The sequence below is a fragment of the Chrysemys picta genome, chromosome 22 (genome assembly GCF_011386835.1).
Source record: "Chrysemys picta bellii isolate R12L10 chromosome 22, ASM1138683v2, whole genome shotgun sequence".
In the NCBI taxonomy this organism is placed as follows: domain Eukaryota; kingdom Metazoa; phylum Chordata; order Testudines; family Emydidae; genus Chrysemys; species Chrysemys picta.
In genome coordinates, this window is record NC_088812.1 from 2,467,237 (window position 1) to 2,605,987 (window position 138,751).

The 138,751-nt window shown below is 55.9% G+C and overlaps 5 protein-coding genes and 2 long non-coding RNA genes across 11 annotated transcripts in view; 1 reads left to right on the top strand and 6 right to left on the bottom strand.

Moving 5' to 3' along the window:
* The first annotated feature begins 1,940 nt into the window (after positions 1–1,940).
* LOC135977111 (uncharacterized) lies at positions 1,941–43,520 on the top strand. Of its 3 annotated transcripts, none has more exons than XR_010594465.1 (3): positions 1,941–2,099; positions 31,291–31,412; positions 43,164–43,520. It is a non-coding gene; the product is annotated as an uncharacterized LOC135977111 (long non-coding RNA). The 3 variants fall into 3 exon arrangements; XR_010594463.1 differs by lacking the exon at positions 43,164–43,520 and adding an exon at positions 35,136–36,862; XR_010594464.1 differs by lacking the exon at positions 43,164–43,520 and adding an exon at positions 35,136–36,862 and having other exon boundaries at positions 31,294–31,412.
* Positions 43,033–65,679, bottom strand: ZSWIM4 (zinc finger SWIM-type containing 4). Its single transcript, XM_065576212.1, has 14 exons — positions 65,233–65,679; positions 61,610–61,811; positions 53,086–53,442; positions 52,592–52,740; positions 52,063–52,213; positions 51,273–51,452; positions 50,661–50,975; positions 50,072–50,209; positions 49,403–49,666; positions 49,045–49,180; positions 47,941–48,098; positions 46,975–47,138; positions 46,432–46,513; positions 43,033–46,043 (listed from the first exon to the last, which is right to left on the bottom strand). The coding sequence occupies exons 1-14, from the start codon at positions 65,662–65,664 to the stop codon at positions 45,169–45,171; spliced, it is 3,603 nt and encodes a 1,200-aa protein (XP_065432284.1). The 5' UTR covers positions 65,665–65,679; the 3' UTR covers positions 43,033–45,168.
* Positions 65,680–72,355: 6,676 nt separating this feature from the next.
* On the bottom strand, positions 72,356–77,265 carry C22H19orf53 (chromosome 22 C19orf53 homolog). Of its 2 annotated transcripts, none has more exons than XM_065576214.1 (3): positions 77,081–77,245; positions 76,622–76,677; positions 72,356–73,279 (listed from the first exon to the last, which is right to left on the bottom strand). In XM_065576214.1, the coding sequence occupies exons 1-3, from the start codon at positions 77,172–77,174 to the stop codon at positions 73,136–73,138; spliced, it is 294 nt and encodes a 97-aa protein (XP_065432286.1). In that variant the 5' UTR covers positions 77,175–77,245; the 3' UTR covers positions 72,356–73,135. The 2 variants fall into 2 exon arrangements, with proteins under 2 accessions (XP_065432286.1, XP_065432285.1); XM_065576213.1 differs by lacking the exon at positions 72,356–73,279 and adding an exon at positions 74,427–75,780 and having other exon boundaries at positions 77,081–77,265.
* Positions 77,266–77,976: 711 nt separating this feature from the next.
* Positions 77,977–81,801, bottom strand: MRI1 (methylthioribose-1-phosphate isomerase 1). Its single transcript, XM_005310666.4, has 6 exons — positions 81,555–81,801; positions 80,303–80,544; positions 80,056–80,225; positions 79,478–79,654; positions 78,431–78,655; positions 77,977–78,270 (listed from the first exon to the last, which is right to left on the bottom strand). Exons 1-6 carry the CDS (start codon positions 81,684–81,686, stop codon positions 78,137–78,139), a joined length of 1,080 nt encoding a protein of 359 aa, XP_005310723.1. The 5' UTR covers positions 81,687–81,801; the 3' UTR covers positions 77,977–78,136.
* A 1,687-nt stretch (positions 81,802–83,488) lies between these two features.
* Positions 83,489–90,972, bottom strand: YJU2B (YJU2 splicing factor homolog B). Its single transcript, XM_005310665.5, has 10 exons — positions 90,863–90,972; positions 89,750–89,792; positions 89,347–89,400; positions 88,649–88,731; positions 88,077–88,132; positions 86,943–87,003; positions 86,219–86,361; positions 85,954–86,126; positions 85,266–85,404; positions 83,489–84,637 (listed from the first exon to the last, which is right to left on the bottom strand). Exons 2-10 carry the CDS (start codon positions 89,750–89,752, stop codon positions 84,207–84,209), a joined length of 1,143 nt encoding a protein of 380 aa, XP_005310722.1. The 5' UTR covers positions 89,753–89,792; positions 90,863–90,972; the 3' UTR covers positions 83,489–84,206.
* Positions 90,973–98,511: 7,539 nt separating this feature from the next.
* On the bottom strand, positions 98,512–110,096 carry LOC101946452 (surfeit locus protein 4-like). 2 transcript variants are annotated; one of them, XM_005310661.5, is made up of 6 exons: positions 109,943–110,096; positions 104,172–104,358; positions 101,993–102,069; positions 100,526–100,569; positions 99,822–100,008; positions 98,512–99,009 (listed from the first exon to the last, which is right to left on the bottom strand). In XM_005310661.5, the coding sequence occupies exons 1-6, from the start codon at positions 109,991–109,993 to the stop codon at positions 98,743–98,745; spliced, it is 813 nt and encodes a 270-aa protein (XP_005310718.1). In that variant the 5' UTR covers positions 109,994–110,096; the 3' UTR covers positions 98,512–98,742. The 2 variants fall into 2 exon arrangements, with proteins under 2 accessions (XP_005310718.1, XP_042700356.1); XM_042844422.2 differs by lacking the exon at positions 109,943–110,096 and adding an exon at positions 109,473–109,545.
* An 18,759-nt stretch (positions 110,097–128,855) lies between these two features.
* LOC112058934 (uncharacterized) overlaps positions 128,856–138,751 on the bottom strand; it is a 12,671-nt gene continuing 2,775 nt past the window's right edge. Inside the window, exon 3 of the long non-coding RNA XR_002888106.3 lies at positions 128,856–131,050. This is a non-coding gene — a long non-coding RNA (uncharacterized LOC112058934). The remainder of the gene's footprint in view (positions 131,051–138,751) is intronic.

A 138,751-nucleotide genomic window follows, 5' to 3' on the forward strand; every position in this document is an offset into this window, starting at 1 on the left:
CCCTCACGCGCTCCCTCCTTGGGCTGAGATCATCTCTCTGAGCACATCACACCCCTCCCCCCAGTTCAGATCCTCTCCACTCTGCTACTCTTGAGTCATGTCCTATCATGTTGCCCCATCTCCACCCTGCCAACCGTGGCCGCCTGGCTGCCAGCTCTCCTTACCCCGTCTCTCTTCCCTGGACTTGTCCATAGCGCCTCTCCTCCTTGGGACCCACTGGTGCCTGACAGCCGCCAGAAACCAGCCAATTAATGATGGCTGGATGGAGGGGCAAGCAGGATATATTTTGAAGACACATCTGTCTGTTTCTGTTTTTAAGGTCTGATCCTGCGAGGGCGCCACCTAAGCGGATCAGATTGCAGGCTGTTCCTCACGGACGTCACACAATCTAGCTAAGGTATTTGTCTGGGCACCCCACAATCTTTACCACATTTATCCTTAAATCCCCCAGGAGGCAGGGTTGTGCTATTATTCCCATTGTACAGAAGGGGAAACTGAGGCACAGAGCTGCAGTGACTTGCCCAAGGTCAGCCAGGGAGCCTGGGGCAGAGCAGGGAATTGAGCCTAGGACTTCTGGGTCCTCAACTAGCCACTTTTCCTTTCGATGGCAGGATCCAATCCCAGTCTTGCCAACTCTTGTGACTGTATTGTGAGTCTGGGATATTTGGCACATTTCATAAAGGCCCAGCTCCTGGAGTCAGGGGGTTGCCTGAGCGTCTCAGCTTTTGTTTAAAGACATGCTTCTTGTGGTTGCAGGGAAAGCTTGAAGATGTGACCTGAGTGCATCTTGAAGGCTCAGAAACCAGAAAGTAGATTAAAAGAACCCCAAATATCATATGAAAAAAAAACTCATGGTTTTTAATCTGATCTCATGATCCGAGGAGGAGGCTCCCTGGCTTGTGATTCCTGAATGCTTGGGGTGGGTGATACCACAGTCTTGACGAGGTGCCGTGGGCATAACTGCAAAACGGCTTAGGCGCCAATCTTGAAAACACTTACTCATGAGTTTAACTTTACTACTGTGCGTAATGATAACAATGTCTAGTGCTTATACAGGGTGTTTCATCAGTCGATTTCAAAGCATTTCCCAAAGGAGGTCAGTATCATTATCCCCATTTTATAGATGGGGAAACTGAGGCACAGAGGGGGTAAGTGACTTGCACAAGGTCACACAGCAGGCCAGTGGCAGAGGCAGGACTGGAGCCCAGGTCTGCTGAGTCATAGTCCAGTGCTGTAGATGGGAGTAAAGTGACACGTGGATTCAGGGTTTGAATTGGAAGCTCTCCGGCCAAGGCCTGTCTTTTTGTTCCGTGTTTGTACAGCCCATTGACTGTCTCCATGCGATCTGAATCTACTGTAGCTCCATCCTCATTTATCATCTCCTAGGCAAATTTCCCAAAAACCACAGGCTCTTTTCGGCATGGTCCCCAGGGGAAGAGCCTTTGCTTTCAACGCAGTGTGCTTCCGACCATGCAAGGCAGGGAATATCAGGCATTGCGTCAGTTCATTTTGCTCCGACAAAGCTTCTTAGACCAGAAGATTCCCCCTGGGCCTGAACAGCCTGAATATTAGGGTTAGGGCCCCATCTCTGAGCTCGCACCCAAAACCACACCAGACCTTTGGGGGCCTTCGGATCCAGCTCCAGATCTGAGCCCAGCTCCGATGGGATGGGTGGGTTATAGCCCCTTATTCCGGAGTGCGGCTGCTGCTACTCTCCCGTGCAAAATCGTGTTTCCTGGAAGGAATCCCGATCCCATGCCCTGGCTTGCCTCCCACTGAGTCAGCAGGTCCAGCAGACTTGAAAGGGAGTCATACTCCACACATTACAGTAAGTAGGTCCCTCCCACCTCCTGCCTCATCTGTCCATCTGCCCTCGTAATTAGCAAGGTGGGTGGGGCTAAGGTTTTAAAAAGGATTTCCCTTCTTTGAGTAAAAGTCAGTGACTTTAGGTGGGTAAGCTCCCCGCCTGGCTTTAGGCAGCTGGAGAAAGATTCTTCTGTCTTCCTGTCTGTCTGTCTGTCTTTCCTCTGTCTTTCACAGTGGAATTATATGGGGAAACCTGCGGCTCACGGCTTTTGCAGCAAAGACTTTCCAAACTGGTAAGTAACTTCTTGGGGTTTCTGTTGATTTTGTCCATATCTTTAGATCAGCTATATTTTTTTTCTAAGAGGAGAGATTAAATAATATTTTTACGCTCTCCAAAACGTGGATCTTTGTTGGAAAAGCAGGCCCACGTTTCGGTGGTGTTTCGTTCCATGCCTAAGTTGAAAACAACGTGCGGTTCCCCAGCACACGGGGAAAATTCTTGACATGGTCTCCATTTGGTAGTGGCCAGATTCTGATCTGCAGCTGCCCAAGTCAATGGAGTTCTTTTCGATTTAGGCTGGTGTAACTGAGAGCAGAATCTGTCCCTTCTATATTATTCCGGTGGTGGGAAAAGTTGGGCTAAAGTGGAATATTTATATATATAATATAAATGTAAACAACAAAACCAGGCTTATTCTTGTGCGGATGGAAAGAATTTAGAGAGGGTGGAGTGTGGGGTTTTTTTTCTTTTAGGAGTGTCTTGGTTCTGTTTGTGCGAGTTTAACCCCATATTGTCCATTACAATGAACCAAACCAGCTCTGGGCAAAGCGGCCGCTTGCCCAGTTGTGGAAGGTCCCAAGCAGCCTTCGCTCTGACAGGAGTGGAGGGGACACTCATCAGGCCGCAGGCAGGACTGTGCAGTGCAGACGGATTTCCTCAGGGGTGGAAGGTTCAAGGCGAAACTGATCGGTTTCACTCGCAATGAGGGACTCTCTATCACAGCTCTCAGCTAGTAGTATTTTGAGTCGGGTTCCGCGGTGACACTTGCGAGGACTCAGGATATGCTGGGACATTAGCTGCTTCCCCGGGTGGTGGGGGAGAAGGGAAGGCGGGCGGAAACGGGCGTGCTGTGAAATCGGCAACCAAATCAGAATAAATCAAAACCAGGAAGGGGCTTCATAACATTGTGGCTGGATGGTTGGAGGGCAGGGGCTCAGAGACAGAAAATCCAACCTTCTCCCGTCGAATTTACCAAAAGACAAACTCCACGAGAAGTTTTGCCAGGAGGCGTTTTGGCTTTTCCCTCTCCCCAGTCCCCCTTTGTAGTTGTATAACCGCCTACTGCTGAGTTATATAAGGACAACTGGAAAGGGATGTGAGATCGCTGGGTGGAGGAGTCAAGGATGAAGTGGAGTTGGTACCCAGCGCAAACCCTCAAAGCGGGATTTTAGCCACCTATTTGACTTGGCCCATGTCTCTTTCGACCATGATTCATTCTTTCCTCCGATCTTTCTCCCTTCCCTTTTGTGTGCTTAAGTATTCTGATCCTCGTAAATTACGATCCCACCCATGCACACACGCACACACACTCTCAGTTTCCCCCACCAGGCATCTTTCAGCTTCAGGACATCAGCTCAGCTGTTTCATAAATAAAGCTGGCGTGAAAGTGAGGGTGCCCGGCACACCCAAGGACTGGGTATTGTCCAGATGGGCATGGTTAAAATAGGAATAAGCCACGTGCATGATTGTGAAGCAGAATAAAGATCCAAGCATTCTGGTGGCTGGCACTATGTGCCTGGATGGTATGGCGTCTCCTTTGCTAGCCCACCACCGTCTAGAGTTGGTTGGTGCTCAGTTTCTTAGCACTTGGGGCTGGATCTGACGCTGGTGTAAATCAGTGTAGTTCCTGGAAGGATCTGGCCATGGTTGCTGGAAATGCCCTGAGCAGTGCGAAGACACTGCAGTGCTTGTTAAAAAAAAAAAAAAATTGGGTGTGGGCAAGATTGATTTTGTGCCGCCGCATGCGATGGGGAAGGGTGAAAGGGATGAGGCTCGCACACCCTTTGCATGGCGCCGTCAGCTCCTGTTGGCTCCAGCGGAGCTCCAGCGGCTGAGCAGAATCAGGCCTTTTGTCTGGGGAGGGCGCACCCTTGGGTGCTCGGATCCCGCCATCAATCTGTCGTCAATCTCCCCCGCCAACGCCCCAGCAGCCTTGCATCACGGGACTGCGGCAAGAGAGGGAACTTTTTTTTTTTTTTGGTGTGTCATTTCCCTCCTTTTCGGATCCTGGGCTGGTCCCAATATGACTCGTGGGCCAAAATTTGGTTTCCTTTGTGACGTAAAAGCCAGGGACGCAAAATTGCTGAGGCTTTAGTCTGCCCAGGAGTGAGGATCAGCCAGCGAGGTCTTGGCTTGGGGGAGCCCGAGACCACTTTGACGTGTGACCATAAGGAGCTCCCTCAAACGTATCCTAGCTAAGGTGGAGCACAAAGTGTTCTTTGAGCCACAAATGTGCTTTAGACATGATCTCAACAGGTCTGTCTTTCTCTCTGGTGCTGGTTACCTGGGGAAGGCACCCCATGCCGGTTAGAATCAAATTAAATTTCCACCTCTTCCCAGCCACCCGGTGGGCCCAGTCAACCCCCAGCCCACGGCTAGCCCCCCGACCACAGGAGCGCGCACACACACACACACACACACACACACACACACACTCAAGTGCATACGGCCCAGGCTGCAACGCCAGACTGCCTGCCTCGGATCCAGGCCTTCCCCAACCCCGTAGCAATAGCAGCTCTGCAGTAGTCACTCGATCGCAGCGCGGCCCCTCCTGCGGGTAAATGAGTCTCTCTGTGGGGAGAGAGGGGCATGAATTGGATTTTGGGGTGGGGTCACGTCTCAGACGTCCCGCCCCATTAATGCCCCTACCCCATGACAAGCACCAGACTTTTCCATACATATCACCTCGCTTTCCTTTAAACCCTGTCCGCCATTCAGAGGGCCCCAGCAACTTGCCCCGAATGGGTTCTGGATCTAGCCCAAGGTGCCCCTGTCACACGTCCATCTCTCTCTCCCCGTTTTGTGAAAGTCTCGTTGCTGGGTGGGGTTCCCGCGATAGGAGCTGATGACACAATGCTGGATTTGTTTGCCTCGAGTTAAGCCCTCCACGTTACAGCCAGATACAGCAACGACACGCATGGATCCGGATGCCTCTGGCCACCGCCACGAGCAGCCCGTAGTGCCGTGCGGGAAAAGCACCCACGTGGTCTGGGGTTTCTCTAAGGGGCTCGTGGGATTTTTCTCCTCATGACCCTAAAAAGGCCAAGACATTTTGATCCCTCTGGGCACATCTGGCGCTCACCCTGAATTTGATTGCAAACGAGGGGAATTGGGGCGACCCTCGCACTGCCCCGCCACCACCTCCCCAGTGTTAAGTGTGGGGGGGGGGCAGCCCCCAGTCCCGGGAAGCTTGGGTTGTGTTTCAAAGCGGAGCTCAGCTTTATTTTTATTGTTTTTTGGTGTGTTTTTTTCTTGCAAAATAAAATAAAGAGGCCCCTGGAAAAAGCCCCTTCCCTGGAGAAGAAACAAGCTCCCTTTGTTTGAAGCAGGCAGGGATCCGTGCGCAGAGGGACTCGGGTAGGTCATAGAGCAAAAGTACGGCCGTGACTAGCAGTCCAGCTGGTATTTATGGGCCTTGGGAAGGAGCAGCCGGCAGCGGCCTGGCTCCCAAGGGGGAGGTCGCCACAGGACACCCTCCGCTCCTGTCGATGTTAGCAGGAGCTGGGAGAAGCTGGCAGCTCCGGGTGAGTTAAATCCCAGCAGTGGGTCCATATTGCAGAACGAGGACCTGCTGCTAAGCCTACGGAAATGCACAGGGGAAGGACCCGAGAACACACTCGGGACGTGTTGGCGCCGTTTGGTTCTGGGGGGCTTTGCTTTGGGCTGCGGCTCTTTGGGACAGGGAGCGTTGTCTAGCAGTGAGAGCACAGGCCAGGTCGTTGGGGAATCTGGTTTGTTCCCTCCTGCGCATGGGGACGCCTCGGGCACGTCGTCCCCCTCCACCTCAGCGAATGCATTTCACACGCGTGGTGATCTCTGAAGGGGAGGCAGGGGGGAGGGCCGATCCCGATCATCGATTCCTGCCCCAGCCAGAGCCGCCCCAGCTGACATCGGCCGGCGATCCAGCCCCCTTGCAAGACAAGGTGTGGGCCCGAGGCTGCCTACAGGGGGATTTGGTGCTCAGCTCCTCCGAAAGCCCCCCGGAAAGGTGATTTTTCCTATGCACACGTACTCGGGCACACTCACCTGTGCTCACACTCACACACACACACCCCCACGCCTTTTGGGGCTATCCATTTGTAAGGGCCTGACCCACTGGCTCATGCTGCACGAGGCTGCAGGTTGGAAGAGCAGAAAGGGCTGCCTGGATTGATTTCTTTACGCCTCGTCTCTGGCTGCACTGGGACCCCCCCGGGCTTGGGACCTGCTTGACTCAGTGGGTCAAGAGGCTTCTTCCCAGATATCCCCCCTATGTGGCAGGGCCGTTCCCTGTCATTCAGCTCTCGGTGCGCTGAGGTCGCCCACAGGCCCATCAGCCCCTGGGATACAGCGGTGAGGTCTTTGCGCCGGCAGGGCTGCGCTCTCGGCCGGGGGTGGCTCTTGGTTACAAGGTTTGGCAGAGGGGCGGGGAGGTGAGGGGGGTGTTCGCCCCCTCACACACCGTCACTGACTGCGTTTCACAGCCTGTTGTCCCTGGCAGAAATAAGTGGGGATCAATTCCAAAGCTGGAGGAGAGCGGCTTTGACGGGGCAGATGGGGATATATGTGGGGCTGAGATTGACACATGTCCCAACCACAAGAGAGGAAAGCAGAGATCTGAATCGCAGCAGTGTTACTTGTCACATCCAAATATCCCCCACGATCTGGGGCCTGTTTCTGATCTCACTGGAGTTTTCTCCCTTTCTTGTTGAGTACTCTAGATTTATGCCAGATCAGAACTGGGACCCTGGGCGTTGGCCGGGGCCTATCTCCGGCTGAGAGGCATGAGAGACTGGGAAGCCTCCACCACCCTAGTGCGGAGAGAAAGATCTCAGCGCTAAGCTGTGGCGGGTGCCCACTGACGGCCCTCTCTGGGCTGATGAAGGCTCATCTTCCCCGATCGTATGGTCTCAGTGAAGTTAGAAGATGGCGTGTCATAGCCGCCAGCCCCCCACGTTAACGGGCCCTGACTGGAATCGGACCAGAGTCCCCCTTGAAACGCTTCTCTCTCTCAGACACAGTGACATTATTCTTTCACTAGGAGCTAATTTCCATCTAAACCCAACACCTTTCTGCCCAGCTCTTTAAACTGGTCTCAATCCAGCTGGAGTGTCTTCAAATCCAGTTGACTCACTCAAGGTCATATAGCACGAAAGTAGCTGAGCTGAGAACGGAGGAGACTTGGCTCCCTATTCTCTCTTGCTCTAAACTAGGGCTGTCAAGCGATTAAAAACATTAATCGCGATTAATCGCACTGTTAAACAGCAATAGAATACCATTGATTTAAATGTTGTTGATGTTTCCTACATTTTCAGAAATATCGATTTCAATTACAACACAGAATACAAAGTGTCCAGTGCTCACTTGACATTTATTTTTGATTACAAATATTTGCACTGTAAAACACAAAATAAATAGTATATTTCAAGTCACCTCATACAAGTACTGTAGTGCAATCTCTTTATCATGAAAGTTGAACTTACAAATGTAGAATTATGTACAAAAAAAACTGCATTCAACAATAAAACAACGTAAAACTTTAGACTCTACAAGTCCACTCAGTCCTACTTCAGCCAATCGCTCAGACAAACAAGTGTGTTTACATTTGCAGGAGACAATGCTGCCCACTTCTTGTTTACGATGTCACCTGAAAGTGAGAACAGGCGTTCGCCTGGCACTGTTGTAGCTGGTGTCGTAAGATATTTACGTGCCAGATGTGCTAAAGATTCATATGTCCCTTCATGCTTCAACCACCCTTCCAGGGGACATGCATCCATGCTGATGACGGGTTCTGCTTGATAACAATTCAAAGCAGTGTGGACCGACGCATGTTCATTTTCCTTATCTGAGTCAGATGCCACCAGCAGAAGGTTGATTTTCTTTTTTGCTGGTTCAAGTTCTGTAGTTTCCGCATCAGAGTGTTGTTCTTTTAAGACTTCTGAAAGCACGCTCCACCTCGTTCCTCTCAGATTTTGGACGGCACTTCAGATTCTTAAACCTTGAGTCGAGTGCTGTAGCTATTTTTAGAAATCTCACATTGGTACCTTTTTTGTGTTTTGTCAAATCTGCCGTGAAAGTGTTCTTAAAATGAACATGTGCTGGGTCATCATCCCAGACTACTAGAACATGAAATATATGGCAGAATGTGGGTAAAACAGCAGGGGACATACAATTCTCCCCCAAGGAGTTCAGTCACAAATTTAATTAATGCATTATTTTTTAACGAACGTCATCGGCATGGAAGCATGTCCTCTTGAATGGTGGCCGAAGCATGAAGGGGCATACGAATGTTTAGCATATCTGGCATGTAAATACCTTGCAATGCCGGCTACAAAAGTGCCATGCGGACGCCTGTTCTCACTTTCAGGTGACATTGTAAATAAGAAGCAGGCAGCAGTGTCTCCCGTAAATGCAAACAAACTTGTTTGTCTGAACAATTGGCTGAACAAGAAGTAGGACTGAGTGGACTTGTAGGCTCTAGAGTTTTACATTGTTTTGGTTTTGAGTGCAGTTATGTAACAAAAAATTCTACATTTGTAAATTACACTTTCAGATAAAGAGATTGCACTACAGTACTCGTATGAAGTGAATTGCAAAATACTATTTCTTTTGTTTATCATTTTTTACAGTGCAAATATTTGTAATAAAAAATAATATAAAGTGAGCACTGGACACTTTGTATCTGTGTTGTAATAGAAATCAATATATTTGAAAATGTAGAAAAACATCCAAAAATATTTAATACATTTCAATTGTTTAACAGGGCATTTAACCGTGATTAATTTTTTAAATCACAGTTCATTTTTTTTTAGTTAATTGTGATTAATTGACAGGCCTACTCTAAACACTAGCTTGCACTTCCCTCCCAGAGCCAGGACTAGAACCCAGGAGTCCTGACTCCCAGCCACCTCTGCTCTGAGCACTAGATTGGACAAATTATCACAGCAGAGAGTAGAAATCAGGAGTCCTGACTCCTTAAACCACCCTCTGCTCTAGCCACGAGCCAACCTTGCATAAAATGACTAAACATAAATATCAATTATTGACTTCAGCAGCGTTGAAAACATGTGAGCTCTGTCTGTGTCCCACACACGCATAGGAGAACAGGGCTAGTTCTCATCTAGCTAATTCGCTGCACTGCTGAGAATTCGCTCCAGCTGACCCCACCCAGCAGCCTCTCCCCATTTCTCAGCTCTGTAAGCTCTGCGGCAAGATCTCGTCAAAATACACCACGGCCCATTCACTGGTCTGCCCTAGAGACTGAAAAGAAAATGGCACCTGTCAAAATAAGGGAACAAAGAGCACTGTGGGAATGCTGTATCCTTGGGTTTCATTTCTTTTGTAATCCTCTTTGTTTGCTAATTGGCACAACTGGACAATACACACGATAGATCTCCCAGCCATTGTGTGTGTGTGTGTGTGTGTGTGTGTGTGTGTGTGTGTGTGTGAACAACACACACACATAGTAGAAACTGTGTACAAGACATTTGGACCTGATGAAGTTCCAGCAGCTAGAGAGGGGCCTAAGCCACAAAGTTTGGCTCTGTATTTGAATTTGCCCAACGCTGGGGGGAGTATTTGGGTCAGGAGTCTGGTTCTGACCCAGCGGCTGTTTAGCCTGCGGGGAAATGGTTCAAATCACTCAAGATGTGTGTGTACATTTCAGTACTGGTGACACAGATCATGAGAGTGAAATGGTGCTGTGAACCCCCCCGTCTATCTATGGGCTAGGGATACGGCCACAATGAGTTGGACCCAGAATCTCTCTCCGTAACCCTAGGTCCTTACACGTCTGCTGTGCTGGGCCTTTTCTGTCTCTAGCTCCTAGGGTCCTACTTTAGCGGGGGTCAGACACCTGCCAGGCTGCAGAGACCCAGTGCTGGCAGGTGCGGGGGGTGGGGGCTGGGCAGGGCGTTCAGACAGGATTTTCCACGCCCCTGGTGCTTAGTTTAAGAAGAAGGCTAACAGTACTCGGATAAAATTCCCACTCTGCTTCCCCCCGGTGCCTTCGGTCTCCACCTCCTGCCTCCCCAGAAGTCTGATCCCTTTTAAGAGCAGCCAATCTAGCTGCTCTCGAGATATGATTATTTATTTATGAGGTGTGTTAGGGTAGTGCCTAGCACCCCAGTCACGGCGCGGGACCCCACTGTGCCAGGCGCTGCACAAACACAGAACAGATCCCTCTGGGCTAGCCGAGGAAACAGTCTCCAAATCTTTTTCTCAGGGCCTGACCCAAAGCCAACAGGGGTCTTTCCACTGGCTGTTGGATCAGACCCTGGGCTCGGTCCAGACATAAGAGGGTCTCAGGACGAGATGAGGCCAACGCTGCGTGATCTGTTTGCAGAGGAAGGGGCGCTGGGTGTGTGCAAAGAGATGCTGTGGTTTGAATTTGTAACTGTTGTAAATGCTCTTTTCCCTCTCCCTCTTCTTCTTTTTTTTAGTATTAATTTTCAGACCAAAAGGAGTATTGGGGGGGAAATTAAAAGGGATCAAAATAAACACGACGACACTCGGTTTATCTGTCGCCTGAGCTGTCCATCCCAGGAACTCAGAGTTAAAGGGTTAAGCTTTACCCTGCTCTGCTGAGGTTAGTACTATTTTACAGATAGGGAAACTGAGGCACCGAGAAGGGACGTGACCTGTCCAGAAGGCAAGGTTAGAACACAGGAGTCCTGGTCCTCCCTGCTTTGACCATTAGACAAGGCTCCCCGACCAGAACTAGGAATAGAGCCCAAAGCCCTGACTCTTGGGCCCCACCCTCACTCTAACCACTAGACCCCACTCCTCCTCCCAGAGCTGGGACTAGAACCCAGGAGTCCTGACTCCCAGCCTCCACCCCTGCTTTTATCACTAGACCACCCCATTTATGGTGGCAACCTCTCTTTACAACCTTGACGTCAATCACAACTCTGACCTCACAGTCCGCCTCCCAAGTGCACCCCTGCTGGTTGTGTCATGTTGGCTCTGAGGCCAACCTGACGCATACTTCATCTGTCTCCTCCTAGCAAAATGCCGCGACCCCTTCCCTTGAAACAAAACCCCCTCTGTAGCGGCTGTAGCCCGGGGCAGGCGTGGGTAGGCCGAGCTGGCTGGATCCTTCGGTATCCAGATCGGAGCGAGACAAGGTCTGAGACTGCGAACTGCGGTGTGCATGTGTGTCATGTTTCTAATTCAGCAAGACTCAGGGTGGGACCGGCGGGGGCGTCTGATCCAGCTCCGTCCCTCCCCTCATGCTCAATGCCCCTTTGCACAGGGAGGGGAGGTTTCCGAGTACCTACTGCATGCATGGGGGACTTTTCTTCCTTTGGGTCTCGCCTTGTTCTTTGCAATTTCATTAGGCCATTCGGTGTGCTCTCTCTCACCCCCCACCCTCCCAAGCCATCTCTCTCTTTCCATTGAGGGGTTCCCCTTTCCTTTTATTCCCCAAACATTTGAAGGAATATTGCCCTAGCCCTGTCGCGATCAAGGGCCGTGCTTCAAAAGGGGGCCTTAGTGTCAGGTGGGGATCTGTGGGGCACTGAGCTTTGGGCGTGTGCATTCATTTCCGGAGAGGGGCTCAGTACATCCCTCTGTGAAACTGACGTCCACGCCCTGCAAGCGTTCTTATCCTTTGTATTATGGTAGCACCGAGGGCCAGGAATCCTGTGTGCTGTGTGTTTGTTTAGTGTAGTGCCCAGGCGCTCCAGTCATTGACCAGAACCCCACTGTGCTGGGGCCGTATGGTCCCTGCCCCACAGAGCTCACTTGTCCATAGGCATCTGGCCAGATCTTCAGCTCCATTAGGGGCTGAGAAGGATCTGGCCACGAGTATCACAACAGGGCCCGCCGGACCCTGAGCGCTGCCAAAGTGGAAGCTGCAAATCAAACCCAGGCAGTAGAATCAAGTTAATTCCCACTGATGTGTGGGAGATGCCATCTCTCTCCTCGCTGCCTGGCGGTATTGTATGTGTTTCTGAAATCCCCAGCTCCTAGTGTGAGCACATGAAAATCCCGAAAGGACATTTCTGGCCAATGTGGCTGGAGATAAAAGTTTGAAAACATGGCCGGAGTGCTCCCTACAGGGGCAGAAAGTAGGAGGCAAAGAAAAAGACCCACCCTGGCCCTGCTGTGATTATGATCTCGTGATTTTTAAGCAAATCTCAGGATTTTGGAGAGGGCGGGCTCCTGAGGTTTGCGCTCTCGGGGTTGGCAGCAGCGTTGGGGAGGGAGCAACAGGCCAGGTGATGACAGCACCACGTGTTCGGCTCAGTCCGACCAAGCGCCACGCGCTGCACGCTGCTATGGAATTCCCTGGTGTCAGCTTGGCTGGGTGAGGAGGCCTTGGGGCTCTGCTCTCTAATCGTTGCTGAGAACTGGGGGGCCACGTTTGTGGATCAGAGACGTGAGCACTAGCTGTGGGGGGGTGTGGCGTTTACACACACACTATATCTTGTGTGCAGGAGGTACACACACAATCTAGCGTCTGTCTATCTATGCATATGTTCCATGTAAGATAGTAACCCGCTCTTTGGTTCACACCTCAGTTGAGTATACAGCTCAGGGGCTGCTGAGGGTGTCCCCTCTATGGTCGCTACCTACACCATTGCCTCACAATGCCAGATTAGCTCCATTTAGAGAGGGAGAAACTGAGGCCGAGAGAGACTAAGTGACTTGCCCCAGCTGGGCGGTGACCCAGCTCTGCCGGCACCCCAAGCGAGTGTTCTAACCGCCTTGTGTCCTGCCCTGCTGGGACACAGCCCCGAGCTCTCTGCTTTCCCAGCCAGTTGCTTTCCCTGGCCCTTGAGAAGGGTTTGGGGAGCCAGACAGAAGCTGGTGGGTTGCTGAGGAGAGGAGAGGAGCTGAATGGCTCTTGAATTTGCTTTTGTCATTTTAAATAACTGGTAGGGTGTGTGGAGCCGGTGCCTGGGCACACTTTATTGCTCTGAATCAAAAGCAATAATAAATAAAAAGCAAAAATAGCAGGAGTAGTAGGTGTCTTACAGTAGCACCCTTGCTCTTGTTTAGTTTATGTGTATTACTGTAGGGCCTAAAAATTACACCTAAAATCAGGGCCCCCATTGTGCCAGGCGCCGCGCAGACCCTGACTGAGATTGGGGCCCCTCAGTGCCAGGCGCCGCGCAGACCCTGTCTGAGATCGGGGCCCCTTAGTGCCAGGCGCCGCGCAGACCCTGACTGAGATCGGGGCCCCTTAGTGCCAGGCGCCGCGCAGACCCTGTCTGAGATCGGGGCCCCTTAGCGCCGGGCGCCGCGCAGACCCTGTCTGAGATCGGGGCCCCTTAGCGCCAGGCGCCGCGCAGACCCTGTCTGAGATCGGGGCCCCTTAGCGCCAGGCGCCGCGCAGACCCTGACTGAGATCGGGGCCCCTTAGCCCCAGGCGCCGCGCAGACCCTGACTGAGATCGGGGCCCCTTAGTGCCAGGCGCCGCGCAGACCCTGTCTGAGATCGGGGCCCCTTAGCGCCGGGCGCCGCGCAGACCCTGTCTGAGATCGGGGCCCCTTAGTGCCGGGCGCCGCGCAGACCCTGTCTGAGATCGGGGCCCCTTAGCGCCAGGCGCCGCGCAGACCCTGTCTGAGATCGGGGACCCTTAGTGCCAGGCGCCGCGCAGACCCTGTCTGAGATCGGGGACCCTTAGTGCCAGGCGCCGCGCAGACCCTGACTGAGATCGGGGCCCCTTAGTGCCAGGCGCCGCGCAGACCCTGACTGAGATCGGGGCCCCTTAGTGCCAGGCGCCGCGCAGACCCTGACTGAGATCGGGGCCCCCTTAGTGCCAGGCGCCGCGCAGACCCTGTCTGAGATCGGGGACCCTTAGTGCCAGGCGCCGCGCAGACCCTGTCTGAGATCGGGGCCCCCTTAGTGTCAGGCGCCGCGCAGACCCTGACTGAGATCGGGGCCCCTTAGTGCCAGGCGCCGCGCAGACCCTGACTGAGATCGGGGCCCCTTAGCGCCAGGCGCCGCGCAGACCCTGTCTGAGATCGGGGCCCCTTAGCGCCAGGCGCCGCGCAGACCCTGTCTGAGATCGGGGCCCCTTAGCGCCAGGCGCCGCGCAGACCCTGTCTGAGATCGGGACCCCTTAGTGCCAGGCGCCGCGCAGACCCTGACTGAGATCGGGGCCCCTTAGTGCCAGGCGCCGCGCAGACCCTGACTGAGATCGGGGCCCCTCAGCGCCAGGCGCCGCGCAGACCCTGTCTGAGATCGGGGCCCCTTAGTGCCAGGCGCCGCGCAGACCCCGACTGAGATCGGGGCCCCCTTAGTGCCAGGCGCCGCGCAGACCCTGACTGAGATCGGGGCCCCTCAGTGCCAGGCGCCGCGCAGACCCTGACTGAGATCGGGGCCCCTTAGTGCCAGGCGCCGCGCAGACCCTGACTGAGATCGGGGCCCCTTAGTGCCAGGCGCCGCGCAGACCCTGTCTGAGATCGGGGCCCCTTAGTGCCAGGCGCCGCGCAGACCCTGTCTGAGATCGGGGCCCCTTAGTGCCAGGCGCCGCGCAGACCCTGACTGAGATCGGGGCCCCTTAGTGCCAGGCGCCGCGCAGACCCTGACTGAGATCGGGGCCCCTTAGCGCCAGGCGCCGCGCAGACCCTGTCTGAGATCGGGGACCCTTAGTGCCAGGCGCCGCGCAGACCCTGACTGAGATCGGGGCCCCTTAGCGCCAGGCGCCGCGCAGACCCTGTCTGAGATCGGGGCCCCTCAGTGCCAGGCGCCGCGCAGACCCTGATTGGAATCAGGACCTTCCTTGTACCAGCTGCGGCACAGACACAGAGTGGGAGGCAGACCACTCCCAACAGAGCTCACAGACTAACTAGACAAAGGGTGGGAAGAGAAACTGAGGCACAGAACTTTGTTGATTTCCCCTTCTGGTGATCCACAAATCTAACACTTCCCAGCCGTGTCACCTGGCGCCCCAGGAGAAGGTTAAACGGCAGAGACAGCGCTGTCTGGGATTACTTGTCACTAGAACGCCATTAATATGTAACCAGCTTTGCAGAGACAGGCACGTAGGCTGCACCTGCAGAGCCCTCGCTGTTCCCGCAGCCGCCGGTGGATCCACGTGTCGCGCGGGTGTTTGCGAGCCCGTCTCGCTGGGCGAACCCCGTGGGTGCAGCAGACACCCCTGGGTTGGGAAGTGAAAGGCTGAGTGGGAAATGACCCACTTGTCAATTGCAGCTACTGACCCTGGAGAAAGGAGACAGCTTTAGAAAGCAACTCTCCCGTGGGACTGCTGCGAAGCCTAGGGCCCGATCCCCGGCTGGCGTCAATCAGCGTCACCCCATGGGACTCAGTGGACCCAAGTGGGATACATTGGCATCTCTCCGTTGGACTCCATAGGCTGGGTTCTCCCATTGAAACTGATGGGAGCTGGGGGACAAGCCTCTATGGCCACCCTGTCGTAAATGCATCAGGCGCCATCTTCAAACTAGTTAGGTTGTTTGTCCCCACAGCCCATTCCTTGCGAGCAGTTCGGGGCTTTGGTTCCCCTGCTGCCTTCCTCCCCAGTGCGCACCCCTCACAGTCAGTGAGAACGTTCAGCACGAGGACGACTTGCTGGCTGGGCCGAATGGAGGGTGTTCACCCCACTGCTGTGGGGAGGGGCAGGTTCTGCGGAGCGCCTCACCCCACCCAGCGGCGTCCCGTGGCCGTTTCACTATCCCAGCTACCAGCCACTTCTCCAGCTGGGGGCCTGATTGCCGCCCAGGTACACAGACCTGAACTAGCTTGGGCCCCAATACCAGTGAACCCAGGGCAGACTCAGATCGGAGACCCTAACGGAAAATCTGTCCTCTAATTTTTAAATAGTTTTTGGGGAAATAACACAGCAAAGAAACAGTTCAACCAGTGGCGACATCCCTGAGAGATTTAATGATGACAATCAGATGCACCTGTCTACTGTGGAGTGAGTGGCACCGCCACAGGACTGCACTCTGCAACCATCTAACTCCTTACAGGGCTGGTAGAAAAGGTTATTTAATCCTCAAAAGCTCCGTCCCCGCAGTCTCCCCTGAGCCAGGTCAGGATTATCCCCATTTTACAGGTGGGGAAAACTGAGGCATAAACTGGGCAGTGAGTTGCTGCATGAAGAGGTGGATCTGGGAATCCCGATGGTCAACCCCCTTATTCTAACTCACTAAATTGCCTCCCCTCCCAAAGCTGGGGACAGACCCAGGAGTCCTGACTCCCAGTCCCCACTGCACTAGCCACTAGAAACCACTCCCCTCCTAGAACCCTGCAGTTCTGACTCCCAGACCTCCGTTCAAACCAGTAGGCCTCACTCCCTTTGCCAAAGCTAGGAATAGAACCCAGGAGTCCTGGTTTCCGCTCCTAGGCTTGATCTAGCCCTGTTCCAGTCCCGTTGGCGTTTCAAGTGAGTACACAGGTTTTCCCAAACAAGAGGCAATAAAACTTTTATAGCCCTCCTGGGCACCATCAAACATTTTGTTTAAGCAGCAGAGTTTGTTCATTGTTTATCCATATTTTTTCGGTCTCCTTCCACCCTTTCCCCTTTGAAGTACGTTAGTTACTATGGATACAGTGATGTCATTGGGGAGGGAGGAGCTTAACTAGATCCAGAATGGCAGAATAACATCGATCTAGGCCACATGACACGTTTCTTCCAGGAGCTTCTGCCACTGATAGTAAGTCTGTGTAGACAGGATCAGGCACGGGTTAGAGCACAGGGCTGGGAGTCAAGACTCCTGGATTCTGGGAGCTTGGCCTAGTGATTAGAGGTGCAGCGAATCAGGACTCTCGGGTCTGTTCATAGTTTTTCCACTGACTCACTGTGTGACCTTGGGCAAGTCATGTCCCTGCTCTGTGCCTCAGTTTCCCTGTCTGCAAAACAGGGCTATTGGCACTGACCCACCTCTGCAAAGAGGTTGGAAGTCTCCTGATAAAATATACCACGTGAGCAACCACTAGGGTGACAATGTCACCTGTACATGCCAGACTGTGCTCCTTCTCCGGGCGTGTCAAAAGTTAACAAAATGACCTTTATAAGGGCAAAAAACAACCCCAAAACCCCTCTTTTTCACTTTCTACTCAAAAACAGCTGACCCGTTTTTGCTCAGAGTTTCCAAAACAATTCACCCCCCCTCGCAGAGCCTCGAGGTGGAAGGATTTAGCCTGAAGGTGAAAGTTATCAGCAGTTGGAAAAGATCCTTTAGAATGGAGTCACTTAGGCAACCCTCTTCCCTAGCGCTTTCCAGCAGTAGAGCGAGAAGCCCTTTCCAAAGGAGGTCAGTATTGTTATCCACGTTATACAGATGGGGAAACTGAGGCTCAGTGATGTGAAGAGACTTGCCAAAGAAGAGACAGGCCAGTGGTAGAGCCGGGAACCAGGTGTCCTAAATCCCAGTCCCGTGCTCTTTCCACTAGGCCGCACTGTCTCCTATAGAGGTACCATACACACCGGCCAGGGCTGTAGACACAATCTGGGATTGATACTCTATGGACCAGGACTGTGAATATAAACACATATATGGGACAGGATTTACTGTAGCTGATAACGATTTTGAGGGGCCAATCTGAGATGCCTTAAAGGGACCTGATTTGCAGAAAGTACAAAGGGCCTCTGAAAATCATCAGCCTCCTTAAAGGTGTCTCAATTGGACACACTAAATTGTGGCACGCAAAATCAGTCGTCACTTTTGAAAGCCATGGCCCTGCTAAACACCCCCCCCACACACACACACACACATTTGTGTATACATAACAACAAAACACCCCCACCACATGAAGATACATGCATGACAAATACCGGCCCATGCAGTTATGTACTTGCGCTTTGTTGATCATGTTCATCTAGCTGAAAAAGACTACGGCAGCATCCCTGGTTATTAAGGCCCCAATTCAGCATGTGCTTATGTGCTCTGCAGAATCAGGGCCTAGGGGAAGAGATCCCCAGTCCTCTTTAGAAGATGTAGCTTCTGGAGTGTATAAATTGGTTGTAATAATTCCTATTTAGCTCCTACATCTACATACTTAGATTATCATTCCCACATAATCTGCAGTGCAGTGAGAGTCAGGAAATCTCTGGTAGCTGAGATATTTGCCCCTTCCGTTTGCTGATCCCTTCTCTTTGTAATGTTGGTGGACTTTACTTTTCGTTGACTTGGGAGAGCGGAAACAGTCAAAGATCCTCGAAGTTCCATTTCTCCGAAGTGCCGTCAGTTTTGGGGGGCTGGAGGTGAGAAAACCTTGCCCCGGATTTTCAGAATGCTCTCAGCACCTACAACTCCGAGCTGCGGAGCTCATCCCTTTGCTTAAGTTGAATCTCATGTTGGGCACCCAATATCAACAGACACATTAGCAAATGTTGGGCCCAAACCTCCCAGCCTGCAAGCCCAGCGTGCTTTTGGTACAGAGGTTAACAATAAATGTTCGGTGGGTTCCCATTATGAGCTGTGATGCCTCCTTAAATGAACATTTTATACACACAGAGCGAGAACTAGCACTGACTTATATGTGTGACTGGCATCTTAATAATGTTGTTCGCTTGGGTACTGTTCAGGAGATTCCAAAGCACTTTATCCCCGTTTTACAGACGGGGAAACTGAGACACGGAGCAGGGAAGTGACTTACCTAAGGTCACGAGGCGGGTCAGTGGCATTGGTGACACCTTTGTCTCTCCCAGTGACACACAGTTTAGTTTTCTGAGGCCTGAAATGGATTAAGCCTAACTAAAGTTTTTGGGCTCAATATCTGGATAAAAATGAAGGCCTTGAGTTACGCATAGGCTTGGCAGAATTTGATTTTTTATACGTACATAATTTTGGGGGGTAACTGATGTTTATTTTTAAGTATTTTTTTCAAGTTTTGTCTATTTACATTTTAACACTTGTGCAAAATTCTGGATTTGACGCTTTTTTTTATTTTTATCCATTTCAGTTTTTACAGTTGTGGGAAATTCTGGGGGTCAGCCAATAATAATTTAATGACAGGAGACGTTTGAGATTCAAAAAGTGAAAGCTTTATAACTGTTAAAAGACAAATAGTCAACATCCCGTCAAAATATATCAAGTAAATATCCTTCAGTCGACCTCTAGTTCTCAAGCAGCATTTTTCTTTCTTTGCCGGTCTGTAAGTTTCAGTTATTATCCATGGAAATATTTTCCTATCGGTTTGTGTGTGCCTGGTGAAATTGCCATTTACCAATAAAAATCGAATCCTTCCAAGCCTAGTTATACAGGAGGTCAGCCTAGATGATCTAAAGGTCGTTTCCGGCTTTAAACGTAAACTAGGAACAGAGCCCAGGAGTCCTGGATCTACTGTTCAGGAACCTCAGATAAGAGAGAGTCGGAATGTCTCTCAGAAGGAAATTGATAAGGGTTTCAAGGTTGTTAAGGTTGTGAATAGAACTGGTGGAAAAATCCAATGTTATTTCTTTGAATTGATTTGAGAGAAACTATGCTGATCAACATTTTTGACTGAAATATCCACTGATTTTTTTTTTCAAGAGAAACATTCAAAATGAAACTTTTGTGCCAGATTGTTTCGAATGGAAAATTTGCTTTTTGAAATCTGACAGATGTCAGTTTGGAGACCTGGGGGTATTTTTATGCCTTTAAAAAAGAAACATTTCCCCCTTTTTTTTGACTGAAAAGGGGAGAGACAATAGAGGTTGGGGTCCAGAAAAAGGATTTTTTTCTGGTTTTTGCAAACCCAAATGAAATGAAAATATCAATTTAGGACTGAGATGAAAATTCCAGTTTCATTTTGTTTTGATTTTTTTTTAATCAAAAAATTGGAATTGAACCTTTTCAACTGAGACAAAAAACTGCATTTTCAGATGGGGGGAAAAATGCTTCTTTGAAAAACTTCAACCAGGTCCAGTTGCAAGAAAGACCTTGAAAAGCCAAGGAACCAAGGGGTTCAAATTTCCAGGATCTAGGTAAGAGGTTTGGTTGCAAATCTAAAATTCAGACTGAAGTTTGCAAACTCCCAGTGTTGAGGAATCCTGAAGATCTTGATGCCTCTGGTTTTAGGTCCCTGATGCGGGTTTCCTTAGATTAAAACACAACCGAGTCCATTGAGTTTTGCTTTGATTGTTTGAAAGCTCAGGGGACGGAGTGAATCAAGGGAAGTAAGGCGCTAACCCCCTTTGAGGACCGGGACGTAAGGTCCCACAGGAGATCTGTGGCAGAGTGGGGAAGGCCATTGTGCTGTTCCTCCGCTCTCATTCATTTGGGTTTGCAGATCCCTGTGGAAATCTCCGCCTCTCTCTCCCACCCACCTGGGGCTAAGCTGTATCTGGCCAGTGGGAATAGAAAGCATAATTCTGATCAGATTTCCAGCAGTGTAACTCCACTGACTTCCCTGGAGTTACTCCACATTTACAGGTCAGAATCTAGCCCTTACCCTTCAAACAGGAACGTGCTTTCAGGCGAAGGGCCAGTTTCTGATCTTGGTATAAACGTGGTGGAGTCGCCGCAGATTTCTACCAGCGTGACCCAGATCGGCAATCGAGAGTCAATATTTGTAGAAGTGATTTCCTCTGAAACAGATCGTCCACGCTTACACCGCGAAGGATCGGGCGAGGCCTGGCGTCAGGAGAACAATACTCCTCCTGCTTTGTCATGGCTACAATAAATAACACTGCAGTTGCTAAGTCATCACCTTCTGTCACTCTCGTCCCCCAAAGGCCAATTATTATTTAATCAAAAAGTGCTCCTCCTAGTGGACAGAGATGTAACTGCCTCTAAAAAAATCCTCGCAGGTGAATGAAAGTTATAACAAACTTTGCCCTGTTCCTGAGCAGAAGCGTCCAAGGCATGTTCACCATTGACTGGCACCTTCAGGCGATCTGCCTGAGCCCTCCTAGGCATCCGCCTCTAGACAAGCCCCCAGTGCACGCAGCTTTGGTCGTGGCTCTTTCTGAAGCTGGCCCATTAGCCCTTGATTCCCCCAGAGGCCAGGGGTGCCGGGAGTGGGGTGATCCCGATCGGCCCCGCCTTCCGTCCAGAAAGAACGATTGTTTACGCCACGCTCGGCCATGTTGTCTCATCTCTTTAATGTACTTGTTTGTTCATTTTCGGCAGGAGCTCTGCTTTGGGGGAAGGCTATCCAGGTATTCCCCCCAGAGCTTCTCTTCCTGTCCCAGCCATGGCTGTTATCTTCTCAGCCGTCTCTGCAAAGGCACACCCCTCAGCAGAAAGAGAACCCAGGAGTCCTGAGTCACAGCCCGCCCTGCTCTCCTCACTTGAGCCAGCTCCCCTCCCTGGAGTCCTAGGTCCCAAAGCCCCTGCACTCATGCACTACAGCCCACTCCCCTCCCACAGCTGGGACGAGAACCCAGGAGCCCTGACGCCCGCCCAGCTCTAACCACACAGCCGTGCCACGTGGCAGTGCTTAGACCCCGGGCGGGGCGTTCCTTGTGGTGTCAGTGTACCACGCTGCGCACTGTAGCCTTGCCCGTCTCCTCCTGTTAGCTCTTTGCTGCTTGAGGCGGGAGGGCGGGTTTCACAGGGGAGCTGACTTTGCATTCCCGCCCCATCGTGTATTTCCCAGCGGTATCATTCCCCCGCTGGCTTCCCAGCTGGCCTGGCCCCAGACTGCAGCTTTGGGGGAGCTGCACGGTCGAGCCCCCAGCCCTACAGTTTTGGGCCCAGGCAATGCAAGGCAATACCCGTTCACAGAGCAGGGCTGTGGGCACTGGTGGGGGTGGGCTGGAGACTGGCAGGACTGGATCCCCTGCCGGATCTCAGATGCATGATGGGACGGGGGAGCAGTCTCCATGGACGGGGGGAGAGGGACCCCCCCCTCGTGCAGCTGCATTAGCCAACCGCCTGCAAGGGAAGGCCAAGGGGCTGGCAGCCCTGGGCTAAGTCTTGAGGGGAGGAGGGCTGGAGAACAGCTTCGTGCATTCTCGACACCACATGGCGCGAGGCCGGCTTGCGGTTATTTTTACTAGGGCTCCGTTAGTACCGTACAAGGGGCGGCCCCGATATAGACACGCTGGGGCCCGGAGGGAGCCGTCAGGCTATGACCCGGCCTGACTCGGCGGCTGTGTGAAGGCACATGCGGGCCTGGGAAAGCAGGCCAGCGCAGGGAGATCCAGAAATACCAGCTATCTCAGCGGTGTGCTGCCCTCCCCCTATGTGGGCACCCGAGGAGAGGGGTGTTCTGATCGACACATCATGGGGCTGTGCAGTTGGGTAAGAGCTTCCAAGCCAGGGGTAGAACCCAGGAGTCCTGACTCCCAGCTCCCCCACTCTAACCATTAGATCCCACTCCCCTCCCAGAACCAGGAATAGAGCTCAAGCCCCCATGGCTGGCAGCTCTGCCCACAAGTATTTCCCCCGCACAGCAGCTAGTGTGGTGCCCAGCAGTGTGGAGGTGCAAGGAGCCCAGCTGGCAGGGTTTTGCCAGCGCTTGGGGAGCACCTGCCGCTCATGGTCCCAGCCCTGCCAGCACCGCCAGCCTATGGAGAGGCTGTTTTCCCGACAGAAGCTGGAGCAGAGGATACAGAGGCTGGATCCCCGCTGGGATCAGAGGGGAGGAATTGAAGGCACCAGATCCCTTAAGAGTATAAATCGCAGACCCCATGTGCACTGACTGGAGGCCGCTGGGTTTGCTCCCACCCACAGCAGGGAATAGGGGACTGAGAATCAGGGCTCCGGAGTCTGGCCCCAGTGCTGGGGAGGTGAGTGGGCTAGTGTGAACCAGGATTCCAAGCGCTGGGGCGGTGACTGGGCTAGTGTGAACCAGGATTCCGAGCGCTGGGGAGGTGACTGGGCTAGTGTGAACCAGGATTCCGAGCGCTGGGGCGGTGACTGGGCTAGTGTGAACCAGGATTCCGAGCGCTGGGGCGGTGACTGGGCTAGTGTGAACCAGGATTCCGAGCGCTGGGGCGGTGAGTGGGCTAGTGTGAACCAGGATTCCGAGCACTGGAGCGGTGAGTGGGCTAGTGTGAACCAGGATTCCGAGCGCTGGGGCGGTGACTGGGCTAGTGTGAACCAGGATTCCGAGCGCTGGGGAGGTGAGTGGGCTAGTGTGAACCAGGATTCCGAGCGCTGGGGAGGTGACTGGGCTAGTGTGAACCAGGATTCCGAGCACTGGGGAGGTGACTGGGCTAGTGTGAACCAGGATTCCGAGCGCTGGGGCGGCGACTGGGCTAGTGTGAACCAGGATTCCGAGCACTGGGGAGGTGACTGGGCTAGTGTGAACCAGGATTCCGAGCACTGGGGCGGTGACTGGGCTAGTGTGAACCAGGATTCCGAGCGCTGGGGAGGTGAGTCGTCTAGTGTGAACCGGGATTCCGAGCACTGGGGAGGTGAGTGGGCTAGTGTGAACCGGGATTCCGAGCACTGGGGCGGCGACTGGGCTAGTGTGAACCAGGATTCCGAGCACTGGGGCGGTGACTGGGCTAGTGTGAACCAGGATTCCGAGCGCTGGGGAGGTGAGTGGGCTAGTGTGAACCAGGATTCCGAGCGCTGGGGAGGTGACTGGGCTAGTGTGAACCAGGATTCCGAGCACTGGAGTGGTGAGTGGGCTAGTGTGAACCAGGATTCCGAGCGCTGGGGCGGTGACTGGGCTAGTGTGAACCAGGATTCCGAGCGCTGTGGCGGTGACTGGGCTACTGTGAACCAGGATTCCGAGCGCCGGGGAGGTGAGTGGGCTAGTGTGAACCAGGATTCCGAGCGCTGGGGAGGTGACTGGGCTAGTGTGAACCAGGATTCCGAGCACTGGAGTGGTGAGTGGGCTAGTGTGAACCAGGATTCCGAGCGCTGGGGCGGTGAGTGGGCTAGTGTGAACCAGGATTCCGAGCACTGGGGCGGTGACTGGGCTAGTGTGAACCAGGATTCTGAGCACTGGGGAGGTGAGTGGGGCTAGTGTGAACCAGAACTCTTGGATCTATCCCTAGATCTCCCACTTCGAGGCTGTTTAACCCCAGACGAGGAATTCTCAGGCCCGTTTGCCCAGTATCCTGTTTCTGACAGTGGCCAGAACCAGTGGAAGGGACATGCTAATATATTGTTCTTTAGTAGGGGTATTACGGTAGTGCCTAGGAGCAGCCCGTCCCAGAGAAGGACCCCGTTGTGCCAGGCGCTGTACAGACACAGAACAATCCCTGATACTTCCAGACTGGCTTTAATCCTGAAGCATGAGGTTAAACCTCCCTTCCAAAAGGCCGGCTTGCATTAACTCTTATAATCCTGGTTAACCTTACCCTCCATTTCTATCGCCAGTCCCTCTTTGAACCTGGCTGAGTTCTTGGCTTCAGGGCCATCCTGTTGCAGGGAGTTCCACATTCCAGGAGTGCGTCGGGGGAGAAAAGGATTTCCTTGCATGGGGTTTGAATTTGCTCAGGGACTAGCGATCAGGGTGATGGGTGTAAATAGAGCAGGTTGGCTCTGGGGCGTAGTTGGGGGAAGGCAATTTCTTTTCACCTCTGGCAGGACAAGAAAGGCGCTCTCCCTCTCTGTGTCTGTCTGTGCATGTCTCACTCTTCTCTCTGACTCTGGGACGCTTCCCCTATTTATACAGCAGGATTCGCTCTCTTCCCCACCCCCGCTTGTGACTAGCACCTTCCAAAGAGCAGAAGCAGAAAATAGCTGGTTTTTATTTGCAAGTGCTTTGCACGCAACCGGCAGGAGCCCAGTTTCATCTGGGAGCTGAAAGGGGATGTCGGATCCAGTCCAACCCCCCTTGCACTCTGCTACTTTCCATCTGCGCTCTCAGCTCAAAACCACGCTGGTCCCCTCCCCACCCACCCGCTGATCATCTCCTTCCCCATCAAGAGCCAAGTCACTCCAGGGCACTGAAATTGCAGCCAATCGCCCTGGGTGAAATCCCTCTTCATGGGAGTAAATTTCACAGCTCCTGCTGGACCACAGCTGAAAACCCTCTGTGGATTTTAATCCAGCAACCTCCCAGACCTTGAAATCCTGTGTCCCCCACCCTGCGGGAAGCCTGCAGCCCAGCCGTAACCCCCCCACCTCTGGTGGGGCTTGAACGCCAGGCTTCTCTGCTCTGAATCATGATGGTGAAGCTGTTCGGGGCCCATAGAGCGCCCAGATGCTCCCCATTGTGGCATGGAGAGATGGGATGGGGGAAGCGAACTCCTCTAAACGCAAGTTGTCAAAACGAGGTGCTGATCACGGTAGATTGCACAGATATTGGGATATGATCCTACTCCACGGGCTGTTCCTCGGTGGGGCTTGAACTCGTCCGTGAGCTGAGGTCTTTCCTGCCTGGAGAAAAGAAGTCAGCGGTGGCATCTCCCAAATGACACCCACTGCTAGCACCAAAATGAGAGGTGGTTCTCAGTGAACGGGGCCGATCTGCCAGCCTCCCTTACAGGAGGGACGAAATAGTGAGCAGTTGTTGACTTTTAGCACTGTGGCATCGGCGTTCCCCTCTCCCTGAGTGGAATGGGGCAGTTCACATCTCTCCGAGCTCCCATTCCAGGCTCTCGGCAGACTCGGGCAGACATTGCTTCCACTTGAGTCACGTTCCTGAGGTTTTCTTTGTGACCACGACTACTGCTTTTTAAAAAAAAATTAAAACGGAGATTTTGGAGAACAAAAGAGAAATGCCAGCGTGCCGCGTGGGTGGGTTTCTGAGCCCTGGAGCCAGCTCCCCAGACGTTTCTCCGCTCCTTCCCCATCGCTGTAACACAAACAATAAACAGTTTTTAAATGAAAGCTGAGATTAGCACAGGGGTCGGCAATCTTTCAGACGTGCTGGGCCGAGTCTTCATTTATTCACTCTGATTTAAGGTTTCTCGTGCTAGTAATGCATTTGAACGTTTTTAGAAGGTCTCTTTCTACAAGTCTATAATATAGAACTAAGCTATTGTTGTATGTAAAGTAAATAAGTTTTTTTTAAATGTTTAAGAAGCTTCATTTAAAATTAAATTAAAATGCAGAGCCCCCCGGACCGGTGGCCAGGACCCGGGCAGTGTGAGTGCCACTGAAAATCAGCTCGCGTGCCGCCTTCGGCACGCGTGACATACGTTGCCTAGCCCTGGATTAGCACATGACTCCAGGAGCTGGGGCTTGAAGTAAAACACCCCATAGCATGAGAATCGGCAAGGCCACTCCTCTCCCCACCCGGCTCCCCATCTCATTGCCCATCGTCCCTTGGAGCTGTTTTATCCTCCTCGGGGGTCGTTCTCCCTCCATGAGCGTTTCTGTCTGTGGCCATTTGACGGGATTGGGGGGAGGGGTACTGCTGGACAAATTGAAGCTCTAATTGTAACCGTTGTTACTTGGGGACAGATTGTTCCAAGATGGCTCAACAATCTCAGGGGCTGAGGAAAATGTGGCCATAGGAGACACAGCCCTCACGGGGCCTGGGCTGCGACTGGGAAATCCAAACCTCATTCAGGCGCTAAGACAGCAGCCGGGTTTTTGGGGATAAACGGCCCTTGAGACCCTGGGAAATCCGGACTTGAAGAGTAATAATCCCTAGTGCTGGGTTCTATTACCGGCCTCACCACTGGCCTGCTGGGTCCCTTGGGCACGTGACTGCCCCGCGTCGTGCCTCAGTTTCCCCATGTGTAGGATGGGGGTGATGACAGTGAGCTCCCTTGTAAAACACTGTGAGCTCTGGGGTTGGAAAGTGCTAGGTATTGTCATATTTTTCAAATACCGAGAAGGGAAGCAAGTCCATGGTCGAGCAGGGGGTAGAACCCAGGAGTCCCCGGGGAAATTCCAGCCAGGAGGAAGGACCCCCTTGAAGTTCAATTTTAAACCAGCTTGAGATGAATTGGCTCCATATGGAACTGCCTAAATCCCCACCCCTTGAATCCAAGTTGGCGGCGCTTAGTCACCTGCCTGCGGTAGCAGCACCTGTGCTTGTGATGAGCTCACTTCGCACACGTTCAAGCAGAGGCAGGACTGGCTGGTACTTGAATGGGCGAAATCTCCCTGGGAAAGCCAGCAGGGAGTCAGTGGTGCGTGGGCACTCGGCAAGGGGCCCTCTCGGTAAGCAAATCCAGGGCCCAGCGGGACCCAGGGGACCCAGGGCTGCTGGAGATGCATCTTTTGGGTGATGGCAGCTTTTGTAAAATATCCTGTTGTCCAAAGTCTGACACCGCTAATCACGTTCTGACCCCTCGCGTTTTCGATCGGATACAGATGCTTTATCACTTCTTGTGATTGGTGAAAAAAATTATATTCAGCATGCCGCTTACTAAATTATACAGGCTGAAAGTTGCTATAAAAAGGCTTTTTTACATGAAATGTAATTAATTCTGGGCATTCTTTTCCTGCTGTTTTCCTTTTAAAGGAATCACCAATTTCCAAGTGGTGGAAAAGAATGCTCTGAATTGTGGAGAATTTGGTCATTTTAAACTATTGTTATTATTTCATTGTTTCTCAGTTTACATTGTTTTTCTCCAGAACCCCCGGAGATGGTTGGAAAACACACAAAACGATCTGATATTTTCCAGCCCCAGGGAAGTGATGGCAAATGTTTCTGAAAGAGCTTAAATAACGTATTGGAGCGTCTTCCTGTTCCCAGATCTATCCCTGAAGCCTAGTTAAAGGCCATTGTTTGAGAGGGAGTAACGTTTTCCCGGTATAACCTCTTCCAAGCAACATTCGATCCATTCTCCCTCAGCGCCGACATTTACGAATTTGTTCGCCATTCGAAGTAGGGCTAATGGTGCGTTGCTCCCATGTTCGAATAGCTGTTCATTGGTCACATGGAGCTGTTTCTGCTTCCTGGCTGGTTGACGCGCTAACACCATGACCCCAGTGGGCGCTGCACTTTGGGTATTATGGATTCACTGCTGCGCCCTCGGGGCTGGTTTCCTCTTCACGCCCCCTAGAATTGGATGCCAGTTGGGAAATCTGATCCGTGTGAGTTTGGGTTTAAAACAAGACAAAGCCATCGGAATGCAATAGTGTGGTCTAGTGGGTAGCGCAGCGTAGGGGGAGACAGGACACCCGCGTGGGAAGCTGGGTGAGCGGGGCCTCCGTTTTCTCCCACCTTGGGGGACTTTAGATTGTAAACTCTGTGGGGCAGAGACTGCCTCCCACTGTCTCCCACCCCACAGAACGGGGGCATCGATGCAGCGCCTGGCATAATGGGAACCAAGTTCTCGGTTAGGGTCTCCAGCACCATTGTAATGGCTATAAAACCGACCACTGGCAAGGCCCATGTAACAGATCGATAGCAGATGATCGATAGAAAATAACCCCGCGAGGGGATGGAAGCCAGCTGGGTTCTGGCAGGGGCATGTGACCGGTCCTGTGGGGAAGGAGCTCCTTCTTAACTCAGACAGGGGTCTGTGCTGAAATGTCCCAGGGCGGCTGGCGCAAGAGTGCCACCTTTCTGATTCATTATTAGGTGTTTTACGGTAGCACCAAGGAGCCCAGACATAGCCCAGGACCCCATTGTGCTGGGTGCTGTACATTATGTATTAGGTGTTTTACGGTAGCACCTAGGAGCCCAGACATGGAGCCAGGCTGTTCTAAATGCCAGAAAGCTGAGGCCGGATCCTGCTGTGTTCCCCTCTGTAGGGATCATTAGTTACTAGCTGTCCATGTCCCTGTTCAGCTGGGGAGTCCCTGTTATTGCAGCCCGCCCAGGTCACACCCACTGGCCTTTGAGATACCCCTAGTTTGACCCTAGATGTCACATGCTCTGGGGCGGCCCAGGCTGAGCGAAAGGTGTTCCCGCCAGCATGCTCACCTCTGGCCATGTGGTCAGGAAGAGAGAGGCACCCCACAGCCGACCCTGGGCTGAGGGAGGTCAGGCAGGTGAAGGATGTGGGCCTGGCAGCGTGGCCTAGTTGGGGGCAGGGCTGGAAGCCAGGACGCCTGGGTTCTATTAGCAATGGAATCGGTGCGCCCTGCTCTTACAGGCATTTTCGATGCACCATCGTTGTAGGATTGAGTCACTGTTCTGATGCTCAGCTGTTGAGTCACAGATGCCCCTCATTCCTGACCCCCAGCTCCCCATTATTCCACCCCCGGACACCCCAAACACACTCGCAACCCACAGCCCCCTGCTAGCCCTGCCCTGGGCTCCCACAGCCTCCCCTCTGCCAGTGCCCCCCACTCCCGACTGCAGCCCCCTGCTAGCCCTGCCCTGGGCTCCCACAGCCCCCCCTCTGCCAGTGCCCCTCACTCCCAACCCGCAGCCCCTGCTAGCCCTGCCCTGGGCTCCCACAGCCCCCCCTCTGCCAGTGCCCCTCACTCCCAACCCGCAGCCCCCTGCTAGCCCTGCCCTGGGCTCCCACAGCACCCCCTCTGCCAGTGCCCCTCACTCCCAACCCACAGCCCCCTGCTAGCCCTGCCCTGGGCTCCCACAGCCCCCCCTCTGCCAGTGCCCCTCACTCCCAACCCACAGCCCCCTGCTAGCCCTGCCCTGGGCTCCCACAGTCCCCCCTCTGCCAGTGCCCCTCACTCCCAACCCGCAGCCCCTGCTAGCCCTGCCCTGGGCTCCCACAGCCCCCCCTCTGCCAGTGCCCCTCACTCCCGACCGCAGCCCCCTGCTAGCCCTGCCCTGGGCTCCCACAGCCCCCCCTCTGCCAGTGCCCCTCACTCCCAACCCGCAGCCCCCTGCTAGCCCTGCCCTGGGCTCCCACAGCCCCCCCTCTGCCAGTGCCCCTCACTCCCAACCCGCAGCCCCCTGCTAGCCCTGCCCTGGACTCCCACAGCCCCCCCTCTGCCAGTGCCCCTCACTCCCGACTGCAGCCCCCTGCTAGCCCTGCCCTGGGCTCCCACAGCCCCCCCTCTGCCAGTGCCCCTCACTCCCGACCGCAGCCCCCTGCTATCCCCGTCCTGGGCCTCCTGAACAGAGACAGCCAGGCCTGCCCTACTCTGACCTTCCCTCTTCTCAGTTTCCCATTCATCCTTCTCTGCAGCCAGGCAGCATTTGGCGCAGACCAGGACTCTAGAGCAGAGAGCCGCGGGGGAAGAGGAGGCCCCAGCGCTGGGCTTGGGTGCCGGTCCGGGCTCGAGGGAGCTCAGGGCCCGGTCAGGTCCATCGCAGGCCCAGCTGGGAGGGGCCCCAGGAGCTCGTATTGTTGATACATACGAATATAAACTAGGTCTGACAGGATGGCTGGAAACAGCCGAACGCCCAGGGCCCCACCCTGCTGAGACAGGGTTTCCGGAGCTGCCACTTAATCTCAGTGCTTTCTAAAATCTATTTTTAGGGGCATCTTTAACTGCTCCAGAATCAAGAGGCCGGCAGTCCTGGGGCGAGAGGGGAAGGGGAGGGCTGAGTCCAGGGGGTGGCTCCCAGAGCTCCTGGTCTCAGAGCAGACTCAGCTCCAGGGGAATCTTCCCAAGGAGGCTGGGGTTTAGGTGAGGGGGCTTGGGATGATGTGTGTGGGGGGGGTGCTGATCAGATGGGGTGTCTGATTGGATGGAGCAGGAGGGGTCTCTGTTCAGATGGGGGTCTCTGATTGGATGGAGCAGCAGAGAGGTCTCTGATCGGGGGGGGGGGGTCTCTGGTTGGATGGGGTCTCTGGATGGAGCAGGAGGGTTCTCTGATCTGATGGGGCTCTCCCATTGGAGCAGGAGGGGGTTCTCGGATTGGAGGGGGGTCTCTTATTGGATGGAGCAGGAGAGAGGTCTCTGATCAGGGGGGTTCTCTGATTGGATGGAGCGGGGGGGGGGGTCTCTGATCAGGTGGAGGGGTCTCTGATTGGATGGAGCAGGAGAGAGGTCTCTGATCAGGGGGGTTCTCTGATTGGATGGAGCGGGGGGGGTCTCTGATCAGGTGGAAGGGTCTCTGATTGGATGGAGCGGGGGGGGTCTCTGATCAGGTGGGGGGGTCTCTGATTGGATGGAGCGGGGGGGTCTCTGATCAGGTGGGGGTCTCTGATTGGATGGGGTCTCTGGATGGAGCAGGAGGGTTCTCTGATCTGATGGGGCTCTCCCATTGGAGCAGGAGGGGGTTCTCAGATTGGATGGGGGTCTCTTATTGGATGGAGCAGGAGAGAGGTCTCTGATCGGGAGGGGTTCTCTGATTGGATGGAGCGGGGGGGTCTCTGATCAGGTGGGGGGGGGTCTCTGATTGGATGGAGCGGGGGGGGTCTCTGATCAGGTGGGGGGGGTCTCTGATTGGATGGAGCGGGGGGGTCTCTGATCAGGTGGGGGTCTCTGATTGGATGGAGCGGGGGGGTCTCTGATCAGGTGGGGGGGTCTCTGATTGGATGGAGCGGGGGGGGGTCTCTGATCAGGTGGGGGTCTCTGATTGGATGAGGGGGCAGGGGAGAGTCACTGATCAGATGGGCAGCCGCTCACCTTGCCTTCCCTTCCTCCCAGCAGGTGTAGGTGGATCTGCCCCCTGGGAGATTTCAGAGAGGGACCTGACCTGACGCGGTGAACCCAGAAGAGACGGGGCACCCCCTGCTCCTCCAGACAGTGTCCGTGTCCCTGTTCGGCTGGTGAGTCCCTGGTACTGCAGCCCTGCTCCCCCCAGATCACACCCACTGGCCTTTGAGATGCCCCAGTGATTGGCAGCCAGTGCCGCTCCTCTAACTAGCCATGGGGGGGGCGGGGAGCGATGCTGAGAGGGCTGCTGCCTGGGGCCTGAGCTGCCTGGGGGCTGAGTAGCTGAGACTGGGACTTGCACCCAGCTCCCCCATGTAGCAAATCGTTGCCTCCTGTCTCCGTAGGCACCAGGAACAGGGAAACAGCTGCCCCAGGGTGGGATGAGCAATCCCCAGGCAGCATTGCTGTGTTGTGATGAAAACAGCTGCCACGCCCTACCCCAGAGGCAGCTGCATCTCAGCCCGGGGGCAAGGGATCCCTATGTGAACAGCCCCCGCGCCGCGCCACACCCCAGAGGTGGCTGCGTTTCTGTGACGGGTGCGTGTTCTCCATGTACAGACTGTAAAAGGCTTTGGGACAGAAGGACTTGCCACTGGGCCATTTCTTCCCCACCCCCAGCTGAGACAAGACCAGGCTGTGGATTTGCGTGGCTGAAGGCGTGCGCTGGGGGATGGGAACGCAGGATGATGGGCAATGTGGCTGGGCACGGAGGAGGAAAGGGTTAAGCCCGCAGCGCTGCCGGGCGGAGGGGGATGGGCTTGTGGTTTGACGGGCGGGCGCCGGCTTCTAGGAAACAGCGTCAGCCCAGCGCAGCAGGCGCAAAGTCACTTCCTCACGGTGGGCACAACTGCGAACTTCCCCTTGGCGCCCGGCCCAGCCGGGTCGTGGGGCTAGCCGGGTCTTCAGCGGGGAAGGGGCACTGTCCCCACTGCCCATTCCCTCTGCTCAGCGTCTGTACCCGCTGTGCACGCCAGCCCCCCACTCCCACTGGCCATGGCGCTCCTCCCTGGCCACGGGGCCGTGTGTGAGAGCGTGCGTGCGACACTGTGTGTGTGCAAGACGAAGCGCGGGTTTGAGTGGGTGTGCCCGTGTGAGTGAGTGTGGGTGTGATTTCTGCGTTTGCGGCTGGGAGCTGCCTGGGGCGGGGCGGGTTTGGCTGGATGCGCCTGGGGCAGTGTGATGAGCGTGGGGGTGGCTGGGATCTCCCTGGGGGGGGGGGCGGGTTTGGCTGGGTGTGTGTGGGGCAGTGTGATGAGCGTGGGGGCGGCTGGGATCTCCCTGGGGGGGGGCGGGTTTGGCTGGGTGTGTGTGGGGCAGTGTGATGAGCGTGGGGGCGGCTGGGATCTGCCTGGGGGGCGGCAGGATTGGCGTGGGTGCGCCTGGGGCAGTGTGATGAGCGTGGGGGCGGCTGGGATCTGCCTGGGGGTCGGTGGGTTTAGCTGGATGCGCGTGGGGCAGTGTGATGAGTGTGGGGGCGGCTGGGATCTGCCTGGGGGGCGGCGGGTTTGGCTGGATGCGCGTGGGGCAGTGTGATGAGCGTGGGGGCGGCTGGGATCTCTCTGGGGGCGGGCGGGTTTGGCTGGATGCGCCTGGGGCAGTGTGATGAGCGTGGGGGCGGCTGGGATCTGCCTGGGGGTCGGCGGGTTTGGCTGGGTGCGCCTGGGGCAGTGTGATGAGCGTGGGGGCGGCTGGGATCTGCCCGGGGGGGGCGGCGGGTTTGGCTGGATGCGCGTGGGGCAGTGTGATGAGCGTGGGGGCGGCTGGGATCTCCCTGGGGGGCGGCGGGTTTGGCATGGGTGCGCCTGGGGCAGTGTGATGAGCGTGGGGGCGGCTGGGATCTGCCTGGGGGGCGGCAGGTTTGGCTGGGTGTGTGTGGGGCAGTGTGATGAGCGTGGGGGCGGCTGGGATCTGCCTGGGGGGCGGCGGGTTTGGCTGGATGCGCCTGGGGCAGTGTGATGAGCGTGGGGGCGGCTGGGATCTCCCTGGGGGTCGGCGGGTTTGGCGTGGGTGTGTGTGGGGCAGTGTGATGAGCGTGGGGGCGGCTGGGATCTCCCTGGGGCGGGGCGGGTTTAGCTGGATGCGCCTGGGGCAGTGTGATGAGTGTGGGGGCGGCTGGGATCTGCCTGGGGCGGGCGGGTTTGGCTGGATGCGCCTGGGGCAGTGTGATGAGCGTGGGGGCGACTGGGATCTCCCTGGGGGGTGGCAGGTTTGGCGTGGGTGTGTGTGGGGCAGTGTGATGAGCGTGGGGGCGGCTGGGATCTCTCTGGGGGCGGGCGGGTTTGGCTGGGTGCGCCTGGGGCAGTGTGATGAGCGTGGGAGCGGCTGGGATCTCCCTGGGGGGTGGCAGGTTTGGCGTGGGTGTGTGTGGGGCAGTGTGATGAGCGTGGGGGCGGCTGGGATCTCTCTGGGGGCGGGCGGGTTTGGCTGGGTGCGCCTGGGGCAGTGTGATGAGCGTGGGAGCGGCTGGGATCTCCCTGGGGGGTGGCAGGTTTGGCGTGGGTGTGTGTGGGGCAGTGTGATGAGCGTGGGGGCGGCTGGGAGCTGCCTGGGGCGAGGCGGGTTTGGCGTGGGTGTGTGTGGGGCAGTGTGATGAGCTTGGGAGCGGATGGGATCTCTCTGGGGGGCGGCGGGTTTGGCTGGATGCGGCTGGGGCAGTGTGATGAGCGTGGGGGCGGCTGGGATCTGCCTGGGGGGCGGCAGGATTGGCGTGGGTGCGGTTTCTGTATGCGTGTGCATGTCACGAAGCACAGGTGTGAGTGACGTGTGTGCCTACGAGGAAGCCCGGTCCAGTCACCTGCAAGCTGCCGGAGAGCCGTGGTGCAGCAGCGCCCCGTGCCCCAGGCCTGCAGCACTCGCTGCTCTCTGGCCTCGCAATCCGGGACAGCTGGGTCGGGGCTCCTTCGAGCCCCCTCCCACTCTAGCAGGCCCTGGCCGTTTCCCGCCTCCCTGGGGCTGCCTGGTGTCCGAGATCCTCCCGCCCCACCCCAGGACGCTCAGACACAGCCCCCCCTTCTGCTGCGGAGGCTCAGAGGCCCAGCTGGTGCAGGACCCAGCCAGATTTCACAGCTGCTTGAATGAAAACCAGAAGCATCCTCCTCTTTCCCCTCCTTGATCTCCCCTCTCCCCGCCCCCCAGCCCTAAGGACATTCAGCATGTCAGGCACTGCAGTGGGGGCATTGGGTCTGCGCCCCTGTTAGGGAGGGGGGCAATTTCCCAGCCAAGAGAGATGCAAACCCTGGCCTGGGGCCTGATTGGCAGCGAGTCCGTTCCCAAGGTTGAGGCAGGAGGAGATGAGGAGGGAGAAACTTGGAGCCACCCTTTTGCTCCCAGTATCCTGGGGGATCTTGCCAGCTCCAGGCATAAGTCGGAGCAGCCTTGGCCCCCATGGCCCCTGGAGGTAGCGAATGGCCAGTGTTCACCGGCCTTGTCCCCAGGCCCGTCTGCAGCCGGCGCGGGGAGGCCCCCTGTCCGAAGGGGTTCGCAGAGGGCTGTTTCCCCTGAGTTTAAGCTGTAAGGAGCAGGCATGCGCCTCGCTGTCAGTGCTGCACTAGGGGGCGCTGTGCTGCATGGAGGTGTGCCAGGCGAGGGATCCCTGTATAAAATGCCCCCACCCCAGAGGCAGCTGCATCTCAGCTCTGGGCGCGGGATCCCTGTATGAACAGTCCCCGTGCCCCACCCCAGAGGTGACTGCAGCTGAGCATAGGGCGCAGTGCTGGGGATGGAGCTGTGTATCTGACCTGCTCTTCGCTCCGCAATCACGGGTGCCAGCGTAATGTTGACCAGAGACTCCAGGACACCTCCCCAGATGCTGACTCCTTCCTCTCTTGTCTTTTCAGCAGCTGGATGGGGTGTGGGGTCCCCCCAGCCTCTCCCACCCAGCGGGGACAGCAGCCATGCCGGCTTCTCCTGCCCCTGCCAGCTGGGGTTCCTGGTGATGCGATTTTTATCCTACCACCCAAAATCACATTGCCAGGATTTCCAACGGGCGGCGGGCCACAGCGCCCAGGAGACCGACTGGCTAAGGGGGGGCACCGCCCTCTGCCGCCAGCTGCATGGGCCCAGAGATGAAGAGGATCCGAGCCCCCGTCACGGTAACGCAGCTCAGCGCCAGGTATGGGGGATTCGGGGCCGGGACGGGGCGCTGAGGGCAAGCAGCGGGGTCCAGGGCAAAGGAGGAGGAGCTGTGGGAAGGGCGGGAGCAGAAGCTGGGGAGGGAGCTGAGGCTGGGGGGGGTGGAGCCAATCCCCCCCAGCGCTGCCCAGCGCCCGCCCGATACCGGGGTGCAGGGCTTAGCTCACCTGTGAACAGAGTTCGCATCCGTATCGTGTTCACAGTGGCTAAGTTCCGCCCCCGGGGTCCGTTCCCTGGGGCTCGGAACCGCCCGGAGGGGTCCCCAGGTGCTTAGCACGGGGGGGGGGCGGGGGCAGGACTCCTGGGTTCCGTTCCCAGCCGGCTGCTGTCCCCTGGGGGCCCTGCCGCGCTCCCGGGCTCTGCCTCCCGTGCCTACTGAGCTGATACTCAGTCGCTTTGCTTAAACTGGCTCAGTTCAGCAGGAACAGGAGTCGGGCTCCAGCCTCGCGCCGGCCAGAGCCCCCGCTGCCGGGAGAGGGGCCCGCGCTGCCGGGAGAGGGGCCCGCGCTGCCGGGAGAGGGGCCCCCGCTGCCCCAGCACAGCACAGGGAGCCCCGAGCCTCGGGGGAGATCACCGGCACCAGCTGATTCCTCCACAGCCAAGGGTGGGGGAATCCTGGGCCCCACCCCAGTTCCCACTCCTCCCCTACGCCTTCCCCATTCCCTCCTTCCACTCCTCCTCTGCGCCTTCCCCATTCCCTCCTTCCACCTCCTCTGTGCCTTCCCCATTCCCTCCTTCCACTCCTCCTCTGCGCCTTCCCCATTCCCTCCTTCCACCTCCTCTGTGCCTTCCCCATTCCCTCCTTCCACTCCTCCTCTGTGCCTTCCCCATTCCTTCCTTCCACTTCCTCTGCACCTTCCCCATTCCCTCCTTCCACTCCTCCTCTGTGCCTTCCCCATTCCCTCCTTCCACCTCCTCTGCACCTTCCCCATTCCCTCCTTCCACTCCTCTGCGCCTTCCCCATTCCCTCCTTCCACCTCCTCTGCGCCTTCCCCATTCCCTCCTTCCACTCCTCCTCCGCGCCTTCCCCATTCCCTCCTTCCACCTCCTCTGCACCTTCCCCATTCCCTCCTTCCACTCCTCCTCTCTGCCTTCCCCATTCCCTCTTTCCATCTCCTCTCTGCCTTCCCCATTCCCTCCTTCCACTCCTCCTCTCTGCCTTCCCCATTCCCTCTTTCCATCTCCTCTCTGCCTTCCCCATTCCCTCCTTCCACCTCCTCTGCGCCTTCCCCATTCCTTCCTTCCACTCCGCTGTTGCTCCCAGTATGCCTGGGCGACCCCATGGAATTGGCGTCAGTGGGGTGAAGTGCCCGGAGCGCCCCCTGTGGTGGGGGCGGGTATGTGGCTTTATGTTGCTGTCTGCACTGGGGAAAGCTAAGAAGCTTTGAGCCCAGCCGGGTGCTCCCGGAATAAACGCTGGTGACCAGTCAGAGCTTCCGACCCATTTCTTTTCTTGCGGGAGGTCCTGGGGGGGCGAGGGCCGGGGGGGGGGGAGTGGTGGAAGTGTCATGTGACCTCGTGGGTTGGGTGGGGAGGGGCTGGGAGCCAGGACTCCTGGTTCTGATCCCAGGAGGGGGTAGGGCCTAGTGGTTAGAACGGAGGGGGTGGCGGATGGGAGTCCTGGCTTCTGGTCCCATCTTAGGAAGGGGAGTAGGGTCTAGTGGTTAGAACGGAGGGGGTGGGGGATGGGAGTCAGGCCACCTGGGTTCTGTCCCAGTTCTGCCCTGTTTCTTTGTTCAGCAGAGCTTGGGGGAAGGGCTCACGGCCCGACCGCCCAGCCAGCCGCAGAATTTAACTGGGGCGGGGGGGAGTTCCCCTCCCTGCCAGGCAGCCGGGGCCGGAGGGTTGGTGTTTACAGGGACACTCACGTTATTACAAACACTGGGGGCTCTCTGCTGTCAGGGGGATGAGACCCAGCTGGCCCCCGCGTGGCTGCGACGGCCCCTGCTCAGAGCTCAGCACACGGCTCACCACCCCCACGGCCTTAGCAGAACACTGCCCAAGCCAAAGCTGTGGGGGCGCTCTCCCCTGGCAGCCAGGGCCGGGCCCCAGGGTGGCGCTAGGGGGCGCTGTGCTGCGGGGGGGGGGGAGGGGGCTCAATCTGGGTGCTCTCCCCTCTGAATCAATGCTAACCCAGGTGCCCAGCAGGGATGAAAGAATTAACGACGTGGCCATTTAAATGAACCTCTGAGTCCACCCCTCCCTGAGCTGAAGGCGGCAGGTCCCACCTCTCTGGGCCAGGCTCAGGCTCTCTGCAAACTCAGGCAGACCTGGGGGCCTTTCTGAGGTCGGCTCCACAAGCGGCGCAGCGGGAGGCTTCTTCCTGTCCTTTCTTTCGTGAGGAAAGCTGAGGTTCTGGAGAACACGCTGACACCGGCGCGCGCGGGCTCTCCGGGGGCTGACCCAGTCTGAGCGGTGGGCGCAGACCTCGTCTGTGCAGCCGAGCCGCGTGGTTTTGGAAGCCAATTCCCCACCTGAGCTCCAGCCCGTCCAGCTGGGCCGAAGGCTGCGCCCATGGGGCCCCAGCCCTCATGTTGGGTGTTTCTCCAGCACCACTGCCACCTTCTCCCATGGATCTGGGCGGAGAGGAGCCCCAGAAGGGCTGGGTTCCCTCTGCCCAGGGGCCGGATGAGGCGGGCGACAAGAACATCCCCAGAGGAGGGGCATGGCTGGGGATCCCCAGAGACCCACCTGCCACTGGCCCAGCGTGGCACTTGAATTGCTTGCCAGCCATCCTGCTCTTCCTAGCTGCCCAGGATAACGAGAAGGAACTGAGGGGTGTTTCCCATATCCCCCACAACCTGCCCCCCTGCAGGCCCTCAGCACCACAGCAAAGCCACAGCCCAGCAGTACGGCCTCAGCCCTGCATGCCGGGAGCGGCAGGGGGTGGGGAGGGGGGTATCGGTTCCTCCTTTGCAGCACTGTTAAGAAACCTGAGTGGTGGGAGGAAATTTGCGGTGGCCTTGTCCTTCTCCACCCTCCACATGGAGCCTGAGCGGAGGAGACGGTTGGGAGAACCACAGGCTTCCTGGAGTGGTCTCTTACGGGAACGCGGAGCCACAGGGCTATTGTGACACAGAGAGAGGGGGCGGGCAGCACCCATTGGATGTGAGGGGGCTCAAAGTGGGTCACTTCATGCTGCAGGAGGAGTGCTCACCTGGCACTGAAATGCAGCACCTCTGGGGTGAGGTACGGGGGCTCTTTATACAAGGATTGCTCACCCAGCGCTGAGATGCGGCCACCTCTGGGGCATGGGAGCTGCGCTGCTGCATAGCTCTTTAGGACAGGAAGTGAAGGAAAAATCAGTCACGTCGTGAAAACACAGGGAAATGTAGGGAGGCAGAGCAGGTATTAGGCAAGGATACGGTGGCTAACACACTGACCACGTGCCCTTGGGGGGCCAAGTCACACACCTCTCCCTTTGGTGCCTCAATTTCCCCCTCTGTAAAACAGGGGTGATGATTCTGCCCCCGCTCAGCTGGCAAGCACTAGGGGCAGGGGGGCCACCACTCAAATGCAGGAGTGCTCGACTCCCCGTGGGCTCTGACGCTGAACAACGTGACGCCCGGGATTGCAGGCGTGTGAAACAAGCCAGGACAGGGTGCTGCATTGACTGAGATGCACAACGCTGAGCCCTGTCCCCACCCCCCCAGCTCAGCCCCGGCCCACGCAGTCCCTCTGGGACAGCCCCATGGGCGAATTCCTGGCCCAGTGCGGCGCAAAGGAACGTTTCTCAGCAAGTCGAGGCCTCATGGGCAATTAGCGGATTAAGGGGATCCGATCCCACCCACTCTGAGTCACGGGCTGGTTGGCGCCTAGACCAGTCTGGCCTGCCCCCCGCGCAAGGCAGGAGGTGGTAGGGCTGGAATGCTCACACACAGGATGTCGAGACAATGTGGGGGTGGGGGGCACATGCCAGGCGAGCAGGTGACCATGTGGCCTCGCCCGCTAACACATGGCGCCGTGGCTCGCTGGGGGAGCGGGGTATGGAACCCGTTGCCGCTGGTTCAAAGCCAGGCCAAGTCCCAGGCTCACGAGCCCTGCCTGGCTCGTCGCTGCCCCCTCTGCCCTGCATGGAGTGAGTTTGATGCAGGACACGTGCCCACGTTATAAAGCTGACCCCAGCCAATGCCACAGCACCGCAGCTCCCCTCCCCCCATCCCTGGAGGGCGTATGGCTGGGGCGGGGGGTGGGGGGCACTTGCAGACGCCCGGAGCCTGAATTCAATCACTCTTGGTGCTGCCTGAGAACTTTGCTTGGGAGTAGGTAACAGCCCCACGGACAGAGGGGAAACTGAGGCATGGCATGGGGAAGGGACTTCCAGGCATCCTGACTCCATGCCCCTCCCAGAGCTGGGACTGGGACTAGGACCCAGGTGTCCAGACACTCAGGCCCCGCTGCTCTAAGTACTAGCCCCAATGCCCACAGCTGGGGCTAGAACCCAGGCATCCTGCCTCTTAGACACCACACCCCTGCGCCCACTCAAGTCCCATCCCTCCCAAAGCTGTCCCCCGCGGCCTCCGCGGTGCATCTGCACCCATCCGCTTCCTGCCGTCTGCGTTCCTTTCCCACCACCCCTCCCCCAGCCCGCCCACCCACAGGGGGGGGGGCACCCAGTTATAAAGGGGTGTTTGAGCGTGTGCAAAGGATTAGCTACGACACACTCCCCTCAGCAGCTGGTGGGTTGGGGGAGCTGAGTGGGGGGGCTGCGGGGGTCACTCTCCAGCCCTTGCTAAAGGCCTGTCAGGAAGTCGTTGTCTGTCTGGGCCGCTTTGATCTGAAATGTCAGCTGGAAATAGCCCTGGAGCCTGGTCAGCCCCCCACGCCCGCCCGGTCTCAAATCCCAGTCAGTCACCGCGTGCGCTTGCCAAGGGCCCATGGCCTGGGCGACGGAGGAAGCGTGTGTGTGTGTGTGGGGGGGGGGGGGTTGGCATAGGATGGGCCTGGACGCCTGGGGGCTATTCCCAGCTCTAGGAAGGGCGTGTGTGTGTGTGTGGGGGGGGGGGGGGGCGTTGGCATAGGATGGGCCTGGACGCCTGGGGGCTATTCCCAGCTCTAGGAAGGGCGTGTGTGTGTGTGTGGGGGGGGGGGGGTGTTGGCGTAGGATGGGCCTGGATGCCTGGGGGCTATTCCCAGCTCTAGGAAGGGCGTGTGTGTGTGGGGGGGGAGTCAGGCCTCTGGGTTAGACGCTCTGGCCTGTGTCTCCAGCAGGTCCGACTGGCTGAGCAGTAAATCCCGGTCTCACTTTACCGGCTGTGAAAAGTTCCCCGGAGTCTCCCGGCACAGACAAGGCCGGAATAGCCAGTTTGGGGGGGTCTGGGGGTGTGTATGGGGGGGGGGAGGAGAACTCAACATCGCCTGCTTCCTCCCTGCATCGAAACCAGACCCAGCCCTACTAGCACCCCCCCCCACCCCCACCCCCACCCCCCGGCGCCCACACACCCCCCGGCGCCCACATGCCAGTTTGGGTCAGGTTGCTTTAGCGCTGTTCTAGCAGCATCTGCCTGGGCGGAGCCGCTCCAGTGCAACCCCCCCCGCCCCCCCCCCCCCGGCCAGCCAGGCAAAGCCACCAGGGGAAAACCCGCTTACACCCTGGCATGGCTGGGGGGGGGGGGGGGGCGCTCCAGCCAATGGCCCATTGGAGCCAGCCCCAGCCTGCGCCCCCCTACCCCCCCTACCCCATCTAATCCAGCTTCCCAGCCGGGGGGAGCCCAATGCCTATTATTAGGTATATTACGGTAGCACCGAGCAGGCCCAGCTGAATGCAGGCCCCCTCACCGGGCAGGGCCCAGACCCTGACGGATGCCCCATTGCGCCAGGCGCTGCCCAGCCACAGGTGTGAGCGAGTCCCTCCCGCGCGCACAGCAGCCAATGGCAGGCTCATGCGCTCCATTATACAGATGGGGAAACTGAGGCACAGCGCATGCGTGCGCATGAGGACGTGAGTTGCTCGAGGTCACCCCCAGCCACACGCAGGCACCCCACACTCCCCTCCCCCCCACCCCCGGCGCCCATCCCCCTGCCCTGGGCGCTGCGCCGCCCACAGCCCAGGCCCCCGGTAATTACGGGCCGGCCGCGCTGGGTTACGCTTCTCCCCGTGATGCGGCCACAGGAATCGGTCACGTGACCCTTCTGCCGCCTCGTGGCGTTTCTGGCCCCGTCCCCGGCTCGGCAGCGGCCGCACGTGGGCCGGAAGGGGAAACTGAGGCACGGGGCCCGGATGGGGTGGGAAGGGCAGAGTCCCGGCTCCCAGCCCGTAGGGGGCCGGCGGGGCAGGCTCCGAGAACAGCCCCGGAGCGAAGCCCGGCCGCCGCCGCACGTAGCTCACGGGGCTGGGCGCTGCCGGGCGCCCGCGGGCTGGTCGGTGGGCGGCGGGCGCCCCCTAGCGGGGCACGCGGGGAACGAGCCGCAGGCGGCAGCGGGACTGGGCAGAGGCGGCCACGGCCAAGCTCACAGGAGGCTACACAGGCCGGCATAGAGAACCCAGGCGTCCTGACCCCACCCCCCATCTAACCCCCCACTGTCCTCCCACAGCTGGGCACAGAACCCAGGCGTCCTGACCCCCCACCCCCCCATCTAACCACTACCCTCCATCTAACCCCCCCACTGTCCTCCCACAGCTGGGCACAGAACCCAGGCGTCCGGACCCCCCACCCCCCCATCTAACCACTACCCTCCATCTAACCCCCCCACTGTCCTCCCACAGCTGGGCACAGAACCCAGGCGTCCTGACCCCCCACCCCCCCAATCTAGGGTGACCAGACAGCAAATGTGAAAAATCGGGACAAGGGGTGGGGGGGTAATAGGAGCCTATATAAGAAAAAGACCCAAAAATTGGGACTGTCCCTATAAAATCGGGACATCTGGTCACCCTACCCCAATCTAACCACTACCCCAACAGCTGGGCATAGAACCCAGGCACCCTGACTCCCACTCTCCTACCCCCGATCTAACCCCACCCCCACTTCCCTCCCAGAGCTGGGGATAGACCCCAGGAGTCTTGACTCTCAGCCCCCCCGGCATAGAACCCAGGAGTCCTGACCACCTCCTCCACCCAAAGCATGGTCCTGGGGGAAGGTCATTGGGTCTCCGACACCCTAGTTCTTAATCCTCAGCTCTGCCTGGTCACGTCGCTTCCTCGTCCAGTGCTCCCGGGGGCAGGTAATTAAGTTTTTTAGCACCACGCCTGTTAGTGACCCCCCCCCCCAGCACAATGCTCCCCCCCCAGCGCAGCCTGGGTCAGGGCAATGCCCGGCTCAAGTGGCAGCAGGTGCCGTAGGCTAATGCTACATTGGTGAAAAATGTGTTTCCTTTGATCAGTTTTGAATTTGCCCCCCCGTTTCCTTCACCACCCCCACCTCATATGGAGGCCGGCACTCCCCCGCCCAATGATCCCTGCAGCGGGGCCAGGCCTAGTGTGCACGGCCTTGTCCCGGTGCCAGGCGGCCATGGGCGTAACCAGCCCCCTTGGCTAAGCGCAGCCTGGCCCCCGCTGCTCCCAGCAGAGGCTGTTCCACATTTGTCCCCCTCCGCCAGAGAAAACCCTTCTTCTCAATTCCCATCCTCCAGCGTGAAAAGACTCAACCGCCCCCACCGCTGGCACCAAGAAGAAACCAAAAAAGTCGTGTTTTTAATGTTAAAACTTTTACAAAAAATACAATACAATAAACAATTCAATAAATAGAAAAAAATTACAAAATTACATGATTTTTTTGTTGTTTTTTGTAATATAGGCAGGGAAACAAACAAACCAACAAACAAACCAACAATGACCGGTAAGGAACAAACCAGGTGTGGAGGGCTCCTCACCCGAGCTGTGCAATATAGAAGAATATCGTCTGCCCCTCCTCGGCTCTCAAGGGACATGGAGCATCAAAATCAAACAGCCCCCCCCTCCCCCCAGGTCATCTCAGACCCTCTCTTCATATATATTAATCTCTTTTAGATTATCTCATCTTCACAATAATCGAGTTTGTAACGTGCCCGGGCGTCTTTCCTGAGTAGAATTTAGCCAGAGGAAAATGGAGTTTTGGAGAGGGGGGAGGGCACCCTCTGGCGGAGACTGAGAAATTACCCCCCCCCCCCCCCCACCAGGGTAGAAAAAAACCAAAAAACCCTCCAGTCTCCTAGTCTTGCTCTGGCCTGAAGCAGGGGGAGGGTTGAGGTATGAAACGAGCACTGCTACGAACCAGGAAAGCTTTCCGCCCCCCTGAGCCTTGCGCTGGGAGAGACCAGATTAGGAATCCTTCACTTGGGGGTGTCTGCAGAACAGATCACACCCCCAGCCCCGCAGGGGTGCAATACAGGCTGGATCAGCCCCCCCCCCTTCTTTGCTGGGATTGATGTAGCGCCCCGCCCCCCCCAACTGGGTCCTGGATTCATCTACATCTTCCCTCCCCCCCGGGGTTAGAGCAGAAATACTGGGGGTGGGGGTAAGAGGGGGTAAGAGAGGACCAGATAAGGGGGGGTTGGTCCCTAAATAGTCACCTGGAAAGAACCCCCACCAGCTGGAAAAGAACCGCAGGAAATCCACCAGACCAGCGGCTTGGGGCTAGGAGCACCAGATGGGCAGGCAGGCGCTTGTCCCCCTCGCCCGGCTGCCCCGTGCTGGGACAGAGGCAGCCACAGAGGTTGCAGGTGCCGGGCACAGGGACCAGGGCCAGAGCCACCCGTTCCTGGAAATTTCCATAACAATGTTTTTGGGAGGTAGCGCGGGAACGGTCAGGCTAGAACTAAGGGCAAACGAGCCCTGGAGCTTGGCCTCTCCCAGATCTGAACGACGGCTGGTCCGACGCCCTTCTCGCTGCAGAGCCCTCAGAGACCAGGGGGATGGGCACTGCAGAAAGACCCAGGTCCCCTCTGGCTTCCAGCCTTCGCCAGCGGCTGCCAGCGACCGGAGCTGCCTCAGAAGGGGTCCTTTAGCCCTTCGAAAGGCTGGGGCTGGGTAGGGCTAAAGGAGCCGAGGGCCTGGCCAGGCCCCTCCCAGGGGTTAAGTCTTCGGCTCCTCGCCGTTGCAAGATGCCAGCAGGGAAAACAACTCAGGTATTGGCACAGGGGGATGGAGGAGCCGGAGCATGGGGCCCACGCCCTGCTTCCCCCCACTTCACGGCTGGGGGGAAGAGGTAGGACAGGTCAGGGCTTCTGCTGTCACAGGTTCAAATTCCCAAGAGGGAAGTTATGGGCAAAAATGGTACTGACTCTGGGAGAGCTGGGGTGGAGACGGCTTCTTTCCAAGAATTACGGATCCCCCCCCTCACTGAAGAGCAGCAGGAAACCAGCAGTGCCCCCAAGGTGCTGGCTAAAAATCACACCAGCTCACAGCTGCCGCCAAGCCCGGGCCCCTGCTGCCCTAGGATTGGGGCCCCAGCCACCCCATCAAACCCAGGCTGGCCCCACCGCCACCTGCTTCTGCCCAGCTCCGACCCCCGGGCTCGGCTCCTTCAAGGCAGACAGCCGGTAGCGGCAGCCGTCCTGCCGTAACACTGAAATCTGTGACTCCTACAACCCCACCATGAGTCCGCCCCCCAACTATAAATTAAACACTGGAGAGAAAGGGGGTCCTTCAAAAGGGTACAGAGGCCTCCCCCATTGACCAAATCCTAGCCCAGGGACCCCCAGTCAGAGGAGGCCCCCCCGTCAAACCAACCCACCCTCAGGGGGCAGTGATGTGGGGGTTCCCCAGCTGAATCCCATAGACCCTAAGGGGGGAGGGAAGAGGATCAGGCCGTGGCCCCCCCCCTAGCCAAATCGCTCCCGCACCAGGAGCATGAGTTTCTTCTTGCCCTTGTAGGTCTGTTTGAGGTTGTCTAGGAACTGGCCGAACTGCAGGTGGCCGTCGGGGGCCAGCAGGAAGGTCTCGCGGGCCTTGCAGAGGAACTCGATGAACTCGCTGTAGTGCCGGGGGCTGATGTGGGTGAGGCGCGAGTGGGTGGTGCTGACGTAGGCGGCGATGGCCGCCTCCAGCAGTTGGCACAGGGGGGCTTTGTCCAGGCCGGGGGCGGCAGGGGGCTTGGCGGCGTGGCGGCGGCCGGAGAGGGCGGCTAGGCCCGGCGGGGGCAGGCTCCAGCGGCGCAGGATGTCGGAGAGCATGGGGGCGCACTGCACACTCTGGATGATGAGGGGCACGATGGCCGAGAGCTGGCTCTTGCCCAGGGAGTGGCTGAGCGAGCAGGCCCAGAGCACGTCGTTGACGGCCGGGTGCGTGTCCTGGTTGAAGGCGATGCTGAGGTGGGAGAAGGCCAGGGTGGCTAGTTTGTAGGCGCGGAGGGGCAGCCCCCGGTGCTCCATGTACCGGGCCACGGTGAAGAGGTGGGAGTGGCCCATGCCGGCCGCGGCAGCCGAGTCCAGCACGATCTGGTAGGCGGCCTCGAAGGCGGCGTGGTCCTTCTCGCACAGGGTCAGGGCCGGCAGCGAGCAGTTCTGCGGGTCCTTCATGGCGCACTGCAGGGCCACGGCCCGGGCCCGGGCACACAGCTCGTCCCGCTGCCCGAAGGCCAGGTTGAGACGCAGCAGGGTAGCCGGGGTGGTGCCTGTCACGGCCACGATGGTGGTGGCTTCGATGGGGGTGAAGAGGCTGTACCAGTTCTGCATGATGTTCATCAGCGCCTGCACTCCTGCGGGGAGGGGAGGGGAGGGGAGGGGTCAGTGCGGCTCATGGGTCTCCACCCGCCCGCCCAGCCTGCGAACCCCCACAGCAGGCAGGGATCTCCCCATCCAAAGAGACAGCATCTTGCCCAACTCCACCTGGGACGAGAACCCAGGAGTCCGGGAGCCCTACCCGTCCCCTGCTCTCACCACTAGACCCCACTCCCCTCCCAGGGCTGGGACGAGAACCCAGGCGTCCTGGCTCCCAGCCATGCTGGGTTGGTAGACCCATGCTATGCACCAGGTGCTCCTGGTGCTGTGTTAGAGGGGTGGGGGGGTCAGCTGGGCCAAGGGCCATTCATGGGGTATCACTACAGGGGGGGAGGGCGCCAATGCCCCCCCAGCTCCCCCACTCACCGATCTCCGTGGCACAGCTCACCAGCCAGCGCACCATCTCCCTCCGGCGCCAGGTCATGGTATTCAGAGTCATCCGCATCACCTGGGGGAGGGGGCGGGGGGGGAGACACAGCTCGTGACAGTGGCCGGGCCATGGCCCCCACAAGACAGAGCCCCCATGGCAGGGAGCCCGTCTACAGCTGCCGTGCGCTCGGATTAGAGCTCGTACGGAGCCTTGCACCAGAGGGGCTGAGAGCACGCGGGGAGGGGTCACAGCACAGAAAGGGAAACTGAGGAACAACAGAGAACGGGACTGGCCCAAGGTTTCTCAGTGAATCTGTGGTAGAGCTCGGAGCAGAACCCAGGAGTCCTGACTCCTAGCCCACCCCCGCTCTAACCACTAGATGCCACCCCCTTCCCACTGCGTGCTGTTAAGCAGCCGCTGCACCCCACCCCAGAGGTGGCTGCATGTCAGTGCTGGGCAAGCGACCGCAGCAATCGGGTCTGTCAAGATCTTCACACTCCTCCCGTGGGGACAAAGCAGTCGTTCCCCCCGCCCCATACCTGCAGGCCGAGCTCCAGGGAGATGTTGAGCAGCGTGGCGTCCGGCGGGGCGCTGGCCGGCGTCGCAGTCTTACAGGCGTCCTGGGCCAGTTTGAACAGGAGGGCAGGGGAGTGGATGTTCTGCTGGATGGACCCCAGGACCGTGTGCAGCCACTTGGGGTCTCCTAGACCAGGGATGGGGGGCAGAGATTAGCCCCAGGGGTGGCTGGGACGCCCAGGGGAAGAGGATCTGCAAAGCTGCAGGGCTAGGAACTGGGGGAGCCCAACTCGAGCCCCCGCGGGCCTGGTTCCCAGAGGGGCTGACGCCCGCAGCGCCCAGCGATCACAGGGGCCCAGCTTCTGAGCCTCAGGAAGGGGCTACAAAGACTTCCCCCTCTAGGGGGCGCCAGCTCCCATCTGGCAGCAGGGTGGGGACTGGCTGGCCCGGGGGGGCGGGAATGGGGCATGGGGCCTTTCCCTTCTAGGGGGCGCCGGCTCTGATCCGGCCCCAGGCGGAGATTTCACGTCCTTTCCCATGTGAAGGGGATTGGGGGGGCCCCGCCTGGCCCAGAGGAACAAGCATCTATCACAGAAGCTCAGGGCTCCGCGGTCTCCTCGTCCTCCCATGGGATCAGCATGGGGCCATGCCAGGGACTTGACCTGGGCACTCAGTCAGGGGCAGAGAAGGGATTAGATCCCAAGAGACCTAGTGCCCAACTCTACCCCTCTGCACTGTGATGAGTAGACCCCACTCCACTCCCAGCCCTGGGGCAGAACCCCAGAGTCCTGGCTCCCGGCCCCCCTGCTCTAACCACAGGGCCCCGCTCCCCTCCCGGAGCTGGGAATAGAACCCAGGAGTCCTGGCTCCCAGCCCCACCATCCCGGTCTAACCACAGGGCCCCGTTCCCCTCCCAAAGCTGGGGCAGAACCCAGGAGTCCCAGCTCCCCGGCCCGTGCTCCAAGCACTGGCCCAGCGTCTGGCTTCACCTTTGGCTGCGGTGAGCATGGCCGATGCCAGCTCGCACTGGCGCGTCTCCAGGTGGCCCAGGATGAACCAGCGGGGAAAGCGATTGGCCATCATGGAGTCCAGTGGGTTCTGGTGGAGGATGTCCCCGGCCGGCATCACCGTCTCCAGCACGGGGAGCCTGTGGATGGGAGAAGGGGGCTGGTCAGGGGAGCTCCCCCAAGCCCGGGCTCGGCCTGGCCCCCAGCCCCCCGGCTCTAACCGAGCGAGGGCTGGGACTGTAACAGGGTTTACGAGAACTGGATACATTCATGGAGGTTAAGTCCATTAATGGCTGTTAGCCAGGACGGGTAAGGAATGGCGTCCCTAGCCTCTCTCTGTCAGAGGGTGGAGATGGATGGCAGGAGAGAGATCACTTGATCATTACCTGTTAGGTTCACTGCCTCTGGGCACCTGGCATTGACCACTGTCGGTAGACAGGACACTGGGCCAGATGGACCTTTGGTCTGACCCAGTACGGCCGGTCTTATGTTAACCACCAGACCCCACCCCCCCTCCCGGAGCCAGGGAGAGAACCCAGGAGTCCCAGCCCCTCCCTGACCCCGAAGGCAATAGGAGGGGAGACACACTGGATATCGGCCCCTCCACACCCTCCCCCCCAGGGGAGCGGCTCGTTCAATGGGGGGGGGGGGGAAGAGGGATCATCTCGGGGGTCGTGGATGGGCCCCTCCCCACATGTCTCTGTGCCCCCGGCCAGGTGGCTCACAGGCATGGGGTTTGGGTGGGGGGGTACCTGTTGCAACCACTGCCTGGGCTCTCCTCGGGCCCCTAGGAGCAGGTTTGGGGGGAGGCAGCACCTCAGACCCAGGGAGGGGAGGGGAGGGGAGGAACAGCTGGGCAACATGGCGGGGGGGGAGGGGGGGGGGAGTACCAGGGAGAGCTGGGGGTACCCAGGGCGGGTGGGGGGAGGAGGCTCAGAGAGGTGTGTGGGGGGGAGCGGCTGGGGGTACCCAGCCTACGCTGCAGGATGGGGGGGGGGGTTGAGCATCGAAGCAGGGATTGGGGCAGCCCGGTTAGGTAGCTGATGCCGGGGCCGGCTGGAGGGCAGAGCCCCCCCAGGTACATACCTCATGGCTCTCAGCGCCAGGCGATAGGCCAGGTCGGCGTCGTGGGGCAGCAGGGCGGAGAAGAGGTAACGGGCGAAGGTGTGCATGGGCACGCTCTCCCGGAACACCACCTCCCCAAAGCCGCTGAACGGGCCGCCTGGCAGGGGACAGACGCCAGGGTGAGGGGCTGGCCGGGCCAGGCGCCCCCCCCACCCCACCGGAATCCCAGAGCGCAGCTGGGCAGCGCATCAGCCAATCGCAGCACAGCCTGCCGCGAGGGGCAGCCCCCCCCCCGATGGAGCTGAGTCCCTCTCCTCACAGGGAGGGCAGGGTCCCCCCCAGCCGGCCATGGGGCCCTGGATCCCCCCGAGCCCGGTACCTTCCAGCAGCAGCGCCGCCTGCTTGCGCAGCACCTGCACCAGCCTCTCGTCCGGCTCCATCTCGTCCAGCAGGGCGATGAGCTGCTCCTCGCTTCGCACCACCTTGTCCTGGGCGTAGAGCCCCTCGGGCATGGCCCGCTGCTGCCCCAGCCCCGCCAGCGCCACCTCCAGCGCCAGCGCCAGGTACGACTCGCCCGAGCCGGGGCTGGAGGGGACGGGCACGTGCTGGTACAGCACCTTCTTCTTCCCATCCGCCGCCGCGTCTGCAAAGGGGGGGGGGGGTAAGTCAGCCATGGCCGGTGTGCCCCCCCCCCGGGTGCGGGAGGAGATGGGGGGGGGGGGGTCAGCCATAGCCGGTATGCCCCCCCCCCCCCAGTGCGAGAGGAGATGGGGGGGTGTCAGCCATAGCCAGTGTGTCCCCCCCCCTGGGTGCGGGAGGAGATGGGGGGGGGGTCAGCCATGGCCGGTGTGCCCCCCTGGTGTGGGAGATGGGGGAACCTGGACTGAGCCAGGAGTACAGACACCGATGCAAACCCCACAGTCTGTGCCGTCCCCCCACTCCCCCAGTGCAAGTCCCCATTGCCAAGGGGGGTCACCAGGATCTCTGCTTGCAACCCCCTTCCTTCCCCCCCCGGCAATCACAGAGCGTGGTACATCCCGCCCCGTACCTGGATAGAGCGACAGCCCCTCCTGGTCCGTGCGGCAGGGCTCCAGGAGGGTCCGGCACAGGCAGCCGATGGGGTCCAGGGGGTGGCCCACCCAGCCCTCCAGGTTGGTGATGGACGTGCTGCCCTTGTGCAATATCTCTGTGGGGAGGGGGAAGGCCCATGAGATGCTGGCTCCCGCCCCACAGCTGAGACGGCCACGCTCGCTGCATGGGGGCCCCTCCCGGCCCAGAGCCCCCTGCTCCTCCACACCTGAGTCAGGGAGCCCCCGGCTGGCGCTGGCAGGTCCATCTCCCACTGTTAGATGCTAAAGCCATGAGCAGAGCAAGGAACCCAGGCGTCCTGGCTTCCAGCTGGCTCTGCCCACTAGACCTCCCCCCCCCATCCCCCCAGGACTGGGAATAGAACCCAGGCGTCCTGGCTTCCAGCTGGCTCCGCCCACTAGACCCCCCCCCATCCCCCTAAGACTGGGAATAGAACCCAGGCGTCCTGGCTTCCAGCTGGCTCCGCCCACTAGACCTCCCCCCTCCACCCCCACCCCCCAGGACTGGGAATAGAATCCAGGTGTCCTGCCTCCCAGCCCCTCCCCCACCTTTCTTCTGCTGCTTGTAGCTCTCGAGCTGGTGGCGCCGCTGCAGACGCATGGTGTTGCCGAGGGCGGCGGCCAGGCGCAGGGCCTCGCGGGGGTAGCCGTGGGAGCGCAGGGCGTCCACGCGGGCGCAGGCCGTGGGGAAGGGGTCGCCCAGCCAGAGCGGGCGGCCCTGGGGGTCGAAGCAGAGCTTGTCGCCGCCTGTCTTCATGCCCAGGCCGTAGCAGTCGCTGCCGAGGATCTTCTGCAGGTGGCAGTCGCCCCAGCGCAGCTCCCCGGCCTTGATGGCGCGGCCGAAGACGGTCTGGCGGGCGCCCGCTGAGGGGGTAAAGCCGGAGTCAGGGCAGGGCAGCAAGGGGCTGAGCCTGTCCCCACTAGGGGGCGCCAGCTCGGATCCGGCCCCAGGGCAGGGTCCTGGCTGGCTCGGGGCCTTTCCCCTGTAGGGGGATGTGAGCCATGGGGAGTAGATCCCCCCACACTGCCCTGGGGTCCAGGGAATGGGGAACTGCTCCCGGCTCCATCCATCCCTGCTCCTCCAGCCTATCCCCTACATCTCCGCTCCACGTTCCCACGCCTGTCCCCCACATGGGGCCTGGATTCTGTCCCCCCCCATACCTGAGCTGGGGACTGAGGGGAGCTGCAGGGCCGCGGTGGCTCCAGGCACATCGAAGGAATAGTTTCCCTCCTCCAAGGGGCAGACATCCAGCTTGTTCCACTTCTTCAGCAACGCCAGCCACAGGGCGCGCTCCTCCGGCTTGCAATGGGGGTTCAGGACCACGCACACCCACAGGGCCCCTGCAGCAGGGAGAAGGGGGTGACGCAGGCTCCAGGCAAACCACACTTCACCGAGGCTGCAGGTGCGGAGTGAGGGGCACAAGCAGAGCTGGGGGTGGAAGGCCCCGGACTGGGACAGCATGGGGCTGCGGGTCGGGAGTGGGGGCAACAGCAGAGGTGGGGGCTCCAGGGCGGGGAGAGCAGGGGCTGCGGGTCGGGAGTGAGCGGCACCGGCAGGGCTGTGAGCCCAGGGCTGGCATAGCGGGAGCTGCGGGTCGGGAGTGAGGGGCACCGGCAGGGCTGTGAGCCCAGGGCTGGCATAGCGGGGGTTGTGGGTCGGGAGTGAGGGGCACCGGCAGGGCTGGCATAGCGGGGGTTGTGGGTTGGGAGTGAGGGGCACTGGCAGGGCTGTGAGCCCAGGGCTGGCATAGCGGGGGCTGCGGGTTGGGAGTGAGGGGCACCGGCAGGGCTGTGAGCCCAGGGCTGGCATAGCGGGGGTTGCGGGTCGGGAGTGAGTGGCACCGGCAGGGCTGTGAGCCCAGGGCTGGCATAGTGGGGGTGGCGGGTCAGGAATGAGGGGCACCGGCAGATTAGCCTGGGAGGTGCTAGTCTAAGAGGCTCCCTCCTTTACCCAGCTCGTCCCACAGCTGCCGGCACTTGTCCGTCATGCCGGCTCCCTGCTGCCTCCACAGGGCCAGGCGCGGGTCCTCCAGGAACTGCTCCGTCATCAGGATCAGCATGCGGGCGCCGTTGGAGTCCCGCATCCGCAGCATCTCGCGCACCTGGGGGGGGGGGGAGAGATTCAGGGGGGCTTGCAACCGCTGCGGCCCGAGGCAGATGGAGCCAGAGCCCAGGGGGGTGGGGAGAGCCCAGGAGCCCCCCTTCTCCCCCCAGCCCAGGGTTGCTCCCCCCTTAGCTACAGCAGAGACCCCCGCACTGCAGGGCAAAGGGGGCAGGCAGTGACATGCCCCCTCCACGGGCAGTGGGGCCTGAGCCAGCTCCAGCCAAGAGGCTGGGGGAGAGTGATCAGCAGGGACCCCTGTTCTGGGGGAAGCCATGGGGGGGGACAGGACCCAACCTGGGGGGCAGAAGGGAGGGACACAGCCAGGCCGGGGAGGTTGTGGCCCTGCTGAGGCGGGGGGAATGGGGGCAGGAGTGACCTTGTTGAACATGGACTGCAGCTGCTTGCTGGCTCCGTAGTAGCCGCCGTTGGACAGGAGCTGCCTGACCTGCTCCTGGATCTGCTCCTCGTCCAGGTGCCAGCAATTGGCGTCCTCGATGCCGGCGCCAGCCGTGGGGTCTGGGGCACCTGGGGGGGAACAAAGTCAGCAGGCTAGAACCCCTGCTCCCCGGGACTCCACCTCCCCTCTTGGGCCCAGGGACAGAGGCCCCTGCTCTGCGGCCAATCAGGGGCAGGGCCTGGGCTCTAGAGCAACTTAGGGGCCCCGCCCAGCAGCCAATGGGGGGAGGCAGATCCCAGATTCTACAGCAACCCAGGAGTCCCCCCACTCCATAGCCAATGGGAGGCGGATCCCAGGGCCGAGAGCGACCCAGGGGTCTCCCACTCCATAGCCAATGGGAGGCGGATCCCAGGGCCGAGAGCGACCCAGGGGTCTCCCACTCCATAGCCAATGGGAGGCGGCCCCCCCCGTACCGTGCACCCGGTTGATCTCGGAGCCCAGCAGGAGGATCTCGTCGGCCAGCCGCTGGGCGGTGGGCAGCACCTCGGTGTGGTGGGCGCTGATCAGGTACTGGACGAACTTCTGCAGCTGGTCACGGTTCATCTGGGAGAGGGTCTCGGAGATGGGCAGGCGCAGCTCCACCTGCCGGGCGTTGCGAATGCGGTAGAGCGACAGCGCCACCACGTGGGCGCAGTAGAAGATGTCCCGGTTGTCGCAGGCGCAGCTCACCGACGTGATCTTGCAGCGGTCAAAGCTGATGGAGACGTGGAAGCTCCGCTCCGGCTCGCTGGGGCCGGCCGGCTCTGTCACGGTCCCACTCAGGTGGAAGCCTGGGGGCAGGAGGGGACAGGGTTGCTGTGGGAAGGGGGAGGTGGTCCCCTGCTCCAGCCACTAGACCCCACTCCCCACCCAGAGCTGGGGGCAGAACCCAGGAGTTATGGGTCCCAGACCCCCTGCTCTAACCACTAGACACCTCCTGCCCATTGTCTATGGAGACTGGGAGCTCTCTGGGGGAGGGACCATCTCTCCCCGTGTGTCTAGCAGCACCTGGCGCAGTGGGGCCCCCGATCTCAGTCGGAGCCTGCACAGGGCCTGGCCTAACAGGGCCCCCCGATCCTGGGCGGTGGAGCTGCCGTGGGGAATCTGCGCAGTGCTTGGCCCAACGAAGGCTCCGGTCTCAGCTGAGGTCTCTAGGTGCTGCCCGGGAGTCGGCCACCGGCTTCCCCCTCAGCTTCTCTGTCCCAGATTCACCAGGTCGGTCGGGAAGACGCCTCATGAGGTCACCACCTCCAGCCCCCTGCGCCCAGGCAGGGCCAAGGAAACCTCGACTGGCTCTGAAACGCTCCAGTGATGGGGATCCCGCAGCCCCCCTTGGACGCCTGGCCCTGAGAGTTAGACGGTTCCCCTAATACCCAGCCAAAATCTCCCCTGCTGCAGATGAAGCCCAGGGCTTCTTGTCCTGCCTCCAGCGGCCCCGGAGAACAATCCATCCCTGTCCCCTGGCTAACCGAGTTTCCAGCCTGCAGGAGCCCAAGAGCTCCAGGGCACGTGCCGAATCCACGCCGGCAATTCCTCCATGCCCTATTTTCTCCCCTTTCCTCGCAGGCCAAGGCTCTCCTCCGGACTCTCCCCGACTTCCCTCCAGCGCGGCCCCCCAACACCGACCTCCGGGCCTGACACACCCCACGCCTGTGACCTCGCCCCACTTTGTGCAACCGCATCCCATTGCTGGCCCCTATTCAATTTGTGATCCACCATCACCCCACCCAGTGGGCCCTGCCGATCAGCGTCTCCCCCTCTGCGCCTACCGCCTGCCAGGGATCAGCTGTTTCGTGGCGTCAGGAGGCGCTGGGGGTGTGTGTGTGAGGGCGCAGATCACTTGGGGGAGGGGGCGGAACTTGGTGGGGAAGAGGTGGGGTGGGGCCTTTGGGGAAGGGGTTGACTGGGGGTGGGGCCTGGGCAGAGCTGGGGGAGGTGGGGGGGAAGGACCCCCTGACAGATTAGAAACTCTGCACCTCTGTCCCGGGCCCCGCATCCCCTAGGGACGGCCCTGTCCCCGTCCTGTAGCTCTGCCTTTTGCTTTTTCCTTCCTTAGCGCGGGATTTTCCTCTTCTCTTTACCGAACTGCATCTTGCTGATTTCAGACCCATTCTCTGATCTGTCAGAGTCGCCCTGAATTCGAATCCTGCCTCCAAAGCGCGGCCAGCCCCTCGCCGCCTAGTGCCATCTGCCGATTTTAATCAGCGGCCCCTCCATCATCCGCGTCATTAACGAAAACGGCAAATTGTGCCGGACCCAGGACTCAGCCCTGTGGGACCCCACCAGATACGTCCTCCCCCCTGGAGGCCAAACCACGGAGAACGATTCTGAGCACAGTCATTCAAGCCGCTGTGCACCCACTTTATCGTAATTCCATCTAGACCACATCCCCCACGTCTGCTCATGAGAACGTCACGTAGGACTGGATCAAAAGCCTGCATAAAATCAAGATACATCACGGCTACTGCCCACCCCACCCCCCAGGCCAGGGAGGACATGAGGTTGGTCTGCCTTTGACAGATGCTGGCTATCCCTTATCAACTGTTTGTTTGTTCCAGTATCTTTCCTGCTAACAGGGTCAGGCTGACTGGTCTCTTGTTCCCAGGCCATCTCCTTCCCCTTTTTAAAAGGCACGTTTGCCCGGCTCCGGGCCCTCACCCGGCCTCCGGGAGCTCTCCAAGGGTTCACACTGCTTCAGCTGGTCCCATAAGGACCCAGGACGAACGCACCGGGCCCTTTCTCGGGGCTGAGCACCTGGTCGCCATTAACCCTTGTAGCGCTGACCGAAGCAAAACAGGCATTAAACACCTCAGCCCTCGTGGGGTCATCAGCGATCAGCTCTCCGGCCCCGCTGAGTAGTGGCCCGGCTCGTCCCTTCGCCTTTCTCTTGCTCCTGCTGCATTTAAGCAATCTCTGGGGAATGCGGCTTGTGTCCCTCGCCGGGGGCAGCTCGTTTTGGGCCTTAGCCGGTCTCAGCCGGCCCGTGCTGCTCTTTCGTGCTCCTTCTTAGCACTTGTTCCCACGTTTGGCAGGAGCCCTTTCGGAGTTTCAAGTCATTAAAAGCCCTTCCCCTCCCCTCCCCGGGTCACCTGCAGTCCCTCCCCCGGCCGGGAGCAGGTGTTGGCGGGTGAATCCCCGTGAGGCTGGGCTGACGAGTGCTGGCTTGCCCGGAGGAAGGGGCAGGGGAGGTCAGCCCGTGTGGCACACACCCAGCGGGTGAATCACACAGGTGAGACGGGTATTGGGGAGGTGGGAGGGGGTGACACAGACACCCTGATGGAACCAGTTCCCCCTCCCCCCGTGTCATAGCATGCGTGGCAGGTGCTGACGTCTGACCGAGACTGGCCTGGGGCCAGGCGGTGACTCACGGTGACACAGCTGGGGCTGGAACCCGCGGCTGCCGGCGCACGTCACCGCACGCCCCAGGCTGGGATGGAGCCAGTGGCACACACGGGAGGCGCTAGAACTAGAAAGAGGAACAGGCAGTGGGAACGGCGGGTGCCGGGAAGGACGGGGTCAGGGACACAGCAGCCACCCAGGCCACCCTCCCCTGACAGACTGCGGGGAGTAAAACAGACGCCGTTACCGCCCAGGGACTGTGCTTCAGCCCGGCTGGAGTCCCCACAACCCAGAGGGGCCCCGTCCCCCCCCCAGGCCAGAGAGAAATCCAGGCATTTCACCCACCCCCCACGGAGAGAGAGAGAGAGACACCACCCAAAGTCCAGGGCTGGGGTCCCGCGCGGCTGGCTCGGAAGGCGAAGGAGCTGGGCTCGGGGAGATCCATGCTCAGTTCCCAGCTCTGCCAGACTCTGGGTGTTGTCCAGCAAGTCTGTGCCTCAGTTTCCCCCCCTCTTCTCCCCCCCCCAATCTACTATGTCGGGATAATAATCCTCTACTGGGAGTGTGAGCTCTGTGGGGCAGGGACCGTCTCTCACTAGGGCATGGGGAGAGGGGGGCTGCAGGACCCAGAACCCCAGGGAGCCCTAGCACAGAGAACCAGAAACCAGAGTGGGGAACAAGCTTATAACCGTCACTGGGATGCAGGATGCTTCACTTCCTGTCTTAAGCGGGGGTGTGGCTTGTACACAGCTGCTGCACCCCGCCCCAGTGCTGCTGCATTTCAGTGCTGGGTGAGGGATCCCTGTACAAACAGCCCCTGCGTCCCACCCCAGAGGCAGGTGTAGCTTGGGCTAGGGCCTCTAACCACTGCCATTATAGAAATAAATGCTCAACTTTCCAGAGCTGTTCAACAATCCCCACTGGCCCTCAGCGCCCTCGACTCCACCAGCAATAAAGTTCCTTCCTCAAAGACAGCGGCGTGAACCCCGCCATTTGGGCTGGATTCAGACAGGCAGTTGCACTGCGATGGCCGCTCTCGTGCCGTTTTGGTACGATCCTCCTCCCCCTCCCATCCTGACCTGTTGAGCAGCGCCGTTTTGCTCCACCCCAGAAGCGGCTGCATCTCAGGGGCAGGTGAGATTTAGATCGCAGGGTCCTCAGAGACGAAATACAGAAACAGACCCGAGAAGCCCCTGGTCGGAGATCTCGGGGGGAGGAGAGCAGTACGACCCAGGGCGTTAGAAATACACAGCCCTGGCCGGAGGAGCCAGCCAAACTGAGCTACAACCAGGCTGATTTCAGCGAGCCCTATTAGGGATATTACGGTGGCCCTAGTCAAGACTGGGGCCCCATTGTGCCAGGTGCTGCACACACAGCGAGTCCCTGCCTTGAAGAGCTCACAGTCCAAAGAGACACAGGGTGGGAGGGGAAACTGAGGCGCGGGACAGGGACATGGCAGAGCCAGGAAAAGAACCCCGGCGTCCTGACTCCCAGCTGCCGCTGCTCCAGACCCGGCATCAAATCAGCGGTAGGAGTCGCCTCTCGGCACCAGGTGCACTCGAAGCCGCACTGCCTCCGGCTTGGAGCAGGGGAGCGGGACAAGTGGAGTCCTGGCTTTCACCCCGTGGGCCCTGCCCACTCCCCTCGCACGAGGCGAGCACCGGGGGCTGCTCCCCCCACCCTGGGACAGCACGCCCAGAAATCCCCAGCGTCCATGGGAGCTCTGGGGCAGAGGGGCTGGGGGCAAGCCGTCGACTGAGGCTGGTCCTCCATCTCCCCCATACACAACCGCTCCCCGGATCTCCGGCCCACACCCTGCTTCCCATCTCCGCATGCTCGGTGCCCCCTCGGAAATCGGCCACCTTTCCCTGCCCAGCCCCGAGGGGGAGCCGCTCACCCCTTTGCACCTCCAAGAGCGCCCGGCCCCACCCCAACCTGGGCCTGCGTTTATCACCCGGGGACAAGGTCCCAAGGGGCCTGGCGGCTGCGCCAGCCCCACCCCGAGAGCGGATGTGTTTCTAACCCGGCTGCTCTAGGAACCGGCGGGCGCTGAGCCATGAAGGAGGTCAGGCACCTGGGCTGGCCTGGGAACCTGCGCTCCCCGGGGCATCGCCCGCCTGCTCGGGAGGCAAAAGGCCAGGAGCTCAAGGCAGCTGATTTCGAACTCCAGAGCCTCCCCAGCGTCCAGACGCTGGGACGAAGGGGCACAGGGACTGCCCGCCTGGATCAGGGCAGAGACCCAGCTGTCCACCTCCCTATGCTTCCAGGCACAGTGAACCCACCCCGCAGCAGCCCCCGAGGGATAACCTGCCCCCTGCCTGAGGTCTCCCCAAGGGCGTCCACACTGCAGCGCAAGCCTGGGTTTACAACGGCTGCACCTGGGTGTCACAGCCACGCTGACGCCTCCGCGCTGCGCCCATCTTCTGACTCAGGTCTGCACCTTGCCCTGCATCCACACTGTGAAACGACAGGGCTTGGACCGGAGTCACAGCAGGGCTTGGGCTGAGACACCCCCCCCCTCCCCCAGCAGGGTCCCAGGACCGGCCCAACGCTGAGAGTCAGAGCCCAGGCTCAGACTGTAGTGTAGACAATACTCTTCTCGTCAGAGCTTGGCTTCGGCTCTGAAGAAAGAAGTCGTCCATCCCTTCCTAGATGGCTGCTAGCAGGAACTGCAGCTATCGTTGTTACCCCTGTAAAACATCCAATCCCTCTGACCCTTGCTCAGTTCTCAGCCCCGCTGCCATCCAGTGGCCGTGGGTTCCACAGGCTAACCCAACGGTCAGACAGTCTTTCCTTCCAGCAGTTTGGAAAAAGATGCCTTTTCATTTCACCAATGTCCCCTTGATATTCATAGAATATCAGGGTTGCAAGGGACCTCAGGAGGTCATCTAGTCCAACCCCCTGCTCAACGCAGGACCAATCCCCAGGCAGATTTTTGCCCCAGATCCCTAAATGGCCCCCTCAAGGATTGAACTCAACGCTGGGTTTAGCAGGCCAATGCTCAAACCACTGAGCTATCCCTCCCCCCGCCCAATCTCGTGCTGCAAGTCCCCGCAGCCAAACGCTCTTTAGCTCAAGACATCTGCTAGCGTCTCTTTCCTTCCCTCTGGGAGCTTTTACACCAAGAACACATGAGGTTAAGCCACCCCACTGGCCCCAGCAGTAACCCTGCAGAACGAGGGCACAGCAGTGTCTTAGAGAAAGGCAGGATGGCTCTGGCCCCAGCTTTGCAAATTCAGCTAGTGGAGAAGGTGCTGGGTCTGGCACCCACCTGGATATTTCACATCAGCAAACCTGCCTTGAATGTAGGGATGGGCAGGTCAGGAGAGCTGGCAATGAAGGGCACGTGAGCCCTGCAGGTCCAGCCGCGGCCAGGTAGCTGGCGCCACATGGCTCTGTATTAGCGATGGGGCCCACCTGAGTGCTACGTGTCCCTGAGCAGATCAGGGCTGGATCACAGCCCAGAGACATGGCAAGGTCCGGTGCACACAAAATCACAACCGGGGGTTGGAAACGGGTCCTCTGCCACGGTGGCTGTATCGGCCTGTGTTTCTACCGTGTACGAACAACAGACCCCCAGTTCAGGGACCCTCAGCAGCACGTCTCAGAGCGCTTCACAAACAAGGTCAGAATGATTATCCCCTGTTTTACATATGGGGAAACTGAGGCACAGAGCCAGGCCCTGACTTGCCCATTGTCACCCAGCAGGCCAACGGCAGAGCTGGGAACAGAACCCAGGACTCCTGCGTCCGCCCCCAGCCACGAGGTCACACTACAACCACCCCATTCAGCACCTTCCCCACCGCATTCCCACGTGTACGACGCCTACCAAATAAAATCGGCCTTTCCATTAGTAGCTCAGGGACGCCGGACACACAATCGGGCCCGAATACAAAGCAGCGTCGGGAGCGGCACCTGGAGCCGGCTCCCTGCACACAGCTGCACGCACAGGCTCACAAGGCCTTAATTCCCAGGTCCGCCTGGGCCTTTCCCCAACAGAGGATTGCTGGCGTGAAATAGCCAAGCGGGTGCCAGACCCGACGCCTTCCCGGGAGCTGCATTTGCAAAGCTGGGTGCTGGAGATGCTGCTGGGTCCTCATTCCGTGGAGATACTTCTGGGGACAACCGCCGTGGGGGCGAAAGCTTGCAGGCTCGTGGCACGCAACCCCCCAGCGAGAGACGTCGGAGCAAGACAGAGAGCCTTATGTCCATGGGTTTCTCACTGCAGGAACCCCAGAGGGCATCCCCTTGTACAACAATGGGACTCTGTTGAGCATTTTCAGACCCTCCAAGACCCAGTGAGGAGCAAATTTCAAATCCATCCCCAGGAAAATCCCACAGGAGCGTCTGAGTCTCAATACACACAAGCAAAGCTGTGCTGCGGGTGCGCTTGTCCGTACCAGACCTTCCCTCGGCCAGTTTTGAGAGTTTATTCCCAGGCAATTCCCCTGGGGCAAGGGGAACTCATTGGTTTTATTTTCCCCACTGGGGTGAAGGGGATCGTAGTTTTCACCAGGGTCGGGGAGAAGAACCAGATTTCACACAACACCGACCCCAACTGGGGTCGTTTAAAAGAGACAAACAGACTTTTGTTGCCTAAACGAGAAGGGGACGGGAAGCCCTAGAAGTTGGCGGAGGAGTTGCTAGCGCAGGCACAGATACCCCCCCCAGTTTCTCCTGTAGGGCCTGGAACAGCCCTTGGGGGCGGGATAGAGTCGAATGGGGAGAGAGCTCACAGGCAAAGCGGCCAGGTCCAGGAGGCGCCACACTAGAGACAGGGAGTGGCCGGTCCACAGCAGGGAGGTGAGACCAGGACATGGGGCTTCGCCCACAGACCTGGCCGGTGCTGATCTGAAGGGGCTAGGGCTGGGGACGTTGCAAGCCGGACGGGACCCAGCCCTGGGGAACGGGACCCAGAGAGCAATGCTGGCTGGGTGAGAGGACTGGATCCCAGGACGTGGGCCCGTCCCATCTCAGCAGCTGAGACTCAGCCCAGTCCTTAGGGCAGCAATTGTCCGTGTCACAAACCCCAGCCGTGCTCAGCCGCCGGAGTCCCAACTGATTGGGGTCCCTGTTGTACCAGGCGCTGCGCAGTCACTCACAAATTAATCCTTGATCACAATTAGGGGCCTGTTCTGGGTGCTGCACAGACACCCCTGACGTGGGGGTCCCTGTCGTTCTGGGTGCCACATGGAGTCCCCTGTCCATGACTGGGGGGCCCCCTGTCATGCCAAATGTCACACAGGTGCACCCCCCAACCATGATCCGAGCCTCCTCATGCCAGACACCACACAGATCCTCCCCCCTCCAGCTAGCATGGGCTGCACAGACACAGAACGACAGCTAAATAGAGACCACAGAGGAAGGATCAGCCCCTGTTTTAGATCTGGGGAAACTGAGGCCCAGAGAGACGCAGCGACTTGCCCAAGGAGTCCGTGGCAGAGCCAGGCAGGGGAACTCCGGCCCCAATCCCTCTCTCGGGCAGAAGGACTGAGGGGTTCCCTGCCGATGCCCTCGCAGCGAGAATCATCCTATGCAGCAGCTTTGGCCAGCCCCAACTGCCCTCTGCCCCGGCCCCCACCCTGCCCCGCTCCCAAGCCCCCAGCGGGCGACACTCACCCACTTGCAGCACCCGGTCGACGGCCCCAGATTGCAGCAGATGCAGGCCGCGGTTGAAGGGCACCCGGGAATCTCGCTCGCCTTCGGGGGGGTGGCAGCCGAGGGACGAGTACATGCAGATCTCGCGCTCGCTGCGCGGGAAGGACCAGAACACGATGCGCTTCTGCACAGGCTCCGGGACGCGGGAGAATCGCTCCTCTACCTGCAGCGCACGGGGGCAGGGGAGGAAGGGACACGGCATCAGGCACCCACCTGGTCTCAGCCAGCGACTCGAGCTCTTCCTCCCCTAGGCGGACAAAGGCCAGCGGAAACTTATAGGCCAAAAATCTTCCAAGTGCACCAGAGTAGCAGGGATGCTCCAGTCACCGGCCTGGCCCAGCCGCTGGCTAGGATGAGCCCGCACCTGGGAGCCAAGGCTGATGAGATGCCCCCTTGGGGAGCCAGTTTGGTCGAGCAGGGAGGCAGCTCGGCTGCGGTTCCCTAGACACCCTCCTGAGCGAGGTGCACATGGGGCGTCTCTGAAGCGTTCTCCCCTGAGCATGATGGGAGGGAAGTGGGGTCTAGTGGCTAGAGCAGGGGACGACTCTTAGATCCTGTGCAATGCTCCCATCACTACAAGCCCGACCCAGTGTCCGTTGGCTAAAACGGCCACCGTGGTTCTGCTGGCTTGAAAGACTCAACGGGGAACGGAGACAAGGTGTGTGGGGAGCAAGACCACAACAACAACCCAGGCCCTGGAGAGACACCAGGCCAGGGAATAAAACAGCACCTCAGCAATGAGCCATCCGTTTCCTCTCGGTGAGATTGTCCAATCTGACCAGCGTTCTCGTAGCCGGGCTGACGCCACCGCCCCAGGATGAAGGGTCCTCCCTGCCCCACACATCGCAACAGACACACAAGGGAAGGATCGTGGCCCCCCCACTTCACAGAGGAGGAAAACAGAACCGCAGAGAGGGGCAGCAACTTATCTGAGGCCACACAGGGGGAGGCTGGGTCCAGCATGCCACTCACACAGCCCCTAGACTCAACCCCCCCGTCCCCCTGTGATCAATGAGCTCGTTTCTCACGGTGGGTCCAATCCTACAAAATTTTTTATACGATCTCGTTGGCCTTAAACAGGCACAGCTCCTGGGAGCTTCCCCCCAGCGAGGGCTGCAGGATCAGGGGTCCTTGCGACCAGCCCTTGATCCGTGAATTGGAAGGCAGCATTACTCAATTACATTCAAGCCCCATAGTGTGTTATTTTCAAGGACCGCCTGCGGTCTATTTCCCCCCACCAGGGAAATGTCAGGGGGTCAGAAATTAGTTACAGACAAGGTTCTAAAAGGACAGATTTAGGTCTCCATGACGCAGGGGCTCAGAGCAAAGAGAAAAAAAAAGCCACTGTCAGTTTCACCACAGAAAACAACCGGCTGCCCTCGTTTGCATGTTTTCCTCTGTCAACCCCCTCAAAGCGGAGCAATCGGTGACTGGGGGGAGGGGGTAGCGGGGGGCTGGATTCAGCTGAGCGGCCCCCGCAAACAAGGAGCCAGCCAGTGCTAAGAAGCAGAGACTTGAACAAGAAAGTGCTTGCACCTTAAAAATAAACCGCGTTACGGAACTGGGGAGCAGCCCGGCCATCACACAGACAGACAGAGCCCCGATAGAGTCCTTAGACACCAGCACGGATACGCGAGGTGTGAAATATACCCTGGGGTGGGGGGTGTCTATTTTATGTGAGGGCCTCGCAATCTTTACTGTATTTATCCTCCCCCCTCCCCCGCGAGACAGGGCAGAACTAGCACCCCCAGGGGACAGAGGGGAAACTGAGGCACGGAGCAGCGCTGGAACTTGTTCCCAGCAAGGGGCGTCTGTAGCAGAGCAAGCGATGGACCCCAGCTCTTGGCTCGTGCACTCACCACTTTCCTCTCCCTCAGCACAGAGACCCCAAGCTGGGCAGGCCCCTAGGGTCCGGGGCTAGGAGGAACGGGGCAAGAGGTGCATTTAGGATCTCGCAGTCAGGTGTGGACCCTCAGAGTCAAAAAAATGACTCGGGCACCGTCTGCCACTAGAGGATTGCGCCTTTCCGGGGACGTTCTCTGCCACCAGGATCTCTCTCTACCTCTGCCACCAGCCCCTCACCACCCTCAGCCAGCAACGGGGAAGGGCACCACATGGCACCTAGGACAAGAACAGATGATCTAAGGGTTGGAGGGACCAAGTCTCTGCAGGGCAAAAATCTCACCCACTTGTGGGTCTTTCCACCAGACCCTCAGCACCGCCCCTCTCCAGCAGAAGGGTAAAACTAGGCAGCACCAAGAACACAGCTGAGGTCTGAACAGCCTTTATTTTTAGCAGGTCCTGTCAGGCCCCTGCTAAATGCGTCTCTGGGGCTGATCCTTGGATGAAAGGAAGCTGCCCTTTTTTAAAGCCACCTCTCTCACCTGTTCCAGAGCACGAAGTCTCAGCATGTCCTGGTGGCGGGGGCTAGCGGGGAAGGGTTCATTCATCTCGGGGAGGGGTGTCATGACAGGAGACTCCCGTCTGACAGGCTTCCCAGCCTGACTCGAAACCAAATCCCTTCCCTGGGAGAGGATCATCCCAGCAGCCTGGATTCTCGGGGGCCGGGGGGGGGGGGGTGTTAAACACTGGTTTGGAGGGTGGGGGGAGTCAGGCCCACGTTCAGACAAGCAGGGAGATGGGGAGACACACCCCAAGTCCGCTCCCCAGCCGTTTGCCAAGGCTCCCTCCGGGGGTCACGTCTCCAGGGTTTTGCCCGGACTAGTTTAGAAGTCCCAAGCAACGGGGCGGGCGCCCGTCTGTTCCCAGCTCTCGCTCTCAGCGCATATTTCCCTGGTACCCAGCTCGAACGCAGGAATCTAGGGCGGACAGGGGCCTCCTGGGTCATTGCCTCCAGTCCCAGAGGCGCCCCCTGAAATTCCCCTTTGGCTATTGGGGAGGATGGCAGCTGAGCAAACAGCCCCCTCCCCACCAGTGCTCCCCGCTGGGGCAGCCAAGCTGGGGAAGCCGGAGGAGGGGCTGAGCCGGGATTGCCCGTCACCCCAAAAGGAGGTCAAAGAGCCACCCAGCAATTTAAAGAGGGCTGGTCTGGCCTGGGTGTGAGTAACCACTTCCTCTGACCCCAACCAGTATCGCCCTGCCCGCAGGCAGGCACCCGCCACGGGGCAGGGGAGGAGGAGTGGGTGGCAAGAGGCCGCTCAGACGGTGGGGTGCGGGGGCTGATCCTGGCGCAGAAGCCGTGGGGGGGGGGGAGAAGGACAGTAGGGGGGGTGCCTAGTGACTGACACCTGCTGTAGGAGCATCCCACAGCGAGGACCGGGGGCTGGGGAAGAGGATCAGGTGGGGCCACCCCAAGGGAAGAGATTGGGGGAAATGCCCCAGTGGGGTTATTGGGGCAGCCCTCAGAACCCAGGGGGTGACAGGAGATGGGGGGGGGGAGACAAGGGATAGAAAAAGGGGTGGACACTAGGGTACCCCCAGGAGAGCTGACGGGGGACACTGGGGACGGGAAGATGGGATATCCCCGGGGCTCCCCGAGGAGGGCGGACACGGGGGGTGGGAGCGGGACACCCCCGGGGACACGTGGCGGGCCGGGGATCCCCGCCGGGCCCGGCCCCCCTCACCTGCTCGAAGGCCCACGTCTCCGCCACCCGCTTGGCGCTGAGGTCCAGCAGCGTCTCGGCCCGGCCGCCTCCTCCGCCCTCCGCGGCGGCCCCGGGGCCGGGCCCCTCGGGCCCCCGCCCGCCGCCGGGGGGGCCGCAGCGCCGCTTGGCGGCCGGGTGCTCCATGGGCTCGGGCGGCCTCGGGCTCCCCGCGGCCCAGCGCTCGGGCTCGATCCCCGGGCTCGCCCGGGCGCCTCCCCGGGCCCCGCCCGCCGGGTCCGGAGCTCGGCGGCTCCCGCGCTCGGCGGCTCCCTCGGGCCCGGGCCGCTCTCGCCGCGCGGATCCCCCGCCGCGTCCCCCGGCCCCGCGATGCGGCCCCTTTAAGAAGCTCCACAACAATGAGCTCGACGGCTGCTTGATCCCCGGCTTCCCCTCCCCCTGCCGGGCCCCCATTGGCCGCCGGGAGGCAGCCCCCGCTTGCCAATGGCTGTCCCCGCTGTCAATCAGCGGCTGGGCCCCCTCCCCCACGTGGGAAGTCTGGGGAGAGCCGTCAATCAGGGCGGGAGGCCCACCAATCAGGGAGCGCGGGACCGGGAGGTGGTGCCCATATATGGGGAAGGTGGGCGTGGCCGCCGAGCCTTCATTCACAACATTCGAAAGAGGCTGGAAATGGCAACAATGTAGCAACCGGGAGGTTGCGGTGGGTTCCGGCCCAGGACTCAGGAGGCAGGCTCCGCCCCCTCCCCGCCCAGCTCCTCCCCCTTCATCTATCAGTCCCTTCCAGGGACCCCCCCAGGCTAGCTCCTCCCCACCCCGTCTCCCAGACTAGTGACCCCCCAGTTCCTTCTCCCCACCCCCCGCGTCTCCCAGCCCAGGGACCCCCCCAGTTCTCCCCTCCCCCGCGTCTCCCAGACCAGGGACCTCCCCCCAGTTCTTCCCCCCCCGCGTCTCCCAGCCCAGGGACCCCCCCAGTTCTCCCCCCTCCCGCGTCTCCCAGCCCAGGGACCCCCCCAGTTCTCCCCCCCCACGCGTCTCCCAGCCCAGGGACCCCCCCAGTTCTCCCCCCCCACGCGTCTCCCAGCCCAGGGACCCCCCCCCCAGTTCTCCCCCCCCACGCGTCTCCCGGCCCAGGGACCTCCCCCCAGTTCTCCCCCCCACGCGTCTCCCGGCCCAGGGACCCTCCCCCCAGTTCTCCCCTCCCCCGCGTCTCCCAGCCCAGGGACCCCCCCCAGTTCTCCCCCCCACGCGTCTCCCAGCCCAGGGACCTCCCCCCAGTTCTCCCCCCCACGCGTCTCCCAGCCAGGTACACCCCGCCCCCCAGTTTCTCCTCCTCCCGCATGCCCCACACCATGGACACTTCATCTTCCAGACTAGGGGGTCCCTCGGCCCCACCTGGATCCTCCTTCTGCTGCAGTTCCCACTTCCAGCCAAGCACCTCCCCTATTCCTCCTGCTGCAAGCGGATCACCCACCCCATGTACAGGTTCCACCCAGGACCACGTACCTCCCACCCCAGGGCAGCACGTTCCCACCTGTTCTCCCATCCCATGCAAATCCCCTTGCCCCGTGGAAGGACCCAAAAGGCTGCTGTTTATAAAGGGCTCCGGTTAATTTTACGGGACTTGGGGGGGGGGGGGGCGGGGATGGATAATATCCAGAGCCCATGAAGACAAAAGCGGGAGGGATGCTAGTCGGTGAGGCGGGGCAGCATCCCTAAGAACAGGGGTTTGCCCAAGTGTCCCCCCTTTCTCTGTTACTATCCGCTGTCACTCCCCTCCCCAGAGGTGGCTGCATTTCAGTAGGTTCAGAAGGTTCCTCAGCTCAGACAAGAGGAGGTTCCTTGTGATTCTGCTGGCACAGGGCAGAAACTAGGCCCGTGCTTGGGGAAGCCCAGGGAAACTGAGTTTAGGAAGCCCACGTAGCCATTCCCCTGAGGGGCAACACACTTTATATTGGGAGGTGTCTGAGACAGTTAGAGGTACCACCCCACCCACAGGACATCTGAGCGCTGCCCCTCTCTTCCCGGAGAGAGGGTACATACGGCCAGTTCCACGCCATGCTCTGCGGTGGGGGTACCAATGGGGGGTTCAGGTGTTGGTTATCCCACCCTTTCCATACCTTACCAGGGGAGGTTATAGCAGATAGGAATCCCTGATCTAACAAGAGCTGGCTTCTCACCAGAAGATCTTCCTGCTTTGTAGAAAAGGCCAGGATCGTGATCTCCTTTTGTAGATGGGGAAACTGAGGCACAGAGGTGGTGTGACTTACTCAAGGTCCCCAGTCAGAGCTAAGAATAGAACCCAAGTCTCCTGGGTCAGTGCTCTAGCCGCCTTCATTGACATGGTGCGACTGAATGAACAGGACAAGCGATGAGTGTGGAACTCTCACACTTACCGTGTCCTAGCTTCAATTCAGACTTGGATTACTTAATGATGATTAATGATTGCTTGCAGGAGAGTAGCCAACTGCAATGCAATTTTGCATTGTATTAAACACCTCATTTTGCATTTTTCTAAGACCCAGTCAGGAGCCAGATAATCAGGAACCCTGTTCAAAGGAGTTCTTGCTAAAACTTGTTCCAAATCTCAATGCTCGTTGGGTCTGAGCCTGTTAAGAAACCACAGTGCAGCCTAGATTCAAGGTAGGATTTGGAAGCGTCCGTGACTTTCGTGGACAAGCAGGTACTTGTGTACAGGGGACATTGGCTATGATGTGATTGTCCCACCGATTCCCCTCCCCCCCCTAAAAATGATTAAAAGTCAACTTGGTTTCTCTTTAGAGCCATGTGGTCTGGTGGATAAAGCACTGGTCAGGGACTTGGGAGACCAGCGTTTTATTTCTGGCTCTGCCACTGAGTGACATTGGGCAAGTCACTTTGCCTTTCCGTGCCTCAGTTTCCCCCTCTGTAAAATGGGGATAACGATGCCGACCTCCTTTGTAAAGTGCTTTGAGAGCTGCTGATGAAAAGCGGTAGATAGGAACTAGGGGTTGTTATTAATCTATTGCCGTGCAGATGCAACTAAGGCGTGTGCTCCAGAAACCCAGACCTGATTCAGGTGTGACTAGTAGCTGTTGGAAGTTGTCTCCCATTGTGAGAGCCAGGGGTGTGTTCCTGCAGGGACACAGCTGGCACTCTCTGCCGGGATGCCAAGAAGGGATCCAGGCACTCTTCATTCCAATGGCGGCTCTCCCCAAAGAGCAATAATGATAGTACCTTGGTGTGTCCCCAGCTCTCGTGAGGCTCCATTCATAATGAGATTCCCCCAAATCCTGCAAAGCAGTGGGCAGTAACATTAGCCCCATTTTACAGGTAGGGAAAGTGAGGCACGGGGGGAAGTGACTTGCTCAAGGTCACCGAGCAAGTCAGTGGCAGGGCTGGGAATAGAACCCAGGTGTCCTCCATCTCCTCTAACCACTAGGCCACAGACCTTCTAGAGCTGGGAGCGGATTCCAGATCGCCTGGCTCCCATCCTTTTGATTTGGCCACTGGACCATTCTTCAAGCAAAGGCCTGGGTTGCAGATAAGGTTGCAGTGAAGGGTCAGGGGCCTGGGAAAGGAGAGATGCCCTGCTGCCAAATCTCCAGGGCTGGAGTCTCTCACCAACATGAAACATCTTGTGCACAAACATCTCCTTGAGCGGCCCTCTCTGCATTTGAGGTGTCGGCAATCCTACTCACACCTGCGCCCCCTCCAACCCCCGCTTCCTTCCCTGTTCAGCATCTGGGGAGTGTGGTTCCAGCTCTGACCTCAACCGAATCCACCCACCCCCTTGCTGCTGCTGGGAGCAGGGGGCTCCTAGGAGCCGGGAGGAACTAACACCCGGGGACGAAGCAAGGTGCATAAGGAGGCAGATTCTGGGCTAGAGTAACCCTGACGCCCTTTTGCCCCTTCGGATCTCAAAGCACGTGGTGAACATGGACCCACCAGCCCTGGAGACACAGGCCTGCGGTATCTCTGCTTTACAGAATGAGAAACTGGGGCCCAGCCGGAGGAAGTGATCGGGTCTGAGGTCACCGAATGAGGCAGAAGTAAAGCCAGGAATAGAATCCAGATCCCCCAATCTGCTGCTTTAGCCACTAGACCACATTCCCCTGCCAGAGCTCAGAATAGAACCCAGGAGTCCTGGACCAAGTCTGCTGCAGCCACAAGACCCCACTCCCTTCCTGGAGCCAGGAATAGAACCCAGGAGTCCTGGCTCCAGTGCCCCTCTCCTAGCCACTAACCTGCACTTTCCCCCAGGGCTAAATCCACTGTATAAATAAAAAGAGGTTTAAGCTGCTTCCCCCAGCTGTGAGGTCTGGGAGCTGGGTTAGTGGGGCAGACAGCATGGGGGTCCCTCCTTTCGGTTGCTTCCAGCGGTCAGAACAGCCTTGAACTGGCCCCTGCGGAATCCCCATTGTTCCCTGCAGACAATTGGGGGCTGATGGGGGTCCCCCAGCCCAGGATAATCCCCATTCCCTTGGAGGTCTACAGTTCTCTGGGCAGCTCATTGCCGGAGGCCTCTTACTTCAAACAGAGCCAGCTTCGGAGATCACTTGGAATCCGCATCCCCACTGGAACCTGGAGGTTCCTCCCACACGTGAAGAGTTAGCACAGGAAAGATGGGACCTTGCTGAATGCCCCACAGGCTTGGCACGGGTGGGGAATTGTCTGTGCTAAATGATGGAGCATCAAGAAATAACTGAGTGTGGGGCCCAGTGGCGAGAGCAGGGGGACTGGGAGCCAGGATTCCTGGGTTCTCTCCCCGGCTCTGTGAGGGGAGTGGGGACTAGTGGGTTAGAGCAGGGGGGATGGGAGCCAGGATTCCTGGGTTCTCTCCCCAGCTCTGTGAGGGGAGTGGGGACTAGTGGGTTAGAGCAGGGGACTGGGAGCCAGGATTCCTGGGTTCTCTCCTCGGCTCTGTGAGGGGAGTGGGGACTAGTGGGTTAGAGCAGGGGAGGCTGGGTGCAGGACTCCTGGGTTCTATCCCCAACTCCTGCCCCCCTGCCACTTTGCTTCTAATCTCTGTTCTTGAGTTTCCTCCTCTGCTCCCCAGAGAACTGGGCTGGGAGTCATCAAATACACTGCAGCCAGGCCCCGGAGAATTATCAGAGGGGAGGGGATTGGAAGTTCAGCTCCTGCTGCAAAGGGCTCCAGCCCCATCACCCCTCCCGCCTGCCCCATCTGATTAGAAACGAGGCCCGGGCTTAGCAGAGCCGATTATCCGCAGGGAAGGGGGCTGCCACAGCTCCAACAGATCAAAGACCAGGCCAGGTCCAGCAGGAGCAGATGAAAACCTCCTTCCTTCCCAGCGCTGGGCTGTTAGCACGTGCAAGTGACAAAGGCTGGCAGGGGTGAAGGATTCATCGCACTGAGACCCAGTGTTTTTAGTCTCCATTCATTCTGCCCCCTTCTAATCCCTCTGACCCACTCGCAGGGAAGATGCTTTGATCTATCTCCCTCAAACCTCCCCACACACACACAGCTCACTATGCCTCCCTCCATGACCTCCAGCAGCCAGGATCACCTCCCCCATGCCCCTGAAACGAAAACACTCCATCACCAGCCGCCTGGATGGGAGTTAATCAGGTTAAGGAGCTGAACTGGGCCTTGGAGAGTGAGAACAGGCCAGTCTAGCACATGGGCAGGGGAGCCAGCACCAGGTAATGCACAAGCCACATCTACACTGCAGCTGTCTGGTGCACAGCTCTGGCCAGCGGGGGCACGAAGAGGTGTGAGCCCTGGCCGACAGCGAGCAGAAGAGCTTAGCGTCGCTGGTTTTGCTCGTAAGGCAGACCCGTACACAGCACGGCTCTGCCAGCGCCCACGCTCGCCGGCTCTCCTGGCATAGCATACCGGGACAGCGCTCGTCGACATGGAAAAGTTAAATCAACACAGGTGTGAAAATCCCCCCCGCCCGCAAAGCGCCGGGGGCATGTGGCCAGAACTCCCAGCGCAGACACCGATAGGTCAATGGCAAAACGCTGCCGTCGCTTGGGGTGTAGACGCAGCCTTCGTGTGGACCAGGCCTCAGCAGCGCCGAATCCGTGTCCCGAGGTTTGCGCGCCGGCACTCACCCGGGAGCAGTCATCGGTTAAGGCTGAAGGGGCTATTGCGATCATCCGGCCCGGGCTCCTGCAGAACACAAACCGGAGACCCCCCCCCAGCCTCCTGCAGGCTGGAGAATCCCCCCAGTAGCCCAGAGCCGAGCTAGAGCACGGTCTTACCAAAAGACGGCCCCCGGCTGAAGACACTACTGTACCCTTAATTCCCCCGGTGAGGGCCACAGCAGGTAGGATGGCCCAGTGGTTAGGGCAGTAACCTGGGAATTGGGATCCCTGGGGTCTGCTACAGCAGTCCTTGGGTGACCAGGCCAAGTCACTTAGGCCCAGCTCCTCCGAGGCATTCGGCACCCACTGAGTTCCCTGGGAGTTCGGTGCCTAACTGCTCTGAGGGGCTGGATCTCGCCCCTCTGCACCTCAGGCCCCCTCCTTCTGAAGTGGGGCGTTAGCCCCACCCTACCCGACAGAGACAGCATGTGAGGTGCTCACACATCTTGGTGATGGGGCCAGATGAGGACATGAGATAGAGCCATACAGGGAGTCACGGACGCACATCCCTCACAGGGTGGAAGTCCTGCAGGGACCAGATTTCACACAACACAGTTTTTTTTCACACCGTTAACCTGTGCAACTCCCTGCCAGAGGATGTTGTGAAGGCCAAAACTATAACAGGGTTCAAAAAAAGAACTAGATAAGTTCACAGAGGATAGGTCCATCAATGGCTATTAGCCAGGATGGATAGGGATGATGTCCCTCGCCTCTGTTTGCCAGAAGCTGGGAATGAGCGACGGGGATGCATCACTTGATGATTCCCTGTTCTGTTCATTCCCTCTGGGGCACCTGGCATTGGCCACTATCAGAAGACAGGATACTGGGCTAGATGGTCCTTTGGTCTGACCCAATAGGGCCCTTCTTATGTTCAGATCCACCACAGCCCCCCTGCTAGCCAAGCCAAGGGGAACCTCCCCCACGGGGGCCTGACCACAGAAGACTTTGGGGGTGGTTAGCTTACAAGGACCATGTGGATCCTGTATCCAAGCCCCCAGGGCAGGGGCCTTCAGCTATCCTAATTTTACAGTCCCCAAGGAGGTGGAACAGAGGAGTTACAGGAGAGGATGTTCCCCCCAGTACATTTTATTAAAGCAGCGGAGGACGGTCAGGGCAGGAAGACACCCCGGCAGCTCGTCCCTTCCCCCAGGTGTTTACAGAGACCAATCTGCGCGGCTGGAGTCAGTCAAGGGAGCTGGTAAGAGAACACGAGATTTAGCATCTCAGCTCAACAGGCCCAAGGTGCTCCCCTTCCACTCCCAGCAAATGAGTTTAGCCCCAGGTGCGTAATTCACACAGGCAGGTTTTCCTAGGTGCTGCCACAAATGCCCCCGAGGCTCTCAGGCTTGGGAGGAGAGGGCCCACAGCCAGCAAAAGCCTTGAGACCGTTCTCGCTAACTCTTCCGTGGCTGCACCAGCTCCTGCCCGAGGAAACACCCTTCCCAACTCTGCAGTGGGAGACCTGCTGCCAGCAGAGGGAGCACAGGCCTCAGTCACTTTCCTGCCGCAGGGAAGGGACAGAGAATCCCTCGCATGGGGCCTGGCGGGGAACCACCGAGTTGCCCTGCCCCGGTCAGCCTCAGCATCCTCCCAGGTGACAAGACGGGCTTCGCTTGTGCCCTTTCTGGCACGAGGCAGGTTAACCACGTAGGCTTAAGCCGCCCCCCATCCCCAGCTACAAGGCATGGAACAGGCCATGGGGGAATATGACCCATGGGAGACAGAGGAGGAAGAACAAGTCCAAGGAGGCAGCTACAAAAGCGCTTGTGTTCAGGGACACACAGCGGCCCCCGTCCCTCCGTTCCGACACAGGGCTCCAAGCTGAGCAGCGCAGGTTACAGGGGAGACTTGCTGGACTGGCCCTTCTTCTTGGCTCCCTTCTCTGGTGCTTTGAGCACAGTCAGCTTCTTGGCCATGCTAGTGCTGGCTTTCATCATCACCTCGTGTTCAATCTTCTTCCGGATGCCGACTTCCAAGGTCTGGAGAGGAAGAAGCCGTGAGGCAAATTAACCCAGCAGCAGCCATCTAAGCAGGGGCCTCCTGGGGAGGAGCTGGGGGCCCTCTGGTCCCTGCCCAGCCCCCACCTCTCACCTCCCTTCACCACTTTACCAACGAGTGCAACGGAACAGGTCTCTGCCTGAGCAGGTGAGACGCCTTTGGAAATCACAGCACTGGAAGGGACCTCGCGAGGTCGTCTAGTACACTCGCCGGCACTCCTGACAGGAGCGAGTATTATCTAGACCATCCCTGACGGGCGTTTATCTAACTTGTTCTTAAAAATCTCCAGTGATGGAGATTCCACAACCATGGTCTGCACACGGAGAGAACTCGAATTGTGTTCCCACACAGAGTTCCAGGCTAACATTACCCATGTCCATGTCTAGCATGGTTCCAGTCAAGTTTTTGTTAGGGCTGTCAAGCGATTAAAACAATCCATCATCAGGACAGAGGCATGTCCTCTGGAATGGTGGCCAAGGCATACAAATGTTTAGCATATCTGGTATTTAATACAATGTCACCTGAAAGTGAGAACAGGCGTTCGCATGGCACTCTTGTTCTCACTTTCAGGTGACATTGTAAATAAGAAGCCGGCAGCATTATCTCCCGTAAATGTAAACAAACTTGTTTGTCTGAGCGATTGGCTGAACAAGAAGTAGGACCGAGTGGACTTGTAGGTCCTAAAGTTTTACATTGTTGTGTTATTGAGTGCAGTTATATAACAAAAATCAACATTTGTAAGTTGCACTTTCATGCTAAAGAGATTGCACTACAGTACTTGTATGAGTTGAATTGAAAAATACTATTTAGTCATTTTTACAATGCAAATATTTGTAATCAAAAGTAATAAAGTGAGCACTGTACACTTGGTACTCTGTTGTAATTGAAATCAATATATTTGAAAATGTAGAAAAACAAATATTCTATTATTGTTTAACAGTGTGATTAAAACTGAGATTAATTTCTTTAATTGCAATTCATTTTTTTGAGTTAATTGCATGAGTTAACTGTGATTAAATCGACAGCCCTCGTTTTTACTGGTTAGCTGTACTAAAGTAGTGGCTAGGAGCTCCTGTCGCAGACCAGGACCCCGCTGTGCTAAGTGACGGACAAACACAGAACAGACAATTTTCACCGTCGCAGAATTTACTATCAAAGGCAAGAGACAACAGATGATACAGGCCGACTGACAGATGAGCACAAGGAAACAACGAGGAAAAAAATATCTATATATTGGTCACTCCGATATGTTCAGGTATGGCCCTTGTGGAGTGGATAAAGCAGATTGGAGTGAATTATCAGCTTTGATTTACAACACAGAATTTAAATCCCGTCTAGTCTCCGCAGGTTGATTTGTAAGGACTGCAGGAGGTTTTGATGTTACCAACTTCGGCAGCAAGTACAGCGATCACAGCAGTATGTTGTGCTGAAAATTGAATGAGTCACACACTGGTCTTCTTGAGTTGAGGATACTTTGTTCCTGGCACTTGCTTCCAGAACTCGATTGCAGACTGATTTATGCATCATCTTTAGAGACTGGTCCTCCTGGAGTTCCATTTCTATAGTAAGGGTTTCCGTAACCATGGTTTTGGGAATTGGACAGCCATCGTTGATCACATCAACCATGAATGGGGTTACAAGAAAGGCGAAGCAGGATCTTAACTTCTGCAAGTCTTCAAACCTGGCCAGAAAGCCACCAAGCAGTCCTTGAAATTTACCTCTGAATTCCTCGAGTTTGTGATCTTCTACTTTGATTTCGGGGAATATGTTTACCCTCCTCTTGAGGTGGGGAAAGTGGTTGAAGTCTCGACACTATGTCTCTTTGCAGAAGCTTTAACTTGTTCTGGAAGATGAAGACTGTCTGAGTAAGCTCAGATATAATCTTATCCTTCCATGGAAACGTAGCAAACAAATATCGCTAGTTGGGGTTTATCTTGTATATCTGTGGATTTGTCAAGAGCTAGGCTGAATGCTAGAGAATTCTTTAGATCGTTTTGCTTCTTGCTTGCAACATTCAGCACTGATCTGGGAAGATACGCGTCTCCATAGTGTGGCACGAAATTGGAATCTGTTTTATTAGTCGTTGAAGTTGTGTGTTATTTGGATCTAAAATTGCAACCACTTCCACAATATTCTTCATCAGCATATGGATGTTTAGCACGAGCGATATTCCAGGACATAATAAAACTGGCTTCAGTCGTTGTGTCAGCTTCCTTACTGAATGCTGAAAGCAGCGTCTGCTGACTGTTTAGGTGTAATTTTAATGTGGTTAGCTTGTTTTTCCTTAATTCTGATTCAGGAGGGTATTTAGATGAAAGTAATTGTGATTTGTTTCATAGCGATGTTTCAAGTTGCTCGCTTCGTAGTGAACGAGCGATGCATTGCAGATAAGGCACAGAGGTTTGCCACCTTTAACAGTAAATGCAAACTCTTCCTCCCATTCTGGCTCAAAACTTCGGTTTTCGTCTTCATACTTGCATTTCTTACAAGTTGAAGAGGATATTGTCATTCATGAAATTAACGTAGGGTTAACACAAACCTAAAAACTATTCAAATGCAACTTATGAACCATAAACACAGCCTGTATTCTGCAGAATGCAGAGAGATCGCGAGCACACCAGGTCTGTACAGAACAAAGTCTAAATACAGAAAGACAAAATTTCCTGAAATTTCTCTGCAAGCCCTGCACTTTAACGAGAAGAACGGCACTGTGGCTCACCAACTGCAGCTTGGCCATACCTGCTGTATAACTAGGTCTCTACCGAATTCATGGTCCATTCTGGTCAATTTCACAGCCATAGGATTTTAAAAATAGTAAATATCATGATTTCAACAATTTAAATCTGAAATTTCACAGGGTTATAATTGTAGGAGTCCTGACCCAAAAAGGAGTTGGGGGGGAGTCACAAGGATAGTGTGTGTGTGTGTGTGTGTGTGTGTGGGGGGGGGGGGTTGCAGTACTGCTACCCTTACTTCTGTGCCGCTGCTGGTGGCTCTGCCTTCAGGGCTGGGTGCCTGGCCAACAGCGGCCGCTCTCCGGCCACCCAGCTCTGAAGGTAGTGTAGAAGTGGCAATACCGCAACCCCCCCTAAAATAACTTTGCAACCCCCCTGCAACTTCCTTTTGGGCGAGGACCCCCAATTTGAGGCAAGCCAGTCTCCCTTGTGAAATCTGTCTAGTATAGGGTAAAGGGACACACAAGACCAGATTTCATGGTCAGTGACACATTTTTCATGGCTACGAATTTGGTGGGGGCCCGTCTGTAACACACGGCGCTATAAACGCTGCTGCGGGGGCTGTTTGTTTTTCACACCCCACCTCACCTTTTTCAGTTTCTGCTGCTGGATCACCCGGGCTTTCTTGGGAGCAATTATCCGGCCTGGAAGAGAGACATGGGAGAGAAGCCTTTGGACCCAGGGAAGCAGCTGAAGGGCCCCAGGGTGGGGATCCCCAGCCTGTGGGGCCAGAGCGCTCCTGGGAGGGGCCTGGGGGAGAAGAGTGTGTGGGGGGGGTAACAGCCTCTCCCTGGGACTGCAGACGAATGGGGCTGCTGGGGCCCTCGGAAGTGTGGAGGACAAACAGGTCACTCCCCCCCCCCCCCCCCCGCCGTGCCCGGGGCCCCGCTAACCCTCCCCCCCCCCGCCGCGCCCGGGAGCCCCGCCAAACCTCCCCCCCCCCGCGCCCGGGAGCCGGGGCCCCGCTAACCCCCCCCCGCCATGCCCGGTGGTCTCGGGGCCCTGCCCGGGGTCAGCTGGGCCGGGCCCCGCCCCCAGGCCGCTCACCTCCCTTGCGGGGTCCCCGGACCCCCTGGGGGGCCGCCGCCTTCTTCCCCCCGCCCGGCTTCTGGGACTGGAACTTCTGCTTCCCCTGAGCCATGAGGCGGCCTCCACATCCGGCAGAGCCCCAGTGCACGCCGGGATAGAGCGGGGCGGGAAAACGTCACGTCCGGTGCACGCCGGGATACAGAGAGGCGGGGAGAAACGTCACGTCCGGTGCATGCCGGGATACAGAGGGGCGGGGAGAAACGTCACGTCCGGTGCATGCCGGGATACAGAGGGGCACACCACGCGCCCAGTGCATGCCGGGATACAGAGGGGCACGCCACACGCCCAGTGCATGCCGGGATACAGAAGGGCACACCACTCCCCAGGGCACGCCGGGATACAGAGCGGCGGGGAGAAACGTCACGTCCGATGCATGCCGGGATACAGAGGGGCGGGTGCAAAGCACGCTCCCAGGGCAACCCTGCCAGGATATACAGAGAGGCACACTAACCCCAGTGCATGCCGGGATACAGAGGGGCACGCTAACCCCAGTGCATGCTGGGATACAGAAGGCCCTGGGGGGCAGTGAGATCACCCCACCCAATTCCAGATACCCTTATCCCCCCTCCCCCCATGCAAAGCTCTGAGGGCACCGGGGCCTCCTGGGGAAGCTCCCTCTGCCCCCCGTTTGCTGGGGCAGGTTCTGCCAGGCCACGTGGGCGCTTCCCCCTGTGCCATTCAGAACATCCACTGAGCCCAAAGCACCAAGCCCAGCCCAGGAGGAGAGGGAGAATCTCCCGGGGCAGTAGAGGGGCTATGATACACAGGGAGGGAGGGGGTCGTCAGACTCCCTCCAGTAGAGGACACCCTGCTCATTTAGACAGCTACAGGCATCAGCCCACACGGACAAGTGGTGGTGGCAAAAGGCGATGGGGATTTATTAACAGCGTGTAAAACAGAGCCAGGCACGGGGTGTATTACCCCCACCCACAGTCTCGGTCTCTGCGGAGGGAAAGCCGGGTCTCTCTCCACCCCCTCGCCGCCCGAGTCAGGGCAGTTATTGGCCCGAGGGGTTCACTCTCCTTTCTCTGCCCGGGTGAGGGCCTCTCGGAGCTCTTCAGGGCGGAAGACACCAAGCTCCGTGATGATGCCTCCAGTGATGAGCTCGTGCGGCGTGACGTCGAAAGCCGGGTTCCAAACACCGATCCCTTGGCAGGAGAAAAACAGAGACACCGTGAGCCACTCAGCAACGTGACATAAATATCCAACCAAGAATTCCCCCTTTGGCCCAATATCGCTGCCTCCTCTTGCACCAAGACAGCCTGCTGGTCCACAATACTGTTCGGGGACGTGCCCCCACTGCAGTACCTGGCGCTGCGATCCTCACTCCATTGACGTCCGTCAGCTCCTGACTTGGCCGCTCCTCAATCACGATTTCAGCCCCTTCTGCCAAGCTCAGGTCACATGAGGTGCTAGGGGCCGCCACGTAGAAGGGGATCCCATGATGCTTTGCAGCGATGGCCAGCTGGTAGGTGCCCACTTTGTTGGCCGTGTCGCCGTTGGCCACCACCCGGTCGGCTCCCACGATGACAGCTGGGCGAGAGAATGCAACGTTTAAAGTCCTGGAGAGGCGATTCCCGTGCCACATGACCACCAAGGAGTCAGCATTGAGATGGCCACCTTAGTATTTGTGAGATCCTATCGCGGTCCCCTCCTCCAGCCCCCTCCCTGCTGCTGGTCAGCCTTGTGGCTGGCAGACCCCAATCCTCCCGCACCACCCAGGGACTGCACAGGGCCCCTACGAAGCAGTTCTATGGAGCACCCAGCATGATTCTCCGAGAGGCAGGGATGTCCAGGGGAAAGGACACCATGCTGGAAGAACACTGGGATTTTATTCCTGAAGCCATCGCCCCTCTCTATGCCTCAGCGTGTCCACCCCCCTCATAGACGGGGGACAATGCTACTAATACACCGGACTTGTGTAAAGTCCTGTGAGCTCCGGGGATGAAGTGCCCTACATTGAGAAATAGGTGTTACTGTGTCAGCCATGTGCCAGGCAGAGCTGGTGCTGGCTCCTGTAGGTGTCATGATGCTGGATGAGAGGGATCTACTGATGTATTGACTCCTGTGAGCGTGCACCCCAAAGACTCAACCAAGATGGGTCCCCATCGCACTGGGCACGGCCCAGACGTCTCCCCTCTGACCGAGACCGGGGCACCATTGTGCGTGATGCTGCACAGGCCCCGGCCGAGATCGGGGTTTCATCCTGCCGCTTTGCAGGTGCCCGCCCTTGACTGAGATCAGGGCTCTATCATGCCAGACTCCAGGATGGCCCCTGCCTTGAAGAGCTCACCCGCTGAACTCCACATCTCCTAACAAGGCCAGCTGGTGCCTGAGGTGGTGGGGTTCACTCACCCGACACGCCCTTCTCCTTCATGGCCACAGAGACCATGCTATCCGCAATGAGCGTGGCCGGGATGTGCTCGTACACCAGCTCGTAGGCCGTCAGCCGCGCCCCCTGGTTGTACGGCCGCGTCTCCGTGCAGTAGACGTGCTCCAGACAACCCAGGGCGTGCAAAGAGCGGATGACACCTGCAAGGCGAGAGGGGGATCGTGAACGGTGAGGGCAAGAGGTTAGTGAGTTGGAGACCGCGGGTTAGTGGTCACAGCAGGGTAGCAGGACCCCTGGGGTGAATTCCCCTGACCTGGGAGGGGAATGGGGTCTAGTTCTCAAAACAAAGGTTGGGAGTCAGGACTCCTGGGTTCTACTCCCTGGGTCTAAGTAGGGGGGTGGAGGGTGGACTAGTGATTAAAGCAGAGGGAACTGGAAGTCAGGACTCCTGGGTTCTCTGGCTCTGGGTGGGGTCTAGTGGTAAGACCCGACTCTACTTTGCAGTCCTGGCGGAACCCCCCCTCTTCCTCCAACCCAATCTTTACAGGCAATGTGGCTCGCCCTGGTGTGGGCAGATTGCCCCCCCTCCAGCCCCACATACCCAGCGCGGTGCCATAGCCGGCGGTGGCCAGGGAGCCGGTGTTGCAGTGGGTCAGCACCGTCACCTTGTCCTGCGGTGACGCCTGGAGCAGGTGGCGCGCCCCGTGCTCCCCGATGCTCCTGTTGTCCCGCAGATCTTTCTCTAGCATGGCCTCTGCCCACTGGATGACGCTGGGGGGTGGGGGGAAGGTTAGGGCACGGCTCCCTCGACCCCAGGGAAGGGAAGGGGCCGTGGGCCTGGCTCTCACCTCTCCCGCAGGCTCTCGGCTGTGGCCCCCTCACGCTGGGCCTCCTGGGAAGCAAAAGCCCCCAGCTCCTCGGCCGCCCGCGCCATGTTCACCGCCGTGGGGCGCGCAGTCACCAGGTAGCGGAGGGAGTCATGGATGAATGTCTCCAGGCCGGCCTTGCCCTGCCCCATGCCGGCCCCACCGTGCAGCTCCACCGCCAGGCTCAGGCACCCCACAATGGCAATGGCAGGGGCACCCCGCACCTGGGAGACAGGGGGCACTGTCAGGGTGGAGTGGGAACCTTTCGGGGGTGGGGTGGAGAGATCCTGCAGGGGAGGAGCTGCCACCCCAGGTCCGAGCAATAGTCCAGCGAGGCCTGTCCCCAGGGCAGCCCCGACCCGGTCCCCACCCCATGTCTCCATGCCCATATCCAGCCCTGGGCCCCCCTCTCCACGCCTCTATGCCCAGCCCTGCACCTCCCATCGCTCCCTCATATCCAGCCCAGACCCGGTCCCCACCCCATGTCTCCATGCCCATATCCAGCCCTGGCCCCCCCTCTCCACGCCTCTGTGCCCAGCCCCGCACCCCCCCATTGCTCCCTCATATCCAGCCCTGACCCTGTGCCCTCCTCTCCACACCTCCATACCCAGCCCTGCACCCCCATCGCTCCCTCATATCCAGCCCTGACCCTGTGCCCCCCTCTCCATGCCTCTATGCCCAGCCCTGCACCCCCCACCCCTCCATACCCAGCCCTGCACCCCCCATCGCTCCCTCATATCCAGCCCAGACCCAGTCCCCACCCCATGTCTCCATGCCCATATCCAGCCCTGGGCCCCCCTCTCCACGTCTCTATGCCCAGCCCCGCACCCCCCCCATCGCTCCCTCATATCCAGCCCTGACCCTGTACCCCCCTCTCCACACCTCTATGCCCAGCCCTGCACCCCCCATCGCTCCCTCATATCCAGCCCAGACCCGGTCCCCACCCCATGTCTCCATGCCCATATCCAGCCCTGGGCCCCCCTCTCCACGCCTCTATGCCCAGCCCCGCACCCCCCCCATCGCTCCCTCATATCCAGCCCTGACCCTGTACCCCCCTCTCCACACCTCCATACCCAGCCCTGCACCCGCCACCCCTCCATACCCAGCCCTGCACCCCCCATATCCAGCCCTGACCCTGTACCCCCCTGCTCCACACCCACCCACTGCCCCCTTCCGTGCCCTGCCGCAGCTCGCCGCTGCTGAGCGCCCCTGTCTCCCCGGGGTGCCGCCCCACCTGCATGGCGCGGATGGCCTCCCAGCCCTGGCGCACGCTGCCGATCTCCGCGTAGCAGCTGCGCTGGGGCAGCAGCAGCTGGTTCAGGACGCGCAGGGAGCCGCGGCGGTAGCGCAGCGCCTCCAGGCTCATGGCCCCGCCGGGAGGGACTCGGGCTCCGGGCGCTGCCAGCCCGGGACGGCGCTGGGCCACGGGGCTCCGCCGAGGGGCTGGCTGGGTCCTAGCGCCGCCGCGTCCCGGGCTGGGCTCTGCCCCTGTGAAACCGGGATTAGAACCCGGCAGCGGGACCAGCGTAAGACCCCACGTGTCCGGCCAGCCCCTGCCCTAACCACTAGACCCCCCTGAGCTAGGGGGAGAACCCAGGAGTCCTGGCTCCCGCCCCCCCCCACGCTAACCACTAGACCCCCCTGAGCTAGGGGGAGAACCCAGGAGTCCTGGCTCCCAGCCCCCTGCCCTAACCACTAGACCCCCCTGAGCTAGGGGGAGAACCCAGGAGTCCTGGCTCCCAGCCCCCCACACTAACCACTAGACCCCACTGCCCTCCCGGAGCCAGGGAGAGAACCCAGGCATCCTGGCTCCCAGCCCCCCCCCCCCACTAACCACTAGACCCCACTGCCCTCCCTGAGCTAGGGGGAGAACCCAGGCCCCTGCTCTAACCACTAGATCCCCCCGCACTCCCACAGCTAGGGAGAGAACCCAGGCATCCTGGCTCCCAACTCAGGTGACCAGACAGCAAATGTGAAAAATCAGGATGGAGGTGGGGGGTAATAGAAACCTATATAAGAAAAAAGACCCCAAAATCGGGACTGTCCCTATAAAATCGGGACATCTGGTCACCCTACTCCCAGCCCCCCTGTTCTAACCACTAGATACCACTCTCCTCCCAGAGCTAGGGAGAGAACCCAGCAGTCCTGAGCAGCCCCGGCTCTAACCACTAGACTCCACTACCCTCCCAGAGTTAGGGATAGAACCCAGGCATCCTAGCACAGCCACAGTAACCACTAGACCCGCCTGCCCTCCCAGAGCTAGGGTTGCCAACACTCCAGGATTGTCCTGTAGTTTCCAGGAACTAAAAATTAATCTTTAATTAAAGATTAGTTCATATGATGAAACCTCCAGGAATACATCCAACCCAAACTGACAACCCTAGATAGAAGCCAAGAGCTGACCTCTCCCCCACTGCTCTCCCCGAGCTGGGGATAGAACCCAGGGGTCCTGACTCCCGACCCCAATCCACTGACCATGCTGCCTCTAGAACCTAGCGGACATAAGACTGGCCACACTGGGTCAGACCAATGCTCCATCGAGCTCAGGATCCCCCGACAGTGGCTGGAGCCACAGATGGAACGAACAGAACAGGGTAATTATTGAGTGAGCCAGCCTGTCGTCCAGTCCCAGCTTCTGACAATCAGAACACCCAGAGCATGGGGCTGTGTCCCTGCCCACCTTGGCCAATAGCCACTGAGGACCTACCCTCCATGAACGTATCTAGTTCTTTTTGGATCCCAGTTATACTTTTGGCCTTCACATATCACATGGCAAGGAGTTCCACAGGTTGACTGTGTATTGAGTGACAAAAGCAAAGCCTTAGGTTTGTTTTAAACTTTTTGCCAATGGATTTCACTGGGTGACCCCCCGTTCTTGAGTTAGGTGTAGAGGTAAATAATACTTCCTTAGTCACATTCTCCACCCCACTCATGATTCTGCAGACCTTTTCTATCACCATTCCCCCCCCCCCCCCCATCCCCGCTGTTATAAAAGGTGCCTTCTAAAGTGTATTCCCTTTCCCAGATAGGAATAATTACACTGGAATAACACTGTCAACCCCGGGGGAGGGGGCGGTGTACCAGTTTTAACTAGCCCAGTGTCGTTAAAAGTTGGTACAATCTGTGTGTGTTTGGACCAGGCCTTAGTCTCATTGAACATCGACAGGGCGAGTTCTACCGTTTTAATGATCTCAGTAGAGAAATGGCAGTCCTGGCAGACAGTCCCATAAACCAGACCCGAGGGGCTAGGTCAGTTCTGAAAACGGGACGTAGGTTCTCCCGTGTTTGAAAATGTCCCCTGTAGACAAGTCCCTTGGCAGCCCTGCCTTTAGCAGGTTTAACATAGCAGCAGCTTGCGAGGGTTTCCATTTCAGTGATGCCCTTCCCTGCGCAGTCCCGGCTAACTGGTTTCCTCTCCTGCCGTTCTTCAGTCTTGTTGCTATGAAGCAGGAGAGACACGAAGGTTCATCACAACCAGCCGGGTGTGTGCGGTCAGCGAACCATACGGTTAATCAGCTGGGGCCAGCGTTTAATGGAGGCTTATTTTCGTCTGTCCTTTCCTATGTACAGAGGACTAATGGAGCAGATACAGGGGACGAGGGGAGGGGCAGATGTGAATCCACACTAGAGGAGGCTGCCTGCGATCCTGGGGGGAGGAATCTCATATACAGGGGGTACAGGCTCTGCCTTTCCAGAGTCACACCAGGAAGGGTATCAACAGCGCTGATACGGGGTGTTTGAAGGCCTGTCTCGCTGGGAGCGCTGTGGAGAAGGCAGGATCACCGCTGTGGCTTGGAGGAGCAGGAGTTCTTGCTGGGTCTATGGCTTAGAGTCATTGAAACAATGCGGGCCCCCTAAGTCCAGCCCTACGGGGGGTGGGTGTGTGTCAGTCCACTTCAGAATCAGAGCTGGAGTTCGAATAGTCTGCCACGAGAGAGGAGCTGAGGCTGGCGGAGCAGGAGGTGCTGGCAGTGCCCTCCGCAGGGAGGACGTCGCCGTTGGCCACGGGGGAGCTCTGCTGGGGCGTCCCATGGGCTGCGCTGTCGCGGCTCTGCCCGCCAGTTTGTGCCCCGTGCTCCATGCTCTCTCCCGGGCTGCGCAGGCTCTCGGGCCCCTCCCTGGATTTGCGGCGCACAATGCCCAAGTGGCCAATTGTGATGTGTGAGCCGCCAGTGAGCGCCTTCGGGGGCACGGCTTTCCCGGCGAGCCCCAGCTTCTTAAGCGTGTCGGTGGCTTTGCCAGCTGGAGCCTGAGCCGGGGGGAACCAGGAGCGGCCAGAGATCTCTGTTCGCTTCAGCTTCTGTTTGTCCTCATAAGCTGGAAGGAGAGGGAGGGGCAGCAGGGTAGTGACGAGCAGCCACAGAGGGCACCTGAAAGCTTCAATGTCATTGGGAGCATTGGCTCAGGGCCTCTGCGCTGGGACCAGCACACGCTGATCTATGGGGCTCATAGACCCCCCGACCTGAATGCCACTCCCCTCAGAGCCCACCCCCAATCACACCTCAGTAAGCAGCAAAGCCAGGACTAGAACCCAGGAGTCCTGGCTCCCACTCACCCCCCCCCCCCCCCCCAACGCTGGGAATAGAACCCAGGAGTCCTGCTCTAACCACTAGACCCTACCCCTCCAAAGCCAGAACTAGAACCCAGGAGTCCTGGCTCCCACTCCCTCCCGCAACGCTGGGAATAGAACCCAGGAGTCCTGCTCTAACCACTAGACCCTAGCCCTCCAAAGCCAGGACTAGAACCCAGGAGTCCCCGATTTGTTCATCCCCAATGTAAGTCACATCTAACTGACTACTGTTGGTACGGTCAGTGGGGACCGTAACCCTACGCTGCCCACATTCCTCAGGCCAAGACAGGGCCCGGAATCCCTCTGTGCACAGGGCCCCCCAGAAGACCCGAGGCAGCCCCCACCCACAGCCCCAGAAGGCTGTACAGCACGTACAGTCCAGGCTGTGGTACTTGAGCAGAGCTGCCAGGCGCCGGTCCTCCTCCGTCTCCTGCACCAGAGGGATGCTCAGGTTGGCCTTGGTCTGCAGAGCCAGGTCCTTCTCCTCTTCCTCCTGGAGAATCTTCTTCTCCTCCTAAACAGGGGAAGGACAGGACGGTGAGAGAAAGGGCCCAGCCAGCAGCATCTACAGTAAGCCATCGAAGCTCGGCCGTGGTGTAAGGAGAGGGGGTAAATCCCATTGGCTTCAGCAGAGCTGTGCGTGCTTACGCCAGGGTTAGACTTGGCCCCTGATCTAGTGCCCACGAGACTGATGCTGCAAGGACTGTCCAGGACAGAGAATCATGGAGACACATCACTGAACTGCCACAATGTCTAGTGCAAAGGGCAGTCTCAGCAAGTCCTTCCTCCAGCCCAGCACCACCATCCCGGCTCTCCCCTCCAGCACCTTCCATCCACAGATCGTCAAGCACTGGATAAAGGAGCTCAATATCATTATCCCCATTTTACAGATGAGGAAACTGAGGAACGGGGAGGGGACCTGTCCAAGATCACCCAGCAGAGCCCAGGTCTCCCAAGTCCCCGTCCTGTGCTCCATCCATGAGGTCACGCTGCCTCCCAGAAGGCCAGGAGGGTCCCAGCGAGGAGCAATGCGCAATCCACATGGCTCTCAGTCCCCGCTCACCCTGAACTTTCTGCGCAGCATGCTGTTGATGGCAAAGTCGTCCTTCCAGGCACTCTGGGCCTCCTGGATGTTGGACAAGGTGGGGATGGCTCTCTGCAGCTTGCTCTGGTCCACGGTGCCATGCTCTAGCCGGTACATGGCATCTGTCTCCAGCTTCTTCTTCTCCTCGTGTTCTGGAGGCAGAGGGACAGACACACGGACTCACCGGTGGGGTCTGTCCGGCCAGCCGCTGGAAGGAGCAGGGCCTGCTGCTCCCTGGGCTCACCTGTGGTCAGGATCTGCTCGTTGTCCTGCATATCCCAGCGTTCCTCCTTGCGCTGGGCCCCGCTCACGATGACATAGTCACAGTTCGCCGGGTCCGTCTGCATCTCGATGTAATTAACGCACAGGTGGCACTTCATCCGAAACCTGGCACCCAAGGGGACAGGCTGCGGTCACGGCTGGGGGGTTATTTCCTGGCCACCTCCTTGAAGCCCCAGCCAGACTCCAGCTCTCCGGCCTTTGTGCCTGTCCCCTGCTAGAGGGACCTTACGCCGGCTCCTGAAGTCTTTGGCACGTGGTCCCATCAGAGACAGACACCTACTTCGCCTCTCAGTATTATCCACCCGGTAGATGTGTGTTTGTAGGGGGGGAAAATCGAGCATGGGAGGGGGAGAGAGAGCAAGGACCCATCCAATTGAGTGGCAAAGCCGGGAATCATCTCCCCCCACTCTAACCACTAGACCCCACTCCCCTCCCGGAGCTGGGAAGAGATCCCGGGAGTCCTGGCTCCCAGCCCTGTGCTCTAACCACAGGCGCGTCCCCAGGGGAGCAGGCGGGGGCTCTGGGGCCCATTCTAACCCTGACTGCTTTGCCGGGGGAGGCCGTTTGGGGCCAGTGACAATGGTGGGATTCTGCAATGTGGCCCCCCCCAGACTCAGCTCACTGCTCTGCACAGGCTCAGAGCCTGGGAGGTGAGACAGGGAGGAGCGTGCGCTTCCCGCACCCACCTGTAGATGGGGGTAGTGTAGTAATTCCCAACTTTCTTCTTCTCCGCGTTGTACCGGACACCTGTGACAGACAGAGCTGAAGAGCCAACTCCACCCACATCCCGCATTTCCCTCCAGCCTGGCAAGGATGTCATGTCTACTGGGCTCTCAAGCTATGCTGGGAACAGGACCCAGGAGTCCTGGCTCTCAATCCCAGGTTCATAGACACTCCACATTGTCAGTAGCAAGACTACACACTTTTGGACAAGTCCAGGTCACACAGCGAGTTGAGGTAGAGCTGGCAAGAGAACCCAGGAGTCCTGACCCGCCCCTGCTCTAATCACCATCACTCTCTCCTCCCAGAGCTGGGACCAGAACCCTGAAGAATCCCACCCAGAACTGGGAATAGGACCCAGGCATCCTCTCCTCCTAGCCCCCCTGTGCTGACCACTAGACCGTACTCTCTCAAGTGGCTGTTCTCTTGTACTACAAACCTTCTCTCCCCAGTCTCTCTTTCCTGCCTCATCATAAATTCCATCCTTTCAGCACCCTGAGACGAGGGGACGTATCATCACCCCCATTTCACAGATGGGAAACGGAGGCATGGGGTAGATTAAGTGACTTGCCCAAGGTCTCACAGGAAGCCCGTGTCTGAGCTGGGAACTGAACCCCGGTCCCCCAAGTCTGAGTCCCGTGCCCTACCCACCAGACCACCCTCCCCACAGCTGCTGCTGGTCGAGCCATCGCCCCAGGTAGTGCACGGGACATGGGAGGGCCATATCTCCGTGGGGGAAGGGAGGGGTGTGTGTGTGTGTGGGGGGAGGGGGGGTTTATTCAGACAGGGCTCAGAGGCAACAGAGAGGACAGCACAATAGCAACCATCAGAGAGAGTAAATTAAAGCTGGGTTTGGTCCCTCCCCTAAAGTCAAGGAGCCAACCCCCTAAGGCACCCTCCCCACACACCCTGGGACATCCCCTCTCCACCGTCTCAATCCTGTCATGACTCAGCCCGCACCATTGCTGGGAGCACAACTGCCTGGGCGTGGCACTGTGTGCCGAGCATCCGGAGGATGGAGACCCGAGCTCCGGTCGGGCTGTGCACAGCCAGGGTGCTAGGTGAGCGCCATGCAGACCCCTGGGAGAGCGGGAGCTTACCCATTCCAATGTGATTCTTGCAGCCATCGCACCAGATGTTGTAGGGCATCTCGAACCTAGGAGAGAGCAGCCAAGACGGTGCCGGTCACCCTGGTGCTAGAACCGCACGGCCTCCCCAGCCAACAACCGCTGAGCTGGAGCGAAGGGGCTAAGTGCAGCTAGGAACAACTGAGTCAAGAGTCCACAAACAACCTGAATTCTGCCTCAGGCTGAACGCGGGCAGCAGAGGGGACCTGGCTCCTTTAACCACCGGCAGCCAAGCATCCCCAACACAGAGAGTTTGTGCCCGTCACTTCTAGGGGAGGCAACTGCACTGACCTCAGCTGGGGGCTAACCCCAATGTCCTCCCTAAAGCACCACTCAGTGTAGTTGTGAGAATAGAACCTAGGAGTCCTGGCCCCAGAAGCCCCCTGCTCAAAGCACTAGACCCCACTCTTAATCCAGAGCTGGGAATAGAACCCAGGAGGCCTGGCTTCCCAGTCCCCTGCTCTACCTACAAGGCAGCAACCCACGGGTTCCCTCGAGGTGCATTCAGGGGTCCTGAGGGATGGTAAAGGAGCACAAGCTCTTACCTGATGATAAGGATGCCCTGGGAGAGCTTGCGGGCTCTCTCTCGCAGTGGGTGGCTGTTCCGGTATTTATTAAGGGAGACATGCTGTGCGGGAAAGAATAGAAAGGCAGCCGTTAACCCATAACAACAGGCCAACATCAGTTTGGTTCCTAGAACTGAAGCACCGGATCAGACTGACAGTCCCTCCAGCCCAGTATCCCATCTATGGCAGCAGCCAATGCTGGTTGGTTCAGAGGGAGGTGTAAACCCACCATAATATCCCATGGAGGAAATTTCATCCTGACGCCCATCTGGAAGGCAGCTCGTACAAGGAAGAATGCGGACCTACAGCCCTTGTGATCCTAGCCATGGCGGACTTCGTTCTTACCAATATCACACCGAATCCTGCTTTGAAATTTACTAAAATCCTGTAGCAGGGAGTTCCACAGTTCCTTATAAAGTAAGTTACCCTTTATCCACTTAAAATCTGTTGCTTTTGAATGTAATCAGCTGCCCTCACAGGAAAGGGGACAAAGTGAGGCCTGGCTGGCTTAATTCCCAGTTATTGGTTTCATTCCCAACTACAGTAAGCAGGCTCAGAACTTTGTCCATGAGGCTGACTGGTAAACACAGTGTTCATGCTGGCAAGAGCAAACCCGGACACCAAGCATCAGTTGATGTGTCTATGACCAGGCCTTGCTGTTCAATCCCTGCTCTCACCTTTGCTGGATCGAAGTCAGGAGGGTAATACTTATTCACGCCTTTTCTTTCACCCTATAAGGAAACAAGCAAAAAAATAATAATCAAACTCCTACGTCAGGATGCAAGACTCAAGCAGCCTATTACTTATCTCGGGTGAGATTCAATTCTTTTTATCCATCTGTCTCAGCGATTTCATGAGAATCTCAGCTTTCATTAAAAACAAAAAAGGCAGTTTCCTGCCCCTGAAAGTCGTGAAGAAAAGCTTAGAAACTTGGGTTGAGTGACCTGAACAGCACAGAAGGCTAAGAAAAGGAACTCATGAAATCTCATGATTTTTAAAAACAATCTCATGACTTTTTGAGGCCTGACTTGTGATTTTTGAATACCCCAGGATGGCAACACTGGGATCAGCTCCACTCACCATTGTGAAAAGTCTCTAGCTCCAAGCACCTGGAACACACAGTCTGTGGGAAAGAAAAGGAGAGAGGGTCATTTCTGGGACTAGAAATAACAACAACTTGCTTTTATAAAGCACTTTTCATCCGTAGATCTCAATGCACTTTACAAAGGAAGTCAGTATCATTATCCCCATATTAGAGATGGGGAAACTGAGGCACACCGCAGGACGGGACTTGCCCAAGATCACCCAGAAGACTAGGGGCATCCCTCCTAAGTCCCAGTCCACTCAGCTACACTGCTTCTCTAGTTCTTTTGCTGCCTCTTAAACTGATCTCACAAGGGCGACCACAAGCCGCTCCTGCTGGCTGGCTCAGCTCCCAGTTCCTATTGTCCTGGGGGGTGGGACAGACTGTTACAGTCCGCTGCCCACCCCCAACATACTCAGAACAAGTTTTGGCTTAGTAGTGTAAACAGGCCCCATCCGTGGGCTAAGCATGTCCCCAAGCAGCAGGCTAGTCTCAGAGGCTACCAGACAGAGCTGTGATGGGGGCGGGGGGAAGGGGTGTTGCTACACCCCCCCCGTCTCCCCCCCCACCCCATAGCAGAGGCAAGGCCAAAGGGCCCTGAACGAGTCAGCACCAGGGCAGTTCAGACGGGATCTCTTGGGAACACAAGCCCAAGAGTGGGGCTGGTATCACCAGAAACACCCCCCCCCCGCCAGTAACCAACACCTGCGTGTGTGGTGGGGGGGGGCAGGGCTGAGGCTTCCCCCTCTGCTTACACGGTGGGGGGGGGGCAATAAGGGGCCTTTCTGGGAGCTGGGGACAGCTCAAGGGAACCCTTCACCCCCCCCACCCCAGATAAGGGGGGAGGGAGGGACACACAGACAGGGGCCCCTCCCCAGGGCGTGTGCGGGCCTGGGGGGGCCGAGTAAGGCCTCCCCCAGTGGGGAGGGGGGGCAGAGAAGGAGCCCTCCACTATAGTGGTGGGGGGCAGAGAGCCCCCCCCCCCCAGTGTATGGGGACAGTGTGTGGGAATGAAGGGGAGGGGACAGACAGTAATACCCCCCCCTAAGTATCTGGGCGGGGGGGGACCCCTGAGGTTTCCTTCCCCCAACACAAGAGCGATCACTAACCTCTTCCGCCCCTGCCTCCTCCTCTTCCTCCCTGTCATCAACAGCCGCCTTAGCTCGGCCCCTCCCCGGCCCGTGTGGCCCCGCCCACAGGGCCCCGCCCCCCCAGCTGCGGCAGTACCCACGTGGCGGGCTCTGGCTGGGCTGGGTGCCGCAGGGGGCGGGAGCCGGGCTTGCAATGGGGAGGTGGGTGGTGCCACCTAGCAGGGCCCGCAAGCCCCAGCAACCCCCCTGCCCCGGGGGAGGGGAGTCCCTTCGTCCTAAATAACAAGGCGGAGGGTTGCCAACTTTGGTTGGAGGAATTCCTGGAGATTGCATCACATACCATAACCTTTCACTAAAGATTAATCTTTAATTCTTGGAGACTGCAGGACAGTCCTGGAGGGCTGGCAACCCTCAACAACCCAAAACTCCGCTGCCCTGTCTGCAACCCCCACATGGGAGAGAAGAACCAGGTCTTGGCACTGGGGGAACGGGACCAAGGGGGATAGGGAGGCGGTGAATACTTCAGGCTCATGCCCCCCGCCCTGCAGGATTGGGAAATAATCCCCCAGCCCCTCTCAGCAGACAGAGGCATTGAAACCTGCTTTGGGATCAAGGGGTGATTTTGCACAATCGTAGGGGTGGTGAAATGGCCTCCCAAGCGCCCGAGCCTTTGCCAGGGCTCCCCCTGCATGCTGGGACCTGGGAGTCCTGGGCTTGCTTCCCAGCTCGGGGAGAGGAGCCTTAGCACGCTGGTTGAGAGGCAGGATGCCTGGTTTCTTTTCCCAGCTCTGACACCACTGCTGAGATCTAAGGGCTAGAGCAGGTGAGGAGGAGGCAGGACTCCTGGGTTTGGACACCAGATCTGGGCTGGGAGTGGAGTCCAGTGGCCACAGCTGGTAGTTAGGTAGCAGGACTCCTGGGTTCTATCCCTGACTCCTCCAATGAATCAGTGCACAATTGTGGGCACATCACATCCCTGTTCTATGCCTCAGTTTCCTCATCAGTAAACCAGGGGTAACAATACAGGTACATATTGATTAGGTAATTCTTAACACAGGGGATGAGGCATGCTTCCTACACACACACACACACACACACACACACAAGGTATTATATACTGTTATCAAGGGGGAAAACAGGCAGATAGCAGGAAAAGGGACTGGCACAATGGACCTGAACCTAAAGTTGATTGGAGCTTTTAGGTACTGCTGAAATACAAAGAATATGGTGGCTTGCCTGAGCTGACCTAGTGCATCATGGTAAAGGTGGCAATGGAACCCAGGAGTATTGATCCGAAATCCACTCTAGCCCCTGGACCACACTGCCTCTCTTCATAGCAGTCGCTGAGGAACAGAGCAAGCAGATTATGACAAATAAGGACTTTTGTAAGTGACCGGGACAGTGGGAAGGGACAATGGAAAATGCAGATGCAGGGACACTAACATAATCCCACTTGGGGCCGCAAAACAGCCGAGAGCCCATTTGAAATGGGACAGACGTGCAGGGAAGGGATTTAGGGTTATGACTCAGGGGCTGGCCATGTTTATAAAAGAAACATGGCAAACCCAAGGCAGAATATTTTCATTGCAACAGGGGTAGATCTGGGGCCAATCAGGCTTGCGGGTCGGGTATCTTTCCAAGTAATAGGAAGAGGCTACATGTGTCTGGATGAAGCTGGGTATGAGGACTCCTGGGTTCTATCCCCAGTTCTGGCAGGCGAGGGGGGCTGGCGTGGCGTGGGGAACTGAGTGGGAGCACACCTTGAGTGTTGTTCCCAGGCAGCTTGGCTAACTCAGTGGGTGACCTGTAGGGCAAGTCCCTTCCCCTCTCCCTCCCTCCCCCACTTTTCCCCTTTGTAAATCAAGGATCACAAGAGTTCCCCGGCCTTTGTAAAGCACTTTGAGATGAAGGGCGGAAAGTGGAACGGTTGTATTATCATTCCTCATTAAAAGAGGGCGAGTTCGGCCAGAATTGTTCCATTTCAGAAAACTCTGTATTGAACATCTGCCTAAGGGGTCCACTGCTGAGCAGGTGACGGGGGGGCCAGGACTCCTACATTCTAGTCCTGGCTCCCTATTAATGCATGAGGAGCACCTCATAATCTTTACCATATTTATCCTCACCACCTCCCGAGGAGGTAGGGAAGAATCAACTCCACGTTGTAGCTGGGAGGTACAGGGTCACCGAGCCCCAGATCCATGAAGCTATCGAGTCTCCTAACTAACCGAAGTCTAAATATTTTTGTGGATCTGGGCTTTAGAGCAAGATTTTTAAGGTATTTAGGTGTCTGAAGTTGCAGATAGGCACCAAAGTGGGATGTTTAAAACTTCCCAGGTCTAAATGTATCTTTAGGCACCTAAATACATTTAAAAATGTGGGGGCCTAAGTGACTTGCACAAGGCCCCACAGTGAGGCTACGGTGGAGCTGTGGAGTGACCTCACCCCTGGACCACTTCCTCTTGTCTGGAATCACGGCCCAAGTGGGGACAGACTGAGAAAGGCAGAACACTACTGAGAGCAACTCAAAGATGGCAGGGGTGCTAAGCATGGGTCCCTCGTTTATGCAGTTGCTGAAGCTCTACGACAATTTGGAAAAAACCTGAGGTTTAAGCGCCGATTGCCTTTAAACAGGGCATGCGTTCTCGGCTATGGTTAAGCTGCCTAATCCACACCTAGGACTTAGCCTGCATCTGTCACACGCTGTCATTGCAAAGAACAAAATGCAACCCAATGCCGTATAACTAGCTGAAGGCAAATGGGCCGTTCACCTCCAACTAGCTCTGCGTTAAGGATTGCCCTCAGTGGAGCTGCGGGGCACAGAGTAGCACGGAAGGTCGTGGATTCTAATCCAGGCTCCGCTGCCGACTTGCTGTGTGACTTTGACCAAGTCATGGCTCCGTGCCTCAGTTTCCACATCTGTAAACCAGAGGGATGACGGGAAGCTTAATAAAGAGTGCTTGGAACCAAGAGAGCACTCCAGGAGTTATACGTATTCATAGATCGTAAAGGCCAGAAGGGGCCGCTTTGATCATCTAATCTGAGGGCTTGTCTATACTTACAACGCTATAGCAGCACCGTGTCAATGTAGACACGGCCTACACCGACAGGAGTGGTTCTCCCTGTGGCATAGGTAATCCACCTCCCCAAAAGGCAGTGGCTATGTCCACCCGATGACAGAATTCTTCCATCAACCCAGCCCCGACTACATGGGGATTTGTTAGTTTAACACCACCTGGATTTTTCACACCACCCCTTACCGATGTCATTAAACCAACCTAATTTTCTAGTGTAGATCAGACCTGACCTTCTGTACAACCCAGGCCATAGGACTTCCCTGAATTAATTCCTGTGTGAACTAGAGCAAATCTTTTAGAAAAACATCTAATCTTGATTTTAAAATTGCCCTGTTTTAACAAGCTGCTCTTCCCCAGAGAGAATAAAAAGCCATTGTGTTTTAAAACAATGGAACAAGCACAACAAACCAATGTCTCATTAACGCAAATGCCACTTCGTATTGTAGTGGCTCTCAAACTTTTTTTACTGGTGACCCCTTTCACATAGCAAGCCTCTGAGTGCAACACCCCCCCCCAATTAAAAACACCTTTTTATATATTTAACACCATTATAAATGCTGGAGGCAAAGCGGGGTTTGGGGTGGAGGTTGACAGCTCACGACCCCCCAGTTTGAGAACCTCTGTCTTATTGTCAGGACATCTGCTGGCCAATCGTAAGATTCTGCTCACTTTTAAAACATCCTTGCAACCCATTGGCAGTAGAAGTGAGGGCAGGGTTAGAAGGCACTGGGGGGGTAGGGGAGGGCAGGGTTAGTGCATCCCAGGGGGCGGGGTTACAGAGCAGCATGGGACGGGGATGCCGCATTTCCCTTAAAGCCCCAGTTCCTGGAGTCACAAGATTAAGTAAGAAATGGTTGAATATCCCTCCCAGCTCCTGTCAAAAAAATTCTAGACCTTACAGCTGCAGGGGAACTCCTGGAAATGTGCCTCTCGGCAAAGGTTCTGAAACCATGGACAGAACCCAACTTCTTTGACATTTTAAGCCAGTCTCATGGTTGGTGGGGGGACAGAAGCAGAGTGAGTTTGCTATAAGATGTGACATTTTTTACCCAGGTGGATTTTGAGTCACAGGGATAGTAGAAGATCTCCCCCTCTTTGGCACTGCCCATCCACTCGCTCTGGCTTTGCTCTGGCCTCAGAGCCCGGGGAGCTTGACTCAAGGATAGGGTGTCACAACCTTTTCTGTGAGACACGTCAGAGCATTAAACCAGTTTGACAGCTTCTGAAATAGAAAGGGGGGGGGGGGGGAAGAGATTGCCAAGAGCAGCAGCAGGAAGGACGCCTTTGCCAGCTGGTCTGGGATTGCAGGAGACCACAACAGGCCATGGAGTTCACATTCTTGACTAGAGTCTTGGGAGACCAGAGAATTAGCTCAGAACTAACAGGGCAGGCTAGTCGATTATTCTTAAAGGGCGATCCTAGACCAGCTAATTTACAACTGGAAGCAACACGCGCTGTTGGCCAGTGCACAGGGCTTGGGCCAGGGCTGGTGGATGCTATTCCCAGCTCTGTCCCGCTCTAGGTTCTGGTTACTCCCACTGGGATCTGAGCAACTCACAAGATTATAAAGCAGGCATTTAATTTCTCTTGGCCCCAGCCTGGGGCGGCTCAGCCAGCTCATGTCCCCTGTCGGTGTGCCACAGTCTCCCCCTCTGAAAGTGAGGGATAATGGGACGTGTGTTTCCAAAGCGCTCTCAAGCCCTTGCACAAAGCGCTCTATAGGAAATGTGATATATTGTCAGAACGCCCAAGGATTCGACCAGGCTCCTATCAGATTGTATAACCTGCAGCGCAAGTCGTAGCCCTGGAAAACACTTGCAAAGCTCCTAATCTCTGCCAGCCGTTCCAAGCCTGCTTTATTGCAGAGAGCAAGCTGCAGCCGCCGTGCTGGGTAGGGTGGGTGGAAGAGCCAGCCTGGCCCAGTGCCCCAGAGCAGGAGCTCTGCAGAACTTTACCCCACATCCACAAGAGAAGAGGCCCAGAGCAGAACTGCTGTACTGGCCAGGGGCCCTGATCTCACTACGGTGCATCAAGTCTTTTCTCTAGGCAGGCTCTGGCTGGAGGAGAGGGGAAATAAAAAGCCGTTGGATTGGTTTAATCATCTTCTGCATGGAACAGCCAGTTAAGGAACTTGCTCAAGATCAAGGCCCCTACGCAGGACAGCCGATCTGCTCCAATTCTCGGATAACAGCCTAGACAGCCACCAGTGAGTAGATGTCAAAGGCTTGGACTGCCCGAGGCCTGGACTGTTTGCTAACCGATGGTGCAAATCCCATCTACACTAGAAACCAGAACCGAGTAGTAAGAAGGGGGGGGGGGGCAGATTCAAAGCAGGCAGCTCCATTGCTAGCTGTATCCCCCCCCCCCCCCCCGAGTCCTAGCAGCCTGTCAAGAGCAGCTGAAGGTTACCCCTGAACTTGGTTCCCTTGCCCAGACTGTCCACCTGCCATGTAACAGCCACACCGAGCAGACAAGCTGCCTCGCGGGCATCCGTCCCTTCCTTTGAAGCACCAGACACTGGCAACAGTGAAAGGCAAAGTATCAGACTGACAAGAGCTCTGTCCCTGTGGCAGGCGAGATTCTAGATGTTCGGGATTGGGCTGGTCCCAAAATAATGAAAGGTCTAGAAAACCTGACCTCTGAGGAAAGGTTAGAAAAACTGGGCATGTTTAGTCTTGAGAAAAGAAGCCTGAGGGGGGACCTGGGAACAGTCTTCAAATATGTAAGGGTGGTTATAAAGAGGACGGTGAGAGATTGTTCGCTGTGTCCACGGAAGGTAGGGCAGAAAGTAATCAGCAGCAAAGAGATTTAGGTTAGATGTTAGGAAAAACTTTGTAAGGACATTTAAGCACTGGAACAGGCTTCCAAGGGAGGCTGAGGAATCGCCATCACTGGAGGATTTTAAGAACAGGTTAAACAAACACCTGTCAGGGATGGTCTAGAGCAGTGGTCCCCAACCTTTCAGTGTGGCGGGTGCCTGACGACTAGCCGCCAAGAAGCGGCAACACCAAGAAGTGTCGCCGCCGAAATGCCGCCGAGAAGCAGCGGCATTTTGGCTGCGATGCTTCTTGACGTTGCTGCTTCTCGGCAGCAGCTTGTCTGGCGGCCGCGCTCCTCGGCGGCGGGGCGCTCCCTTGTCAGTAGGCGGGCACACATAGATGCCCCGGCGCACCGCGTTGGGGACCACTGGTCTAGAGGTTTACTTGGTCCTGCCTCAGGGAGCTGGACTAGATGACCTCTCGAGGTACCGTCCAGTCCTGTATTTCTAGGATTCTCCTAGCAGATACATGCACACACACCTCGGATAGCAGCTGTAAGAGCTTTGAGCCTTCCCACCTGGTGCACAGAGACAGCAAACTACCTACATGCATCTCCTTCTTCTACCCTCAGGATCACACAGCCAGGGCGCCTGACCGCCCCCATCCCAGCTCACTTTTACCTTTGCTAACATTCGCTTATTACAGTCTAGTGCCGATGCCGCCTAACCTGCCACGCAAAACAGCCTGCCCACCCCAGCTGATATGCAGTCGGGATCTGGCTCCAAAAGTGGCAGCTTTCCCACCGGTGGCATAACTGGAAATAAGGCAGAGACCCCCCCTTGGGCACGATGCTCATTCCAGGAGCCACTGCCTTCCGTCCAAACAGGCAGCCCCCAAGAAAGGGTCAAACGATCCAAGCCTTAATCCAAATGTCCACTGAGGAGGCTGCAGGGTTTGTGGCAAAGGACCACTGAAGTTGTGGATCGTTCAAGTGACATCACCCGTTGCAATGTTATTAACGGTGACCTGCCCTCCCCCCCACTTCCAGGGAAACAAAAATTGTGACTTGTGCTTCCATGTAAAGAAAGCCTGGAAGTGGGATTTGGAAGACAGATAAGACGGGGGATATTTCTGCTTTTTACATTAAAAAGTCAGGCCACATCTGCCTCAGAGGGCTTTATGGAGAACTGGCAGAATAATACTGCAGATACTGAGGTATAAATAGCTGATCAGTCGTTTAAAACACTGTCTTTTGGGGGATGTTGAATACCTATTTAACTCAAACACCCACGTATATTTGGGAGAAAAGATCTCAACGTTAAAGAGTCAACACTGCAGCATCCTTCAGTTAAGGTTTGCAAAAGCTCACCCTCTGCCTTTCAGACCTAAGTCCTCCAGCAAAGCCAGGGAAGGCAAGCCTCGACGTTTCCAATATTTACGGTGTAACGCTGTGACAGAATTACTGAGCTGGCTGGGTGCATGTGTCTGGCACAGCCAGGCAGCCCCGACAGGATGCACCTATCTCAGGAAGTAACTGAAACGTATGTGCCTCCTGGCTCAGGGAGAGAAGGAAGCTGTTTGTATCAGCAATAGGAAGGTAGCTGCCTCTGTACCCTCTTTCAGTTGTTCTTTTCAATTGTGCTCACAGCCGTGTCATTATTCCAGGTCTCCGCAAGGCTCTGCTGACCACCAATAAGGAGACTGTGAGGTCAGAGGACAGCAAATCTTTTGGGCCTTCTTTCTACATCCCAAAAGGGGCCCTTTATAACGATCCAGGCTCAGAGTAGCAGAGATCAGGCCTTGAGGGACGGACCAGCACACAAAGCTCAAGGGCTGTAGAATAGAATATATATTTTAATTTACACATGTGTCCAACCAGATAGGAAGAAAAAGACTCTCCTATCCTGATAAGGCAACAGTGAACAATGATAAACCTCCAGAGAACAGAATGGGGGAGGAAAAAATAATATACAAATGGGACTAAGTTTAAAAAAGTTGTAAGGAAAGATTCCCACCCCCCCGTCTGCCCCAAGCCTCCTCCCTGTTCTTCATTCTCCTCCTGTCTTCACCACTTCTTTTTGTGCTCATCCATTGACACTCCTCCCGGGCCCAGTGCCACCACCAGCAGCAGGCCCCCTATTACCGACATGGTCTGGAAAAAGTCATACTTTAGGAAGTCGTGGAGAGGCCTGTAGGTGGGGATGTTCCAGAACGCGTTCTGTACCAGATTGATTATGAACAGCCAGATGACCAGGGTAAGGGCGGCCAGCTTGGTCTTGAAGCCAATGGCCACCAGGATGATCAACGCCATGCCAAAGATGTCCTGGAAGATCTGGGACAGGGGAAAATATCAGGAGACATGAGTACCTGCACAGTTCTTTTATACCAGGAGCTGAAAGCACTTCACAAACAGCAAGTCAGGGCAGAGCCAGGAATAGAACTCAGGTGTCCTGGCTCTCAGTTCCCTGCTCACAGCTAGGGCAATACTACTCCCCAGAACTGAGAATAAACCCCCAAGATCATCATCTCAGTTCCGTCTTCTTTCAAACCCAGTTCCAACTGGGGATTCTTCCTACATTGGTCACCTGACCCATCTCTCTGCAGCCTCCCATACCTGGCCTATTCTCTCCATTTTTGGGGTCTTGCTTGTTAGACTCTCCAGGGCAGAGGAGCTGGCTGCACGTGGAGGGCTTGGAAAGCGAAGAAGGCTGTTTGGACTGGAATGCGGAAGCAGCAGAGATGCAAGACGACGTTATCCTGCCCACTGCACTAGCTCAAGGCAGGGTCAGGTGGGTCGGGAGGTCTGAGGCCTCTGCTCACTCTCCCCGCGACTAACCAGCGGTGGAGTAACCTCCCCGCTCTCCTTCCCACACACATTCCAAACAGGGCGTGGAACCTGCAACCCAGAGCAGCCAACTCGCCTGCCTACACTGCTGCTGTGCGTGGGTTACAGGGGAGACCCCCAACAGCACTAAGGGTCCCTGAAGCGAAAGGGGAGGACATCACAGACATAACCATGGAGGGAGGTGGCAACACCTTTGCTTCAGGGCTAAGTGCAGTGTCCAGCCCCGTTGCTGGATGGGCTGCCTGTAGCAGAGAGGGGACCACAGGACAAGCTGACAGAGAGTATCAGCGGCCACTTACGGTGAAAGCGCTGAGTTCGAAGTGCAGCAGTGTCATGAACATGAGCACAAGCAGGAGCCTGCCCCCCAGCTGCATGTACTGTCGCGGTGAGATGTCGTCCACGGTGGGGACGCCGGCGAACATGGACTTCCCTTCAGAGCGGGACTCTGCGAGCAGCAGCAGCAGCCCACCTCCTAGGGCAAGGTTCCTGCAGCAGGGGGAAGCGAAAGGATCAATGGATCATGGAGCTACTGTCTTCTAACGTGAGTGTGCCGCCGGCCATGCCAGGGACGGAACCGGGCACCTCCAGCTTAAAAGCAAGAGCCCAGTCTCCCAAGCTGGGGCTGTAACAGACTCGTATCCTCAGTGGGTTGGGCATAGCAGGGGACCTGTAGCACACACTCACCAGCGGGTTACACAAGCCCCCACCAAGCTCGCCTCTAGGCCTTACCATCCCGGAATCACACTGTACTTGGGTTCATTAGTGAAACCTGAACCCTACCAGGAGGGATGACAGGTGGGGGAAACTGAGGCACAGAGTGGCAGTGACTTGGCTAAGGTCAGATAGGAAGTCAGTGGCAGAGCGAGGTTAAGCACCCAGGAGTCCTCTCCTCCATTTTTCCTGTCCTAATCGCTGGAGTCAGGGATTGACTTTAGAAGCCAGGCCTTGCCCTCATTTCTTTGTGGCGAAGTAGCACCAATTCCATTCATCGGCTGTAACTCACCTCATCAGGAATTTGAGGTCCCACAAAATACTGTAAGCGACTGTCTGCAAAACAGAAACCACCAGTTTAAACCCTGTGGCAGGGTGACAGGTTCAGCTGCTTGCGACAGATGATCTCAAGGAGTTGTTCAAAAGTTAAGCCCCATGGAAGAGGAGTCAGCTTCAATTTCACATTACGGAGGGGGGAACTGAAGCACGGAGAGGCCCCGCAGCGAGGCCCCTTGCACATGGCCCTGCAGCAAGTCAATGGTGAGCAGCTCAGAGCCTTCAGCATATTTATCCTGTGAGGCAGGGCAGGGCTACTATCCCCACTGTGCAGATGACAAGTCATCTAAGTCTCTCTCCAGGCTTCAGTTCCCAGGAGCACAGGCCCCCACCCCACCTCTTCCTATCCCCGTCCCCTCCCCCGAGCACACCCTGCCCTTGCTCTGGCCTGCCCACACTCCACCCTCTCACCCCCAGAGCCTCCTGCACACAGCTGAACAGCTGATCTGCGGCAGGCGCTGGAGGGGAGCGGAGAGCAGCTGATTGGCAGGCAGGAGGTACTGGGGGCGAGGGGGAGGAGCTGACTGGCAGGGCCGCCGGTGGGCGCTGAGCATCCACTAATTTTTTCATGGGTGCTCCACGGAGTCAGCGCCTATGCCCAGGAACGCGCAGGGAGTCTATGGTACAGCAGGGAATTGAACTGGAGTCTCTCCCAAGTCTCGTGCTAGCGCTCTATCCACCGCACCGTCTTTAAAAGAGCTAACCGTGGCTTAGCAAGGATTAAGATGGCGGCGGACACAACGATCTACAGTGAGAGTTGAAGGGGGCAGGACACCATGACAGGTGAGAAATTTCCTTTAACAGAACGGGGGGGGGGGGGGGGGTGATGAGGAACGAAAGTAAGAAAGGGGAAAATTTAGGCTGAATAGCAGGACATTTCCACATAGTGAAATGTACTAGCAGTCTCCCCCAGGGAAGGGATGGAAACCCCGGGTGCTTGTGACATTTACACATTCGACGGGAGAAAGCTTTAGAGAATAGAGCGAAGGGCACAATCCTGCCCCAGGGAAGACACAGAGTAAGGGATTGTCAACATATGAACATTAATCCCGAGGAAGGGAGGCTGTGAATTTAAAGCAGATTCACCTTTCTTGATTAACTCCATGTGTAGACGCTTTTGTCTCAGAATAAAAGTGCTTTATTCTGAATTAGCGTAATCCACTTTAGAATGGAGAAATTCACCCGAACTCTTGAATAGCTATTCCCGATTAACTCCCCATGTAGACAAACCCTAATAATAGGTCATTGGTCTTTTCCGTTCTCTAGCTTTCATGGTTCTGCAGCTCACATCATTCCACAGCCACTGGCCATCAGTGCCCACTACTATCAATCCACCAAGCAGCCCGGGGAATCTTTGCTACCCATGGCATCCAGTACTCCTGTCTGGAGCAGCGTCATGAACCCTAGCCCGTCTCCCACTCACCTGCATGAAGATAATCCCAAACAGGCCAAAACAAGCGTAAGGAACAAATTTCCTGGCTAGGACTAGAATGCACCCAACTGCAACAGAGACACAGAAAATGAAAAAAATCAGCATCAGAGCCAATGCAGGTTCACAAAACACACATGACCCTCTCAATACTCACTCTTCTCTATGAGGGAGTTTGGGGCATTTTACCACCAGCGTAGTACATTCAGGGTGAGATTTTCAAAGCCAATGAGGGAAGACAGCCACATGAGTTATCAGAATTAGAAGAGGAGCTTCTCCACAGAACAGCCTCGGGGGGGACACTTGACTAGATGACTTTAGAGGTCTTTTTCCAGTGGGATGGTGGAAGATCACAGGAGAGCTACGTTCTACTCCAGACTCTGCCCCTGACTCACTGTGTGACCATGGAAAAGTCATTTCCCTGTTCTGTGCCTCAGTTTCCCCATCTGCATAAGAGGGACTTACCACCCTGGGGCACATGAAGTTTAACGCTATGAGATCCCAGTGTGGAAGGTGCCAGAGACAGGCAGAGTGTTGCTATTTCAAGGATTCCAGCTTCTGCAGTGAAATACTGCCTCTGTGCGATGCTCAGCATTTGCAGAGCTGGGGGAGAGGCCGGGGAGCGGGGGAAAAGTCACCTATGTACAAACCAAATGCACAAGCACAAAATGGGGAATAACCGGCTAGGCAGCAGTACTGCAGAAGAGGATCTGGGAGTTATAGTGGATCACAAATTGAATACGGGTCAACTGCGTGATTCTGTTGTGAAAAAGGCAAATATTCTGGGATGTGTTAGCAGCATCATACGTTAGACATGGGAGGAAGGGCTGTCGATTAATCGCAGTTAACTCACGTGATTAACTAAAAAAATTAATCGCCGTTTCAATCACACTGTTAAACAATAGAATACCAATTAACATTTATTTGATATGTTGGATGTTTTTCTACATTTTCAAAATATATTGATTTCAATTACAACACAGACTACAAAGTGTACAGTACTCACTTTATATTATTTTTATTACAAATATATGCACTGTAAAAACGATAAACAAAAGAAAGAGCATTTCTCAATTCACCTCATTCAAGTACCGTAGTACAATCTCTTTATCGCAAAGCGCAACTTACAAATGTAGATTTTTTTTTTTGTTACATAACTGCATTCGAAAGTAAAACAATGTAAAACTTTAGAGCCTACAAGTCCACTCAGTCCTACTTCTTGTTTACATTTACGGGAGATAATGCTGCCTGCTTCTTATTTACAAAAGTGAGAACAGACATTCACATGGCACTTTTGTAACTGGCATTGCAAGATAGCATTATCTCCTGCAAATGTAAACAAACTTGTTTGTCTGAGCAATTGGCTGAACAAGAAGTAGGACTGAGTGGACTTGTAGGCTCTAAAGTTTTACATTGTTTTACTTTGAATGCAGTTATTTTTTGTGCATAATTCTACATTTGTAAGTTCAACTTTCATGATACAGAAATTGCACTACAGTACTTGTATCAAATGAATTGAAAAATACTATTTTTTATTTTTACAGTGCAAAAAATATTTAGATAAATAGTATTCTATTATTGTTTAACATCACGATTAATCGAGATTAATTTTTTTAATCGCTTGACTGCCCTAATGGGAGGTAATTATTCCATTCAATTCAGCACTGATGAGGCCTCAGCTGGAGTACTCTGTCCATTTTTGGGCACCACGCTTTAAGAAAGATGTGGACAAATTTGAGAGTCCAGAGGAGAGTAACGAAAATGGTAAAAGGTTTAGAAAACACGACCTACTAAGAAAGGTTAAAAAAACTGGGCAAGGTTAGACCAGAGAAGGGGAGGCTGAGGGGGGAGCTGATAACAGTCTGCAAATATGTAAAAGGTTGCCAAAGAGGATGGTGATTAATTGTTCTCCATCAGGTTAATTTGCAGCAAGGGAGATTAGGGTAAGATATTAGGAAAAACTTTCTAAGTCTAAGGATAGTTAAAGTACTGGAGCAACTGACCGAGGTAGGTTGTGGAATCCATCACTGGGGTGGTCTCGGTTACTTGGCCCTGCCTCAGCATGGAGGGTTTCTGGACTAGATGAACTCTCGAGGTCCTTTCTAGGATTCTGTACCCAGGCTCCCTCCCAAACAGCAGCTCAGAAGCATCACTGAGGTGGGAGGGCTCTTACCCAGCTGTCCAGACATGTTGATTAACACGAATAGTGTGGCCAAGATGATGCCACTCCCCCACGACATATTGATGTAATCCCGCTGCTCGTTCCATTGAAACCACATCCGTATCCCATCCTCAAGGAAGGTGCTGATCAGACAGAGGTGAGCCAGGTGAGGTAGGTAGCGCTTCGTCATCCGCAAGAACTGGAGGGGGAAGATATGGCCAGAGGAGGAAGAACAAAAGGCAGCATTAGAGAGTCAGAAAACAATGGCCCACAGCAGCCGAAGCAACAAGTTGCTAGGTTACCCAGCTCCAAAAGCGATCCTACTTTGGTCAGAGGAGAATCTGAGGGCACCTTGCACACTTCCATTAATAAATCTTCACTTCGCCTCTGGGAGGCAGGTATTAGCCCCATATTAGAGATGGGGAAACTGAGGTGAGAGCCGCAACTTGACTTTTCTAAGGTTGTACGAATCAGCGGCTCCCAACCCCTGCTCCGACCACTCCACATGCCTTCCCAGAGCCAGGAATAGAACCTGGGTCCAGACTCCCAGTCCCCTGCTCTACCCATTAGAATACACTCTCCTTCCAAAACTGGGAGTAGGTCTCAAGAGTCCCAACTCCCAGTTTAAACTCTCTGGAAAAACATACAAGGACACCTTTGAAGCGGTAGGACTGCTGTCGGAAGCTACTTTGAAGAGCAGGTAATTCGCACAGCACTACACTGTGCGTTCGTTCTGTAGCCCCACACAGTAGAGATTCACTGAAGCAGGGGAGGAGAATACGTAGTAGCTATTAGTCTAGAAGCATCTTCCACCATTCAAGAGGGGTCCAAGCCAGGTAAGCCAATTCCTTGGAACTGTCTTACATCTGAGTACACCAACCACCCCCTACTGTTTTCAGTATAAATTTCTGGGCTACACCTCACATCTCCATTCAGTCCTTAACCCCTTGGAAGATGAGGCACGGTGGGGGATAATGGATCTTGTCCAAGGTTACAATGTTAGTTGGTGGCTGTGCTGTGGACACGGCCAGGGGAAATAAAGTGAAATGTATTGGGTATACTGCAGCGGTGCCCCTGATCCCCAGTCATGGACCCCACTGTGCTACCTGCAGTACACACACAGTGCCAAAAGATGATCCTTGCCCTAACGAATCTCTAAGTCAGAAAGTTCAAGGCCAGGGGAACCACCAGATCACCTACTCTGACTTCCTGTAGATCACAGGCCACCCACACCACCCGGCACCTACACACTAAGCCCAACAACCAAAAGTTAAATCAAAGTATTACAGCCCACAGCTTCACAGAAACGGAGCTCCCAGTTATCCAAATACCTGAATGTTTCAAATGTCCCAAACTCTTTCACAAAGTCCTTGGTTTCTTTCAGGATGAAAAAGGTTAGATCCATGTTGAGTATGATACTCAACAGCAGCCAATGTTCATTAACACATCCTCTAACAAACTTCTAGGGATACAGATATTCTTATTACTAAGTTTATTAAATACCATGGGTTTTTTTGTTTTTGTTTGTTTTTTTGGGGGGAGGACAACGATGAAAGAAGAGAAGGGGAAGAGAGGGAAGGCAAGACCACATCTAACTTCCTCTACACCCCGATTCAGAAGTTTTAAGGAGAAAATCTCTGATTCTATCTACCAATACACTTAACTTTCATCTCCAAGCACTTCAGTATTTTAAATGAGCTCTTTGATCCTCAGAGATGACAAACTGGCTGGCCTGGAGGCCAAAATACTTGTTCTGTGGATACAACACAGCATAGGCAGTGATAGGGGTATGGGGGACAGACTACACTAAGTAACACACACATAACATACACACCTCTATCACCATTCCTGCTTCGGATGCAGGAACAGTCCTTTAACCAATGTAATAATTTAGTCTGCAAAAGGCTCTCTGTTATCAAATAGGTGCCTTCCCAAAGTGGCACTGAATTACTCATGGAGTCTGTGAATAAGGCAAAACAATCAAATCGAATTGAAAGTCTATCAAACGTTAAGGCCCTGTCTACACTACAAAAATAACCATGGTTGTGAAAGCACAGGAACCTACAAGGATATGAACAGTATTCTCAAGCATCGTTAAAACACAGTTTTCTTCCATCCATACCAGCTAAAATAAACCATATTATAACATGGATTGGCTCCAATCATGTTTAAAACATTGCTCTTTTCATAGCACAAACAGGATTTAAAAGTGTCTGTGTGTATAACACAGGACACCACATGTGCTTTCTAAGAAGCTCAATTTAACTTTAATCTAGACATACTTCTAGTGTGAGAGGACAGTGCCAAAGAAAACTCACTAGATCCACGTGCCAGAACACATTGCTGAGGAAAAAGCAGAATAGCGGGGTGGCAAAAAAGCCAAATTATTGGGCTCAGTATAGGGGTAACTGAGTGAAATTCTATGGTCTGCGATATACAGAAGGTCAGACTAGATGCTCTAATGGTCCCTTCTGACCTTAGGAGCTATGGGCCTACCTCAAATCCTTTATCCACTACTTACATTTCTATAATGCCTTCCTATCCTGAAGGATCCCAAAGCACTAGCTGGCTACGTAGCTTTATGGCCCCCATCTCTGTCCGATTTGAGCAATCAGTGGAGTAGAAATCAGTTTAATCCCCAAATCCCCGTTGTCTGAAACCGGGTTACATCCTCTAAGGGTATGTCTACACTACCCACCGGATCAGCGGGTAGTGTTCGATGTATCGGGGATCGATTTATCGCGTCTCGTCTAGACGCGCTAAATCGATCCCCGAATACACGCCCGTAAGCTGGGTCAACGGGGGAGCCGCGGCAGTCGACTCGCCGCCGTGAGGATGGCCAGGTAAGTCGAACTAAGATACTTTGACTTCGCGTAGCTGAAGTTGCGTATCTTAGGCTTGGTCTACACTACCCCCCTAATTCGAACTAAGGTACGCAACTTCAGCTACGTGAATAACGTAGCTGAAGTTCGAAGTACCTTAGTTCGAATTAGTTCGAACTTACCTTGGTCCACACTCGGCAGGCAGGCTCCCCCGTCGACTCCGCGGTACTCCTCTCGGCGAGCTGGAGTACCGCAGTCGACGGCGAGCACTTCCGGGTTCGACTTATCACGTCCAGACTAGACGCGATAAGTCGAACCCAGAAGTTCGATTTCCAGCCGTCGAACTACCGGGTAAGTGTAGCCAAGGCCTTAGTTCGAACCCCCCCACTAGTGTAGCCCAGGCCTAAGGTCCATCAGTTATGTTAAGTGTGCTCATACCGAAAACCCTGTTTATCAGTAGAGCCCTGCGCGAATATAAAATTTGTATCCGCATCCACCATCTGCAAACATGGTCCATGGATATAAAGCGGATAGCCGCAGATTTGCAGGGCTATCGATATAAAATTTGGATCCACGGCCATCTGCAATCCACAAACATGGCCCGCAGATATCCGCGGTTCCATTTATCTGAATGAATTTCACATCTTCCTGATCTATATGGGTAACAGGGTTCCACAGAACACCAGCGGGGAAGCAGCCACATCTGGGAAAGATGATAGTGCACAAGCAAGCTGAGAACTGGGAAGGGGGAATTTTAGCTCAGGAACCCTGCACAAGTCAGACCTTGGGATCTTTAATACCCATGCAGACTGGACATCAGCCTGAGTTTTAAGGTCTGGTTCAAGAGGGTAAAATACACAGGGCTCACTTTACAATTGTAAGCAACGTACTGTGTACTTGGAATACAAGCCCTAAATCCTCCTAACTATTCCCAATATCCATTTTAAACACAATCATGTCAAGATGTTTCCAGGCTTTGTGCACTGGTGCCTACTGCACAACAGAGACACCGAAAGACGTTCCTGTAAAACACATGCTCAGAATCAGCTCAAGTATTAACTGGAGTTTGTTATGTCCTCAACTGAGACTTTGCCCTAGGATGAAATGAAGATGCCACATTGGCAGCTCTGGAAAATGAAGTCTTCTAGTTATCCATAGGATGGGTACAAGATGGGAGATAGTGAGGCAAACTTCACAAACACATGTAACCCCTGCCAGCATACCTGAGCTTGAGAGACCTCCTTCTAGGGATAAGCCAAATACTGTTCTCTGAGAGGAGGACTTAAGGTGTGATATCAACTGACACACATTTTAAAAGTCTAACATAACCTAGCGAAGACTGTAATTTGACCACTTTAGCACGTGTTAAAGGCAATTTGCATTGTCTACCCTAGATCTTTCAAACAGGTTAGCATCTGTTTTACATCTTTACATCTTTGCTGACCTCTGGCAAGAGATCCAATTGCAATACTGACAGCAATTGTGCAAGTCCTAGTAGGAGTTTAGTTGAGACTCGTGAGCACCATGAAGATATTCTGCAATCTGTGTAGCTGAGATGAAGTCAGAACTCCCAGGTTCCACTCCCAGCTCTGCCACCGATTCACTGTATGACCATGGGTAAGTCATTTCTCCTCTCTGTGCTACAGTTTCCCCATTTGCAAAGTGGGGATAACACCTACTTTTCATGGGCTGTGAGGTTGGATTCACTAATCTGTTAGTGAAGTGGGATTATCACGAGATAATCTGGATTACTATTGGTGTGGAATGGCACTGAACTAGTGACATGAAGATTCCCTCTCCCATTATAACTGACCCCTTGCACACAGTGCTAGGGAGAAAAAATTCCCCTGTCCTGTCCTTGGGTTTGTTTATTTTGAGGGAATGGATATCAACTGGAAATAGTCAGGAAAGCAGAAATTTTAATCCCATCAGATTCATTACTTCATGGTTCAAGGCACAAAAAGAAAATGCCAATTCAAGTCAACAGAGCATCCCATGGTGCACCAGTCCCAATGACTAGACATGTGGGAGGAGTGCTGGGCACGGTCAGGGGTTCTGTGTTCTTTGTCCCCTTCCTCCCCAGATTCTTGATTTTTTTTTTTACCTTTGACCTCACTCCGGCTCCTGTTTTTTTCATTTTTTGTCACCAGAAATCGATTGTGTCGTGGGCTTAGTGGTTCCTCCCCCTGAGTTGGGGGCGGGGAGGGTTTAGATATGGGAGGGCCCCTAGACCTTCCTGCCCCAGTACTACAGATAGGAGCCTTGCAAACTCCAGGCTGGGTGCCCTGTACGCCGTACCCCACTGCAAACCAGGCGATGCGGGTCCCCTGCCTTCTCAATACCACCCCCCAATGGGAGTGGGAGGGGAGACACACATGGTACAGCCTCTCCCCCCACTCTTCTCCCTGCCCCCCCTTCCTACCGTGTGTGGGGGGGACGGACAGGTGGTACATCCCCCCCCCAAGCAGAAGGAGAAGCAGGTGGTACATACCCCCGTTTCCTACAGGCTCCCCAATGGGGGGGGGGAGAGTGGTTGGCACCCCATCCCTTCTCCACAGACGACCCCACGCTTGGGGGAAGAAAGAGGCAGCAATTGGTACTCCCCCACCCCCAGGGGAAGAAAAGCGGGTGGTATATCCCACCCCCCACCTTTGATAGATTCCCCCAATACCCTCCCCATAATGGTACATCCCCCCATTACTTCTCTATGGGGGCAGTAGGTGGTACAGTCCCTTCCCCAGGGGTAGATGGTAGATCCTCCCCACCCCCTTCACTGTGAGAGGAGCAGGCGGTACGTCCCACCCCTCACTATCCTTGCGGGAGATGGTATCTCCCACCCCCCTCAATGGCTCCCACGCGGGGATGGACCAAACCATTCCCAGCCGGGAGGGGGCAGGTCAGTCCCAGCTCCCGCTCCTCCAGGAGGAGCCGCCCCCAGCCCGGACACCTCCCCCCCCTCACCTGGTCGGCCAGGTCCTCAGCAGCCCCCATCAAATCGCCACTGGGCGCCATAATCGGCTCCGGCCCGGCCTCGCTGCCTCCTCAGGGGCCGAGAATGTGAAACAGAGAGGGCGGGGCCGACGGCGGGAGGGGGCGTGGCTAGTGCGCAACCAGTCACAGGGAGGTTCCCCGCCCTACCCCACCCCCGAGGGCGGGTCACGTGGGCGCCGTCGGCCATGGCTACCGAGGCAGACCCGTTCGTTTCAACGGCGTTGCCTCGATAGCCATGGCGGCCGGTTCCAGCCTTCACCCTTGGCGGCGGGGGAGGAGCCGAGCGCTATCGCCAACTTCCCGCCCTCGGAGGGCTGCGGTGCGGGAGGGGGGAGCCCACCCACCACAGGGGGAGGGACCGTGCCATAGCCTCAGGCCAGGCCAGGGCGCCCCACACCGGCCAGGGGCGCCCCACACCGCCACGGCCAAATCACCTCAAGAGCGTCCAAAGCGCCTCACGCCGGCCACAGCGCCCCACGCCCGGCCACAGCACCTCACGCCTGGCCACGGCGACACCGCCTCACTCCCAGCCACGGCCACAGCGCCCCACGCCCGGCCACAGCACCTCACGCCTGGCCACGGCGACACCGCCTCACTCCCAGCCACGGCCACAGCGCCCCACGCCCGGCCACAGCACCTCACGCCTGGCCACGGCGACACCGCCTCACTCCCAGTCACGGCCAAGTGCCCCACACCCGGCCACAGCACCTCACGCCTGGCCACGGCGACACCGCCTCACTCCCAGCCCCGGCCACAGCGCCCCACGCCCGGCCACAGCACCTCACGCCTGGCCACGGCGACACCGCCTCACTCCCAGCCCCGGCCACAGCGCCCCACACCCGACCACAGCACCTCACGCCTGGCCACGGCGACACCGCCTCACTCCCAGTCACGGCCAAGTGCCCCACACCCGGCCACAGCACCTCACGCCTGGCCACGGCGACACCGCCTCACTCCCAGCCACGGCCACAGCGCCCCACACCCGGCCACAGCACCTCACGCCTGGCCACGGCGACACCGCCTCACTCCCAGTCACGGCCAAGTGCCCCACACCCGGCCACAGCACCTCACGCCTGGCCACGGCGACACCGCCTCACTCCCAGCCCCGGCCACAGCGCCCCACGCCCGGCCACAGCACCTCACGCCTGGCCACGGCGACACCGCCTCACTCCCAGCCCCGGCCACAGCGCCCCACACCCGACCACAGCACCTCACGCCTGGCCACGGCGACACCGCCTCACTCCCAGCCACGGCCACAGCGCCCCACACCCGGCCACAGCACCTCACGCCTGGCCACGGCGACACCGCCTCACTCCCAGCCACGGCCACAGCGCCCCACACCCGGCCACAGCACCTCACGCCTGGCCACGGCGACACCGCCTCACTCCCAGCCACGGCCACAGCCCCCCACACCCGGCCACAGCACCTCACGCCTGGCCACGGCGACACCGCCTCACTCCCAGCCACGGCCACAGCGCCCCACACCCGGCCACAGCACCTCACGCCTGGCCACGGCGACACCGCCTCACTCCCAGCCACGGCCACAGCGCCCCACACCCGGCCACAGCACCTCACGCCTGGCCACGGCGACACCGCCTCACTCCCAGTCACGGCCAAGTGCCCCACACCCGGCCACAGCACCTCACGCCTGGCCACGGCGACACCGCCTCACTCCCAGTCACGGCCAAGTGCCCCACACCCGGCCACAGCACCTCACGCCTGGCCACGGCGACACCGCCTCACTCCCAGCCCCGGCCACAGCGCCCCACGCCCGGCCACAGCACCTCACGCCTGGCCACGGCGACACCGCCTCACTCCCAGCCCCGGCCACAGCGCCCCACACCCGACCACAGCACCTCACGCCTGGCCACGGCGACACCGCCTCACTCCCAGCCACGGCCACAGCGCCCCACACCCGGCCACAGCACCTCACGCCTGGCCACGGCGACACCGCCTCACTCCCAGCCACGGCCACAGTGCCCCACACCCGGCCACAGTACCTCACGCCTGGCCACGGCGACACCGCCTCACTCCCAGCCACGGCCACAGCGCCCCACGCCCGGCCACAGCACCTCACGCCTGGCCACGGCGACACCGCCTCACTCCCAGCCACGGCCACAGCGCCCCACACCCGGCCACAGCACCTCACGCCTGGCCACGGCGACACCGCCTCACTCCCAGCCACGGCCACAGCGCCCCACACCCGGCCACAGCACCTCACGCCTGGCCACGGCGACACCGCCTCACTCCCAGCCACGGCCACAGCGCCCCACGCCCGACCACAGCACCTCACGCCTGGCCACGGCGACACCGCCTCACTCCCAGCCACGGCCACAGCCCCCCACACCCGGCCACAGCACCTCACGCCTGGCCACGGCGACACCGCCTCACTCCCAGTCACGGCCAAGTGCCCCACACCCGGCCACAGCACCTCACGCCTGGCCACGGCGACACCGCCTCACTCCCAGTCACGGCCAAGTGCCCCACACCCGGCCACAGCACCTCACGCCTGGCCACGGCGACACCGCCTCACTCCCAGTCACGGCCAAGTGCCCCACACCCGGCCACAGCACCTCACGCCTGGCCACGGCCACAGCGCCCCACGCCTGACCACAGCACCTCACGCCTGGCCATGGCGACACCGCCTCACTCCCAGCCACGGCCACAGCGCCCCACGCCCGACCACAGCACCTCACGCCTGGCCACGGCGACACCGCCTCACTCCCAGCCCCGGCCACAGCGCCCCACACCCGGCCACAGCACCTCACGCCTGGCCACGGCGACACCGCCTCACTCCCAGCCACGGCCACAGCGCCCCACACCCGGCCACAGCACCTCACGCCTGGCCACGGCGACACCGCCTCACTCCCAGCCACGGCCACAGCGCCCCACACCCGGCCACAGCACCTCACGCCTGGCCACGGCGACACCGCCTCACTCCCAGCCACGGCCACAGTGCCCCACACCCGGCCACAGCACCTCACGCCTGGCCATGGCGACACCGCTTCACTCCCAGCCACGGCCACAGTGCCCCACACCCGGCCACAGCACCTCACGCCTGGCCACGGCGACACCACCTCACTCCCAGCCACGGCCACAGTGCCCCACACCCGGCCACAGCACCTCACGCCTGGCCACGGCGACACCGCCTCACTCCCAGCCACGGCCACAGCACCCCACACCCGGCCACAGCACCTCACCCTGGCCACGGTGACACTGCCTCACTCCCAGCCACGGCCACAGTGCCCCACACCCGGCCACAGCACCTCACGCCTGGCCACGGCGACACCGCCTCACTCCCAGCCACAATGACAGCCCCTCACGCCCAGCTATAGCGCCTCATGCCCAAGGCCTCACGCTTGGCCATGGCAATGCCGCCTCGTGCCCGGCCACAGCCACATCACCTCTCGCCCAGCCAGGGTGCCTCACACCAGACCACAGTATCTCACACCCAGACACGGCATCTCACGCCCAGGCATGGCAATGGCACCTCACACCCAGACAAGGCATCAGTTCTTCAAATGGCACCATGGGGCCAGCACCTCGCACTCAGCCACAGTGACAGCGCCTCGCACCCAGCCAGGGCAACAATGCTTCAAACAATGCCATGGCAACATGACTCAACTGACAGATATGATGGCGCCGTGTTTAACGTGACAGGGGATGTTCTATATCCTGGTAAAGAGGAGCAGATAGATGTTGATAAAGTACAGGTAGGAACCGAAGAGAAACAGTCAAATGAAAGAGTCCCATTCAGTTACCTCACATGAAGGCAGACAACTAAATACTGACAAATGTTATAAGTGCTTGTATACAAATGCAAGAAGTCTAAATACTAAGATGGGTGAACTTGAGGGCCTGGTAATAAATGATGATATTGATATCACAGGCATCACAGACACTTGGTGGAATGATGATAATCAATGGGATACCAGAATGCCAGGGTACAGAATATATAGGAATGACAGAATAGGTTGCACTTGTGAGGAAGTGGCAGTATATGTGAAAGAAAGCATAGAGTCAAACATAGTAAAAATCTTAAATAAATCAAACAGTACCACAGAATCTCTATGGGTAGAAATTAAATGCTTGAATAATAAGAGCACTAGGAATATACTACAGACCACCTGATCAGGATGGTGACAATTGTGAAATTCTTAGGGAGATTAGAGAGACTACAAAAACAGAAAACCCAGTAATAATGGGGGATTTCAACTATTCCCATATTGACTGGGAACACTCAAAGAAGACAAGGCTATTGTGGAGAAGCTAAATTAATTCTTTGCATCAGTCTTCACTCCAGAGGATGTGAGGGAGATTCCCATACCTGAGCCATTCTTTTTAGGTGACAAATCTGAGGAACTGTCCCAGATTGAAGTGTCAATAAAAGAAGGTTTTGGAACAAATTGATAAATGGTGAAAAGTCATCAGGACCAAGTGGTATTAACTGAAGAGTTCTGAAATATTAAATTGCAGAACTACTAACTCTGAAATGTAACTTATCGCTTAAATCAGCCTCTATACCAGATGCCTGGTGGATAGCTAATGTAACTCCGATTTTTAAGAAAGGCTCCAGAGGCAGTTCTGGCAATTACAGGCCGGTGAGCCTAATTTACCAGGCAAGTTGGTTGAAACTGTCGCAAAGAATAGAATTATCAGACACACAGATGAACACAATGTGTGGGGAAGAGTCAACACAGCTTTTGTAAAGAGAAAATCATGCCTCACCAATCTATTAGAATTCTCTGAGGGGGTCAACGAATGTGGACAAGGGTGATCCAGTGGATACAGTGTACTTGGACTTTCAGAAAGCCTTTGACAAGGTCCCTCACCAAAGGCTCTTAAGCAAAGTAGACAGTCATAAGGTAAGAAGAAAGGTTCTCATGGATCATTAACTAGTTACAAGTTAGGAAACAAATGATAGGAATATATGGCCAGTTTTCAGAGTGGAGAGAGTTAAATAGTGGAGTCCCCAAAAGATCTATACTGGGACCACTGCTGTTCAACATATGCATAAATGATCTGGAAAGAGGTAAACAGTGAGGTGGCAAAGTTTGCAGATGATACAAAATTACTCAAAATAGTTAAGTCCGAAGCTGACTCTGAAGAGCTACAAAGGAATCTCACAAAACTGGATGACTGAACAAGAAAATGGCAGATGAAATTCAGTGTTGATAAATGCAGAGTGATGCACATTGGAAAATATAATCTCAACTATACATACAAAATTGTGGGGTGGAAATTAGCTGTTACCACCCAAGAAAGAGATCTTGGAGTCATTGTGGATAGTTCTCTGAAAACATCTGCTCAGTGTGCAGCAGTAGTCAAAAAGCGAACAGAATATTAGGAACCGTTAGGAAGCAGATAAGAAGACAGAAAGTATCATAATGCTACTGTATAAATCCATGGAATGCCTAAACCTTGAATACCGTGTGCAGTTCTAGTCGACCCATCTAAAAAAACGATTGGAATTGGAAAAAGTACAGAGAAGGGCAACAAAAATGATTAGGGGTAGGGGTATGGAACAGTTTTCATCTGATGATCGATTAAAAAGATTGGGACTGTTCATCTTAGAAAAGAGATGTCTAAAGCGGGATATGATAGAGGTCTATAAAATCATAAATGGTGAGAAGAAAGTAAATAAGGAAGTGTTATTTACCCCTTCATCTAACACAACCACCAGAGGTCACTCAATTAAATTAATAGTCATCAGGTTTAAGACAAACATACGGAAGTACTTCTTCACATAATGCACAATCAACCTGTGGAACTCATTGCCAGGGGATGTTGTGAAGGCCAAAAGTATAACTGGGTTCAGAAAAGAATTAGATAAGTTCATGGAGGATAGATCTAACAATGGCTATTCGTAAAGATGGTCAGGAACACAATCCCATGCTCTGGTTGTCCCTAAAACTCTGACTGCTAGAAGCAGGGACTGGACAGGGGCTAGATCACTTGATAAATGGCCCTGTTCTGTTCATTCCCTCTGAAGCATCTGGCTCCGGCCACTGTTGGAAGACTGGATACTGGGCTAGATGGACCATTGGTCTCACCCACTGTGGCCATTCTTATGTTCTTATGAATGATGGCATCTGCTATACAATGCATTTGGTGTTGGCATGGTAAGAGTCCCATCAAAACCTGGAAATAATAGGTCTGCCTCTAACAGTGATGGTGGGGTGCCATACCGGAGCAGGACATGAACAGGGTTTCCTGCCTCAAATAGCAATGGCGTTGTCTCAAACACACTGTAAGCAATGATATTGCCTCAATGGAGCCAGATCCATGGTCTGCATTTGGCCCTTACTATCTAAAATTGCACTCCTTTGCCTCTCCTTCCAATCGCAGTCTCATTGCTGGCCACATGGTGGTGCCACAGGCCACAGAACCCAAGGGGCATCAAATGCAGAGGACCGTTCCATTGGCTGTTCTCCCAGCTCCTTTGCATTTATGTTTAGTTCTAAGTTAATTCTGACGCTCTGGGTGTTTGATTTTTGTAGGGTTTGATCAGAGAGATGGTAGCTCATCAGTGCCTGATGATGGAGGTCCTATCTCACCAGAGGAGGCACACACAGCATAGGGAAGCTTCCGGCACACCCGAACACCCTGCCCCACCCTACTTCCGCTTACTGTGCAGACAGACACCCCGTCTAGGGGTAACAGGGGGAGTTCAAGTCTCCATGGCCCTTGGTCCATCTGCTGAGGCTGCCTACAGGGGGAGAATATGGGGACAACCAGGGTTTGCTCATCTGTTTCCAGATGGCTTATAACCAGATGTGACACCAGGAGCTCCCTGGCAGGACAGATGTCAGGAGCTGCTGAAACTTACTCAGAGGTGAGCTGGGGCAGCGGGTCCAGCCTGAGAATGTTTGGAACCCCAAAGGAGACTGTAGTACAGCCTCTCGGCCAACCTCATAGATCCCTGAGACCCTGAGGAAACTATATCACCGGCCCTCTCTGAGGTCAGGCAGTCAGGGATCACGGTGATAACCCTGTGGGGTTGAGGACCACAGTACAAAGTCTGAAGCTGGAGGTTCTCACTAAATGGGCTGCGACCCAGGTACAGCGCCGCTCACACCACAACAAACCATTCCAGCCCTCCATCAGAATGGGTCTCCCTCCAAGGTGCCCCAGATGGATTTCTGTCTTCCTCCCCCACCTAAGTCCTTAATATTCTTCCCCAGGAAGGCAGCCCACCTTCGCAGGAGACTCTTGGTCAGCAATCCGCTTTTTCTTGCATTATCGCCTGTTGTGGTACCTCTGCCCCATCCAAAAACCTGCTGACTATGGGATCTGATTCCAAGCATCATGTCTTAATCACCCCGTGAATAGAGCATAGCAATCCAATAGGGGTCAACAACCCAATTTTTCAGTCACCAGCCTGCACAGGCCCCCTCTGTGGGAGATCAGGGCTCACAGCGGCCTCCTTTATAGCAGAGGATTTCCCCCCCAAAAAACCAAAATCTTCAGGATTTGGCTGTCCAGGGAAGTTGCGCATAGAAGCCTGCCCTGTCCCCATCTTTTTGGACTGCAGCCACGAGAGGTTGGAGGGCCTTGTCCTGAGCTGCCACACCCTCAGGTTCGTGCTGCAACAGTTCTGCCTTCAACAAGACACTGCTAATGTCCTTTAAGAAGCAAGAAGCCAAAGGCCATGGATCTCTGACAGCAGAGCTGACACGTAGAGATCACCAAGAGGGGAAATGTGAGAAGCTGCTGTCTTGTGAGAGGCAAGATGAGCCCACAGTCTTGAGTTCCCTCAGGGCCAGTTCTACTGCTAGGAAGGGCTGTGTAACTTTTTGTTTCCTTTATGTTTAGCCAGCCCAAGAGGATCCCCCAAACCCTTAAATGCCAGCTGGCCTGTCAGCTCTTCTTTCCACCAGCAGATCAGAGGCACAGAGAAACAGATATACTGGAGACCAGTATCCTTCAACCAAAATTTCTGCACACTTCTCTGTAGCACCTCCTGCCAGGACAGTCTGGGACTGGGGCAGCTGGGAGTCTGCCCCCTGCACTCAATGCCAGGGCTGCCGAGAGCGGGTTCGGGCCCCAGTGAAAAAATTTTTTCGGGCCCCCCAGCAAGGGCTGAGAGGGGGGAGGGGAAGCCGGGGAAGCCAGGCCCCAGGCCCCCTTCCGGACCGTCGGGCCCCAGTAATTTGTACCAGCTTCCCCCCCTCTCGTCAGCCCTGTTCAGTGCACATGCCTCACTCCCGACAGCACCTTCTGCTGGGACAGTCGGACTGAAGTAGCTGGAAGCTCCTGTCACATCCACAGCCTGTGCTTCTGTACCATTTCGCACAGCTCTTTCTGCTATGAGGCACTGGACCTGGGTATCCTGGAGTTCCTGCCCTAAATTCCCTACCCATCCCCATCTAGCCGTGCCCGGAAACCTCCCCTGCTCCCCGCTACAGCACCTCCAAGTGATTAGCCAGTGCCAGCCCTGAGAATTAGCTAGATTCCTAAGGGTTAAATACACACGCAGACTTTGTGCCGCTCCAAATCCTGAGCTAGCCCCAGGTGGTACTCTGAATTGGGTGCAAAGGGTGACTCCCAGGGGTGTCGAGAATGCTAGCTGGAGCTGCTCCAGGTATCACTACTCTGTGTAATCCAACAGAGGAGGAGAGAAACACAGTGTGAACCCAGCAGAGCTCTCACATGCACGCTGTCTCACCTCCCTGCACACACATACCCCCCCCCGCACTGTCAGAGACACAACCGCTCACTCTCATGCGTGTGCACACACACACACGTGCTTTCTCATCTCCCCCTTACACTAACAGCACAGTCAACTGGCATAGCCCAGTGGTTAGGGTACTCGCATGGGACGCAGGAGAACTGACTCCCTGTGACATTAGACAAGTCAGAGTCTCTCTGTACCTTTGCGCCCCATCAGTACTGTAGGGATAATCGTACGGCTCTGCCACAGGGGTGGGCGTGGGGACGAATGCGTTAAAGATTCTGAGGGCCTCAGATACTACAGCAACGGGGGTGAGATAAATATCATTGCACACAAACATCTGCCACAGCAATGCACCTAAATTGGCCCTTCTTATGTGCACTTGCAGACCATGCACGGTCACATCACACACCTGTTGCATGAAGCACACACACTTCCTTTGTCTGATGCCCCCATGATTACCATCGTGTGCACACGCAGACATGCTGCAAGCACAGCGTCTCACACGTGCATTCAAAAACTGCCTCTCTCAGACGCAGACATTCCCTCTCTTTTATTCTCATCCCAGAGGGTTTCTTTTCCACGTGTCGTTCTGTTTTCCTCAACACTCCCACGCCGTCCTTGTGTGAACCGACAATTAGAGGAAACGGCTGTGCCGCACACACACACACACAGCTCCGTCATCCTGTGGGGTGGAGGTGTTACACACTAGAGTGGAGGAGAATGGGGCTGGGAATTGCCAGAGAATCCCCCTTAAAGCAGGGACTCCTCCTCCTTAGTAACACGCTGCACCCCAAAGCCAAAGAAGTCCAGGCCTCTGCATGAACATCTTGGTTGAGTGGGGCCTCAGCACTAGCCGTCACTGCTGCTCTCTTTTGGCAGGGTGGGGGGCTTTCCTCCAGCTGCATTCAGAGCCAAAAGCCTCTACCCAGTGAGAAATGGACTGCAGAAATCCAGGAAAATCTGAGGGGTTTCCTACCTCTGTGGCCCCCGTCTCTTGCCTTACTTGCCCATATACCTGCCACTCATTCTGACTCTTCCCTCACGGCCACTTTCTCCGATTCCTCCCTGTCCTCATTTGCTTTCGCATCATCTGCTCTCTCTTTTACTCATTTCCTCCCTCTGATTCCCCCTCATTACCTACTATCTCCTAGGGTCTGGCCATCCTCACTTGTTCCCTCCCCCCCGTTAGCACCCCCCTTTGCTTCCCTGCTTATGTCCTCTGCCTCCCTTTGCATCACTCCCTATGAGTGCATTTCCTCTCTCTCCCATAACCCTAGGAAGCTCTGTTAATAGTAACATGACAAGCCTCAATTCCTTTGGCTAGGACTGGAGATTTTGCTGGGCTTGGCAAGACCCTGCCCCTGGCAGTTTGGCTCCCAAGGATCCCCAAGAAACTGCACTGAATTTTCACAGCTCAGATGCACTCATTTAGCTTGGAGGAAATTCACTGTCAGAGAAAGATGCAAAGCCCCAGTTTGGCTGTTTTCTTTGCTCAGATAAACTCCCAAACAAATCATGAAAATGTCTTCTCTTTTATTTTTGAAACCTTAGAATATTTGCCAAACCCAGACTGGATTGGGAGGAAGCAGGGACCAGAGAGGCAGATAGTAGGACCTGCAACTGCCAGCACAAGGCAAGGAAAACGGAGGCACCTGTTCTCTTTCGGCGATCTTACAATGGGAAGATCAGGTCAGTCAAACGAGGTAGGTGCAAAAGGAGAAAACACAGGACTCTTGGGTGCTATTCTCAGCTCTGCCACTAACTTGCTTTGTGACTTTGGGCAAGTCACTTCCTGTCTCTCTGCCTTAATTAGCGTATCTGTAAAATGGGGCTAGGGAAGCAGTTTGTGATATTTAATGGCTTGCCCCTGTTGCCTTTTGAGATCACTGAATGCAAGGAGCGACAGACACACTCATAGACTTTAAGGCCAGAAGGGACCATCATGATCATCTAGTCTGACCTGCACATTCCAGGCCACAGAACCTTGCCCACCCACTCCTGCGGTAGGCCCATAACCTCTGGTTGTTACTGAAGTCCTCAAATCTTGATTTTAAAAACTTCACGTTAAAGAGAATCCACCATTTACTCTAGTTCAAACCAGCAGGTGACCCATGCATCATGCTGCAGAGGAAGGCAAACTGCCCCCCTCCCCGGGTCTCTGCTTATTCTCGATTGGAACATTTAGAATTGAATGCAGGCATCTTTGACCGCAGCTCTCTGCTGACTACTAGACAACACTCCCTCCCAGAGCTGCAAAGCAAACTAAGGAGTCCTGACTACCCAGCTCACTGCTCTAAACCTTAGACCTCTGTGATGCTTGTGTGGAAAGCACAGTGACCTCTGAGCACTCACCCTGTAGCAAAGAAGAAATTACATGGCAGTGGAACAGAAGAGGGAAGAAAACAACGTATGCCCTAGAAAGTCAGGGACCATACACAAGGTCATGGTGCCCTTAGAGACCCCATCAGAAGCAGGGCCAGCTGCTATGCAAATGAGACCACACCTTCTATTCAAATGAAACCACACTTTTAAAAGGGACACAGTTATTTAAAACAAAATTACACCTTTTTTAACTCAAAAGTTCAACTTATTTTACTCCCAGCAGCTGAGATTGTTGAAAGTGAAAGAACTTTTCAGTCTCGTCCTTTTCACTGCTGATGCTGTTTGTTTCACTCAGCTTGTGGGAGAGGTAAGTTCAGCCTTGATCTACTGCAGGGGTCGGCAACCTATGGCACGTGTGCTGAAAGCAGCATGCGAGCTGATTTTCAGTGGCACTCACACTGCCCGGGTCCTGGCCACCGGTCCGGGGGGCTCTGCATTTTAATTTAATTTTAAATGAAGCTTCTTAAACATTTAAAAATCTTATTTACTTTACATACAACAATAGTTTAGTTCTGTATTATTGACTTATAGAAAGAGACCTTCTAAAAACGTTCAAATGTATGACTGGCACGCGAAACCTTAAATCAGAGTGAATAAATGAAGACTCGGCCCAGCACTTTTGAAAGGTTGCCAATCCCTGGTCTACTGCGTGTGAACTTGAGCCATAATGGAAAGTTCCACGCTATGCAGCGCATGGACTCAGGCCAAAAAGACCACTACCTCACCCTGCATGGGATTCAATCCATCGCTGGAGGGTGATAAACTAGGAGCGAATGAAAGCCCAGAGACGGATTTATATGTCTCCCTTTACTCCAGCCATTCTACCCCTGATGGAGCCTTGAGCACGTGTCTCCTTTCTCTCCTGCCTCCCTCCTCATTACAGCAATAGCCACGGGGGGAAATTTTGTCTTACATCTTCAGCCTATGTTCCTTCCCCTCAGGAAATCAAGTTAAGCTGCGGTGTCTCAGCAGTTGGCACTCAGTTAATTAGAGACGGTGGACTGCGATCCCTGCAAGCACCTGGCCAGCCAGCCTTCCCATTCAATGTAGGACTGCTGTGCCCACTTCAAGTGAACCAGCACCACTCCCCCAGCCTGGAGAGTAGCTCTCAGCTCCTCTTGTCTCTGCTGTGCGGGGGCAGTGGGCATCACTAATATATGACATAAGGAGCCTTCGGAAAGCAAAACTGTGAAGCTGCCATGCCTTGAAAAGAGGGTGGTGGGGCGGCTTAAGGAGTCAGGATCCACATGGCAGCAGCTGGGGAAGGACAGTACTGGGTATTTGATGACAGCTGCATCACTTTAATAATAGCTGGGTATTAGCTGGTGGTGTTCATCAGGAGCTCTCAAAGTGCTTTACCAAGGAGGTCAGTATCATTATCTCCATTTTACAGATGGGGAAACTGAGGCCTGGGGTGATGATATGACTTGTCCAGCATCACCCAGCTGGACTGTGGCAGGTCTGCAAATGGAACTCAGGTCTTCTGAGTCCCACTTCAGTGCTCTGTGTTCTCAGACACACCACCTTCTTCTTTAGAGAGCATGGGCTGGTCTAGCAGAAGACTGGGGGTCAAGCGTTCCTAAGATTTAGCCCTGGTGCTGTCACTGACTTATGCAGTAAGCTGGAATGAGTCTGTGCATCTCCTGTCTACAAAAGGGACAAATCCATGGCGAGCTGGAAACTTCAGGAGTGTCACTTTAGTGCATAGAGTAGCAGTAGACCTCAGCTCCTCCGGGACAGCACCATCTTGGCTTGAAACCCTGATCTCCAGGGCTGAAACATGAGCATTTATCACTTGAGCTAAAGAGCCAGTCTCTACAGCTGAGAGCTGTAACAGATTCACATTCGCTGTGGACTGGACACAGAGGGGAGACATAGCACACATTGACCAGTGGGTTCCCACTTCAGCCCTCAAGGTAAAAGGAGAATCTCTGTGAGCACTATAGGGCTTGTGACACACAGCTGAGCAGTTCTGATTCCACCCAACAGGTGAGGCAGCAATGCCACTTTCATACATTAGCCACTTCATAGCAGCCAGAATCCAGGGTTTCAGCTCCCAGGAGCAAGGCAGGCTTTTCACAGATTCTCCTGCCTTCCTAGGCCTCTATGTTCAGGGTGTTTCTCCAGCAGATCCTCTCCACTAGACCCTTTTGGCTACTTTAGTGCTGCAGCCGGAACTCTAATTTAGCCACATCCGAAGAGCCTAGTGCCTGGTGTTAGGGAAGGGACAGGGCCACTGCTTGAGAAGGAGCCAGGCTTTGTGGGGACCAAGCTGGGGAGGGAAAACCACTGGGTGGTCAGGGAAATTGAGTAAGGAGGAGCAGTGACACTTGCAGGGCAGGAAAAGGGGACAAAGCCCCAGCTCCTTTAAGGGCTCTGAATTATAGCCACCACTGAGCATCGGGCTCCTGGTTTTTTTCTGGGAAAAGGCTGGAAACAGAATCAATGTGGCAGAAACACGTGAAGAAGATATTTAAGTCCCATTCATAACCTACGCTGGCACAATGCTGAGGCAGTGATTCATTACTGACTCAGCGCCCCTCTGCAGAATCACCAGCACCACTCCTGTAGCAATCCCCCTCCCGCTCCTCAGCCTAGTAACCTACTGGGCCTCTGGGCTCAGCGCTGAGACAGAGAGGAAGGAGAGTCCCACCTGGGTGCCCTCCACTCTTCAGATCTGGATGTGTGTTGACAGCGACATGACAGATCAGCCACTTGCCAAGGAGGGGAAGAGCAGTGTAAACAGTGCCGTGTGTTGGAAACCGTGGCACCCCACGACCTGGAATGTGTGAGCAGACTGGAAGTTTTCAGAGGGAGCCTCTGGGGAGGCAAGTCACCAGCAGAGACGATAAATGGTTTTGCTAGTAAAGAAGGCGGCTGCTAAACGATTAAATGGGAGATGCCTTTAGGATCTTCCAGTCCCACTCCCCCTTCACCTTCTCTCCCTTCCTCTCCCCAACCTTCTCCTCAGATCACTCGCTGCTTCTGCTTGCAGGTTATAGTGTTGGAGAAGGACTCGTTTTCCGCAGGGTCCTCCAGTTCTCCCCTCACCTGCAGACGTGGGCTAAAGACTATTGTGAGTGTTGCCATGATGGCCAGAGAGAGGTTAATTAATCTCTTCCCTGCATGTAAGGTCAGAAGTGTGGGAACATCATTCCTGCACATTCTCGCCCCACTACCTTACTTTACAAGAGCTAGGTGTTGCTGTTATTGTTTTGCAGATGGGAACACGGAAGCACGGACAGGCAGTGAGACAGGTCCCACAACAAGGTGGTGGTAGATCTGGGAATCGAACCCAGGAGCCCCAATTCCTAGTCCCGTGCTTTAGCATAATCTCTGCAGATTATGGCAGCAATAAGATACATAAACAGGGGTGAAAGGTGTGGTTTGAGCACAGGATTGGAAACCAGGCACTGAGTCCAGCTTAAACAATAACTGTGACCTTACAGAAGTCTCTTCCTCTTTCTGTGCCTCAGTTTCTCTAAGTGACCTACTTGCTAAGAAGTGATTAGTTAGTTAAATAAAACACTTTGACAATGAACAGCTCTGTGTAATGCTAAGGAGTGGTATGATTGTCAGTAGTGAGGAATGTGAGCTGTGGCTCACAATATCAGTTTCCCCTAATAAGTGACAACAAGGAAAGCTATTACGCCATCGGTGTGTAAAAAGGGGGTTCAGAGGCCACAATGCAGACACTCGGCTCCCTCACATCATACCACCACCACCACTTAAAATCCATGTGGATCAAAATGAAGCTGAATCACCCCCGAGCTGGCGTTTTCCAGGCATCGGATTTACCATCCAGCAGGGCAGGGAGGCAGCCTTCCCGCCCACGTGTTCTGTTCTCAGGTACGCTGTTGAAGGGCTGGCGCTGCCTACGCAATCCATTTACCACACAGTTCCTTCTGCGCAGCCCTGTTCTGTATTCCAGTCAGGGCCTCTTGTTCCAGGAACTTGTAGGAAGCAGCAAGCGTGGAACGTTATGGGATTGGTTTAGGTTAGATTTCTCTCTCGGGCTCAAAAGTAACCAGGGCCCTGCGCAGGTTGTGGCTACGGTGGTTATTATTATTTGTTGTAATATGGTCATGAGTAGGAAGCCCAGTCATGGATCAGGTCCTCATTGTGCTGGGTGCAGTACATTATTTATTAGGTGTATTACGGTAGCAATTAGGAGCCGCAGCCAGGGACCAGGAGCAACGCCAACTTTTCTGCCGCCTTAGGCAGCGGAAGGTCCCGCCCCGAAATGCCGCCCCCCACAGAGGCGGCGGAAGGTCCCGCTGCCGAAATACCACCGCGGTCGCCGCCCCCCAAATTGTAGCACCCTAGGCGACCGCCTACGTCACCTAATGGGTTGCGCTGGCCCTGACAGGGACCAGGACCCCACTGTGTTAGGTGTTGCACAAACACAGAACGAAAAGACGGACCCTGCCCCAAGGAACTCAAAGCAGTGACATACCTGGTCTCTTCAGTTCACCCATGTTGTAGGGAGAGCCTTGCAGCTCACCACCGATGCTTCCTGTGGATGTTACATTTTGACCAATGGGTCTCATCAGATTTTGCAAGATAAGAAAGGTCAATCTTGGTCACTACCTGGATGAGAGACTTTTAGGAAAACTTGGTCCTGAAGGAATTATTGTTAGTGACTCTGTGTGGGAGATGGGACTTCCTCTGAGTCAGTACTTACCCCAGTGCACTAATAGGGGCCACTGTGCTGCAGGGAGCGGTGTGGGAGAATCTCCCGCTTCTAGTCAGCTCTGAATTCAGTGCCAGAGTGCTGCTGGAGGTGCTGTCTTTTAGATGAGACACAGAATAGAAGCTCTGATCTCTTGTGGCTGTTAAAGATCCCCTGGCACTTTTTGAGTGTCAAAAAAAATATCAACCCACACTCCTAATTCTATGAGATAAGGTCCAGTAAGGCACTGAATTTCCTGCCTGTAGGTGAGGCTGCAGTTCTGATAGATGCATTGGGCCTGATTTTCAGACGTGTTGAGTATCCTCAACTCCCACTGATTTCAACCTGCAGCTGCATGTTCCAGCACCTCTGAAAATCAGGCCTGTTGTCGCTGCAGCCCTAGCATGTGGGGCTGAGATTCCCTCAAAATCCTGCAATCTTAAATGGTTTCCTTCCTTAAACAGGATTTAGCAAGGGAAATGTATGGGACAGAACAACATGGAGGACATGCAAAGAGCAGATGATGGTGGAGCCTTGTTCGTGTCTTAAGCAATATCTGGCAGGGTGGGAAGAATTCAGAAATGATTCTCAAGTATCAGAGGGGTGGCCATGTTAGTCTGAATCTGTAAAAAGCAACAGAGGGTGCTGTGGCACCTTTAAGACTAACAGAAGTATTGGGAGCATAAGCTTTCGTGGGTAAGAACCTCACTTCTTCAGATGCAAGAAGTGAGGTTCTTACCCACTTCTCTTGCATCTGAAGAAGTGAGGTTCTTACCCACGAAAGCTTATGCTCCCAATACTTCTGTTAGTCTTAAAGGTGCCACAGGACCCTCTGTTGCTTTTTACAGATTCAGACTAACACGGCTACCCCTCTGATACTTGTCACTTCCTTGTCATTCAAATCCCTGGGATTGTTTACCCAGCCCTTGTCCGTATGCCTGGTGGCAGGCAGTTCCTTTTGTTACAGGACTGGAATATGAATCCATGGCACACCTGGCCAAAGTGACATCCCCGGAGCCTGTTTAATTACCTGATCACAATAGACACTTGGCTGTTAGTTGCCGAGAGACGGTGAAGATGACACGAGTTTCATGAGACGGTGTTGTCGGAGCACAGCTTTGTGTGTATGCAGGTGTATAGCCAGCTCTCCTTGCTATGTGGATCTGCCTGGTAACTCCTACCATGGGGAATGCCCATTCATGATTTCCCTGAGCCTGTCCAAGGTAAACTGGGCTTGTTAGCAAAGTCAGAGCTCGTATCAACTGGGGCTGCTTGGTTCAGTAACAGTCACTGCTACAGGGTTGTGTTGGATGGGAAGGAGGGCTCCCCCGTCTAAGATCCAGGAGCAGCTGGCTCCATCAGGGAGAGATTACCCTGCAAAACTCACAGGGCCTTGTTTTATGATAGGCACACACCTGGAAATTGGCTTGTTGCCCCCCAACTCGCTCCATACAGGTTGCTGAGGAGCTGTCGGATGGAGGAGACCAGCTGGCACAGCTGAGAGGATCATGCCTATCCTCAAGGGGGCGCTGCCGACTGGGTGAGTCTCTTTCCTTGTACAATATCTTCCTAGATCTGTAAATATGTCTCAGTTGCCTCTGTAACGCCCCCCTCCCCCCAAATCCCAGGACCCCCCTACACCCAGAGAGGAGCTGTGTGAGCAGCAGCCCACATGCTGTGTATGTTCCCCCTCCTTGGGTGTTCCTGTCCCATAGAGCAATAATGTGCAAGCCTGTTAGTCACAGTGCAGGCGACTCCAGTCCAGTGCTCCCAAGGTGGGAATCTCTGCAGTATCCGTAGGCGCTGTCGTTCTAATGCGACTACTACAGTAAGGAACAAGCACAAAGCCACATTCTACCTCTCTCTGCCATGGCAGCACCTTGGGGAGAAGGAGGACCAGTGCCTGCCCTATTTGGAATCAGATATATGAAGAGCTTAACCTACTGCTGCTCTCTATAAATACATGTGGGGGGGGGGACAACACCCCAGGGACGGAGAAGAGCTATTGAAGCTAAAGGACAATGTTGGCAAAAGAACAAATGGGGATAAACTGGTCATGAATAAGTATATGCTGGAAATTAGAAGGTGGTTTCTAAGCATCAGAGGATGTTCTAGGACAGCTTCCCAGTAGGTCCAAATAACCTAACTAGTGTGATGATGGAGCCTGATAAGTTTATGAATGGGATGATATGGCAGGGTGGCCTGAGAAAGGAGGGGACTGGATCTGGTGACCCAGGAATCCCTTCAGTCCTATGTTCCTGACTGGCTCTCAATGGCACTTCTGTGAGTCAATTTCACCTACCGATGTTCTGATCTTACCAGTCTCCACTGCTTCTTTCCATTGCCCCTCTCACTCGGAGCTAGGGCTTCTAGGTTCTAGTCCTGGCTCCAGGAGGGAAGTGTTGCCTAGTGGTGAGAACTGGGTGTCAGGACTCTTAGGTTCTATTCCTGTCTCTGGGAGGGAATGTTGCCTAATGGTTAGAACAGAGAAATGGGAGTCAGGACTCTTGGGGTCTATTCCTGGCTCTGCCAGTGGCATGCTGTGTGACATTAGTCAAGGCTCTTCCCCTCTGGATGCTTGTTTTCCCCATCTGTAAAACAGAGACAATATATTATCTACCTCATAGAGGAACTGAAGCTTAATTAATGAGGGGTGGTAGGCTCTGAGGATACATGTAAAACACATCAAGATCCTCTGCACGGCCTTATAATTGCAAGGTGCTGTTGCCACTGCTCTCGTTCACTGCGGGTAAGTTGACCCTCCTCAAGACACTCCCAATGGGGGAATATTTATAAGCCATATGTCTGTCTTGCCATCCACCCACCCTCTGCGATCCTTCCGTATCCAACACCACAACAGTTCCTGGGAACACTCTGTGGCCAAAAGAACGTGCAGCCCATCTGCCTTAGAAGACAGATGCTGGTGTGTGTGTGTTCTCCTTGCAGTCTGTCTCTGGGGTATTTATTACTCTCAATGTGTTATAAAGTCAATAGATCTGGGAGACCTGCTTGTATATCATGCATGAGACAAACAGATCTCCTGGGGGGTGTAGGTGTCTCTCTCTCTCTCTTTAACCCTCCTCTGTCCCTATGTCCAAGAGCCATGCAAGAAAAGGAGAACAGTACAGAATTTTAACCATATTCCCTTTGGTTTGATTTCCCCCTTAAAGGAAGCGGTTCAATTTTTAATTTGAATCTCAAACCCAGAATGCGCGGTGACAAAACAGTGGCATTCCACAGTTGTCACTCACTCACTGCACAGCACAGCTGTTCACAGCAACGGCAGCAATAGAACTCGGATACTCCTGCTGCAAAAAGCACAGACTGTGTCACTTGAGCTAAGCAGGAATCTCTGTTCGTGATATAGGGCTTATGACATATGGTGAAGCAGTTCTGATTCCATCCAGGGGAAGCAGAAGTGTGTGTGTACACATGGATCAGTTCAAACTAGCATGTGCATGTGAGTGTACACACTGCTCAACTCAATTCACTCCAGCATTGCACACACTGACCAATTCATTTCAGCATTGCTGTCCTTCTCCATAACAGTCTCACATTAGCGTGGGATTTACCAAAGCACCTTTGTGAATCAGGAGCACAAGTCCCATTGACTCTTGATAGGATTCGCTTAGGTGCTTTTGAAAACTCTGTCTTATATGCGCTACCAGATACTAAAAAACCTGCCAGCCCAAACTCATGCTGGAGTTACCAGACCAGGGAGTGCACCTCCTGCAGGCATTTAGAAATGGATCAGTTCACCCATTCATTCCCACAACAGGAAACAAGTTTGGTGTCTCTCAGTCCAGTTCCTCGAGGGACAGATATCTCCATCACAAAACCACCCTTGTAATAGTCACTGATTGCCCTGTCTTGCTGCAAGTCAGGGTGAAGAGGTCGAGAACGTTGTAGCCTGAGGACTGAACTCCCCTCCCCCGAGCACAGAACTAAGGGGAGGTCTACACTACAGACACTGTGCCAGGCCAGCAGAGCTCCATTGTACAGATGCAGCCTGGCCCTATACCGACAGAAGGAGTTTTTCTGTCGATGTAAGAACACCCCCCCTCCCAACAAAGGGTTTGTCGAGAGGCAATGCTGTAGTGCTTCAGTGAAGACACTACCATTGACATAGCTGTGTCTACGCTGGGGGGTTTGTTTGCATAGCTATGTTGGTCAGGGGTGTGATGTTTCACACCCCTGATCGATGTGCCTCTGCTGATATAATTTTTCAGCGTAGACCAAGCCTAGGGCCTCATCTACACGTAAAATTTAGATCAACCTAGCTGTCTTGCCCAGAGTGTGAAAAATTCATCCCCCGAGCGATGTAACTGAGCCATCCCTGATGTCGATGTGAGTCGGTCAAAGGAATTCTTCTGGCAATCTAGCTACTGCCTCTCGGAGAGGTGGATGAACTACGGAGATGGAAAAAACCCCTTCCGTCACTGTAGGAAGCTTCTACACTATGACACTTCAGCGCAGTAGCTCTGCCGTGCTAGCGCCTGTAGTGTAGACATAGGCTTGAGCTACAGCTAAAATGTAGCTGCATCCTCCAGTGGTGTGAAAAATTGACACCCCTGTGAGACGTAGTAAAGCCAACGAAAGCCCTGGTACAGACACTGCGAGGTCGACAGAAGAATTCTGATTTAGCTGCCACTTCTCGAGGATGTTGATTTACGACCGTGATGGAAAAACCCCTTCCGTGCTAGAGCAAGTGTCCAAACAACAGTTCTACAGCGGCATACCTGCAGTGGCATACCTGGGGCACGTGCCTAAGTGTCAGTGATGATGGGAAGCTAGCCCTGCATGGCTCATGCTGCCCCTGTAAGCAGGACTTGCTATCCAGCGATTCTCATGCCAGTCTGCTGCAGGTTTAAAAAGTGGATCAATTTAACCCTCCAGGCTACCAAGGACACTTCTGGGTGTGAACTGAATGTCTGTCCCACTAAGCTGTTCGGCTCAGACTTTGGGAGCCCACCCAAAGTCCTTGGGAAATATCTGGAGATATTTAAGAGTAGGTTAGATAAATGTCTATCAGGGATGGTCTAGACAGTATTTGGTCCTGCCATGCGGGCAGGGGACTGGACTCGATGACCTCTCGAGGTCCCTTCCAGTCCTATAATCTATGATTGATTCTATGAAAGAAGGGCAAATGGAATGAACGGTGAGGCACAAATATCAAAGGAGGTCGGGGTGAGGCCCAGAAAGCGAAGGAGAAGGCCCGGTGCATGCTAGGGCTCCACTTGCTGTTGTTGCTGATGCCTGTGCTGCGTGAAGAAGATAGAGGGGGAGTGCAGCCTTCAAAGCGCTCTTGGATGCCGGGTGCTAAAAGCAGAGGTCTCCTGAGACAAGGCTTTGAAACAAAACGGAAGAAAGGAGAGAGTGAATCACAGCAAGCGGGAGACAGAAAAAAATAAAGAAAAGGGACAAACACTTCAGTAAGATGCCTTCCACTAGCTAGAGGAGCATGCTGCTCGTTTCTTTAATGCGGGTTCCAGGGGCTGGATATAGAGAGCTGGAGCGTGTATCCCACAGCAGGTCTCACCCGGGCAGGGCAAGCCCCCAAACAATCCAAAATGCATCCATGCTGTCTGTCCATTGCCTTGCCAAAGTGCCTGTGACCAGTCTTGGAGGGACCCCTTTCTAGCTAGCTTCAAACAATCCACCTCCCCATTCCTGGGCCGGATGCAAGAAACGTGTTGATGAGGAAGGGCTGGGACTGGACCCTGTGGGGGCCACTCCCAGACCATTCTGTGCTCTTCAGGGAACACAGCCAGCCAGAGACATGCCCAGGGCTGGAGGAGGCCGATGAGGAGCGTGCTAGTGACAGTTGTGTGGAGTGGCCCCGTTTTGACTCCTGAAGGCGATCAGGTTCCAGTACCCCCCATGCTGTCTTGGCCCCACTAGTGGATAACAGCCTGTGATTTGGGTACTACCATCACCGCCTCCCACCTCTCAGGTGGTTGCTAATCCCGGAGAAAATATGCAGCACCTCAAATGTTCACTCTGTGGCCAGGAGTCCTGAGCTGAAACTAGTTCTGATTGTCAGCTGTATCAGCTCCGCATCAGGTAATCCCCTCTCTAATCCTTTTTCCACCAGTGGCTGCAGTTCTGCCTTAGAGCAGAGGCGCTGTCCATCCTCCTAGAAATTCTCCCACATCACTCACAGGCTTCTGCCTCATAAATATCACAAACGAAATCCTCTGGAGGTAATAACACCCCTCTCTGGACGCTCCTGTCCAAGGATTGCTAAGCACTTTACATATATAACTGGGCTGTTCATACAACCACAAAAGGCAGCCATAGAATTCCACTCCAGGCATCTTTTATTGTAGATTAAGGAAAATGATAAAACAACGGAAGAGAAATAAAGTCTCCATGAGGGAGAGAGTCCAGTGTGTGGGTCTCCCCTCTGGAGCATCCTTCGTCAGCTCTGCCTCACAACATGGCAGACACTTTAAGGTGTAGCACATATAAGCATAAGTCACACAGCTACAATTACAGGGAAATGTATGGATGGGAAAGTCTTCTAACTCTTTCTAGCGTAATCATTGGTTCCTGACTTCTGCAGCCAGAGTTTTTGTTCCGCTCCATTATTTGGGGAGCTGAGACAGTTCCCAGTCCAGGCTTTTTGCCTTTGTGGGGTTAAAGATTGGAGGAGATGCATGAGCTGAAAGGGCCACAGCTATCCATAAAGAAACAGGCAGAGAAGAACTGGCAATGGAGACCCCATCAAAGTGCAACCGTATTGGAGTCACTGGAAGGAGTTGTCACTTCCCTTCCATGAGCTGGTTTTGAGGTGGAAATTGCCAGATCCCTTTCTCAGTTTTGACCCAGCCAGTACAAAAATGAGTTTAAATAACTTGGCTGAATCCTTAGCAGTAACATTCATTGCCTGGTGGAGTTTTCCTTCCTAATATGCTTATCAGCCTCTGCTGAGAGCATGGTTAACTTCATGGTATAGGTGATGAGCAGACAGGTATGAAACTCAGTAATCTGAATCCTTCAGGGCCTGTAACCTCCATGTGCAAACAGACCCCAAACTCAAAGCAATTTAATCAAATCCACAGTTTTGGCCTTCACAGAGGAGCTGTGAGAAAATTCCAGTTTTGAATGTGATACACTGAGGTCAGCTTGAAACTCGACTCCGGAATGGAACAGGGCAGGATGGAGTGGGAAGCCCGTGGCTGGCATAGCAAGGGGCTGCAGATGAGGAGTGGGAGGCGTCAGCAGAGCTCTGCGTGTGGGGAGCCCAGTGCTGGAATCACAGAGGGAAGGAGCTGGTGCAGGCAATGAGATGCGGTTGCTGCAGTGTGTGGGAGCAGGGCTAGCTGTAGTTGCCACAAGTCAGCTTTTGAGGTGCAGGAAGTTGGATTGGAAGTTGCTCTGGGTGCTGATGAATGGGATGGAGGTGCCTTGGCCGAGCAGCGCATGAAAGCTTGCATAGTGCCTGCCGCTACACCAAGGGGCTCTACACAGAACTGTGGCAGGGGCCCCGGACCCCTGACTGGGAGCATGATTTAACTCGGCCTTTATGGCTCACATAGATACAGCTGGACCAAAGCCACCAGCACAGGGATCTCCTCCTGCTTATCTTTCAGCATAACTTGGTTTAGGGGATGCTCACTGGGTGATTTAATTCAAGTCATTAATTATTTTCTGGTCTGTTTAATTTTCTCCGACATGTCACATTCAGGATGCAGAGTGTAAGCAGATGTGACTCTGGCATGCTGGGAACATGGAGAAATCCAGCTCACCCAGACCTGGGCGTGTTAGCAGCCGGGCTGTGAGGGCTTTGCTCCCCGTGGGTCCTCTCAAGCTAAGCTGGGCCGGTACTTGGATGGTGAAATCTCTAAGAAAGCCCAGGCATGCTGCTGGAAGTAGTGACTCAGTGGGAGGTGCTCTTCCCTTGGAGTCCCTAGGTTGCCCAACTCCTAGCTAGTGCACTAAGCTCTGTGCCATCCTCCCTCTTCTTATCCTATAAAATTGGATGGAGCATGGGCGAGTGGTTTGTGCAGGGACAGAAAGTTAGGTTCTGTGGGACAGAATGAGGTCCACTGGCTACAGCAGAGTATTGGGGGTCAGGACTGCTGGGTTCCAATACAGGCTTTTCACCAATTCATTCTTTGGCCCGGGGTAAATCACGTCCCCGCTGTGTGCCTCAGTTTCCCAATCTGTAAAATGGAGATAATGGTTTTGACACACCTCCCAGGGGACTTGGGAAACATAACTAATGTCTGTAAAGTGCTTTGAACTCCTTGGATGGAAGGCTCTGGGGAATTATTATTCATGTCTCACGTGGCAAGGAGCTGGGCCTGCTCCAGAAGGCAACCTCTAGAAACTGACTGGTTTGGGGCACCACAGCAGTTGCTCAATGCCTCCCTATCCCCTCCACAGTGCTAAGGCACCACCATGCTCCCTGGCCCATTGACACAGAGCCTGATAGGGGCCTATTGGCCAACACTGACAAAAGGGCAACAGGTCAGTTGTGATGAATTCCCTGCTTTTGTGCAGCTCCTTCTCTGCCTAATGAACTCCCTGATAATTACGGGGGGGAGGGTCACAGCAGAGATGGGAGCAAAGGAAAACCCCAAATTCAATCAGCCCCAAACAGCTGATGGGGAGGGGGGCGTCCCTCAAGATCGAGTTCTAAGCTTTCCCTCTGCTGCTGCTATCACAGATGTAACCCCACTCCCCAGACCCAAACACCCACTGAATGCTGAGGAGCTTTGTATCCTGTCTGTGTGGTGCACACTCTTGCCCAATCCTGGGTCAATTTATGGTGGTTTCAGCAGAGTTTTGGGGTTCAGTTGAACTAGAAGTGAATCCTCTCCTCTTGGTTCTTACACCACGTTATCCAGCAACTACCAGTTCCCCACCCTTCTCCTGAAGCTGCCGCCTTCATCCTAGTGCGATCAGTGCTCCCGAAAGTCTCCATCTCAGGCATATCCATCAGCCCCAGTGCATCTTCCTGGCCCAGGCTACATGGGAGCAGCCAGTTTGTTTTCTTCAAACCTCAACAATGTTAACTAGATCTGCTCCTTCCCAGTCGAAACATATTGACTAAAGAACTCTCCTAAACTAATCTGAGCTATGATACATGCAGGTGCTGGCATTTCTGCTCCGGCTGGCTAACTCCATTAGATGACTGACACATCCCAGCCCTAACATTTCATTTACTTTTCTTTTAGAGCAGTTATCAGTCTATTTGCAGACAGATTCTGGTCATTCCAGAGGCACTTTGTACCTTACCACTCATTCTTGGTATTTGTAAAACACTGGGATTTGAACCCAGGCTCTCCACCACTCGAGTAACTCCATTCACTGATAGCAGTACTAGATTGTTAGCATCTAGGTGGGTCAGCCATTAGAGGGGTGGGACACAACATGTGTACAGATGTAACAGGCTAGCTTTTTTATAGTGCTTGTGTATAGATCACTTTTTGTGTAACATGTGGATCCACCCCCATCTCCCCTCCTTTTCTCTATTCCTCTGCAGCCCCACTTCTATCCCTCTAGACTTCCTAGCCACCCTTCTCCCAGTGCTCCTCCTTTTTTCCTGCCTGCTTTTATCCAATATGAATCACCAGGGGTGAGAATAATAAGTCATTCAGAGATGCAGTTAACCTTCCCATTCTGTGAATGAGTGGAAGTGACTCAAAGAGCATCATCACAGTGCATCTAAAGTCTGACTAAGTACTTAGCTGTCGTTCATCACTGTGCTGTCCAGGCACCTTACTGACACTCATGAGTTTATCCTTGCAACAACCCAGTGAGGTAGGGAACTATTACCCCTATTTTACTGATGGGGAAACTGAAACACAGAAATTAAGGCCCAGCTCCTCAAAGGTATGTAGGTTCCTAACTTCCATTGAAATTAGGAGCCTAAATTTCTTTGAGGAAACGGTCCTAAGTGATGTGCCGAAGATACACATGGCTAGGAATTGAATCCTGATCTTCTGAGGCCCAATCCAGAGCCTTTCCCACATGATCATTCCCCTGTATTTATGATTTGACTGGAGAATGGACTCCTAGGGTAAACATCTGGGTTATACTTTATTGCATCAAAAAAAAAAAAAAACCCACACATTAAAAGCAAACTCAAAAGCTAGTAAATGCCAGAATTAAAGGTTGTTGGTTCATGATCATGTAAAGACTATCATAATGCACATGCACAAGGGGGCTCATTGGGTTTCTGGCCTGTCCACCCAGCCCAGGAAGGACTAACACCATACACAAAGTCTTTTCAAGTCCTTTCTTCAGGGCAGAGTTTGTTCTTCAAACACAATAAAGAAGTTCAACATAAATTCCCCATATAAACTTGGCCTTTCCCAGCCCTAACCCAGTGTCTCCTGTAGGGGCTTTTCCCCTGGCATCTTTCTCCCCCTTGCACTACAGCCTGCCATAGGCACCAGGCTCCCTTCTGCAGATCTCCATTAGGTGAGCTTTTTCCTCAACCAGGGCTGGGTGGCTCCAGGACCCCCAGCCCTTTAGGGGGCAGTGCACCCTGTTCCAGGGCGAATCAACCTTAATTCTGGAATTCCCTAGCTCTTGAATGTGCTTGAATTTGAAACCTTGTGTTCTTTCCTTGTAGGGTTGTTTTTTGTTTTTTGATGTAATAAAGTATCACCCAAATGTTTTATATGTAAATCAGTTCCGGACAGGGTCGGCTCCAGGCACCAGCGTAGCAAGCAGGTGCCTGGGGCGGCCAATGAAAGGGGGACGGCACGTCCGGCTGTTCGGCGGCAATTCGGCGGCGGGGCCATCACTCCCTCTCCGAGCGAAGGACCTGCGCCGAATTGCCGCCGATCGCGATGGCGGCTTTTTTTTTTTTTTGTGCTTGGGGAGGCAAAAACGCTAGAGCCGGCCCTGGTTCCGGAATCCTTTTACACTCCTGAACACTGGGACTTCTGCAACTGGTCTTTATGGAGCTATTCGTGCTTAGCTAGACTTGAGCACTGGAGATGCTTAACAAGATTTATGCATTAACTGTAACGACAATGAAAAGAAACTTGACTCCAAAGCCCAGCCCTGCAGTGAGCCACCATTGATTCATATTAAAGACAGAGAGATTTGGGGCTTGCAGTCAATCCAGGATTCTTTTGGCTTCAAACCCTTACCCGGTGGCAGCCAATACCCACTGGACCCAGATCCGAGCAGCTGGGATCCATTTCTGAACAACAGATGGAGCTGCAGGTCATCTTTCTGGGGCTGAGATTGAGTCCCTGCTGCCCCCCTCCCTCCAGTGATGCCTTTCCACGGGCCATTGTCCCACGGGACAGGATCTCCCTCCCAGCTGAACGCATTTGGAACATGCTGATCTGGATGGAAAATGCCTCCTAGTGTGTTTCAGAGTCTCTCCTCTCTCTCTCTCGCATTAGTTTCTTTCCACCACTCCTGCCCCCCAATTTAAGGGCTCAAGGGCCTGGTCTGGAACTGGCCAAACAAGGGGGCCAGTTGTAGCAATGGCTTATATGATGAAGACACATGACCCTCTAGGGCCTGGCTGAGACCTACCAAATTCATTGCATCCCATCAATGGGAACAACTACCATGCTCAGGATGTGTTTGTATGGCCCCGTGGCCCCGATCTGCACTCTGGGGACTACAAATAAATGCAAAGCAGTGAAAGGCCGTGCCATTCCCACTCGCCTGAGCCAATTCATTTGCCGTAGTGAGATCCAGAAACTTTCCCCCTACAAAGAAGAATCAAATCCACATGGTAAACAGCCCCACTGGAAGATATAATCCCTTTCTCTCCCTCAGAAAGGCTCCAGTTTGGATGCTCCCAATAGAATTAGGTCAAGTTGGACTCAAAATGAAGGCAGCAGGAGGATTTTAAATGCAGACGGTAGAGAAGGTAGAAGTGGATGCAAAGAGGGGAAGAGAGACAGATGAAGGGGGAAACAACAAGAGAATGGATGGGAGATGTCAGCTACTGGAATTATAAACTACAAAATTACCTGGATTTCCATGATCTGAAAAGCCTGGGAGGGTATTGAAGGAAACTGAAGAGCCCCTCACATACTCCATTCCTCCCCAGTGAGTTGCTCACACCACTCGCTGCAGCACAGCGCCTCCTAGTACCACACTGGAGTATTGGGCCAGCATGGACTCAGCTGGGAGAGTACCCCCTACTGAGTCACTCATACCACATGTGCTGTAATACTCAGGGCCGGCTCCAGGCACCAGCGCAGCGAGCAGGTGCTTGGGGCGGCCAACGGAAAGGGGCGGCACGTCCGGCTCTTCGGTGGCAATTCTGCAGAAGAACGAAGTGGCGCGGTGGAGCCACTGAAGTGCCGCCGATCAGTGTTTGTGCCGCCCCACCCCCGGCCGCTTGGGGCAGCAGAAACACTGGAGCCGGCCCTGGTAATACTGCATTGAAGCATTGGCGCTCAGATATTATGGTGAGGAATGTAGCATAAGAACCTATATAGAACAGAATAACACCAGGGTCAGCATTGATTCAGAGGGGAGAGCACCCTCTGCTGAGTCACACTGCTTTTTGCAGCACCCAAGTGTACCTTGAGGGTCTCCCAGACAAATTCTGACTAGGGGTTATTATATGCAGTGTGGTTGTAGTTGTGTTGGTCCCGGGATATTAGAGAGACAAGGTGGGTGAGGTAATATCATTTATTGGATTGACTTCTGTTGGTGAGAGAGACACGCTTTCAAGCTACACAGAGCTCTTCTTGTCTCTCTCACCAACAGAAATCGGTCCAATAAACGATATTCCCTCACCCACCTTGTCTCTCATGGTTCTAATCGCTTTCCTATTGTTTGCAGCTGTCTCTGGTTCCTTCCCCACAAGTCTGGGAGGCAGATTGCTGGCAGTATAACGATGCAGCATCCATCTGGATGTAATTTCTTACCTACTTTTGCAATGGTTATTTTTGTGGGATGTTCTAGGGTGCAGACACTTGTATAATCTGTAAACCTGGCTATGAATTCATGAATCTGTTATTTCGAAGCTGAGGGGGCAGAAGGTTGTGCAAGCGTAGTAGGGAATCTGGACTGAGGGAGAATTTCCGGTCCTATTCCTGCAAACACTGAA

Bases quoted from the DNA above. Each gene is read 5' to 3' on its own strand.
- ZSWIM4 (XM_065576212.1), bottom strand. From the start codon at position 65,664: ATGGGGGCCCGGCAGGGGGAGGGGAAGCCGGGGATCAAGCAGCCGTCG. The intron at 52,741-53,085 runs GTACGGGGGGGG...GTTCCCCCCCAG, and splicing joins CGAGATCAACCGGGTGCACG to GTGCCCCAGACCCCACGGCT. The intron at 48,099-49,044 runs GTATGTACCTGG...TCCCATCCACAG, and splicing joins CTGGCGCTGAGAGCCATGAG to GCTCCCCGTGCTGGAGACGG.
- C22H19orf53 (XM_065576213.1), bottom strand. From the start codon at position 77,174: ATGGCTCAGGGGAAGCAGAAGTTCCAGTCCCAGAAGCCGGGCGGGGGG. The intron at 76,678-77,080 runs GTGAGCGGCCTG...TCTCTCTTCCAG, and splicing joins CCGGGGACCCCGCAAGGGAG to GCCGGATAATTGCTCCCAAG. The intron at 75,781-76,621 runs GTGAGGTGGGGT...TCAACTTGTAAG, and splicing joins AGCAGCAGAAACTGAAAAAG to AAATGCAAGTATGAAGACGA.
- MRI1 (XM_005310666.4), bottom strand. From the start codon at position 81,686: ATGAGCCTGGAGGCGCTGCGCTACCGCCGCGGCTCCCTGCGCGTCCTG. The intron at 80,545-81,554 runs GTGGGGCGGCAC...CCTGTCTCCCAG, and splicing joins AGGCCATCCGCGCCATGCAG to GTGCGGGGTGCCCCTGCCAT. The intron at 78,656-79,477 runs GTGAGTGAACCC...TCTCTCGCCCAG, and splicing joins GAAGGAGAAGGGCGTGTCGG to CTGTCATCGTGGGAGCCGAC.
- YJU2B (XM_005310665.5), bottom strand. The intron at 88,732-89,346 runs GTGAGAGCAGGG...TTTCCCGCACAG, and splicing joins CTGACTTCGATCCAGCAAAG to CATGTCTCCCTTAATAAATA. The intron at 84,638-85,265 runs GTACGTGCTGTA...CTCTCCTTCCAG, and splicing joins CAAGTACCACAGCCTGGACT to CTTATGAGGACAAACAGAAG.
- LOC101946452 (XM_005310661.5), bottom strand. From the start codon at position 109,993: ATGGCGCCCAGTGGCGATTTGATGGGGGCTGCTGAGGACCTGGCCGAC. The intron at 100,009-100,525 runs GTGAGTTACAGC...CCCCTGCTGCAG, and splicing joins GACCTCAAATTCCTGATGAG to GAACCTTGCCCTAGGAGGTG. The intron at 99,010-99,821 runs GTAAGTGGCCGC...CCCCTGTCCCAG, and splicing joins TCGAACTCAGCGCTTTCACC to ATCTTCCAGGACATCTTTGG.